The sequence below is a fragment of the Ranitomeya variabilis genome, chromosome 2 (assembly GCF_051348905.1).
Source record: "Ranitomeya variabilis isolate aRanVar5 chromosome 2, aRanVar5.hap1, whole genome shotgun sequence".
NCBI lineage: Eukaryota > Metazoa > Chordata > Amphibia > Anura > Dendrobatidae > Ranitomeya > Ranitomeya variabilis.
In genome coordinates, this window is record NC_135233.1 from 703132369 (window position 1) to 703276547 (window position 144179).

At 45.1% G+C, this 144179-nt stretch overlaps 1 protein-coding gene and 1 long non-coding RNA gene across 2 annotated transcripts; one reads left to right on the forward strand and one right to left on the reverse strand.

Annotated features, from left to right (window-relative positions):
• Positions 1-3588: 3588 nt before the first annotated feature.
• Positions 3589-88931, forward strand: LOC143809847 (uncharacterized). The gene is made up of 4 exons (XR_013222487.1): positions 3589-3803; positions 3912-4036; positions 86587-86757; positions 88655-88931. It is a non-coding gene; the product is annotated as an uncharacterized LOC143809847 (long non-coding RNA).
• LOC143807650 (fatty acid-binding protein, brain) lies at positions 73161-76485 on the reverse strand. Its single transcript, XM_077289451.1, has 4 exons — positions 76313-76485; positions 75919-76091; positions 74285-74386; positions 73161-73394 (listed from the first exon to the last, which is right to left on the reverse strand). Exons 1-4 carry the CDS (start codon positions 76383-76385, stop codon positions 73344-73346), a joined length of 399 nt encoding a protein of 132 aa, XP_077145566.1. The 5' UTR covers positions 76386-76485; the 3' UTR covers positions 73161-73343.
• Positions 88932-144179: the final 55248 nt, after the last annotated feature.

Consider the following 144179-nt stretch of genomic DNA (forward strand, 5'->3'; position numbering starts at 1 on the left):
GCCATGGATCACACTGACTGGCTGAACCCAAACTGGTCATATTCTGTCCACACATGGGACAACAATCAGCTTACAAGTAAATCACATCTTAGCCCAAGCAGTTCTTACAAAGGCAGTGAAGGCAGAAACGCATTCACAGTGCATCACAAAGCATCAATGAAGCATGAAATGTAAAGGAGTCGCTTTGGTTGGGTGTTTCTCAGAGAGGCTGAATGTGAAATGTGTACATCTTTTATGAGGGAGCGGTGCATCTCCACTCGGGGTAACCTCAGGTCATTTGCTTCAGTCTGAGCAATAAAAGACTTCATTCTTGATTAGATCAGAGGCCTAAGTGTGTTTAGAAAACTGTCCAGTCAATACTTGTTCACTTCCATATAAAAAAATATAGAATGTGGTTCTATCTACAACTAAAATTGTAGTGTCTTTGAAAGATGTGTTGCGCTTGAGATTAAAATTGTTATTGCATTTTTTATTAAAAATATTATTATTTTATTTAATAATATTGTTCTAGATTTTCATTTTCTTGGTTAAGCTGTTTAATTAGCAGAAAATAGTTGGTTATATCATAAAGTTGTTTAGTTAGCCAATATTCATTATATTAAATGTGCTCAATCATGAGTAAAATAACATACTCTTTAAACATAGTGCATTTGTGACAACCCCTGACCATTTTCTCTTTTAGGGCTTGTTTCCATTTGCGAGAAACACGTCCGTGTCTCGCATGTGGAAACCAAGCTGTGGAGCCGGCACTCCAGAGCGGAGTGTGCGGCCGCATAGGAACACATGGAGCTGCACAGCTCCGCTCCAAAGTGCCGGCACCAGAGCTTGGTTTCCACATGCGAGACACGGACGTGTTTCTCGCAAATGGAAACAAGCCCTTAGAGGCATTTCCCATGCTTGGGATCTAACTGTAAGTCAGAGAGAGCAGTCACTAAGTAGCTAGGAGCAGTCATCATTTTGGAAGACAACCAAACTAATTACATGATTACCAATAATTTGAAAAAGGAAATTAGAGACAAAACAGTAATACTCAGGGGTGTACATACCAATGGTGCAACCTGTGCATCCAACCAGGTGCCCAGAGAGTAATGTCTACCTCCAAAACAGCAAGCAGCTTCTATCACAGACACATAAACGGGTGCATTATGATGAACTATTGGATGGTAAAAGTCCTATACTTTCACAAAAGCTTAATTCTGTCTCTGTCTACCCCGTTAAGAATACATTTCTTATTTAAAGTACTCTAAAATGCAACAAGTAGATGCTGCACTGATTATTTGGAATCATCCATCAACTAAAGGCGTAAAAGTGGTTAAAGGAAATGGAATTGTCAGCACAGCCGCAACTTTTGGCAAAGTTGTCAATGTACCAGTGATGCTAGAATCTTGGATGTGATAGACGTCCCACAACTAGGAGAAATTACAGGTACTGACCTCAGACTAAGGAAGAATAGCTCCTAAGGGTTGGTTAGACCATCCAGAATTATGAATGTCAGGGAATACATTAAATTAGTAGCAAAGAGTTTGACAATTAGAAGCTGCACTGATGATTTAGAATTATCCAGCAACAAAAAGGGTTAAAGTGGTTACAGGAGACAGGGAGTGGTCAGCACTGCCCCAGCGGATTCTGGGAAAGTTGTTGTTGAGTTTGGGTTATGTGGGAGGAAGCAGTGTTAGAGAAAATCCCCTGTCAGACTGAACTAAGTTGAGCTGCCAAGACTAGTTCTTTCAGGGAAGTGACTGCTGGAAGCATAGAGGCAGTCAGGACAGCCAAGAGTGATCATTGTTGCCTCAAGATAAGAGTATGAGAGAGCCAACACAGGACTCATCCCCCCACCTCCACCTCACTACATTATGAAAGTGTAGTGCCACTGTGTGTAAAGACACTGTGTGTGAAAAGAAATTGTCTGTGAAGACACTTTCTTATTTATTGCTAGAAGCTTTGTACAAAAAGAAGTGATTCTATGTGATGGAAAGAAGCTTGATTAAAACTTTATAATCATCCTCTGCCTGGAGCCTGTTACTAGAGATGAGCGAAACTTTTAAGGTTCAGTTCAGCTATGTTTGTCGAACTTTCAGATGTTCACCCAACATAGAACATCATTCAATTCTATGGGAGGCAAAACCAAACGAACAGACAACACCCTCGGGGGGGGCAAAAACTGCAAAAAAGCTCGAATTAGGGGCAGACACCAGTAAAAATAGTATCAATTGACCTATTGATTGCACTATAAATAAACAATTTAACAAAAAAATGACGTGGGCTACCCTGTATTTTTGATAACTAGCCAGGCAAAACTGATAGCTACTGGCTGCAACCCTCAACTGTCAGCGTTAGCAAGGCTGGTTATCAAAAATAGAGGGGTCCCATTTTTGACAACTAGCCAAGCTAAACCTTATAGCTGGAGGATGGTATTCTCAGGCTGGTAAGGGGCCATGAATATTGGCTCCCCAGCCTAAAAATAGCAGCCCGCAGCCGCCCAGAAATGAAGCATCTATTAGATGTCCCCCAGCTGTATGCTTTAGCTTGGCTGGTTGTTAAAAATGCAGGAGGGCGCACATCGGTTTATTTAAATAATTACAAAATACTGTGCAGGGACCACTCTATTCTTCATAACCAGCCTTGCTGAAGCTGATAGCTGAGGGTGGCAGCCCACAACTGTCAGTTTTGCCTGTCTGGTTAATAAAAATACAGGGGAATCTCATGTCATTTTTGGGGGGCCCCCCATTTTAATAACCAGGATAGGCTAAATATAAAGCTATGAGCTGATATTAATAGCCTGGGAACCTTTAGGGTAAGTGCACATGTTGAGTACTTGATTGCAGAAATTTCTGCACCATATTGGCATCTCTTGGCAGGAAAATGCAGCATTTTTATGTGCTTTTGCCTGCATTTTTTTAAGTGCATTCACTGGGTGAAAAACGCAGGCAAAAACTCAAGGAATTGACATGCTGCAGAATATTTTCTGCACCAAATAAGCCTGTCAAAAATACTCAAGATGATGAAGGTTGGATCACGAATCCAGACAAAACTGTTCCATAAGGCTACGGCAACCAATAGCCTCCAACATTTTTCTAGTTTTCATCCTCAACATCTGCGAATTAACATATCAAAGGGTCAGTTATTACAGGTGAGACTAAATTGTAGCTCCCTTGAGGATTTCAGGGAGGGGGCCATGGATCTCACTAACTGTTTCTTTGAAAGAGGATATCCATGCAAAATCATCTCAAAAGCTTTTAAACATTCATTGAATAGTGATGAGAGAGTGTACTCATTGCTCGGGTTTTCCCGAGCACGCTTGGGTGACCTCCAAGTATTTATGACTGCTCGGTGATTTAGTTTTCATCGCGGCAGCTGAATGATTTACAGCTACAAGCCTGCTTGATTACATGTGGGGATTCCCTAGCAACCAGGCAACCCCCACATGTACTCAGTCTGGCTAGTAGCTGTAAATCATTCAGCTTCCGCGATGAAAACTAAATCTCCGAGCAGTCATAATAAGTACTCGGAGGTCACCCGAGTGTGCTCGGGAAAAACCGAGCAACGAGTATATTCGCTCATCACTAATATCACTTTCTATTGCAGCCTGGCTTCCGTGATAGAGCATGCACCATCAATTTGACCACATCTACAATATCCAATGGCATGATGTACATGGGATACTACGTAAGCGCTTTAACATCTTACTTAGTGAGCCGAAACTCAGGCCTTTTCTATCTGAAAATCCCAAAATGGTGGTGAGAAGGGCCAGGAGTCTCAGAGATCATTTATCTGTAAGCCATTATCAACAACCTACAGTCAGAGTAAGTACTGAACATTGCCTGGTGGGTTCTTTCCCGTGTGGAGGTTGTACTATTTGTCCACACATGATCACCAGTGATCTTATTGATTTACCTATCTTTCCTGGACAGATCAAAACCAAATTCTACTCCAACTGTCAGTCAAGAAATGTTGTTTATCTGCTGTCAAGAGGTGTGACGAAGGATCCAGCAACATATCTCGAATATTGTGAAAGCGAGGGGTGATAGAGAAAAAGGTAAGCCGATTATCTCAATAGCGGCAGATTTTCTGGAGCAGCATAAAAGTCAACATCGTGGAATACATATAATAGTGCCAGGTGCATATTAACCCCTTCATGACCGGAGGTATTTTCGGATTTGCATTTTCGTTTTTGCTCCCTTTCTTCCCAGGGCCATAACTTTTTAATTTTCCATTAATATGGCCATGTGAGGGCTTGATTTTTGCGGAACGAATTGTACTTTTGAACACCATTGGTCTTACCATGTCATGTACTAGAAAGCAGGAAAAATATTCCAAGTGTGATAAAAATTGCAAAAAAGTGCAATCCCACAATTGTTTTTTGTTTGCCTTTTTTACTAGTTTCACTAAATGCTAAAACTGACCTGCCGTTATAATTCTCCAGGTCATTACAAGTTCATAAAATAAATAAGGCAGCACTCTGTAGCGCCATAGCTTGCAAATATGAAATATGAAAATTGAATTGCATTACTGCACTAGAAATATGAAAAATTGAGAAAGCTTAGTGCATAAATTGGCCAATTCATGTGTACCTGGAAGCCACTTTAAGGCATTTCTCATTACCAGGACCTAAAAATGCCAATCCTCTCTTAGAATAAAGTCTTCATCTGTATGGGAACCTGTGAATCCCCTCCTAAAGTGAAATCTATATCTCTGTGGAGGGGTATGGTCCAGATTTGATTAAAAATGCCTGTGGCTAAGAGGCGGAGTGCTCAGTCAGAAGGCTAATGAATACAAATTTCAAAAAATTGACCGTCACATCCAAACAAAGACTATGTGTGAACAGGTGGTTACCTAGAGACAACATCTCATAGCACTCTGTAGCGCCATAGCTTGAAAACATGAAATATGACAATTGAATTGCATAACTGCACTAGAAAACTAGAAATATGAAAAATTGAGAAAGCTTAGTGCATAAATTGGCTAATTCATGTGTACCTGGAAGCCACGCTTCTCATTTCCAGGACCTAACAATGTCAATCCTCTCTAAGAATAATAATAATTTTTTGAAATTTGCATTGTATTGTATACCGATTGGTTGGTTCCGAGGAGACGTCACAGACATGCTCAGTGTGGCAGTGAATAAGCTGAATGCAGCATGGGTGACGGAGGTGTCATTAACATAGATGTACAGTAATATTTTTTTCTGTAATGTGACTGGTTTTATTACCCCTATATGAATATGGTATCCTTCTTTATATGAGCTCATTGGTACTTTATTACACTGCTGCACTTTAGAAATAGATGTATATCAACTGGGTGACTTGTTCACATGTATCACTGAATGTTCTGGTTTTAGCACCTGATGTATTAATTAACTCTGTTTTGCATAATTGATGGATGGTATACTGTGGAAACACTATTTAAATGATCATTTTATATCTGTCAACTGCTTGAGAAAGGCAGAGAAATCTGCCGAATCGTTGCTGCTAGTGATGGGCGAGCACTAAAATGCTCGGGTGTTCGTTGCTTGGGTCAAGCAAATTGGAGTACTTGGGTACTCGACCAAGCAACGATCCCAGTGTAAGTGAAACTTGAGCATTTTTGCCGCGATCCTCCCGGAGGTCCTTTTAGGGTCTAAAAACATCTGTAATCGATGGAAAGAGTGCTCAAATGACACGGGAAGATCATGGGAATACCCCTGGAAGCATTTCTGATTCCTAGGTCACAGCTGTGACAAATGTTGTCAGAGTTTGACTCCACTTTTACAGGCGCATACTAAAACATATAAAAAGGAAACCAAAATTGATTTTCCTGGGAAATATGTTAAGGGCCTTCATTTCCAGGGTAATAATTTGTATGTAAGGGAAAATAAAGACCCCCCCCAAAAAAAAAAAACAGTATCTCCACCACTTGGGCTATGTTCACATGTAGCATTTTTGATGCATTTTCAACTTTAGCATTGCCTTCAACCAATACAAATGCATTCGCTGGGAAATGTCATTGTAACATTTAACAACCTTAGCTGGCCATATGGTGTGTAACACATCATCAGACACATCTTGTTTCATTTATGAAGAAGGGACTCTTAAAGTCACAAAGCCTATTTTTATAGTGGCGTCAGGCTGCATTAATATTCTTAAAGGGCCATTATTACACAGTGGGTCTCCTATACTGTTATTGCCTATGCAGTAAGTGGCTGGGCTGCCAAAAATTAGGATGCACCACAATAGCCCTTTCACGAGATGTACAGGAGGGCCTCCTGAAAAAAATGGACCCGATATAAGAAAGTGGGTCTCCCATAGTGTTTGCCTATGCATTGAATGCAAGGTCTGCCCTGCCCCAAAGTTACATATACCCCAATAAGCCTTGAGCCCACATACTGGATGGCCACAGGAAAACCTAGTTCACATTATTCATTTGTTACTGCCATACTGTTTGCCTATGCATTGAATGTAAGGCCTGCCCTGCCCCAAAGTTACAGGCACCCCAATAAACCTTTGAACCTATGTACTGGATGTCCACAGGAAAACATAGTTCACATTATTCATTTGGTACTGCCATACGGTTTGCTTAGGTGGCATTGAATGCAAGGCCTGCCCTGCACCAAATTCACATGCACCCCAATAAGCCCTGAACGAGATGTAGAGGTGTGCCTTTTGAAAACAATGTTCCCATTATTAGGAAGTGGGTATCCCATAGTGTTTGCCTATGCAGTGAATGAAATGCCTGCAAAAAATTAGGAGTCACTCCAATGCCCCTTGAAATAGATGTGGAGGAGGGTATCATAAAAAATGTTCCCATTATAAAGGAGAGGGTCTCCTATACTTGTAAAGCCCATACACTAAGGCCATGTTCACACTTTGCGGCGTCCCTCTGCGGGTTCTCCCGCAGCGGAATTAATAAATCTGCAGGGCAAAACTGCTGCGGTTATCCCTGCAGATTTATCGCGGTTTGTTCCGCGGTTTCCGCTGCGGGATTACTCCTATACTATTGATGCTGCATATGCAGCAATATGCAGCATCAATAGTAATGTTAAAAATAATAAAAATTGGTTATACTCACACTCCGATGTCCGGATCTCCTCGGCGCTGCACCCGGCGGTCTGATTCCAAAGCTGCTGTGCCGAGAAGGACCTTCGTGACGTCACGGTCATGTGACCCGGGCGTCATCACGGTCATGTGACCGCGACGTCACCGCAGGTCCTGTTCGCACAGCAACTCTGACCGGCCGGCCGCGTGCAGCGCTGAGAGGTGAGTATAACATGATTTTTTATTTTTATTCTTTTTTTTACCCCAAATATGGTTCCCAGGGCCTGGAGGAGAGTCTCCTCTCCTCCACCCCGGGTACCACCCGCACATTAACCGCTTACTTCCCACAACGTGGGCACAGCCCCATGTGGGAAGTAAGCAGTTCAATGCATTCCTATGGGTGCAGAATCGCAGCGATTCTGCACAAAGAAGTGACATGCTGCGGGTTTTAAACCGCTGCGTTTCTGCGCGGTTTTTCCCGCAGCATGTGCACAGCGGTTTGCGGTTTCCATAGGGTTTACATGTAAATGGAAACGCTATGGAAACTGCTGCGGACCCGCAGCATCAAAACCGCAAAGTGTGAACATGGCCTAAGTGTGTGGGCTGACAAACATTTACCCCCGGAGGGTACACATTAATTTTTTTAAAAAGTTTTACTGGCATCATAAACACCCTTGCCAAAAATTAGAATGGCTGTTGCAACTGGGAATACGTTCACCCTCATGTTCTAGTGGTGGTGTCTGCAGAGACGTGCAGGATGTCCTCCTATGAATCTATTCCCAATTTAAAGTTGTGGGTCTCCTATACTTGGAATGCCCATACACTAAGTGCATACAGCCCATAGGCTGACAAACATTTCCCCCTGGGAGATACACATTTGTTTTTTAAAAATTAAATTTTTAAGGGCATCATAAATACCCTTACTAGTGTTGAGCATTCCGATACCACAAGTATCGGGTATCGGCCGATACTTGCTGTATCGGAATTCCGATACCGAGTTCCGATATTTTTGTGATATCGGAAATCGGAATCGGAAGTTCCCAGTGTATGGTTCCCAGGGTCTGGAGGAGAGGAGACTCTCCTTCAGGCCCTGGGATCCATATTCATGTAAAAAATAAAGAATTAAAATAAAAAATATGGATATACTCACCCTGTGACGCGCCCTGGTAGTAACCGGCAGCCTCCGTTCCTAAGAATGAGGAGTTTAGGACCTGTGATGACGTCGCAGCTTGTGATTGGTCGCGTGAGCGGTCACATGAGCGGCACACAACCAATCACAAGCCGAGACGTCAGCCGCGACGTCATCGAAGGTCCTAAACTCCTCATTCTTAGGAACGGAGGCTGCCGGTTAACAGCGGTAAGGTCCAGGGGCCGCCGGACGGGTGAGTATATCCATATTTATTATTTTAATTCTTTATTTTTTACATTAATATGGATCCCAGGGCCTGAAGGAGAGTTTCCTCTCCTTCAGACCCTGGGAACCATCCAGGATACCTTCCGATACTTGAGTCCCATTGACTTGTATTGGTATCGGGTATCGGTATCGGCGATATCCGATATTTTTCAGGTATCGGCCGATACTATCCAATACCGATACTTTCAAGTATCGGAAGGTATCGCTCAACACTAACCCTTGCCAAAAAATTGAGTGACTGTTACATCACGGAACACGTTCACCCTGGTGTTCTAGTGGTGGTGGATGAAGAGGATGAGGAGAAGGAGGATAACACCAAATAGCTAAAATCAGGAAGCATATACCCATGTGTGGGTGTGAAGAGGTGCATGGGAATACACCTCCCTAAAAAAGACACTGTATTGGAGGTTATGTTTTGCTGTCATTCGGTGGTGTACAGAAGTCTGTCCCTTGCCAGCCCTTGTTCAGTTTTATAAGAGTCAGCCTGTCAACATTTTTAGTTGACAGGCGGATGCACTTATCAGTTATAATTCCACCAGCTGCACTAAAAACCCACTCTAACAAAACACTAGCAGCAGGGCAGGCCAGGACCTCCAAGGCGTAGAGAGCCAGCTCATGCTACTTGTCCAGCTTGGATACGCAATAATTAAAAGGCACAGAGGAATCATGGAGGATGTTGGTGCAGTCAGCAAGGTACACCCTCAGCATCTTTCCAAACATTGCACTCCTTGTGACAGTACCCTGTGACTCTGGGCCAGGGCGATAGGAGGGTCTGAGAAAACTCTCCCAGAACTTTGCCAGTGTTCCCCTGCCTCTGCTGGATTGGAGTTGTGTTTCTCTCACCTGAACACCTTGGTTATCCAAGGAACTATGACGTCTGCCGCCAGCATTCTCAGATGGGAATTTTTTTAGTAATTCCACAACAAGGGCCCTCTGGTACTGCACTATTTTAGTACACCTGTCTGCCTCTAGAAGAACAGATTGAAAGTTCTCTGTGTAGCGTGGATATAGAAGTGTGACCAACCAGTAATGAGAGTCACTGAAAATTTTGATAATGCAAGGGTCACGGGAAAGGCAGAGCAACGTAAAGTCTGCCATGCGTGCCAAACTGCTAACAGGCAATTCTTCCGTGTCCTCACCAACAGGACAACTGACCATGCTGTCCTCCTCCTCTTCCTCAGCCCTGTCCTCAGGCCATCCATGCTGAAAAGACAGTATGACAGTTGTTCTTGTAGTACCGTCTATAGTGCATGAAAGTAGCTCCTGTTCTTCCTCCCCCTCCTTCTCATTGTCTACCAATCCACATTAGGACAACATGAGGCTGGGCTGTGTGTAATCACCCTGCATGGTTCCTTGCTCCATGTCTTCATGCTCCGCGTGCAATGCATCCTCTTTCATTGTGAGCAGAGAGCTTTTCAGAATGCAGAGAAGTGGGATGATGACACTAATTATGGTGTCATCGCCGCTCACCATCTTGGTGGAGTCCTCAAAGTTTTGAAGAATGGTACATATGTCTGACATCCATGTCCACTCCTGAGGTCTTATGTGTGGCGTCTGAACTGAATAACAACGGCTTTGTTAATGCTGGTAGTCAATATCTGCCCTCTTCTGCTTACAAATCCTTTCCAATATGCAGTGTAGAGTTCCAACATGTGACATCACACACCAGTCAGTGAGCTGGAAGCTGCAAATGCTGCTGAAGCAAGGCAAGGGTGGCTGAAGCTGTAGCTGATTTTCTAAAATGGGCAAACAGGCGGCGTACTTTCACAAGCCGATCCGGCAGCTCCAGGTAGCTTTTGAGAAACCGTTGAACGACGAGGTTAAGCACATGGGCCAGACATGGTACATGTGTGAGCACACCTTGCCTCAGAGCCGCCACCAGATTCCTGCCATTGTCACACACGACCATGTCTGGCTGTAGGTTCAGTGGTGTCAGCCACAAACCTGACTGCTCTTTCAGAGCTGTCCACAACTCTTCAACATTGTGCAGTTTGTCAGCTAAGCAGATTAGCTTCAGCACAGCCTATTGCTGCTTCCAGCTTGTGACTGATGTGCTCATTTCAGAGACAGAAGCTGAAGAGGAGGAGGTGCTGGAGCTGTAGACTGTGGGGGCAGCCTTGATTTACGTAGGGCCCGCAATCTTCGGCATCGGGAGGATGTGTTCCATCCCAAGGTCAGACTGGGTCCCAGCTTCCACTATGTTAACCCAGTGTGCCATCAGTGAGATGTACCATCCCTGCCCACAAGCCCTTGTCCACATGTCCGTGGTTAGGTGGGATGGCCGTCGCCATCAGGTTGCGGAAAGCTTCCATCTCCACAAGCCTAAAAGGAAACATTTTGAGTGCAAGCAGACGAGAAATGTGTGAATTTAGTAATGTGGCCTGTTGTGAAATTGGATTCTGGGCTCCCCCGGTGGCCACTTGTGGAATTGTACTTGTGTGCATCATCCCCTCTGTTCACCTGCTCCTATCAGGATGTGGGAGTCGCTATATAACCTTGCTCCTCTGTCAGTTTCATGCCGGTCAACAATGTAATCAGAAGCCTTTCTGTGCATGTTCCTGCTACTAGACAACTCCCAGCTAAGTTGGACTTTTGTCCTTGTGTGTTTTTGCATTTTGTTCCTGTTCACAGCTGCTGTTTCGTTACTGTGTCTGGAAAGCTCTTGTGAGCGGAAATTGCCACTCTGGTGTTATGAGTTAATGCTAGAGTCTTAAAGTAATTTCTGGATGGTGTTTTGATAGGGTTTTCTGCTGACCATGAAAGTGCCCTTTCTGTCTTCTTGCTATCTAGTAAGCGGACCTCGATTTTTGCTAAACCTATTTTCATACTACGTTTGTCATTTCATCTAAAATCACCGCCAATATATGTGGGGGCCTCTGTCTGCCTTTTGGGAAAATTTCTCTAGAGGTGAGCCAGGACTGTCTTTTCCTCTGCTAGGATTAGGTAGTTCTCCGGCTGGCGCTGGGCATCTAGGGATAAAAAGACGTAGGCATGCTACCCGGCCACTTCTAGTTGTGCGGCAGGTTTAGTTCATGGTCAGTATAGTTTCCATCTTCCAAGAGCTAGTTCTCATATATGCTGGGCTATGTTCTCTCGCCATTGAGAATCATGACAGTTTGACCGGCCAAAAAAAAGGGTTAAATTACTGGCTGAGAAAGGAGAGAAAAAAGAAGTCTGCTACAATTTTATTTTTTTTTTTCCTCTAGTTCTGAGTGTGCTCTTAATTGAATCACTTGCTAGTCTGCCTATACTGCAGCCTTCCTCTCTTTCTCTCCTTCTTATCCTTGAATGGCTCTGTGTTCACCTGTTTCAAATGGATCTTCAGAGTGTAGCTACAGGTTTGAATAATCTCGCCACAAAGGTACAAAATTTGCAAGATTTTGTTGTTCATGCACCTATGTCTGAGCCTAGAATTCCTTTGCCTGAATTCTTCTCGGGGAATAGATCTCACTTTCAAAATTTTAAAAATAATTGCAAATTGTTTTTGTCCCTGAAGTCTCGCTCTGCCGGAGACCCTGCACAGCAGGTCAGGATTGTAATTTCCTTGCTCCGGGGCGACCCTCAAGACTGGGCTTTTGCATTGGCACCAGGGGATCCTGCGTTGCTCAATGTGGATGCGTTTTTTCTGGCCTTGGGGTTGCTTTATGAGGAACCTCATTTAGAGCTTCAGGCGGAAAAGGCCTTGATGTCCTTGTCTCAGGGGCAAGATGAAGCTGAAATATACTGCCAAAAATTCCGCAAATGGTCTGTGCTTACTCAGTGGAATGAGTGCGCCCTGGCGGCGATTTTCAGAGAAGGTCTCTCTGATGCCATTAAGGATGTTATGGTGGGGTTCCCTGTGCCTGCGAGTCTGAATGAGTCCATGACAATGGCTATTCAGATCGATAGGCGTCTGCGGGAGCGCAAACCTGTGCACCATTTGGCGGTGTCTACTGAGAAAACGCCAGAAAATATGCAATGTGATAGAATTCTGTCCAGAAGCGAGCGACAGAATTTTAGACGAAAAAATGGGTTGTGCTTCTATTGTGGTGATTCAACTCATGTTATATCAGCATGCTTTAAGCGTACTAAGAAGCCTGACAAGTCTGTTTCAATTAGCACTTTACAGTCTAAGTTTATTCTATCTGTGACCCTGATTTGTTCTTTGTCATCTATTACCGCGGACGCCTATGTCGACTCTGGCGCTGCTTTGAGTCTTATGGATTGGTCCTTTGCCAAACGCTGTGGGTATGATTTGGAGCCATTGGAGCCTCCGATACCTCTGAAAGGGATTGACTCCACCCCATTGGCTAGTAATAAACCACAATACTGGACACAAGTGACTATGCGTGTTAATCCGGATCACCAGGAGGTTATTCGCTTTCTGGTGCTGTATAATCTACATGATGTTTTGGTGCTGGGATTGCCATGGCTGCAATCTCATAACCCAGTCCTCGACTGGAGAGCTATGTCTGTGTTAAGCTGGGGATGTAAAGGAACTCATGGGGACGTACCTTTGGTTTCCATTTCATCATCTATTCCCTCTGAGATTCCTGAATTCTTGTCTGACTTTCGTGACGTTTTTGAAGAACCCAAGGTTGGTTCACTACCTCCGCACCGGGAGTGCGATTGTGCCATAGACTTGATCCCGGGTAGTAAATACCCTAAGGGTCGTTTATTTAATCTGTCTGTGCCTGAACACGCGGCTATGCGAGAATATATAAAGGAGTCCTTGGAAAAGGGACATATTCGTCCTTCGTCATCTCCCTTAGGAGCCGGTTTTTTCTTTGTGTCTAAGAAAGACGGCTCTTTGAGGCCGTGTATTGATTATCGACTTTTGAATAAAATCACGGTTAAATATCAATATCCGTTACCACTGCTTACTGATTTGTTTGCTCGTATAAAGGGGGCCAAGTGGTTCTCTAAGATTGATCTCCGTGGGGCGTATAATTTGGTGCGAATCAAGCAGGGGGATGAGTGGAAAACCGCATTTAATACGCCCGAGGGCCATTTTGAGTATTTGGTGATGCCTTTTGGTCTTTCAAATGCCCCTTCAGTCTTCCAGTCCTTTATGCATGACATTTTCCGCGATTATTTGGACAAATTTATGATTGTGTATCTGGATGATATTCTGATTTTTTCGGATGACTGGGACTCTCATGTCCAGCAGGTCAGGAGGGTTTTTCAGGTTTTGCGGTCTAATTCCTTGTGTGTGAAGGGTTCTAAGTGTGTTTTTGGGGTTCAAAAGATTTCCTTCTTGGGATACATTTTTTCCCCCTCTTCCATCGAGATGGATCCTGTCAAGGTTCAGGCTATTGGTGATTGGACGCAACCCTCTTCTCTTAAGAGTCTTCAGAAATTTTTGGGCTTTGCTAACTTTTATCGTCGATTTATTGCTGGTTTTTCTGATGTTGTAAAACCATTGACTGATTTGACTAAGAAGGGTGCTGATGTTGCTGATTGGTCCCCTGATGCTGTGGAGGCCTTTCGGGAGCTCAAGCGCCGCTTTTCTTCCGCCCCAGTGTTGCGTCAGCCTGATGTTGCTCTTCCTTTTCAGGTTGAGGTCGACGCTTCTGAAATCGGAGCTGGGGCGGTGTTGTCGCAGAGAAGTTCCGACTGCTCCGTGATGAGACCTTGTGCTTTTTTTTCCCGTAAATTTTCGCCCGCCGAGCGGAATTATGATATTGGGAATCGGGAGCTTTTGGCCATGAAGTGGGCTTTTGAGGAGTGGCGTCACTGGCTTGAGGGGGCCAGACATCAGGTGGTGGTATTGACTGACCACAAAAATTTAATTTACCTTGAGTCTGCCAGGCGCCTGAATCCTAGACAGGCGCGCTGGTCGTTGTTTTTCTCTCAGTTTAATTTTGTGGTGTCTTACCTACCGGGTTCTAAGAATGTTAAGGCGGATGCCCTTTCTAGGAGTTTTGAGCCTGACTCCCCTGGTAATTCTGAGCCCACAGGTATCCTTAAAGATGGAGTGATATTGTCTGCCGTTTCTCCAGACCTGCGGCGGGCCTTGCAGGAGTTTCAGGCGGATAGACCTGATCGTTGCCCACCTGGTAGACTGTTTGTTCCTGATGATTGGACCAGTAGAGTCATCTCTGAGGTTCATTCTTCTGCGTTGGCAGGTCATCCTGGAATCTTTGGTACCAGGGATTTGGTGGCAAGGTCCTTCTGGTGGCCTTCCCTGTCACGAGATGTGCGAGGCTTTGTGCAGTCTTGTGACGTTTGTGCTCGGGCCAAGCCTTGTTGTTCTCGGGCTAGTGGATTGTTGTTACCCTTGCCTATCCCGAAGAGGCCTTGGACGCACATCTCGATGGATTTTATTTCGGATCTGCCTGTTTCTCAGAAGATGTCTGTCATCTGGGTGGTGTGTGACCGTTTCTCTAAGATGGTCCATCTGGTTCCCTTGCCTAAGTTGCCTTCTTCTTCCGAGTTGGTTCCTCTGTTTTTTCAAAATGTTGTTCGTTTGCATGGTATTCCGGAGAATATCGTTTCTGACAGAGGGACCCAATTCGTGTCTAGATTTTGGCGGGCATTCTGTGCTAGGATGGGCATAGATTTGTCTTTTTCGTCTGCTTTCCATCCTCAGACTAATGGCCAGACCGAGCGGACTAATCAGACCTTGGAGACATATTTGAGGTGTTTTGTGTCTGCGGATCAGGATGATTGGGTTGCTTTTTTGCCTTTGGCGGAGTTCGCCCTCAATAATCGGGCCAGCTCTGCCACCTTGGTGTCCCCGTTTTTCTGTAATTCGGGGTTTCATCCTCGATTTTCCTCCGGTCAAGTGGAATCTTCGGATTGTCCTGGAGTGGATGCTGTGGTGGAGAGGTTGCATCAGATTTGGGGGCAGGTGGTGGACAATTTGAAGTTGTCCCAGGAGAAGACTCAGCTTTTTGCCAACCGCCGTCGTCGTGTTGGTCCTCGGCTTTGTGTTGGGGACTTGGTGTGGTTGTCTTCTCGTTTTGTCCCTATGAGGGTTTCTTCTCCTAAGTTTAAGCCTCGGTTCATCGGCCCGTACAAGATATTGGAGATTCTTAACCCTGTGTCCTTCCGTTTGGACCTCCCTGCATCCTTTTCGATTCATAATGTTTTTCATCGGTCATTGTTGCGCAGGTATGAGGTACCGGCTGTGCCTTCCGTTGAGCCTCCTGCTCCGGTGTTGGTTGAGGGTGAGTTGGAGTACGTTGTGGAAAAGATCTTGGACTCTCGTGTTTCCAGACGGAAACTCCAGTATCTGGTCAAATGGAAGGGATACGGTCAGGAGGATAATTCTTGGGTCACTGCCTCTGATGTTCATGCCTCCGATCTTGTCCGTGCCTTTCATAGGGCTCATCCTGATCGCCCTGGTGGTTCTGGTGAGGGTTCGGTGCCCCCTCCTTGAGGGGGGGGTACTGTTGTGAAATTGGATTCTGGGCTCCCCCGGTGGCCACTTGTGGAATTGTACTTGTGTGCATCATCCCCTCTGTTCACCTGCTCCTATCAGGATGTGGGAGTCGCTATATAACCTTGCTCCTCTGTCAGTTTCATGCCGGTCAACAATGTAATCAGAAGCCTTTCTGTGCATGTTCCTGCTACTAGACAACTCCCAGCTAAGTTGGACTTTTGTCCTTGTGTGTTTTTGCATTTTGTTCCTGTTCACAGCTGCTGTTTCGTTACTGTGTCTGGAAAGCTCTTGTGAGCGGAAATTGCCACTCTGGTGTTATGAGTTAATGCTAGAGTCTTAAAGTAATTTCTGGATGGTGTTTTGATAGGGTTTTCTGCTGACCATGAAAGTGCCCTTTCTGTCTTCTTGCTATCTAGTAAGCGGACCTCGATTTTTGCTAAACCTATTTTCATACTACATTTGTCATTTCATCTAAAATCACCGCCAATATATGTGGGGGCCTCTGTCTGCCTTTTGGGAAAATTTCTCTAGAGGTGAGCCAGGACTGTCTTTTCCTCTGCTAGGATTAGGTAGTTCTCCGGCTGGCGCTGGGCATCTAGGGATAAAAAGACGTAGGCATGCTACCCGGCCACTTCTAGTTGTGCGGCAGGTTTAGTTCATGGTCAGTATAGTTTCCATCTTCCAAGAGCTAGTTCTCATATATGCTGGGCTATGTTCTCTCGCCATTGAGAATCATGACAGTGGCCTGTGGGGCGTTGGCTGCACATTTCTGCTTGCATTCCAATGACTGGGGTATGGACAACTGAAGGCTGCGCTGGCACAAGGATGTGGACGTGTTTGATGATGGTGTTGTTGACTGTGGGCAATGACAGGTGCAGCAGGGCATGAGGCATCTTCGCATGCACCGTGGACAAAGGATTGGCTTGCACGCACAAAAGTGGAAGAAGCAGTGGTGTCACCCGCCGACACTGTTCCTGGAGCCTGGGGTTCGGCCTTCAAAGTCGGGTGCTTTGCTGCCATGTGTCTGATCATGCTGGAGGTGTTCAGGCAGGTAGTTTTGCTACCCCTGCTGATGTGGGCTTGGTAGGTGGTGCAAAGGTCCTGTTTGGGGTTATCGGCAGAGTCTTAAAAAAAAAAACAGACTCATGAAGACCAAACAGTTGGACTGGCAACTTCCATCATGTTGGTGTTACGGGGAATGGATGCACGCCTTCTGTCTGCAGCCACCACACTGCTTCTTCCTGTCTGTTGGGGTGCTATGACTCATTCCCCATGTGTGCTGCTGTCCTCGCTCTGCATGTCCTCCTGCCAGGTTGGGTCAGTTACTATATCATCCACCACCTCGTCTTCCATATCCACACCCTGGTCATCCTCTTGACTTTCTGGCAATTGCCTCATCATCGTCCACCTCTTCTGACACTTTCCCACCATTGCCTTGTGACTGTGGCTGCTCAAATATTTGGGCTTCGCTACCTGCAATCTCATCTTGCCCCACTTCAAGTGGACCAGCCGAGAGTCCCAAATCTATGAATGGAAAAGTGAACAACTCTTCAGAGTGTCCAAGTGTGGGATCAGTTGTCTCTGGGCACTTGGCATGGTGGGAGGAAGGAGGATCAGGGTGAGTAATATGCGGTCCAGACTCACGGCTACTCAGACTTGACCGTGTGGAAGACTTGGTGATGGTGGTGGCAAGGTGACTGGGAGCATTATCCGCTATCCAACCAACAACCTTTTGACACTCCTCTGGGTTCGATAGTGGTGTGCTGTGATCCCCTAGTCATTGGGACAGGAAGATCGAATGAGAAGATGTGGGTGTTTGTTGTGGCCCAATTTCAGCTTGCCCACTGCCTTGGCCTCTGCATGCACCATCAGCATCACTTCCACTTCCCCATCCCTTGCCACGTGCCTTGCCCATTTTAAATTGAATACTACAATATTTTCCACTTTCACTACAAATGGCTGAATTTGGAGCAAACTTATATGTGATCAGTGTGCGTAAAAAAAACGTTTAAATCTGGACTGTAGGTAATTTTTTTTTAAACTTTTGTTAATAACTAGGGTAAGACTCAGTAAAACCAGTTCAAAGAAGACCTCAAATGCCACAATTTTTAGCCCACCGATAGAGGAGGCGTTTGACAGAGATGCCACAATGTTCAATATGTGGCCTGTATATTTTTAATTTAAACAGAAAAATACTGTATAGAATTTTTCTATGTATTGCTAATAGACTGTGTGAAGCAACACAATAAAGGAACGTTTGGTTTGAACTTGCTTGGGTCACTGCCGTTTCACTGCGTATGGTCCTACTGTTGCATTACACCATATACAGTGCCTGCATGACTAGCACTGATATGTATAGAGCCACATATACTCCCCTGCCTACCTAGCACTGCAATCTAGATACTCCGGAATTAGTCCTTAGAAGGACTGTTGGTTTAGCTGGATTTGTGGATTCTGTGATGGTAGACCCAAACTAACTAATAAATCCCCAAATCTGACCCTATCTCGGCAGCAGCTTTCCCTACACTGTCTGAATCAGGAGCTGAATGCGCTGAGCAGGGCAGCGCCTGGTCTCTTATAGACCTGATGACGCTGTGCGGCCAGCCAATCACTGTAATGCCACAACCAGGGGCGTAACTACCGCGGTCGCAGGGGTTGCAATTGCGACGGGGCCCGCAGTGCTTAGGGGCCCCTAAGAACTCTGAGCTACAAAATGGGCCGCCGGCCCTTTATAAACCTTCTTTACAGGCCCTGGTGCGCGTGCACTCTCTCAGTGCATGCGCGATCACGGGTGGGACTGCACTTGTCACGGCAGCAGAGCCCCTCCACCGCAGAGAGCCGCACACCACAACTATAGCTGCAGCTGCTCTGTGCGCACAGGACCTGTGATGAGGTCACAGGAGGGGAGGAGTCGGAGTCACATGATCAAGGGCTTCCGTGTAGTGCAGGACAGTAGTGCAGTGCTGGTTGTCATCATGCTGGAGGAGGGTAAGCTTTTGTGTGAGGTCAGGAGGGGTTTGTGTGGATGTAGCGGAGCAGTGTGTGTATGAGGTGCACAGAGCGGAGCCGTGTGTGTATGAGGTGTACGGAGCGGAGCCGTGTGTGTATGAGGTGTACAGAGCGGAGCAGTGTGTATGAGGTGTACGGAGCGGAGCAGTGTGTGTATGAGGTGTACAAGGCGGAGCCGGGTGTGTATGAGGTGTACAGAGCGGAGCCGCGTGTGTATGAGGTGTACGGAGCGGAGCCGTGTGTGTATGAGGTGTACGGAGCGGAGCCGTGTGTGTATGAGGTGTACAGAGCGGAGCCGTGTGTGTATGAGGTGTACGGAGCGGAGCCGTGTGTGTATGAGGTGTACAGAGCGGAGCAGTGTGTGTATGAGGTGTACGGAGCGGAGCCGCGTGTGTATGAGGTGTACGGAGCGGAGCCGTGTGTGTATGAGGTGTACGGAGCGGAGCCGTGTGTGTATGAGGTGTACAGAGCGGAGCAGTGTGTGTATGAGGTGTACGGAGCGGAGCAGTGTGTGTATGAGGTGTACAAGGCGGAGCCGGGTGTGTATGAGGTGTACAGAGCGGAGCCGTGTGTGTATGAGGTGTACAGAGCGGAGCAGTGTGTGTATGAGGTGTACGGAGCGGAGCCGCGTGTGTATGAGGTGTACGGAGCGGAGCCGTGTGTGTATGAGGTGTACGGAGCGGAGCCGTGTGTGTATGAGGTGTACAGAGCGGAGCAGTGTGTATGAGGTGTACGGAGCGGAGCCGTGTGTGTATGAGGTGTACAGAGCGGAGCAGTGTGTGTATGAGGTGTACGGAGCGGAGCCGCGTGTGTATGAGGTGTACGGAGCGGAGCCGTGTGTGTATGAGGTGTACGGAGCGGAGCCGTGTGTGTATGAGGTGTACGGAGCGGAGCCGTGTGTGTATGAGGTGTACGGAGCGGAGCAGTGTGTGTATGAGGTGTACGGAGCGGAGCAGTGTGTGTATGAGGTGTACAAGGCGGAGCCGGGTGTGTATGAGGTGTACAGAGCGGAGCCGTGTGTGTATGAGGTGTACGGAGCGGAGCCGTGTGTGTATGAGGTGTACAGAGCGGAGCAGTGTGTGTATGAGGTGTACGGAGCGGAGCCGCGTGTGTATGAGGTGTACGGAGCGGAGCCGTGTGTGTATGAGGTGTACGGAGCGGAGCCGTGTGTGTATGAGGTGTACAGAGCGGAGCAGTGTGTATGAGGTGTACGGAGCGGAGCAGTGTGTGTATGAGGTGTACAAGGCGGAGCCGGGTGTGTATGAGGTGTACAGAGCGGAGCCGCGTGTGTATGAGGTGTACAGAGCGGAGCCGTGTGTGTATGAGGTGTACGGAGCGGAGCCGTGTGTGTATGAGGTGTACAGAGCGGAGCCGTGTGTGTATGAGGTGTACGGAGCGGAGCCGTGTGTGTATGAGGTGTACAGAGCGGAGCAGTGTGTGTATGAGGTGTACGGAGCGGAGCCGCGTGTGTATGAGGTGTACGGAGCGGAGCCGTGTGTGTATGAGGTGTACGGAGCGGAGCCGTGTGTGTATGAGGTGTACAGAGCGGAGCAGTGTGTGTATGAGGTGTACGGAGCGGAGCAGTGTGTGTATGAGGTGTACAAGGCGGAGCCGGGTGTGTATGAGGTGTACGGAGCGGAGCCGTGTGTGTATGAGGTGTACAAGGCGGAGCTGGGTGTGTATGAGGTTACGGAGCGGAGCCGTGTGTGTATGAGGTGTACAAGGCGGAGCCGGGTGTGTACGAGGTGTACGAAGCGGAGCCATGTGTGTACGAGGTATACGGAGCGGAGCCGTGTGTGCAAGGTGTACGGAGCGGAGCCGTGTGTGTACGAGGTGTACGGAGCGGAGCCGTGTGTGCAAGGTGTACGGAGCGGAGCCGTGTGTGTACGAGGTGTACGGAGCGGAGCCGTGTGTGTACGAGGTGTACGGAGCGGAGCCGTGTGTGTACGAGGTGTACGGAGCGGAGCCGTGTGTGTACGAGGTGTACGGAGCGGAGCCGTGTGTGTACGAAGCGGAGCAGTGTGTGTACGAGGTGTACGGAGTGGAGCAGTGTGTGTACGAGGTATACGGAGCGGAGCCGTGTGTGCAAGGTGTACGGAGCGGAGCCGTGTGTGTACGAGGTGTACGGAGATCATAGACGCCGGTATAGTTGAATGCGACGGCGGGGGGGGTGAGTTGGTGGCGGGGGGAGACGGATCGAGCAGCCCATGACTGGCACCGGCTCTTCTGGCATTTGCCAGAAGTGCCCGATGGCCAGTCCGGCCCTGCTCTGACCTGCCGGCCCCGGGCCCGACCTGCCGGGCCTGGTCGCAGTGGCGACCGCTGCAACCGCGGTAGTTACGCCCCTGTCCATACTGTACAATGGCCACACATAGTGCTCTATACTGTACAATGGCCACACATGATGCTCCATACTGTACAATTGGCCACACATGATATTGCCTACAGTATAATGGCCACACATAGTTACTCCTACACACGCGGCTGAGCTCCGTACACATTGCACATGCGGCTCCCCTCCGTACACCTCGTACACACCCGGCTCCGCTCCGTACACCTTGCACACACGGCTCCGCTCCGTATACCTCGTACACACATGGCTCCGATCCGTACACCTTGTACACACGGCTACGCTCCGTACACCTCGTACACACACGGCTACGCTCCGTACACCTCGTACACACACGGCTACGCTCCGTACACCTCGTACACACACGGCTACGCTCCGTACACCTCGTACACACACGGCTACGCTCCGTACACCTCGTACACACACGGCTACGCTCCGTACACCTCGTACACACACGGCTACGCTCCGTACACCTCGTACACACACGGCTACGCTCCGTACACCTCGTACACACACGGCTACGCTCCGTACACCTCGTACACACACGGCTACGCTCCGTACACCTCGTACACACACGGCTACGCTCCGTACACCTCGTACACACACGGCTCCGCTCCGTACACCTTGCACACACGGCTCCGCTCCGTATACCTCATACACACAGCTCCGCTCCGTACACGGAGTACGGTGCAAGGTGTACGGAGCGGAGCCATGTGTGTACGAGGTATACGGAGCGGAGCCGTGTGTGCAAGGTGTACGGAGCGGAGCCGTGTGTGCAAGGTGTACGGAGCGGAGCCGTGTGTGTACGAGGTGTACGGAGCGGAGCCATGTGTGTACGAGGTATACGGAGCGGAGCCGTGTGTGCAAGGTGTACGGAGCGGAGCCGTGTGTGTACGGAGCGGAGCCATGTGTGTACGAGGTATACGGAGCGGAGCCGTGTGTGCAAGGTGTGCGGAGCGGAGCCGTGTGTGTACGAGGTGTACGGAGCGGAGCCATGTGTGTACGAGGTATACGGAGCGGAGCCGTGTGTGCAAGGTGTACGGAGCGGAGCCGTGTGTGTACGAGGTGTACGGAACGGAGCCGTGTGTGTACGAGGTGTACGGAGCGGAGCCGTGTGTGTACGAGGTGTACGGAGCGGAGCCGTGTGTATGAGGTATGCGGAGCCGTGTGTGTACGAGGTGTACGGAGCGTAGCCGTGTGTGTACGAGGTGTACGGAGCGTAGCCGTGTGTGTACGAGGTATACGGAGCGGAGCCGTGTGTGCAAGGTGTACGGAGCGGAGCCGGGTGTGTACGAGGTGTACGGAGGGGAGCCGCATGTGCAATGTGTACGGAGCTCAGCCGCGTGTGTAGGAGTAACTATGTGTGGCCATTATACTGTAGGCAATATCATGTGTGGCCAATTGTACAGTATGGAGCATCATGTGTGGCCATTGTACAGTATAGAGCACTATGTGTGGCCATTGTACAGTATGGACAGGGGCGTAACTACCGCGGTTGCAGCGGTCGCCACTGCGACCGGGCCCGGCAGGTCAGGGGCCCGGGGCCGGCAGGTCAGAGCAGGGCCGGACTGGCCATCGGGCACTTCTGGCAAATGCCAGAAGAGCCGGTGCCAGTCATGGGCTGCTCGATCTGCCTCCCCCCCGCCACCGACTCACCCCCCCCCGCCGTCGCATTCAACTATACCGGCGTCTATGACGCCGGTACAGTTAAATGCAATGACGGAGGAGAGAGCGTCTACAGACGCTCCCTCTCCCATCATTCCCCGCTCTGCCTCTGACACTGCAGGTGCGCGATGACGTCATATCATCGCGCACCTGCTGTGTCCCGGGCAGACTGCAGCCGAGCCTGAGATCGGAGCAGGAAGCAACGCTGGCAAGAGGAAAGGTAAGGAGAGTGTTTTTTTGTTTTTTTACTGGACTGTGGGGGCATTCTCGGGGGGGGGTGAGAGATGCGGGCTGTGCTGTATAGACCACTGTGCGGGCTGTGCTGGATAGACCACTGTGCGGGCTGTGCTGGATAGACCACTGTGCGGGCTGTGCTGGATAGACCACTGTGCGGGCTGTGCTGGATAGACCACTGTGCGGGCTGTGCTGGATAGACCACTGTGCGGGCTGTGCTGGATAGACCACTGTGTGGGCTGTGCTGGCACCCAACACCATATTGCAGTGCAGGGGATTCCTCCTGCACAGCAACAGTCCGAGGCGTATCTAGGGGAAGGGGGCAGCCGGGGCACGTGAGAGACAGGAAGCAGCTCCAGTCATCACGATGAGACAGCTTCTCAATCTGTTTTTTCCCCCTCATACATCTCATGTACCTCTGAATGAGATCGTATTTAAGAGAAAGCCAAAATAACCCCGGGACAGAAGGCGAGAGCAGGGGGGAGGTGCGGGACAGAGCCGCTTTAGTCAGGAGAAGCTGAGGAGCTGCAGCCGGTTTACATCAGCCACCCCTGTACCAGAGAGGAAATTGTGAGTTGTGTATATGAGCTGGTATCTCTGGTGTGTAGGGTTGAGCGAAACGGGTCGATCATTTTCAAAAGTCGCCGACTTTTGGCTAAGTCGGCGTCTCATGAAACCCGATCCGACCCCTGTGCTTGTCGGCCATGCGGTACGCGACTTTCGCGCCAAAGTCGCGTTTCAATGACGCGAAAAGCGCCATTTCTCAGCCAATGAAGGTGAACGCAGAGTGTGGGCAGCGTGATGACATAGATCCTGGTCCCCACCATCTTAGAGAAGGGCATTGCAGTGATTGGCTTGCTGTCTGCGGCGTCACAGGGGCTATAAAGGGGCGTTCCCGCCGACCGCCATCTTACTGCTGCTGATCTGAGCTTAGGGACAGGTTGCTGCCGCTTCATCAGAAGCAGGGAGAGCGTTAGGCAGGGTCCACTAACCACCAAACCGCTTGTGCTGCAGCGATTTCCACTGTCCAACACCACCTTCGGTGTGCAGGGACTGTGGAAGCTATTTTTTTTTTTCCCCTCAGCGCTGTAGCTCATTGGGCTGCCCTAGAAGGCTCCGTGATAGCTGTATTGCTGTGTGTACGCCACTGTGGAAACCAACTGCTTTTTTCAAAGCACATATCCTCTTGTTCCTTCCTTTCTGCACAGCTATCTTTTCTGTTTTTCCACACTTTTTATTTAATTTGTGCATCAGTCCACTCCTATTGCTGCCTGCCATACCTGGCTTACATTACTGCAGGGAGATAGTAATTGTAGGACAGTTTTTTTTTTTTTTTTGTTTTTTTTTTTTGTGGGAGATTAAGATTGGCATTTCTGCTACAGTGCCATCCCTGTGTGTGCCATCTCTCACTGAGTGGGCCATAGAAAGCCTATTTATTTTTTCCGTGATTTGTGTTCTAAAATCTACCTCAACACAAAAACAGTACATCAATCAGTGGGAGAAAAATATTGGCCTCAGTCAGGGCTTGTGTGCCACTGCTGTGTGTGCTATCTCTCATTCAGTGGGCTATAGCAAGCCTATTTTTTTTTTTTTTTTTTAATATTATTTGGTTTCTAATTCTCCCTGAAGAAAAAAAAAAAAAAAACCTAAAAAAACAGTGGGAGAATAATATTGCCCTTTCAGCTTGTGTGCCAGTCTTGACTCCTGGGTGTGCCACCTCTCTCCCTCTCATTCAGTGGGCCATAGAAAGCCTATTTATTTTTTTTTTTAAATATTATTGGGTTTCTAAAGTCTCCCTGAAAAAACAAAAAATACATAAAAAAACAGTGGGAGAGTAATATTGCCCTTTCAGCTTGTGTGCCAGTCTTGACTCCTGGGTGTGCCACCTCTCTCCCTTTCATTCAGTGGGCCATAGAAAGCCTATTTATTTTTTCCGTGATTTGTGTTCTAAAATCTACCTCAACACAAAAACACTACATCAATCAGTGGGAGAAAAATATTGGCCTCAGTCAGGGCTTGTGTGCCACTGCTGTGTGTGCTATCTCTCATTCAGTGGGCTATAGCAAGCCTATTTTTTTTTTTTTTTTTTTTTTTTAATATTATTTGGTTTCTAAAGTCTCCCTGAAAAAAAAAAAAAAACATAAAAAAACAGTGGGAGAGTAATATTGCCCTTTCAGCTTGTGTGCCAGTCTTGACTCCTGGGTGTGTCACCTCTCTCCCTTTCATTCAGTGGGCCATAGAAAGCCTATTTATTTTTTGGTTTTTTTAATATTATTTGGTTTCTAAAGTCTCCCTGAAAATAAAAAAAAAAAATACATAAAAAAACAGTGGGAGAGTAATATTGCCATTTCAGCTTGTGTGCCAGTCTTGACTCCTGGGTGTGCCACCTCTCTCCCTCTCATTCAGTGGGCCATAGAAAGCCTTGTTTTTTTGTTTTTTTTTTAATATTATTTGGTTTCTAAAGTCTCCCTGAAAATAAAAAAAAAAAACATAAAAAAACAGTGGGAGAGTAATATTGCCATTTCAGCTTGTGTGCCAGTCTTGACTCCTGGGTGTGCCACCTCTCTCTCTAATTGTGGGCCATAGAAAGCCTATTTATTTTTTGGTTTTTTTAATATTATTTGGTTTCTAAAGTCTCCCTGAAAATAAAAAAAAAAAATACATAAAAAAACAGTGGGAGAGTAATATTGCCCTTTCAGCTTGTGTGCCAGTCTTGACTCCTGGGTGTGCCACCTCTCTCCCTTTCATTCAGTGGGCCATAGAAAGCCTATTTATTTTTTGGTTTTTTTAATATTATTTGGTTTCTAAAGTCTCCCTGAAAATAAAAAAAAAAAAAACATAAAAAAACAGTGGGAGAGTAATATTGCCATTTCAGCTTGTGTGCCAGTCTTGACTCCTGGGTGTGCCACCTCTCTCCCTCTCATTCAGTGGGCCATAGAAAGCCTTGTTTTTTTGTTTTTTTTTAATATTATTTGGTTTCTAAAGTCTCCCTGAAAATAAAAAAAAAAAACATAAAAAAACAGTGGGAGAGTAATATTGCCATTTCAGCTTGTGTGCCAGTCTTGACTCCTGGGTGTGCCACCTCTCTCTCTAATTGTGGGCCATAGAAAGCCTATTTATTTTTTGGTTTTTTTAATATTATTTGGTTTCTAAAGTCTCCCTGAAAATAAAAAAAAAAAATACATAAAAAAACAGTGGGAGAGTAATATTGCCCTTTCAGCTTGTGTGCCAGTCTTGACTCCTGGGTGTGCCACCTCTCTCCCTTTCATTCAGTGGGCCATAGAAAGCCTATTTATTTTTTGGTTTTTTTAATATTATTTGGTTTCTAAAGTCTCCCTGAAAATAAAAAAAAAAAATACATAAAAAAACAGTGGGAGAGTAATATTGCCATTTCAGCTTGTGTGCCAGTCTTGACTCCTGGGTGTGCCACCTCTCTCCCTCTCATTCAGTGGGCCATAGAAAGCCTTGTTTTTTTGTTTTTTTTTTAATATTATTTGGTTTCTAAAGTCTCCCTGAAAATAAAAAAAAAAAACATAAAAAAACAGTGGGAGAGTAATATTGCCATTTCAGCTTGTGTGCCAGTCTTGACTCCTGGGTGTGCCACCTCTCTCTCTAATTGTGGGCCATAGAAAGCCTATTTATTTTTTGGTTTTTTTAATATTATTTGGTTTCTAAAGTCTCCCTGAAAATAAAAAAAAAAAATACATAAAAAAACAGTGGGAGAGTAATATTGCCCTTTCAGCTTGTGTGCCAGTCTTGACTCCTGGGTGTGCCACCTCTCTCCCTTTCATTCAGTGGGCCATAGAAAGCCTATTTATTTTTTGGTTTTTTTAATATTATTTGGTTTCTAAAGTCTCCCTGAAAATAAAAAAAAAAAATACATAAAAAAACAGTGGGAGAGTAATATTGCCATTTCAGCTTGTGTGCCAGTCTTGACTCCTGGGTGTGCCACCTCTGTCCCTCTCATTCAGTGGGCCATAGAAAGCCTTGTTTTTTTTTTTTTTTTTAAATATTATTTGGTTTCTAAAGTCTCCCTGAAAATAAAAAAAAAATACATAAAAAAACAGTGGGAGAGTAATATTGCCATTTCAGCTTGTGTGCCAGTCTTGACTCCTGGGTGTGCCACCTCTCTCTCTAATTGTGGGCCATAGAAAGCCTTTTTATTTTTTTCCTTCATTTGTGTTTTAAAATCAACCTCAACACAAAAACACTACATCAATCAGTGGGAGAAAAATATTGGCCTCAGTCAGGGCTTGTGTGCCACTCCTGTGCGTGCCATCTCTCATTCAGTGGGCCATAGAAAGCCTTGTTTTTTTGTTTTTTTTTTAAATATTATTTGGTTTCTAAAGTCTCACAGAGAAAAAAAAATAAATAAATTAGGTGGGAGATTAATATTGACATTAGTGCTTGAGTGACAGTCCTGCGTGTGTGTCATCTCTGTGATTTGGTGTCACAGAAAACAGAGTGTGTAACATTGTGCCTGATTTTCCTTGTGGTCTCACCAACCTGTTAAGGGATATTGAAATCATACTGAAGTTATAGCTCACCGTGTAAGTTGTTTGACAGCAACAAATAAAGTTAGTTTGGTTACGATTTTTAAACAATGAGGAAGTCTGGTGCAAGAGGTCGTCGTGGGCGTTCATTGTCAGCTGGTAATGATGGTAGTGGTAGTGGAGCATCAGGTGGTCGTGGGGATAAAAATATTCCACCTAAGTCTGGAGCTGTGGAGCCAGTTTCGTCGTCAGGCTACACAAGGCCTCGAACGCTCTCTTTTCTGGGAGTAGGAAAACCGCTTTTAAAGGCTGAGCAGCAACAGCAAGTTTTGGCTTACATTGCAGACTCAGCCTCTAGCTCTTTTGCCTCCTCTTCCGAAACTGGTAAATGTAAAAGCAGCGCGTCGCTTGTGGATGTTCACGGTCAGGGACAAGTCGCTTCCTTGTCCTCCTCAGCAAAAACTACAACAAGAGAGAAGGATGCAGCAGGCGACACAACGGGTCACTCCATGGAGCTCTTTACACATACCGTCCCTGGCTTAGAAAGTGAAACATTTAACAGGCCATGCCCATTACAAGTAGATTCTGACATGGAGTGCACTGATGCACAGCCACAGCCAGAGTACTATGCTGCTCCTTTGACTCAGACCACCACATTGCCCTCTCAGGGTACAGATCCACAATCAGACCCTGATGAGACTATGTTGCCCCGCCACGAACGCTATACCACCGACCGACACAGTGACACAGACGAAGTTGCACACGAGCTCGAAGAGGAGGTAATAGATGACCCAGTTATTGACCCCGATTGGCAGCCATTGGGGGAACAGGGTGCAGGCGGCAGTAGTTCAGAAGCGGAGGTGGAGGAGGGGCCGCAGCAGGCATCAACATCGCAACAGGTTCCATCTGCCGGGCCCGTATCTGGCCCAAAACGCGTGTCAAAGCCAAAACCTGTTGGAGGACAGCGTGGCCATCCGGTTAAAGCTCAGTCTGCAATCCCTGAAAAGGGATCCGAGTCTAGGAAGAGTGCAGTCTGGCATTTTTTTAAACAACATCCAACTGATCAGCGCAAAGTCATCTGTCAAAAATGTTCAACTAGCTTAAGCAGAGGTCAGAATCTGAAAAGTCTAAATACTAGTTGCATGCATAGACACTTAACCACCATGCATTTTCAAGCCTGGACTAACTACCAAACGTCCCTTAAGGTTGTAGCACCCTCGGCCAATGAAGCTAGTCAGCAACGCAACATCCCTTCCGTCACTGTAAGGCCACCATTTTCCGCACCACCGGCAGTATCTGTGCAGGTTTCTTTGCCAGCCAAAAGCAGTCAGGGTCAGGGAATCACCAGTTTAGTAGGAGGAAATATTGCATCTAGGGCACCGGCGGAAACAATACCGTCTCCAACCGTCTCTCAGTCTGCCATGTACACCGGCACACCCGAAAGTTCCACGATCTCCTGCTCTCCAGTCCAGCTCACCCTACATGAGACTCTGGTTAGAAAAAGGAAGTACTTATCCTCGCATCCGCGTACACAGGGTTTTAACGCCCACATAGCTAGACTAATCTCGTTAGAGATGATGCCCTACCGTTTAGTTGAAAGCGAAGCTTTTAAAGCCCTGATGGAGTACGCTGAACCACGATACGAGCTACCTAGTCGACACTTTTTTTCCAGAAAAGCCATCCCAGCCCTGCACCAGCATGTTAAACAGCGCATCGTCCATGCACTTAGGCAATCTGTGAGTACAAAGGTGCACCTGACTACAGATGCATGGACCAGTAGGCATGGCCAGGGACGTTATGTGTCCATCACGGCACACTGGGTGAATGTGGTGGATGCAGGGTCCACAGGCGACATCAATTTAGGGACAGTTGTGCCTAGCCCACGGTCTAGGAAACAGTTGGCTGTAGGCGTTCGCACCCCCTCCTCCTCCTCCTCGTCCTCCTGCAGAAGCTACAGCTCTTCCACAGAACGCAGTCGGCCAACCACTCCATCGGCAGATGACACTGTTGCACACCAGTTGTCCCATTATGGGCCAGCTACTGCCAAGCGTCAGCAGGCTGTATTGGCTATGAAGTGTTTGGGCGACAACAGACACACCGCGGAAGTTCTGTCCGAGTTCTTGCAACAAGAAACGCAGTCGTGGCTGGGCACAGTAGATCTTGAGGCAGGCAAGGTAGTGAGTGATAACGGAAGGAATTTCATGGCTGCCATCTCCCTTTCCCAACTGAAACACATTCCTTGCCTGGCTCACACCTTAAACCTGGTGGTGCAGTGCTTATTGAAAACTTATCCTGGGTTCTCCGACCTGCTCCTCAAAGTGCGTGCACTTTGCTCACATATCCGACGTTCGCCTGTACACGCCAGCCGTATGCAGACCTATCAGCGGTCTTTGAACCTTCCCCAGCATCGCCTAATCATAGACGTTGCAACAAGGTGGAACTCAACACTGCACATGCTTCAGAGACTGTGCGAACAGAGGCGTGCTGTTATTTATTTGTGGGAGGATACACGGGCAGGCAGTAGGATGGCAGACATGGAGTTGTCAGGTGTGCAGTGGTCGAAGATACAAGACATGTGTCAAGTCCTTCAGTGTTTTGAGGAATGCACACGGCTGGTTAGTGCAGACAACGCCGTAATAAGCATGAGCATCCCCCTAATGCGTCTGCTGATGCAAAGTTTGACGCACATAAAGGAGCAGGCGTCTGCACCAGAGGAAGAGGGAAGCCTTGATGACAGTCAGCCATTGTCTGGTCAGGGCAGTGTACAGGACGAGGTAGCGGGCGAAGAGGAGGTGGAGGACGAGGAGGATGATGGGGATGAGTATATTTTTAATGCGGAAACTTTCACGGGGGCACAGGAAATTGGTTGCGTGTCACGGCCGGGTTCTGGTTTTTTGAGGGACACAAGTGACGTAGATTTGCCTGCAACTGCCCCTCAACCAATCACAACCGGAGATTTGACAACTGGAACTTTGGCCCACATGGCGGATTATGCCTTACGTATCCTAAAAAGGGACACACGCATTACGAAAATGATGAACGATGACGATTACTGGTTGGCCTGCCTCCTTGATCCACGCTATAAAGGCAAATTGCAAAATATTATGCCACATGAGAACTTGGAACTAATATTAGCAACCAAACAATCAACTCTTGTTGACCGTTTGCTTCAGGCATTCCCAGCACACAGCGCACGTGATCGTTCTCACACAAGCTCCAGGGGGCAGCAGACTAGGAGTGTTAGGGGTGCACACATCAGAAGTGGCGTTGGACAGAGGGGTTTTCTGACCAGGTTGTGGAGTGATTTTGCTATGACCGCAGACAGGACAGGTACTGCTGCATCAATTGAAAGTGACAGGAGACAACATTTGTCCAGTATGGTTACTAACTATTTTTCATCCCTTATCGATGTTCTCCCTCAACCGTCATTCCCATTTGATTACTGGGCCTCCAAATTAGACACCTGGCCAGAATTGGCAGAATATGCATTGCAGGAGCTTGCTTGCCCGGCAGCAAGTGTCCTATCAGAAAGAGTATTCAGTGCTGCAGGTTCAATATTAACCGAAAAAAGGACTCGTCTGGCTACCCAAAATGTTGACGATCTAACATTCATTAAAATGAACCACAACTGGATTTCGAAATCTTTTGCCCCACCTTGCCCGGCCGACACCTAGCTTTCCTATGAAAAGCTCTTGCCTGTGAATTACTTTTCTAATGTCTAATTTGCTGCAGCTGATTGTACAGCATACGACATGTTTACACCTCCCTAAATGGCAAAACTCCCCACACGGGGCCGTGGTATCGCGACTTGGCGCAAGCACCCGTGAGACTGCTGTTTGTCTGAAGAGGTGGGTGTGCTCGCTTTTGGTTGACGGCATTGCTACTGGGTCCCTCATAGTACAATGTAGTGTCTCTGGCGGTGGTGGTGCGCACCCAACGTCAGACACACCGTTGTAACATGAGGGGCCCTGGGGCGGTCCCGCCGGCCTCAAGAGAGTTCCCCCCTACCCCAGCTCAAAATGTGCTCTACCACGTGCAAAATTATGTCGCACAGCTCCACCAATCTTTAGTCTATTCGCTGACATCATTCAATGTCTGGCACTGACAATACAAATTTGTAGACATCTATGATGCAACTTAAAGTAGTCTGTGTCTGTGTCCTATATTGGCACCATTAAATAGTTACTGCCAAATTACAATGTCAGAAACTCAGTAGATGAGCCCACCCCTGTACCTAAGTATGCCACCTTTTTTTTTTGTTTTGGTTGTTTTGCGAGACATTAACATCTATTTATATTTTGGGAGTACTGGGACAGACACTCCTTGCACTACTCCTCCACTCACCACCAAGCTGCCTGTGTATCCATGTAACCGCTGTAAAACTGCCATGAGCCTATTGTTTGTTATTTTAGGCCTTTGATAGCCTGTCTGCGGTCCCTACTTTAAATACTCCTCCACTGACCACCAAGCTGCCTGCCCGTGTATCCATGTAACCGCTGTGAAACTGCCATGAGCCTATTGTTTGTTATGTTAGGCCTTTGATAGCCTGTCTGCGGTCCCTACTTTAAATACTCCTCCACTGACCAGACCACTGCTGCCCGTGTACCCCTGGAACCAATTATAAAGTGCCTACAGCCAGCCCATTTTCTTATGTTAGGCCTTTGAAGCCTGTCTGCGGTCCCTACTTTAAATACTCCTCCACTGACCAGACCACTGCTGCCCGTGTACCCCTGGAACCAATTATAAAGTGCCTACAGCCAGCCCATTTTCTTATGTTAGGCCTTTGAAGCCTTTCTGCGGTCCCTACTTTAAATACTCCTCCACTCACCACCACCAAGCTGCCTGCCCGTGTATCCATGTAACCGCTGTGAAACTGCCATGAGCCTATTGTTTGTTATTTTAGGCCTTTGATAGCCTGTCTGCGGTCCCTACTTTAAATACTCCTCCACTCACCACCAAGCTGCCTGTGTATCCATGTAACCGCTGTAAAACTGCCATGAGCCTATTGTTTGTTATTTTAGGCCTTTGATAGCCTGTCTGCGGTCCCTACTTTAAATACTCCTCCACTGACCAGACCACTGCTGCCCGTGTACCCCTGGAACCAATTATAAAGTGCCTACAGCCAGCCCATTTTCTTATGTTAGGCCTTTGAAGCCTGTCTGCGGTCCCTACTTTAAATACTCCTCCACTCACCACCACCAAGCTGCCTGCCCGTGTATCCATGTAACCGCTGTGAAACTGCCATGAGCCTATTGTTTGTTATTTTAGGCCTTTGATAGCCTGTCTGCGGTCCCTACTTTAAATACTCCTCCACTCACCACCAAGCTGCCTGCCCGTGTATCCATGTAACCGCTGTGAAACTGCCATCATGAGCCTATTGTTTGTTATGTTAGGCCTTTGAAGCCTGTCTGCGGTCCCTACTTTAAATACTCCTCCACTGACCAGACCACTGCTGCCCGTGTACCCCTGGAACCAAATATAAAGTGCCTACAGCCAGCCCATTTTCTTATGTTAGGCCTTTGAAGCCTGTCTGCGGTCCCTACTTTAAATACTCCTCCACTGACCAGACCACTGCTGCCCGTGTACCCCTGGAACCAATTATAAAGTGCCTACAGCCAGCCCATTTTCTTATGTTAGGCCTTTGAAGCCTGTCTGCGGTCCCTACTTTAAATACTCCTCCACTGACCAGACCACTGCTGCCCGTGTACCCCTGGAACCAATTATAAAGTGCCTACAGCCAGCCCATTTTCTTATGTTAGGCCTTTGAAGCCTTTCTGCGGTCCCTACTTTAAATACTCCTCCACTCACCACCACCAAGCTGCCTGCCCGTGTATCCATGTAACCGCTGTGAAACTGCCATGAGCCTATTGTTTGTTATTTTAGGCCTTTGATAGCCTGTCTGCGGTCCCTACTTTAAATACTCCTCCACTCACCACCAAGCTGCCTGTGTATCCATGTAACCGCTGTAAAACTGCCATGAGCCTATTGTTTGTTATTTTAGGCCTTTGATAGCCTGTCTGCGGTCCCTACTTTAAATACTCCTCCACTGACCAGACCACTGCTGCCCGTGTACCCCTGGAACCAATTATAAAGTGCCTACAGCCAGCCCATTTTCTTATGTTAGGCCTTTGAAGCCTGTCTGCGGTCCCTACTTTAAATACTCCTCCACTCACCACCACCAAGCTGCCTGCCCGTGTATCCATGTAACCGCTGTGAAACTGCCATGAGCCTATTGTTTGTTATTTTAGGCCTTTGATAGCCTGTCTGCGGTCCCTACTTTAAATACTCCTCCACTCACCACCAAGCTGCCTGCCCGTGTATCCATGTAACCGCTGTGAAACTGCCATCATGAGCCTATTGTTTGTTATGTTAGGCCTTTGATAGCCTGTCTGCGGTCCCTACTTTAAATACTCCTCCACTGACCAGACCACTGCTGCCCGTGTACCCCTGGAACCAATTATAAAGTGCCTACAGCCAGCCCATTTTCTTATGTTAGGCCTTTGATAGCCTGTCTGCGGTCCCTACTTTAAATACTCCTCCACTCACCACCAAGCTGCCTGCCCGTGTATCCATGTAACCGCTGTGAAACTGCCATCATGAGCCTATTGTTTGTTATGTTAGGCCTTTGATAGCCTGTCTGCGGTCCCTACTTTAAATACTCCTCCACTGACCAGACCACTGCTGCCCGTGTACCCCTGGAACCAATTATAAAGTGCCTACAGCCAGCCCATTTTCTTATGTTAGGCCTTTGAAGCCTGTCTGCGGTCCCTACTTTAAATACTCCTCCACTCACCACCACCAAGCTGCCTGCCCGTGTATCCATGTAACCGCTGTGAAACTGCCATGAGCCTATTGTTTGTTATTTTAGGCCTTTGATAGCCTGTGTGCGGTCCCTACTTTAAATACTCCTCCACTCACCACCAAGCTGCCTGCCCGTGTATCCATGTAACCGCTGTGAAACTGCCATGAGCCTATTGTTTGTTATTTTAGGCCTTTGATAGCCTGTGTGCGGTCCCTACTTTAAATACTCCTCCACTGACCAGACCACTGCTGCCCGTGTACCCCTGGAACCAATTATAAAGTGCCTACAGCCAGCCCATTTTCTTATGTTAGGCCTTTGAAGCCTGTCTGCGGTCCCTACTTTAAATACTCCTCCACTGACCAGACCACTGCTGCCCGTGTACCCCTGGAACCAATTATAAAGTGCCTACAGCCAGCCCATTTTCTTATGTTAGGCCTTTGAAGCCTGTCTGCGGTCCCTACTTTAAATACTCCTCCACTGACCAGACCACTGCTGCCCGTGTACCCCTGGAACCAATTATAAAGTGCCTACAGCCAGCCCATTTTCTTATGTTAGGCCTTTGAAGCCTGTCTGCGGTCCCTACTTTAAATACTCCTCCACTCACCACCACCAAGCTGCCTGCCCGTCTATCCATGTAACCGCTGTAAAACTGCAATGAGCCTATTGTTTGTTATTTTAGGCCTTTGATAGCCTGTCTGCGGCCCCTACTTGCAATACTCCTCCACTGACCACAATGCTGCCTGGAGTGCCTGCCTGTGTATCCATGTAACCGATGTAAAACTGCCATGACTGCCTACTGTTTGTTATTTTAGGCCTTTGATAGCCTGTCTGCAGCCCCTACTTGCAATACTCCTCCACTGACCACACCAATGCTGCCCGTGTACCCCTGGAACCTATTTAAAAGTTCATAGAGCCTAGTTATATATTTTATTTACTATTAATAAGGCCATGATGGACTACGCTGTACCACGCTACAAGCTAACCAGTCGACACTTCTTTTGCGAGAAAAGCCATCCCAACCCTCCACCAGCATGTAGAAGACCGCATTGTCCATGCACTCTGGCAATCTGTGAGTACAAAGGTGCACCTGACAACAGACGCATGGACCTGTAGGCATGGCCACGGAAGATTACGTGTCCATTACGGCGCAATGGGTTAATGTGGTGGATGCATGGTCCACAGGGGACAGCCTACTAAGTCTGTCTGCAGTCCCTAATTCAAATTGTGCTCCACTGTCTAAATCGGAACTTCCACCTTCTGGCTTTCGGCCTATAGTATCAGAAATTAAACTGCATTTGGCCTTCAACTTTGGTTAGGGCCTACTAACGGCTTCTGCCCCTCCCTGGTGTTGCCCTCAACTAAATAAAGCTGAGCTTCAACCTTCTGCTCCAAATTACCATTTTGAAAAATGCAATAGGCTTTTCAGGCCTACTAAAGGAGTCTGTCTGTGTGCCCCTCCCTGGTGTTGTCCTCAACTAAATAAAGCTGAGCTTCAACCTTCCGGCTCTCATTATGTGGTTTTAAAAAAAAAAAAGGTGGTTAGGGCCTACTAACGGCTTCTGCCCCTCCCTGGTGTTGTCCTCAACTAAATAAAGCTGAGCTTCAACCTTCCGGCTCTCATTATGTGGTTTTAAAAAAAAAAATGGTGGTTAGGGCCTACTAACGGCTTCTGCCCCTCCCTGGTGTTGTCCTCAACTAAATAAAGCTGAGCTTCAACCTTCCGGCTCTCATTATGTGGTTTTAAAAAAAAAAAGGTGGTTAGGGCCTACTAACGGCTTCTGCCCCTCCCTGGTGTTGTCCTCAACTAAATAAAGCTGAGCTTCAACCTTCCGGCTCTCATTATGTGGTTTTAAAAAAAAAAAAGGTGGTTAGGGCCTACTAACGGCTTCTGCCCCTCCCTGGTGTTGTCCTCAACTAAATAAAGCTGAGCTTCAACCTTCCGGCTCTCATTATGTGGTTTTAAAAAAAAAAAAGGTGGTTAGGGCCTACTAACGGCTTCTGCCCCTCCCTGGTGTTGTCCTCAACTAAATAAAGCTGAGCTTCAACCTTCCGGCTCTCATTATGTGGTTTTAAAAAAAAAAATGGTGGTTAGGGCCTACTAACGGCTTCTGCCCCTCCCTGGTGTTGTCCTCAACTAAATAAAGCTGAGCTTCAACCTTCCGGCTCTCATTATGTGGTTTTAAAAAAAAAAAAGGTGGTTAGGGCCTACTAACGGCTTCTGCCCCTCCCTGGTGTTGTCCTCAACTAAATAAAGCTGAGCTTCAACCTTCCGGCTCTCATTATGTGGTTTTAAAAAAAAAAAGGTGGTTAGGGCCTACTAACGGCTTCTGCCCCTCCCTGGTGTTGTCCTCAACTAAATAAAGCTGAGCTTCAACCTTCCGGCTCTCATTATGTGGTTTTAAAAAAAAAAAATGGTGGTTAGGGCCTACTAACGGCTTCTGCCCCTCCCTGGTGTTGTCCTCAACTAAATAAAGCTGAGCTTCAACCTTCCGGCTCTCATTAAGTGGTTTTAAAAAAAAAATGGTGGTTAGGGCCTACTAACGGCTTCTGCCCCTCCCTGGTGTTGCCCTCAACTAAATAAAGCTGAGCTTCAACCTTCTGCTCCAAATTACCATTTTAAAAAATGCAATAGGCTTTTCCGGCCTACTAAAGGTGTCTGCCCCTCCCTGGTGTTGTCCTCAACTGAACAAAGCTGAGCTTCCACATTCTGGCTTTCGCCCTATACTATCAGATATTAAACTGCATTTGGCCTACTAGTGTGGTTAGGCCCTTGAAACAGTGTCTGCTGCTCTTGGGTTTGCTACTCCACTGAACAAAGCAATGCCGCCTGTTTAGTCCTGTTACCAATTTTGAACTGCATGTAGCCTACTTTATTCTTTGGCCCTATATCTGTTTCCTCCTCATCCTGCCCATTGCCCAGCCACTGCTAAATGAGTCTGCTGGTACATTGACCGAGACCACTACATTCCCCTTGTACTCTACACAGCCAGAATCTGTCCCTGCTGAAAGTAAGGTTCCCCTTCCCGCATGTTATACCACCTTACACAGGGACAAAGAGGAAGGTGCAGATGAAAGTGCAGGTTCCTTCATCAGGTGGGGGGGCATACTCGTTGGCGACGTCACTGGCACAGGGCCCCTCAGAGTACGCAAAAGTGTCGCTGCTGGTGGGAGGCGCCCCCGCCATGCAAACACACCGCCGTACTTTGAGGGGCCCTGTGCCAGTGGCAATGCGAACGAGTGGGCCCCCCCCCTGCTTGCTCAGGATCACAGCACTTGCAACTTTTAAATAATTACCTTTCCCTGCAACACCGCCGTGACGTAGTCCGCATTTCCTGGGCCCACGAAAAACTTGAGCCGGCCCTACTCCCCCCACAACTTTTGCCAAATGACCCCCAATTCCCTATGCCCAACTATTATTATAAAGTTAATTAAGATTGACAAGCTTCAGAAACAAGAATGGATGTTTTTGGCATTAAAATGGGCACTGTAGGTGTTTTCCTGGCCTCCACTCACTGCCGACTATGCTTCCCCATTGACTTGCATTGGGTTTCGTGTTTCGGTCGATCCCCGACTTTTAGCGATAATCGGCCGACTGCACTCGACTCGACTCTGGACAAAATCGGGTTTCCCAAAACCCTACTCGATCTTAAAAAAATGAAAGTCGCTCAACCCTACTGGTGTGTGTGTGTGTGTGTGTGATATCTGTAGTATGTGTGTGTGTGATATCTGTAGTGTGTGTGTGATAACTGTAGTATGTGTGTGATATCTGTAGTATGTCTGTGTGTGTGTGTGTGTGTGTGATATCTGTAGTGTGTGTTTGATATCTGTAGTGTGTGTGTGATAACTGTAGTATGTGTGTGATATCTGTAATATGATGTGTGTGTGTGATATCTGTAGTATGTGTGTGTGTGATAACTGATGTGTGTGTGTGTGTGTGATATCTGTAGTATGATGTGTGTGTGTGTGTGTGTGTGTGTGTGTGTGATATCTGTAGTGTGTGTGTGATATCTGTAGTATGTGTGTGTGTGAGGCAGTGGCGTAACTACCACGGTCACAGCTGCAAGCGGCTCTGGCAGGTCAGGGGGCCGTGTGTCCCCTTGAGCCTGTCTCCCTTATGCTTGTGTCCCCATGTGCCAGTCTCCCTTGCCCATTAGTCCCTGTGTGTCCCCATGTGCCTGTCTCCTATGTCCCCTTGTGCTTGTGTCAGTCTCCTTTGTCCCCTTGTGCTTGTGTCAGTCTCCTTCGCCCACTAGTCCCTGTGTGTCAGTCTCCCTTTCCCACTTGTCCCTGTGTGTCCCCTTGTGCTTGTATCCCTTGTGTCAGTCTCTTGCCCACTAGTCCCTGTGTGTCCCCTTGTGCCTGTCTCCCTTGTCCCCTTGTGCTTGTCCCTTGTCCCCGTGTGTCCCCGTGTGCCAGTCTCCCTTGTCCACTAGTCCCCATGTGCCCTGTGTGTCAGTCTCCCTTGTCCCCATGTGCCCCTTGTGTCAGTCTCCATTGTCCCCTTGTGTCAGTCTCCCTTGCCCACTAGTCCCCTTGTAACCTTCTCCCCTGCCTCCTAGCCCCCATGTGTCCCCTTGTGCCTGTCTTCCTTGCCCACTTGTGCCCTCTCCCCTGCCCCCTAGTCACCATTTGCTCGTGTCTTTCTCACTGCCCCTGTATGGAGGGGCTGCATTATACTATGAGGGGGGCTGCATTGTATTCTATGGGGGTTACATTGAATTTTATGGCGGGGGGGGGCCCCATTTGGAAGTTCGCACCGGGGCCCATAACTTTGTAGTTACGCCACTGGCCACAACCAATATGGCTATGACATTACAGTGTGTGGCAGACAATCCTTGCATGTTGATTGGCTCTCTAAATTGCACCAGTTATGCAGGACAGGGACCCGAGCTACCGCCGAGCAAACTCGGAAAACCCGGAAATGCTCGGTACTCGCCAAGTATCGCGAGTACAGTGAGGCTCGGGCGATTAACAATCAGCACACATAGGACATCAGAGTCCTGGCACAGCGCAATGAAGTCATAGTGCAAGGACTCTGGCATCCTGTGCTTCCATCAGCTCTAGTGCCTCAGCCACTGCATCACCCTGCCTTCCTGTAGACTGCAGGCATAAATTTCAGACAGACAGACAAATATCAGACAGTATGAATAATGTTGGGATTGGAATCACTGCATTAAATCTAGAAACTACAGTTAAATGTGGTTATAAAGCAAAAATAAGTCAACAAAATCACTCATGTAAAATACAATTGCATACTTGATGTTGAGGAAAATGTGTACTACAGTTATGTAATGCGGAGGTTTAGAGTAAGCAGACATTTTTGGAATGCCTGAAAAGATTAGATCAAAATACCAACACCACAACATGAGAAACTACATTGTAAACAGCATAAATATGCGATGTGCATATAAAGACGGTATCATGATGTTATCAATCTGATTTCTAGTTCTACCATAAATACACCTCATTTATATTAAGTGACATAATAATAAAAGGCCCGATTTTTAGATGGTTTTGAAATCGGGTAACCTCAACCTTATATTAACAAAAGTACATTTTAAAATACACCATATTTATTTAACAGAATCTAGGCCAAATTGCAGAAGCAGCTTGTGAAAAATTAACTACACCACATGACCCTGACTTGCCTACCTGACCATTCCAGCCAGCAGCTACTTAAGGACTCAACCTAGGTCCGTGTGTAAGTCCACATCCCTGGACAAGGTTTAAATAGTAAATGACAGGACTCCGTTAGGAATTAATAGTCGTAGAGTTAGTGCAAAGCCTGTTTATAGCAGCCATATTTAGAGGCAGCCACGTGCAGATACCAATTACATAAATGCAGTATGGTATCTTCCGACAGGTTAAAGGATAGTCACAGGAATAACAAAGAAGTATCCTCCAGGAGGGCAAAGGCTAATAGTATGATATGTACAAACTGATACTTGTAGCAAGGAAATGTTTAATCGTAGAATAGCAGTGAAATATAGGCAAACTGGAAAGATTACCTTGATTGCAGAAGCCCGATGTAAACAGCACCCTGAACAGTTGAGAGAAGTTGGTAATTTGCTTGAAAAAAGATAGGTGTGAGCAACAACTAGTAAATTAGAATGAACTAGAAAATAATGCTGATTATAACATGAAAGTCAGGAGAAGAAAAAAAGATTATGTACACCTGGATGGTGCTGTGCCAAGTGAAGTAGTAAGGCTGGTTTCACATTTGCGTTTGTTGCCGCAGCGTTTGTACCGCATAAAAACGCATGCGTCGTGTTTTCCTATATTTAACATTAAAAATGCATGCGTTTTTTTTTGTTCGCGTTTGGCCGCGTTTGACGACGCATGCATCGTCTCGTCGTTTGCGGCTTGGCGCGGAAATGCAACATGTAGTAATTTCTAGAGGCGTCTATTTGCCGCCAGGAAACGCATTTGCGATAAAAAAACGCATTGCTGTCTATGTAAACGCATGCTTTTTTTGCACATGTGTTTGGTTGCGTTTTTGAACGCATGCGTTTCAATTGAGAAAAACATGTCTAGACACTGATAAGCCACCCCCCACCATCAAGGTGATAAAAGGGAGGGTGTGGACAGATGCAGGTCACTTCTCACCAGACTCTGCAGCAGACGAGACACAGGCTACATCTAGGAGGAAAACAAGACCCTGACCAATGTGAGCATATCCTAGCCAATGCCTTTATTTTCTGTTTTCTTTCTCTACATGTCCTAATTTCTGCCATTTCTTTCTTTCTACATGCATCAGAATGTCTTCTTCGGATTCTTCGTCTGGTGAGGAGTTTTGGCCAGGACAGTCGGAAGTGGAGCATGTCAGTGAGGTGAGAATTTGCCTCGTCAGATTGGTAAGTATTCACTGTCACATCGACACATGTGACAATTTGATTTTTCCTGTTTTTTAGAGCTCTTCTACTGCGGCAGAGACAGGGCAGGAGCAACGGAGTCAAGGTCCGGTGGAAAGACGGCAGCGGGTACGTATACAAGGCTGACTGTCCTCAGTGTATTGTTCTTGAATCTTCCTTTCTTTCCACTCGTATTTCTTTACTTTTTTTCTTCTGGAATCCCTTTGTATGTTGACTTTCCTATTCATGCCATTTTTCTGCATCTTTTTTTTTCTTTTCCTTATGTAATTGAGCAAACTTTAATGACTTTCTTTAATTTTTAGGTTTCACAACGGGAGGATGAGCTGATCGAGAATGACCTCCTCATCTCCCTCGTTTAGGAGCGAGTCCCGTTGTGGGACACCCGGGATCCACTGCACTCGAACAACGTCACGATCCGGCGGTTATGGAATGAGGTGGCCCAAGCAATGTGGGATGGCTGGGACTACGCCCCGACACGGGTCCAAGCTCCATTTGGTAAGTATTGCACTGCAGTGGGAAGCAGCAGAGACCTTGGCCATGCTCACTCGACTGTATGTGATGAAAGAAACTCTGAGGAGTTTCTCTCATCACACACAGTTGTGTGAGCACGGCCAAAAGTCCTTTTTCTGACCACAAATTTTTTTTAAACAGTATCCAAAGTCAAGACACGTTGGCGTTCGATGAAGGACCGCTTCAACAAGGACCTGCGTCAAGAGAGGCGTGTTCCCAGTGGTTCAGGAGCAAGGATCAGAAGATACAAATACCATCGAGTTCTGGCATTTTTAAGACCGGTCCTTGCCCAGAGAACGTAAGTATTTATTACGTGCATTAGGTTGTATTGTATTGCCATAATCTGTATTTTTTAATTCCACAGAATATTGCGTCTGGTAATTTTTTTTTATATTAATTATCTTTTTCCTTTTTTCACAGCACATACAGCACGACTGTCGGCCCAGGTTCTGGAGCAGTCCTTCATCCGACAGCCATGGACCCATCCCAGGCATCCACCAGCGCAGCAGCAAGTGGGCCTTCCACACTAACTGGAGACCAGGGAGCTGGTCCATCAGGTCTTCCCCTTTCGCAGTCCTCTTCCACTGCCCCCTTTTTTTGGGGCTCATCCCGGCAGCGGCAGAGGGCTTCGGACAGGTCACTCATGCCCGAGTTTTTGCACTTGAGCTCGGTTTTACACGATGCGATCAAGGTGACCAAATGGATGCTTCGCATAACCTCTTGAATGCACATATCCAGGAGGTCAGCAAAAGCCTTGATCAAGTTAAAGCCGACCTCCAGAGGCCAGCACATCATTTTTTTAATCAAATTGAGCAGGGCATGTTGGAACACCTTACTCCTGATCTCCAGCTGAGTGTCATGCAGGCCTGCAATGCTGCTTACGTGCAGGCTATGCAGCAGAGTCAGTATTTTCAGCAGACAGGGGGGGCATATCCACCTGTGCCTTCACTGTCACACTTGATGTCCACCTCTGCTGCATCCCACTGCACAGCCACCTCAATTCCTTCCACAGCCGGACACCACTACAGTACCACAACCATGCCGAGTGCAGTTGGACATCGCACCGCCACCACCATGACATCCGCTGCTCCTGCTTGGACCTCCTCCACTTCCTCCACGATGCAGCAGGACCCTGGCATGGCCTTCCGTACCGCCTCCTACACGATGCAGCAGGACCTTGGCATGGCCTTCCGTACCGCCTCCTCCACGATGCAGCAGGACCCTGGCATGGCATTCCGTACCGCCTCCTCCACGATGAAAGCAGGACCCTGGCATGGCATTCCGTACCGCCTCCTCCACGATGCAGCAGGACCCTGGCATGGCATTCCGTACCGCCTCCTCCTCGATGCAGCAGGACCCTGGCATGGCATTCCGTACCACCTCCTCCATGATGCAGCAGGACCCTGGCATGGCCTTCCGTACCGCCTCCTCCACGATGCAGCAGGACCTTGGCATGGCCTTCCGTACCGCCTCCTCCACGATGCAGCAGGACCCTGGCATGGCATTCCGTACCGCCTCCTCCACGATGAAGCAGGACCCTGGCATGGCATTCCGTACCACCTCCTCCACGATGCAGCAGGACCCTGGCATGGCATTCCGTACCGCCTCCTCCCCGATGCAGCAGGACCCTGGCATGGCATTCCGTACCACCTCCTCCACGATGCAGCAGGACCCTGGCATGGCATTCCGTACCGCCTCCTCCACGATGCAGCAGGACCCTGGCATGGCATTCCGTACCACTTCCTCCACGATGCAGCAGGACCCTGGCATGGCCTTCCGTACCGCCTCCTCCACGATGCAGCAGGACCTTGGCATGGCCTTCCGTACCGCCTCCTCCACGATGCAGCAGGACCCTGGCATGGCATTCCGTACCGCCTCCTCCACGATGAAGCAGGACCCTGGCATGGCATTCCGTACCGCCTCCTCCACGATGCAGCAGGAACCTGGCATGGTATTCCGTACTGCCTCCTCCCCGATGCAGCAGGACCCTGGCATGGCATTCCGTACCACCTCCTCCACGATGCAGCAGGACCCTGGCATGGCCTTCCGTACCGCCTCCTCCACGATGCAGCAGGACCTTGGCATGGCCTTCCGTACCGCCTCCTCCACGATGCAGCAGGACCCTGGCATGGCATTCCGTACCGCCTCCTCCACGATGAAAGCAGGACCCTGGCATGGCATTCCGTACCGCCTCCTCCACGATGCAGCAGGACCCTGGCATGGCATTCCGTACCGCCTCCTCCTCGATGCAGCAGGACCCTGGCATGGCATTCCATACCACCTCCTCCATGATGCAGCAGGACCCTGGCATGGCCTTCCGTACCGCCTCCTCCACGATGCAGCAGGACCTTGGCATGGCCTTCCGTACCGCCTCCTCCACGATGCAGCAGGACCCTGGCATGGCATTCCGTACCGCCTCCTCCACGATGAAGCAGGACCCTGGCATGGCATTCCGTACCACCTCCTCCACGATGCAGCAGGACCCTGGCATGGCATTCCGTACCGCCTCCTCCCCGATGCAGCAGGACCCTGGCATGGCATTCCGTACCACCTCCTCCACGATGCAGCAGGACCCTGGCATGGCATTCCGTACCGCCTCCTCCACGATGCAGCAGGACCCTGGCATGGCATTCCGTACCACTTCCTCCACGATGCAGCAGGACCCTGGCATGGCCTTCCGTACCGCCTCCTCCACGATGCAGCAGGACCTTGGCATGGCCTTCCGTACCGCCTCCTCCACGATGCAGCAGGACCCTGGCATGGCATTCCGTACCGCCTCCTCCACGATGAAGCAGGACCCTGGCATGGCATTCCGTACCGCCTCCTCCACGATGCAGCAGGAACCTGGCATGGTATTCCGTACCGCCTCCTCCCCAATGCAGCAGGACCCTGGCATGGCATTCCGTACCACCTCCTCCACGATGCAGCAGGACCCTGGCATGGCATTCCGTACCGCATCCTCCACGATGCAGCAGAACCCTGGCATGTCCTTCCCCTCTACGAGCGCTATGGATTCTGGCATGGCTGCAGGTCACCCGCCACCATGCCACGCCATATGAGCCCACCAAGACCTCCCACAACCAGGCAAGTCAAAAAAAAAGGACCAAAAACTAAAAAAACGAGGACTCTTAGCATTCCTCCCCTTCACCTCCCAATGTGTCTGTAATGTCAGGTTTGTCTCACCCTTCCAGTGCGTCTGAAGCCTCTCATGTGTCAAGCCCCATCCCCGAACTTCCAGACCCATCTAGTTTCATTGCCCCTTCTCCTGCCACCTTTGCGTCGTCCACGGTTAGCCAGGCCTCAGTACTTCACACCCCCCGTTTACATCACTCTACCCCAAGCCGGCGCAGTAAAAAATTTTTTTTTTCAGTTGTTAACAAAATAAAAAACGTTTGATTTGCCACAATTATGTTTGGTTTAATGTGTCTACTGCCACCGGCAACACACACCGTGCGCCATGAAACTTCGCCACACACTATTTTTTTGGGCCACATCATATCTCCACTAGTTAAAAATAAAAAGACTGCAGCTTTATGTGTCTTTAGTATACAGATATGAGGTGGCCCAAAAAATATTAAATGTATCTCCATAATCTCTTTTGGTCTGTGCTTAGTGTGCCACTCTGAAGAGAAAATGGTGGAAATACAGTGCAGACCTCTACTAAACAGGTCAGATGTTAAAAACTCTTTATTTCTGACACCTGACCTGTTCATTAGAGAAATACCTTGTATAACCACCATTTTCTCTTCTTATATTACACACAACTTGAGGGACAATGGTGGTCTATGCTGACCTGCACAGGTGTCAGAAATAGTGAATTCATGAACCTGTATATGTTTATCATGAATTCATTATTTCTGACACCTGACTTGATGAGTATAGATTGTGTGACAGTGATTGTCTCTTCATCTTGTGTACAATGGATACAGGAGAAGAGAATCAGGACGCAATGACGTCAACAAGCTTACCAATAAAGCAACATGGCTGCCACTACTAGCAGTATGTGGCCAGTGTTGTATATCAGTATTTGTAAGCCAAAACAAGGAGTGGAAACATTAGAGTTAAATTATGATATTAACATAATAACTAGCACTTCTGCTTTTATCACCCACTCCTGGTTTTGGATTCTAAAAACTGATATTACATACAGATCAAATATTGGAAGTTTAGGACACCCTGGGTTTGCAGAGGAAAAAGATAGGAGACACGGTCAACTCAACCAAAACTAAAGTTTATTAATGAGAAATATTATAAAGTTTATTAATGAGAAATATTATCATTGTAGAAAATAACTGGTACAGATGTAATTACAACAGGACATTTACACTACATTGTCCTGCCATGACACCCGTCCAATATCTGAATCAAAAAAGGACGCAAATTGGTCCCGCATTTGACCAACTGCTGCTGTTGACCGCAACGGGTGATGCTGGAAATCGGGCAGTGGGTGTGCAACTGGTTCCTTCAAGTTCAATGTGGGGTTGCTCCTTAACCATTATATAATTATGCAGAACCACACAGGCATTGACCACCTCGTCGACTGTTTCCACTTTTAGATTTATGGCTGATGCAAGAATGCGCCATTTAGCGACCAGAATGCCAAAGGTACACTCTACAGTTCTTTGGGCCCTGGTCAGTCTGTAGTTAAAGATCCTTCTAGTGTGGTTCAAATCCCGACTGGAATAGGGCTTCAGTAGGTTTTCACACATCTGAAAGGCCTCATCCCCAACCATAGCAAATGGCATCAGTGGTCCTTGAGTGTTGGGAAGAGGTTGTGGTGGGGGAAAACTGAAATTTTTGCCATACACACGGCGACCCATATCCGAGTTCTTGAAAGTCTGGGGATCGTTGCCACGGCTAAAAGCTCCAATGTCCATGGCGATGAAGCGACAGTTGTCATCGGCTATTGCCATGAGCACAACAGAAATATATTTTTTGTAGTTGAAATACTCCGATCCTGTTCTGGCAGGTTTGATAATGCGGATGTGCTTTCCATCCACCGCTCCTAAACAGTTGGGGAAATCACACACACTCCAGAATTTCTCTGCAATTTCTAGCCACATGTCCAAGGTGGGTAGAGGTATAAACTCTTCCCGGAGTACATTCCACAAAGCCCGGCAGGTGTCCACAACTATTCCGGACAGGGTGGATATTCCAAGCCGGTATTGGAAGTGGAGGGATAATAAACTCTCTCCGGTGGCCAGAAATCTGTAAGAAAAACAAACACAAAAACCATTACAATCTATTCTTTTTATGGTGTGATTATGCTCAAGAAAGAAAGGAAAATACCCAAAAAATACATGTCAGAAAACACAAAATGTGGACTGTCACTGGTTTAGATTTTGAACGTACCTTAATGTAACCAGCAGACGTTCCTCGTGTGGAATAGCTTTACGGAGCTGGGTGTCCTGTCGCCGTATGGCTCCTTGGACACGAGACAACAAATCCAGGAATGAGTCTTGCGACATTCGTGTGTATTCCTGGAATTTCTCCGGGTTGGCATTAAGCTCGGCATAGAGCGTGTGGTAGGCTCCACGGCTCTCACGTAGTTCGATAATGGGGTGCCTCCAAAAACGCCTACGTTGTCTCCTTCTCCATCTTTGGCGATTTCTGTCTTGCTCCCAAGCAAAAGCACAGGCAAGAAACAGCTTGAAGCTGAAATTCAGGTTGAAATAAAAGCTCTCCATGCGAAGATCCATCATGACACAGGATACAGTAGCAAACTGTTAAAATTTCAGTAGCCCTAGGGTCTATATATAGAGATCCCATAATACACGCCCTCTGTAGTCCCATTGGCATCGTCTGGTTATCTAGATTTTTCTCTTGTGAAATTTCTCATCATGCGCACCAAAAACGCAAATGCAGGAAAAAATGCATGTAAACGCGTACAATCGCGGCGTTTTTTTAACCGCATGCGTCAATGCATGCGTGAAAAAAACGCCGCGTTTGTACGCGTTTACATGCGTTTTTTCCACCACTTGCGGATGTGTTTTGAATGCTGCGGATTTAGATGCAAATGTGAAACTAGCCTAAAGTGGTAGCATACTCTTGACAAACTTGAAGCAACCGTGGATATTGCTATGTAAAAACCAAGCGTAATGCAACTGCAAAGCAGTTGCATGCAACCTCCACCAGGGAGTGCCGGTAAGGGGAAAAAGGTAGCACTCACCATGCAGCACAACAGTGCAAAGCGGGGAGCGCCATCAGGAGGCGGTAGAGTGGTCAGAAAGGCTGATCAGCAACAAACAGGAAGACAAAGTACCAAAAGTCACAGCAATGCACGTGGTCAGAGACAAGCCAGAAATCAGAACCAGACAGGATCACGGGTTCCATAACGTAAGACAAAAGATGTAGTCGGGGTATGAGCCAAAGAGTCAAAGCCAGAAGGGAAGCGTAGTAACAGAGACGGAAAGCAAAAGGCAGGGTTCAGAATTCAAGCCGAGTCATACACTGTTGGAAACCACCAAACACATACTAAGTCAGGGATAGGGAATGGGTCAGGTACAAATACGGGTAATCAGAGGCAGAAGGATTACTAGGGTATACGGGTCAGCTGCTCCAGCCAGGGGCTGAAACTATCACTGACAAACGCTACAGGGAGTGGCAACAATAAATAGCCACCCACAAACCAAAGAGAGCCATGAAAGGTTAACCTAACCATAACCAGGCCGGGGAAGGAAATGCAAACCCCGACCTGGATCATAACACCAAGCACTGGTCACTGCCTGAGTGGGCCTTTAAAGTCCTAGGAAGATGATGTCAGAGGTGTTCTCCAGGCTACCTGAAACATTAATTGTGAACTATTGAAAATGGAAGCTAACATAGGAGGAAAGAGGAAAACCCAGTTCTGGGACATTGACAGGTGAATAACAGTACCTATACTTTAATGACAACTCCCAAAGAGTCTGTAAGAGAAGAAAGAGGATAATTGGAGTCAAATCTCCTTAGTAAGTTTGGAGCATTAATATCCTTTATAGGGTCCCAGCATCTCTCTTCGGGGCCATGTGATTTCCAGAAAAGATTCCCACACTCCTTTATTCAGTTGAACTGCTAATCAATATCAGGATCAGAGGTACTAGCAGAAGCTGTTTTGACAGGAAATAATATATTGAGGACAATAAGACAAAGGCATAGTAAGGAGATTTGAGAAACTTTGGGAATTTTTAATGTGGAAGGCAATTTCAGATAGAAAGTGACCAGATTGTTTTCTTGAATCTGGAAAACAGATGAACTTGTAACACAGCTATGAAGTAGTTTTTAACCCCTTCACAACCGATGACGTATGGGTACGCCATCGGTCGTGTCCCTGACTTTGATGCGGGCTCCTTCACTCGATCCACCTGCAGCTGTTAACAAGTTAAATGCTGCTGATAGCGGCATGTAACACACTCTAACTGGAAGCACGTCACAAGTCATGCCAATCGGCGCCACGGTAGCGTGATCACAGGGTGTGGATGGCTTTTCATGACAGCAGGGGTAAGCAGAAGACCCTCGTGCTTGTTAGTGTAAATCTCCTGTGAACACCCAGGACATCTACTATGAATGCCCAGGGCATAGGAGATCATGATCTTTGCTAAACATAGGAGAGAAAATGCCCTGCTATGTGTAGCCCTGGAGATCTGATGATCGCAACTTCAAGTCTCCTAAGTGGACTATCGAAGGCATTAAAAAGTTTTTTAAAAAAGTTTTTACAAATATTTAAAAAATGAATAAACACAAAAGTGTTTGATATCTGTATTTTTGTAATGACTTGGAGAATCATAATGGCAGGCCAATTTTAGCATTTAGTAAACATGGGTATGAAGGGATTGTTAGCTGTATTTTTTCATAAACTGGTAGTTTGCAACCATAGTAATTTTTAGAAAGTTTTAACCCCACCATCAGTTTGTGGAAATTTTAGAATAGCTGAAACTTTATATGGATGGTGAAGTTTAAATGAATATTTTTGCTGAAATGTAAAATTTCATCAAAAGTTGAGATTGATGGAACAGTCCACAGTTGTTATCATCACTTTTATTCATTTTTGGTATTGCCAAATTGCATTACACCTCAGTACAGATGTCATGTAGGTCCTGAGCAAAAAATAATCATAAAGGGCCCATACAACTTTAGTATTAAATTAATGTACCGGTGCGCAAATACCACAGTATATGGCCAATATACAGTCTGTGAGGCAGTGAGGGGGATCATATGCGAGCGTTGATATGTATCACCCAGGATGCAGAAAGAGTCCTTTTAGGCCCGCTGGAGTGCCTTGTGTCAACAGCAGGATGCCTGTGAGTCACAAGGCAAAATAAAAGTGTGGATTTGGTTAGGCTACTTGGCCAAGGCAATGTAAAGGAAAAGGGTTCTTATTTTTGACGTGAACTACAGGAAGGTAGTTGGGCAGTTCACTCCCTCCAAGCCGGGTCCTACAAGTGGCCAATAGCCACAGATTTCAGTTAAAAACCCTGCAGTGAGGGGTTTGGATGTGTCAGAGTTTTGTTTGCAAACTGCAGAGTAGGTGGCTCTGCAACATCCGGCTTAGGTGTGCAGTGACACAGAGCTAAGAGCACTGGCACCCCTCAGTGTGATATGGTGGTGCAGATGCCCTCGGCAACTACTCTCGGATATGGACTGTTGAGACGCCTCAGCTGCGATCCGGAGGATACCGTGTTCTGTTCCTTTTGTGAGTTTCTTTGAACATTAAAAGACATTTACGGTACTTCAAACTTTCCTGGGTCATGGCCTGTCTGGCACACTGCACCAACCCTGCTGCACTACATATGGTTGGAGAGTGCGGGCAGTGTCAACTGAGACATACCCAAAGCCTGCTGCATTTCGGTTATTAGGCCTGCAACGCTGTAGCCCAAGCCTGCCAACAAAATGGAGACGCTACTGAAGCAATTGGTCCTTAGTCAGCGGCAGCAGCAGGAGTTGTACAAGCAGCAGCAGACCAACATTTTGATCCTGCAATAAGCTGCGGTCCTACGAGAAGCACCATAACCCGTAAGCCAGATCCGTTCTGAGGCCCAGTACAAGGTCTGGTCAGCACAGAGGAAGATGAGCCCTGAGGACAATATGGAGGCTTTCCTTACAATGTTTGAACACACAGCAGAGCGGGAGAGCTTACCACTTTCCCAGTGGGCTGAAGTGGTGGCCCCCTTCCTGACAGGAGATGCCCAGAAAGCCTACTTGGACCTCAGTTGGGATGATGCCCTGGACTATGGGAAGCTGAAAGTTGAAGTCCTTGCCCGACTGGGTGTTAACACCTATGTACGTGCACAAGGGGTAGTCCAATGGTCCTTTATGGAGACTCGACCCACCAGGTCTCAGGCATATGACTTGCTGCAGCTGGTAAAAAACGGCTTCAGCCTGAGACCTTAACCCTTTTTCAGATGGTAGAGAGGGTGGTGATTGACCGGCTGGTAAGGGCTCTGCCAGCAGCCATACAGTGTTGGGTGGGGCAAGGGGACCTGGGCACTTTGGACCAGGTGGTTGAACTGATTGAGTGGTATATGGCCACTCAGGACTTTATACAGGACACTGCTCTACTTCGGCTGTCATATCAGCTGAGGCCAATCATGACTGAGCCCATACTGAGGGGGTACCGCAAAGTGAGAGTGACAAAAGACCCGTTTCCACTAAGTCGACCCCAAAGTCCAGTTGTGCCACAGCTATTATGTGATGGCGGTACCAAGGGCCTGGACATGTGGCTGCCAACTGCCCCCTGACAGCTGAACTCATGAATTGCAGGTATACTCGCCGTATGTCGATGTATGCATAGGCTGTTTTCACTGCAGATCCATTCTTCCCATGGGTGAATCGCATCTGTGCCACGTGTGCATCAACGGACACCAAGCCGAGGCCCTCCTGGACACAGGGAGCCTGGTGACACTTGTGTATGGGTCATTAATCTCAGGCTTAGAACCCACTGGGAAAAATGTGGGTGTAGTATGCATTCATGGTGAACTCCACGAGTACCGATAGTGGAGTTCTCATTTGTTATGCCCTGTGGGGGAAATTAAACATGTGGTGGGGTAGTGAAGACCTTTCCTTATGGGGCTGTCCTGAGAAGATATTTGCCCCTCCTCTGGTCTCTATGGAAATGCAAAATTACTCCTCCCAGAGTAATTGTTATTCCAGGCACGGAACCCAAAGATCCCGAGTCAAGGATACCTGCTGTAGGGGTCCCCAACCTAGGGACAGAGTGTAACCCTGATAGGTTTCCCCTAAAAGTATTGGCAGGAGAGGTCGAGGAGACCCCATCGATTCCCGAGCTGGAAGTGTCCCCTGGTACATTTGGGACAGTTCAGCTCCAGGATCCCACTCTGACCCGGGCACGGGAAAGAGTTATCGAGGTAAATGGGGTGGCTCAGCACCCGGGTGTGGATACGGTGTTCCTACATATGGCAATCAACCAGTAGTTACTATACAGGGTTGATAAAATACGAGACGAGGTTGTAGAACAATTGGTGGTGCCCCAATCCTACCGTCAGGCGGTGCTCGAAATGGCTCAGACCCATATGCTGGGAGGACACTTGTGGCCAAAAAGATGCAGGAGCACATATTGCGGCAGTTCTTTTGGCCTGGGATCTACGCTGAGGTGCAGAGGTTCTGTGAAAAGTGTCCTGAGTGCCAGCTAACCTCACCCACCACAAACTACCGGAGTTCGCTGATACCTCTACCCACTATAGAGGTACCTTCGAACAGATTGTGATGGATCTGGTAGGGCCAATATTAAAATCTGTCTGGGGCTACCAACACATACTAGTGGTCATAGACTATGCCATCCAGTACCTGGAGACCATTGAGCTTCGGCAAACCATAGCTAAGCTTATTGCCCGTGAGTTGTTTGCCATGTTCTGTCGCCTTGGGCTACCAAAGGAGATCCCCACTTATCAGGGGACTCCTTTCATGTCCAAAGTGACAAAGGAATTGTGCAAGCTTCGCAAAATAAAACAGTTGCGCACATTGGTATATCACCCTCAGACCCAGGTACGGACTAGGGTTGAAATTCAGCCCTGACATTTGAAATCCCTCAGGCCCATGCTGCCCCCGTCCCCATGCACCAGATAGGATATATTACTAATATTATCCTGGATGGAAGAAAGCAAGATGTACTGCAAGACCAATGTTTATAATTATACCCGTGGCCTGCCGGGGTAAGAGAAGGAGGCAGTGACTTCGTGCTCTGTCGCAACCAACTTTTAACAGTATGGGTGTCAAGAGAACATCGATTCTGTTAACAATGTAGCTGACAAGGTGGCCCATGACCAGACAGGCCCTTCTGGCATTTGCCAGAATTGCCACATGGCCAGTCCGGCCCTACTCAGACCGACGGACTAATCGAGCGCTTCAACAAAACCCTAAAAACCATGTTGAAGAAGGTATTTTCCACGGATGAGAGGGATTGGGACATGTTGTTGCCCTACTTGATGTTCACCATTTGTTAGGTTCCACAGACTTCCACGGGATTTTAACCCTTTGATATACTTTATGGCAGGCATCCTAGAGGTCTGCTGGACGTAGTCAAAGTGATGTGGGAGCAGGAACCTACGCCACATAAAAGCATAATAGAATACGTGGCCAATATGCAGGACCGGATCGCATTGCATCATGCCTATCGTAAAGGAGCATTTGGTGGATGGTCAGACAGTGTAGAGCCCCGCATTTAACAGGAAGGTCACGGTACGCTCCTTTAAAGCCGGAGATTGGGTTTTAGTCTTGGTACACAATGCCAAAAGTGAGCTTATGGCCAAGTAGCAAGGGCCATATGAAGTTCAGGAATAGGTTGGGGAGGTGAACTACCGACTATACCAGACTGGTAAGAGAAAACCCAATGAGTTGTACAACATTAATCCATTAAATGTGTGGAAGGACCGAAAGGGTATGCTTACGGATGCGACTCCAGAAGTGTCATCTGGGGACCCTCAGGCAGCAGCCCGGATGGAGACCGAGAGCGAGGTAAAGATAGGAGAGACTCTATCGAAACAGCAGTGTCAAGAGGTGCAGAAATTAGTACAGGAGAGTACGGATGTATTCTCGGAATTACCCAGTCATACTTCTGTCATCCAGCATGACATTGTCACCAAGCCTCACGTAAGAGTGTGAATGAAACCATACCGTGTGCCTGAGGCCTGGAGACAAGCCATCGCGAGTGAGGTAATATAAATGCTCCAGCTAGGAGTAATTGAGGAGTCCCGGAGTGACTGGGCTGGCCCCATTGTGCTAATCCTGAAACTGGATGGATCATTACAGTTCTGCAATGACTTCCGTAAATTGAATGAGGTGTCAAAATTCGACCTTTATCCAATGCTCCATGCGGACGAGCTGATCGAGCAACTGGGTCAGGCTCAATACTTTACCATGCTTGATCTGACCAAGGGTTATTGGCAGCTGCCTCTAACGGAGTCGGCAAAAGAAAAGACCGCCTTTGTAACACAGGAGGGTCTGTATCACTATGTTGTCTTGCCCTTTGGACTACATGGGGCACCAGCCACATTCCAGATGGACATAGTGCTAGAGCCCATCGGAAAAATATGTCAGCGTACTTGGATGACATCATCATCTTTAGTACTGACTGGCATACCCACTTGTTTCTCGTGCAAGCGGTAGTAGATTCACTCAGAGCCGGGAGCTTTACAGCGAATCCCAATAAATGTGCAATAGGGCTTGAGGAAGCCTGGTACTTAGGGTACATGATTGGCCGTAGGGTTATAAAACCCCAAGTAAAGCATGATTGATCCACCCCCATGCTTAATGGTTGTCGAGATATTCTTTTCCTGAAATTCTGTGCTCTTTTTGATCATTGTGGCCAAAGAGTTCTATTTTAACCTCATCGGTCCATAGGACTTGTTTCCAAAATGCATCAGACTTGTTTAGATGTTGTTTTGCATAATTCTGATGCTGAGTTATATGGTGAGGATGCAGGAGATGTTTTCTTCCAGTGACTCTTGCATGAAGGTCATATTTGTGCAGGTGTCTCTGATCGGTAGAACAATGTATCACAACTCCAGAGTCTGCTAAAAATTTTTACAGGTCTGTTGTAGCCATGCATGGGTTCTCATTAGCCTCTCCATCAATCCTAAGAGCAACTCTCACTAAAATGTTGTTTGGTCTTCCAGACCTCATATTGACGTCCACTGTTTCTATTCCTGCCATATCTTAATTACATTTCAAGGAAAGGGCAACTTGAAAGCACTTTGCTATCTTCTTATAGCCTTCTCCTGCTTTGTGGGTCTCCATTATTTTTATTTGGAGAGTGCTAGGCAGCAGCTTAGAAGAATTCATGACTGCTGCTTTTTGGCACAAGATTAGAGGAGGCTTGATTTTTATACAACTGGGAACATTGCATCACCTGGCCTTTCCTAATGATGATAATGAGCAAGTCATAACCCTAACAGGCTAATTAAGGTTTGAACCCTTGGTCAATGTTATCTGAGCACGGAAATCTCCAAGGGTGCCCAAACTTTTGCATTGGCCCATCTTCCTATATATATACAGCACTGGCAAAAATTAAGAGACCACTGCAAAATGTTCGGTTTGTTTGATTTTTCTCTTTATAGGTATATTTTTAAGTAAAATGTAAGTTGTTCTTTTAGTCTATAAACTTCTGACAATGTCTCCAAATTTCCAAGCAATGAATTTTGTATTTTTTTCTGACAAAGAAAAAATTGTCAAAATGTAAAAAAAATAGTGTTTTCAGACCTCAAATAATGCAATGAAAACTAGTTCATAATCATTTAGAAGCAACAATATCAATATTTTAACTCAAGAAGAGTTCAGAAATCAATATTTTGTGGAGATTGGACTGCCCATGACAGGGCTTTGATGTGGTGGTCTCTTAATTTTTAATTTTCGCCAGAGCTGTATATATATATATATATATATATATATATATATATATATATATATATATATATATATATATATATATATATATATATATATATATAGTACAGACCAAAAGTTTGGACACACCTTCTCATTTAAAGATTTTTCTGTATTTTCATGACTATGAAAATTGTACATTCACACTGAAGTCTTTAGAAATACCCTGGTTTAGGGAAAGAGGGAAAAAAAGAGACAGTAATACAATTTTACCAACAGTTAAAAACTTTCTTTTAGTTCTAGTTATGCTCACCTTCTATCGGTAAGAAATGCACGTTGAGATTCTCAAGGAATCAATTCTTTAGGCAACTCTTCTCCGTATGTTGGATAATCCAATAAGGTGTGCAGCTCACTTTGGAGAACTATGTGTTGATCCTGCTTCGGATCCACATAGGTGGCAAATTCAAAAGGAAAATAAACTCCAAGCAAATGTGGCGCTAAGCACCTATGGATTTTTTGAATGCATCCACTTCCAGTGAAAAATGTTAATAAAAATTCATTTATTTTCTCAAAATAAAAAAAGATAAAATATATTTGTAAAATATTTGTAAAATATTTTACAAATATATTTTGTATTTATATTTTATCAATACTTTAAGAAATGAAGGTCAGTCGGTTCAAAAAATTGGGAAAACTTTGAAAGTGTCCCCAAGTGCAATGGCAAAAAACCATCAAGCGCTACATGAGGACTGCCCCAGGAAAGGAAGACCAAGAGTCACCTCTGCATCTGAGGATAATTTTATCCGAGTCACCAGCCTCAGAAATCGCAGGTTAACAGCAGCTCAGATTAGAGACCAGGTCAATGCCACACAGAGTTCTAGCAGCAGACACATCTCTACAACAACTGTTAAGAGGAGACTTTGTGCATCAGGCATTCATGGTAAAATAACTGCTAGGAACCCACTGCTAAGGACAGGCAACAAGCAGAAGAGACTTGTTTGGGCTAAAGAACACAAGGAATGGACATTAGACCAGTGGAAATCTGTGCTTTGGTCTGATAAGTCCAAATTTTGGTTCCAACCACCGTGTCTTTGTGCGACGCAGAAAAGGTGAACGGATGGACTCTACATGTCTGGTTCCCACCGTGAAGCATGGAGGAGGTGTGATGGTGTGGGGGTGCTTTGCTGGTGACACTGTTGGGGATTTATTCACAATTGAAGGCATACTTAACCAGCATGGCTACCACAACAACATGCAGTGTCATGCTATTCCATCCGGTTTGCGTTTAGTTTATTTTTCAAGACGACAATGACCCACCTCCAGGCTGTGTAAGGGCTATTTGACCAAGAAGGAGAGTTATGGGGTGCTACACCAGATGACCTGGCCTCCACAGTCACCAGACCTGAACCCAATCGAGATGGTTTGGGGTGAGCTGGATGACAGAGTGAAGGCAAAAGGGCCAACAAGTGCTAAGCATCTCTGGGAACTCCTTCAAGATTGTTGGAAGACCATTCCCGGTGATTACCTCTTGAAGCTCATCAAGAGAATGCCAAGAGTGTGCAAAGCAGTCATCAAAGCAAAAGGTGGCTACTTTAAAGAACCTAGAATATAAGACATATTTTCAGTTGTTTCACACTTTTTTGTTAAAGGGAACCTGTCACCCCCAAAATGGCTGGTGAGGTAAGCTCACCGGCATCAGGGGCTTATCTACAGCATTCTGTAATGCTGTAGATAAGCCCCCAATGTTACCTGAAAGAGGAGAAAAAGAGGTTAGATTATACTCACCCAGGGGCAGTCCCGGTGCGGTCTGGTCAAATGGGTGTCTCCGGTCCGCTCCGGCGCCTCCCATCTTCATTCCATGACGTCCTCTTCGGGTCTTTACGCCGCGGCTCCGGCGCAGGCGTACTTTGTCTGCCCTGTTGAGGGCAGAGCCAAGTACTGCAGTGCGCAGGCGCCGGAAAGGTCAGAGAGGCCCAGCGCATGCGCACTGCAGTACTTTGCTCTGCCCTCAACAGGGCAGACAAAGTACGCCTGCGCCGGAGCCGCGGCGTAAAGACCCGAAGAGGACGTCATGGAATGAAGATGGGAGGCGCCGGAGCGGACCGGAGACACCCATTTGACCAGACCGCACCGGGACCGCCCCTGGGTGAGTATAATCTAACCTCTTTTTCTCCTCTTTCAGGTAACATCGGGGGCTTATCTACAGCATTACAGAATGCTGTAGATAAGCCCCTGATGCCGGTGAGCTTACCTCACCAGCCATTTTGGGGGTGACAGGTTCCCTTTAAGTATATAATTCCACATGTGTTAATTCATAGTTTCGATGCCTTCAGTGTGAATGTACAATTTTCATAGTCATGAAAATACACAAAAATCTTTAAATGAGAAGGTATTGAGAAAGGCTCATTTAGAGCCGAAACGTTGCCTAGACATGTGGGTCTGAATAAATCCTGCACATTATTCAAAGGATATGGAGTGCTGCCTGCTTTTTTTCAATCGTATGGACTTGAAACAATCAGTGGACAGGTTGTCTGGAGGCTTTGCCCCCGAAGATAAGTAAAGAATTTGTGCTGTTCCTATTTTTCTTTATATATATATATATATATATATATATATATATATATATATATATATATATATATATATATATATATAATTTATTTTTGCCTTTGGAGATCATTTCATCTTCAGCTAAGCAATTTTTAGCTGGGGTCCCAAAACGTTTACATACCACTGTATGTGAAATCAGTTTCAATACATTACTATGTACTAGTACTATCAATCTGATCTACTTAATTTATTGTATGGTGAAGAGGGTGCTCACTTAATAAGTCAGAGGTGCTCTGGAAAAATAGTATAATAAGAAAAAAACTCCGGCACACTGCTTTTCTTGAAATGAACAATTCTTTGTTTATTACTTTTTTATCATATTTTTTCAAAATATTCTTTCAAATGGTGGGATTCCATATATGAAAAAAACTTTCAACAAACTTCAGGTGGATATATATATATTCTCTCTGATGGACACATACACTTTCGGACACATACGCTTTCAACGTTTCGGCTGAAAAGCCTTTATCAAGAAATAATGTCCTTCTGTAACACATATGAAAGATTATTTAAGACAACAAAACAAAAAGAAAAGAACTTTCAAATGTCGAGACATTTAATAACATGTCCCTTATTAGCTTATTATCCCCAACCACCGTATGAATAATACAACCCTTAGATACTTTTTGTATACCTGAGGAGAATCTTCAAAGGAAAAAAATAGTTAAAAAATCATAAGGAAATGTGTTTCTATACACAAAATAGGGGTTCTTTTAACACAGAAACCTATGTATTTGATATATTCAGCTAACAACAATAAGGGCCACATCCTAACTGACCATGTGGTATATCCTTATAATTCTTACACATGTTGTATTGAAAAAAAGAAAGAAATCTAATGAATATATATCCCTTATCTATCGCATAGGGATATAAATATGCTGGAGATGTGGAATAGAGTAGAGTGGAAAATTGGATTTTTAAAGCGCTCATGCAGATAACCATATACAATAAAAGGAAAATTGCTATACTTGCAAGTGTGTTGCGCAGGAGAAAAGAGAATCCACTCTGTGGAGACAGATTTCCATTATTAGTGCCTTATGTGCAGGCTAATCAGAAGACCGTGCATTAAATAAATACCTTAGTCCAATAACCGGTATGCACCGTGCTCGATATGCTATTCCTGGAGAAAGTGCGCGACCGCTGTCAAAGAAGCGTGTGTAAGGAGACAGCGTGTTACCAGCTTTTACCCTCTCGGTGCTCGTATCCGCCCTAATACTTCCGGGTGAAAGTTCACAAAAGAACATGTGACGGGAGCGCTATTGCAAGGTCCGGAGTGGGACGAGAAGTGCCGGAGAAGACCGATGTTATGCGCATGCGCTGTTTAATGGTGCTCTGTTTCTAATTCCCGCTTGTGTGCTGAAAGAGGAAGGAGAGAAAGGACATAATTAGAGCATATAATATAAGTTTTATCCTATTCTATCCACTCTCCATGTATTTGTATATAAGAAAAAGCATATATAGAAAGTCATTAATAGAAATTATGATTTAGGCTGAAACTAATCTTTTGACATAACCTGAGGACCATCAAGTCTATATTTGAGTCATTTTAGAGGTTAGAAGAATATACCTCAACATACATTACCATCACTTGTTACAGTCTGGAGAATGAGAAGAACATACAGTTATGTTGAGAAAGACCATATGATAATTTTGAGAACAAATGACTATTATGAGAGAAGTCATATGTACTTCATTATCTTAATAAGAGATCTCATATTCTCTATTTAAACCGTGTGGTGATAAGGTTTGTAGTGTGTGGATCCAAAAAGATTCACGTTCCTTCAGTTTTTTGATCCTGTCACCACCTCTTCTGGCCAATGGGACATGATCTATCACTTGATATTTTAATTGTGCCACACTATGTTTTGCCTGTAAAAAATGAGCTGGAATTGGCAACAGAGTCTTACCACATCTAATAGTGGATTTGTGTTGTGAGATGCGATCTCGGATATGCTGGGTAGTTTCCCCAACATACCCGAGACCGCACGGACACTTTATCAGATAAATGACAAAAGAAGAATTACATGTGAAATAACCCTTAATTTGGAATCTCTTTCCTGAACGTGGATGTGTGAAGGAATCCCCTTTTGACACATTTGAACATTGGTAACAGCTCAAGCAAGGGAATGTCCCGTTGCGTGATGTAGCTAGCACTCTTTGTACTGGTCCCCTGTCTCTAGAGCCCACGTCAGCCCTGACTAAACGATCCCGAATGTTGGGGCAACGTTTATTGCAAATAATTGGCATAGAATTAAATTCTTTCACATGGGGGTATGCTTTGCCCAAGATGTCCCAATGCTGAAGGACACATTTGTTTATAAGATAATTGAATGGGTGGAATGTGTTGACAAAAGCAAGTTTTGGTGCTCTCTGGTGTTTATCTGGTCTAGTCACATCTCCTTTTATTGAAAGAATGTGGTCCGGGTATCCTCTGTTGTGAAACTTAGTATTCATCTCTTGATGTCTAATCTGACTGATGTCTGAGTTGGACACAATTCTGTCGACCCTGTCGTGTTGTGACTTGGGGAGAGCTTTTTTTACATGATGAGGATGGCAGCTGTCGTATTTTAGTAAACTATTTCTGTCTGTAGTTTTTACATATAGATCTGTCTCTATACTCCTGTCGTCATTAATGATCACCATGGTATCCAAGAAATTCATGGAAGTGGAATCATAAGATATTGAGAGGGTCAGGCCTGGTAAACTGGAATTGAGATCTCTGTGAAATGTAAGAAGGGTCTCAACGTCACCTGTCCATATGAGAAAAATGTCATCTATATAACGTCGCCAATATGTCACATAGGATGTGAAGCTAGGATGTGAATAGACATGTGATATCTCAAATTGATTCATGAAGATGTTGGCATAAGGGGGTGCCATATTCGACCCCATGGCAGTGCCCTTCTTTTGTATGTAAAATTTATCCTCGAACATGAAAAAATTACGGGTCAATACCAGTGTGAGTAAATCTCGGCAAAAAGCTCGTTGATTGCTTGAAAAGTCCGTGTAGCTACACAAAAATGACATGACTGACTCCAATCCATCTCCATGTCTAATACTAGTATATAAACTATTTACATCCATCGTTACTAATATACCTTTGGAAGGTACTCTGCCAATGTCACGAAGAGACTTTAAGAAATCCGTCGTATCCCTAAGATAGGATTTGATACTTGGTATTAAGGGAGATAAAATCTTTTCAAGTATGATAGCTAGAGGAGATAGTAAGGACTCTGTGGACGCAACTATAGGTCGTCCTGGGGGCTTTGTTGGGTGTTTGTGAATCTTTGGAAGGGTATAAAATACCGGCATCACTGGATGTTGTTTCACCAGAAATTCCCCCAATTTTTCATCAATTGTGCCCATTTCTGTGTGGTATGTCACTAAATCTCTGATTTCCCTTGCTATCTCAAAGGTCGGATTACTATTAATGGGTTGGTATGTTTCCGGATCGTTTAATTGTGTCCTTATCTCATTCATATAGTAATCCCGATCCAATTAAGTAACAATACTTAATTTATTGTTACAAATTCAGAGATGCCCTAATAGCAGATTGTAATGATAATATTTTCTCTTTGAATTGAATCCACATAACATGTTTATGATAAAACTGCACCTAACAGAAATTATGAAGAATTACAATCCTTCGATAGTGGATCGCCCAGAATTGTGCCTATAATTATGAATCACATACCATGATTATAAGTACAATAAGTGGTTGTCAGGTTGGTATTAGGGTATGTGCAAATGGAACAGCATGCATGAATCTTTTGTGGTGGCACATGGAGACCCTAAAAATATTTCATTCAGACCCACAAGTACTGCTTTTCTGTAGGATACAGGATGCGTTAGAACCTACGTATAGCAACCTATGGATGCCCTACCATGCATAGACCCAGCACAGTTCCATAAAATTTCTCAGTGCATGAACCCTAGTCTAGGAGAATATTTTCTTGTCTGTGGGTTTTACAGTCAAATCACAATATGTAAAAAAAGTATTTGCTAATAAAATGTATAAATGTATTTGTAAATTATCCATAGAAAAAGGACAAGGATTTGTAATAATGTTAATAAACCATACTCTAGCATTGAACAGTGCCTTTTATTACAATTATGAACTGTTTCTTGTAAAGATGGAAACACTAAGAAACAACAAAAATAATTGAAAATATATTGTAACTTGTACTAGTGGCTCCTTTGACAGTAATTAAAGCCATGAGGTGATTAACTTTAGACAGGTATCTCTCAGCTTTGTGAGAATCACAAAATTCTTCAATTTCTCTTTTTGTAAGTCCTTTTTTGTTTGCTTGGAGATCGTGAGTAAGAAGTTACTTTCCAAGTCCAGTCACAAATTTTCAATTAGGTCATAGCTTGAGTTGGCCACTATGAGAGTTTCACATTGATGTTCCAAAGCTTTTCTGTTCTACTTTGGCTTTATGTGTGGTGTTCATTGTCTCAGTTCAAAGATAAATTGTCTTTCAATTTTCTGTCCTCTGCCAGCGAATATTTCCCCAGGATTTCCCTGCATTGGAGTGTACGTTTATTCTTTTTGTTTTAGTATCCTGTGCTTGACAGGGTTTTCTGGTCTTATGTATTAAACTGTGCGTCCTTGTTACATTTAGTAAACTACAGTGGAGTTTCTGTTTAATTATATATAATGTAGAGTATTTAGATTTCACCTATTTATTTCTCTATTTATTATATATTGTTTTGTTCATTCATTGTTAATCAATTCCCCTTGATGATTTTTGTTTGTATACAAGGAATGCCAAATCTGTAGCATTTTGGCTCTCATCATTGTTGGCCAACACATTTAAATACTTCAGGAATGATAGATTACAACATGAGCCCCGGAAATCTCAACTTTCAGGAACCCTTGTAAGAATACGTTTTCTGTGCAAATCAAGCTCAGTTTGTGAAAGTTTGGTGTTCCCACTATGGATCTTTGCCATCACAAAGCTCTGTGTGTGAGTAAAACTGGCTTCTCATCATTCTGCACTGAACAATGGACCCCTTCAAGATGGATGGGGGAAGTCATGCGTGCCAAGAGGTCAGGCAGCAAGATTTTTAACATGTTCAATTTAAGCTGTGGGAATTGAAGACCACGTTCAACCTTCTCACATACAGACTAACTTGAGCCCAGCAACAGATAAACAGAGAAGCATACTCCCCTTTTTTTTTCTTTTTCTGATGTTATCAGCTATAAAACAGAGAAGTTGATTACCTCATAACATGTCACTAGAAACACTAATTCTGCCTACTTGTGAGCTAAAGCTATGGCAGGTTACTGGAGTTCATTCTCCTCATTGTAAAGAGGTAACCTAATTAATGCTAACTTGCAGTGAAAGATCCAGGCAGTTCATTTCTATCCTAAACTAGATGGCATATTATTCTCTTCTTTAAAGCGCTCAATAATGCTTGCAGAAGTATATTTATTAATTATATGTTATACATCAGTACTATCTAATTATTGTGGTAAATGCATTTCTGGCAATTTGCAAATGTTATGTTATTGTAAGGGTGATGAGATGGCTTCCACTCCTCTGACATTCCTGTAATTCAAATTTATTTACACATGTATTTTACTGTTATGTATTCAAAGGTTATCCTTCTTTGGCTGCAGTTCTTGTTAGATGGAAGACAAGATTAACTATAGGGCTGACCCATAGTAGGAGAGGAGGACTTGGGATTGTAGGTTACTTATATGAAAAGGAAGTGAGTTAGTTAAGGTTGAGAGAGAGACAAAACAAGGCACCCTCAGGGAAGAGTAGGATCATCATTGGGGGTGTGGGAATCACTGGCAAAGGAAGCAAGTCTCATCAACAGAATTTTAGTAGCAGAAGTATTCCACCCTCAGACAGGTAGGTCAGGGGACCTACAGTGAGAGAATAAACGAATGCCTTAATAAGTCTTTTGGGAAAGGTCCTAGTGTTGGACAGACCTGAGAGATGCGGTCAGTGAGACGGTGTCAGACGATTTGGGCACGAATAGGAAGAAGACATAGGGAGAATATTTTACATGTCTGTTCCCAGGGAAATATTAGTGCAAGCGCAGTACGAAGACAAAATACATCGAACCGAGTGATGCTACCTCTTACTATGGAGGTCCTCTGCTTAAATTGTGAACTTTCAGCAACATTCCTCACAAGTAATGTGTTGTCAGCAGTAACCATTAAGCAAGTGCCTTTGGTGAAGAAGTGGACAGCAAGTGCATTGTCTCGGGATTATCTTAGCAGAGAGGAGCCAGAAGACCGCAACATCTGATTTCTCCTACTCCTTTACTTATTAGAACCATGTCACCTTCATATTAAATGGCTCAGGTTTGTTTTAGCAGTGCAGGGGTTAATCTGCTCAGTTGAGAGCTCCTGGAAGCTTTCATGCATTAAGGCTCAGCTGTTCACTCCCATCTCCTATATAATCTGGGCCCTGGATAGCATTCATTGTCAGAGTAGCTTTTGCTGCATTCATGAAGGTTGTTGATGGTTCTTATTTGAGAAGGAGTTTGGTGGATTTATCTGTGATTATTGCTAGGTGTGTGATAATTCCCCTTCTCCTACTTTGGTTAAACTCCATCCTCCACTCCCCGATGTATTCTTCTGTTGCTTGTGTGAATCTTTACCACTCAGCACCTTATCGCTCTCTATTCATCTGATCACTGGGCTTCACTAGTAAGTGCACCATATCTCGTATCTAGCATTTAGCCTCAGACGGGACCAATAATAACTGTTACCACTAGTGTTGAGCATTCCGATACTGCAAATATCGGGTATCGGCCGATATTCGCTGTATCGGAATTCCGATACCGAGTTCCGATATTTTTGTGATATCGGAGATCGGAATCGGAAGTTCCTATAAGTTCCCAGGCGTGTGCGGTGCATATGGTTCCCAGGGTCTGGAGGAGAGGAGACTCTCCTTCAGGCCCTGGGATCCATATTCATGTAAAAAATAAAGAATAAAAATAAAAATATGGATATACTCACTCCTCTGACGGCCCCTGGCTCTCAGCGGTGCAACTGGCAGCCTCCGTTCCTAAGAATGCAGTGAGTGTAGGACCTGCGATGACGTTGCGGTCTTGTGATTGGTCACGTGACCGGCGCGTGACCGCGATGTCATCGCCGGTCCTTCACTCACTGCATTCTTAGGAACGGAGGCAGACGCTTGCACCGCTGAGGTCCAGGGTCCGTCAGAGGGGTGAGTATATCCATATTTTTTATTTTTATTCTTTATTTTTTACATAAATATGGATCCCAGGGCCTGAAGGAGAGTTTCCTCTCCTTCAGAGCCTGGGAACCATGCAGGATAGCTTCCGATATTTGTGTCCCATTGACTTGTATTGGTATCGGGTATCGGTATCGGCGATATCCGATATCTTTTGGATATCGGCCGATCCAATCCGATACCGATACTTTTTAATATCGGAAGGTATCGCTCAACACTAGTTACCACCATTTATTTAGTGCACACCTCCAGTATCTTCATTGATTGAGCCATTGAGCCATTACCACTCATTTACTCCTATCTTGCTACTCCTGCTCATACTGCACACCCAGCTGCTTAATTGACCAAGTGCATTAGCCAGCAAGTACACGGGGTCCAACCATCCTGTCAAATCAGCACTCAGCACTTTATTTTAGAGCTTTCTCCCTTTTTCATGGATTACTGCATGCACCAGTGGGTATATTGCTTCCTTAACCTCTTCACCCCCAAGGATGGTTTGCATGTTAATGACCGGGACAATTTTTACAATTCTGACCACTGTCGCTTTACTGAGGATATAACTCTGGAACGCTTCAACGGATCCTGATGATTCTGACATTGTTTTCTCTTGACATATTGTACTTCATGATAGTGGTAAAATTTATTTGATATTACTTGCATTTATTTGTGAAAAAGATGGAAATTTGGCGAAAATTTAGAAAATTTTGCAATTTTCCAACTTTGAATTTTCATGCCCTTAAATCAGAGATACTGTATGTTACACAAAATACTTAATAGGTAACATTTCCCACATGTCTACTTTACATCAGCACAATTTTGGAACCAAAATTTTTTTTTTAGGCGGGTTATAAGGGTTAAAAGTTGACCAGCGATTTCTCATTTTTACAACATTTTTTTTAGGGACCACATCACATTTGAAGTCACTTTGAGGGGTCTATATGATAGAAAATAGCTAAAGGTGACACCATTCTAAAAACTGCACCCCTCAAGGTGCTCAGAACCACATTTAAGAAGTTTATTAACCCTTCAAGTGCTTTACAGGAAGTTTTGGAATGTTTAAAAAAATGAACATTTTACTTTTTTCAGAAAAAAATTATTTCAGATCCAATTTGTTTTATTTTACCAAGGGTAACAGGAAAAATTGGACCCTAAAAGTTGTTGTACAATTTGTACTGAGTGGGGGTAAACTACTGTTTGGATGCGTGGCACGGCTCAGCAGGGAAGGAGCGCCATTTAACTTTTCAATGCAAAATTGGCTGGAATTGAAATCATACGCCATGATGTGTTTGGAAAGCCCCTGATGTGCCTAAACAGTGGAAACCCCCCACAAGTGACATGATTTTGGAAAGTAGACCCCCTAATGAACTTATCTAGATGTGTGGCGAGCACTTTGAACCCCCAAATGCTTCACAGAAATTTATAATATAGAGCCGTATAAATAAAAAATCATATTTTTTTCACAAAAATGATCTTTTTGCCCCAATTTTTTATTTTTCCAAGGGTAGCAGGAGAAATTGGACCCCAAACATTGTTGTGCAATTTGTCCTGAGCATGCTGATACCCCATATGTGGGGGTAAACCACTGTTTGGGCGCATGGTAGAGCTTGGAAAGGAAGGAACACTGTTTTACTTTTTCAACGCAGAATTGGATGGAATTGAGATTGGACGTCAGGTTGCATTTGCAGAGCCCCTGATGTGCCTAAACAGTGGAAACCACAAATTCTAACTCCAAACCTATACCAAACACACCCTTAACCCTAATCCCAACCCTAACCACACCCCTAACCCCAACACACCCCTAACCCTAATCTCAACCCTAACCCGAACACACCTCTAACCCTAATCCCAACCCACCTCTAACCCTAACACACCCCTAACCCTAATCCCAACCCATACCCTAAACCATAACCACACCCCTAACCCTGACACACGCCTAACCCAACCGTAAACAAAATCCAAACCCTAACCCCAACTCTAGCCCCTACCTAAATTTAGCCCCAACCCTAACTTTAGCCCCAACCATAAGTTTAGCCCAAACCCTAACTCTAACATTAGCTGATGTGCCTAAAAAGTGGAACTCCCCATAAGTGACACGATTTTGGAAAGTAGACCCCCTAATGAACTTATCTAGATGTGTGGTGAGCACTTTGAACCCCCAAATGCTTCACAGAAATTTATAATGTAGAGCCGTATAAATAAAAAATCATATTTTTATCACAAAAATGATCATTTTGCCCCAATTTTTTATTTTTTCAAGGGTAACAGGAGAAATTGGACCCCAAACATTGTTGTGCAATTTGTCCTGAGCATGCTGATACCCCAAATGTGGGGGTAAACCACTGTTTGGGTGCATGGTAGAGCTCGGAAAGGAAGGAACACCGTTTGACTTTTTAAACGCAGAATTGGATGGAATTGAGATTGGACGTCATGTTGCATTTGCCTAAACAGTGGAAACCCCCAATTCTAACTCCAACCCTATCCCCAACACACCCTTAACCCTAATCCCAACCCTAACCACAGCCCTAACCCCAACACACCCCTAACCCTAATGTCAGCCCTAACCCAAACACACCTCTAACCCTAATCCCAACCCACCCCTAACCCTAACACACCCCTAACCCTAATCCCAACACTAACCATAACCACACCCCTAACCCTGACACATGCCTAACCCAACTGTAAACATAATCCAAACCCTAACCTCAACTCTCGCCCCTACCCTAACTTTAGCCCAAACCCTAACTTTAGCCCCAACCATAACTTTAGCCCCAAGCCTAACCCTAACGTTAGCCCACTCCTACCCCTAACGGGAAAATGGAAATAAATACATTTTTTAAATTTTATTATTTTTCCCTAACTAAGGCGGTGATAAAGGGGGGTTTTATTTACCATTTATAGTGGGTTTTTATAGCGGTTTTTTATGTTTGACAGCTGTCACACAATAAAAGATGCTTTTTATTGCAAAAAAGATTTTTTGCATCACCACGTTTTGAGAGCTATAATTTTTCCTTATTTTGGCGCACGGAGCATGTGAGGTCTTGTTTTTTGCGGGACGAGTTGACATTTTTATTGGTACCATTTTGCGGCATATGACATTTTTTGATCGCTTTTTATTCCGATTTTTGTTAGTCAGAATGAACAAAAACCAGCAATGCATGAATTCCTTTTGGGGGGGATTTATACCGTTCCGCGTTTGGTAAAATTGATAAAGCAGTTTTATTCTTTGGGTCAGTACTATTACAGCGATACCTCATTTATATTTTTTTTATGTTTTGGCGCTTTTATACAATAAAAACTATTTTATAGAAAAAATAATTATTTTTGCATCGCTTTATTCTGAGGGCTATAATTTTTTTATTTTTTTACTGATGATGCTGTATGTTGGCTCATTTTTTGCGGGTCAAGATGTCGTTTTCAGCGGTACCATGTTTATATCCATCTTCTTGATCACATGTGATTCCACTTTTTGTTCGGCGGTATGATGATAAAGCATTGTTTTTTGCCTCATTTTTTATTTATTTTTCTATGGTGTTCACTGAAGGGTTTAACTAGTGGGACAGTTTTATAGGTCAGGTTGTTACGGACGCGGCGATACTAAATATGTGTCCTTTTTTTTTTTTTTACATAATTAAATGTATTTATTGGAACAATATATTTTTTTTTTCTTTATTTAGGATTTTTTTAAATTTTGTTACACATGTTAACATTTTTTTTTAAACTTTCTTACTTTGGCCCAGGGTAGGACTTCACTGTATAGTGTCAGATCGCTGATCTGACACTTTGCAAAGCACTGTGTCAGATCAGCGATCTGACAGAAAGTGCAGGAGGCTTGCCGGTGGAAGGGAGGAGGATGGAGGAGACGCTCGGAGCAACACGATCACATCACGTTGTTATGAGTGTCTCAGCGATGCACGCAAGGAGCCCCCTCCCTGCGCGATGCTTCCCTATGCCGCCAAAACGCTGCAATCATGTTTGATTGCAGTGTTCCAGGGTTTAATGTGCTGGGAGTTGTCAGCTGTGATAATCAGCTGACACCCAGCCGCGATCAGCCGTGCTCCCCCATGACCATGGCTGATCCCATATAATGTACTATCCAGTCAGTGGTCATAGGGGCCCAAGACCACCACGAGGGGATAGTACGTCTAATGTCAGAAAGGGGTTAAACTTTGTACTGTGTTATTTATCCATAATGGTTTCCTTTTATTCCTGGACATTTTACTACCATAGGGTATACGTTTTCTACAGAATTCTAATAGCATATCTTTAAACACGCCCCATTTATGGTCGGTATCCCCAGTTACTATGAGATGGTCCTAGTCCACATGATTAAGCTCTTCCCTTAATTTGTTGAAATCAGCTTTACTAATGTTCCAGGCTTTTGCATTTCCCCTTTTGAATGTTCGATTGAAAATTACTTTGAAGCTTACCATATTGTGGTCACTGCATCCAAAATGCTCCCTGAACTGTAGATCTGAAATTGTATCTGGTCTATTTGACAGAACCAGATCCAGCAGCTTATCTCCCCTGATTGGTTCTGCTAATGAATTTGATTAGCAAACAGGGCCTCCTGCCTGCACTCCAATATTATCCGTAATGATTTTGATTAGCAAATGGGGCCTCCTGGGAAAGCTCAATATTATCCCTAATGATTTTGATTAGCAGGTGTCACCTCCTGAGTCTTGACTGCAACACAGTGTTAGCCCAAACAATTTTGAGTAGGAAATGTGGACTCCTGCCTGCACAACACTATTAGCACAAACTTGCTAGATGCTGGAAGATCAATTTCACACTGGATTCTATCTAACTAAATGACAATTCTATCTAACTATATGACATCTTGCAGCAGCTGGACAAGCCTCTCTGTATTGTTAAACTGAGAAAATCACGCAAGCAAAACAACATGTACCCTTTTTATATGGAGAGGGACATGTCACTTTGGCAGCCAATGACAGCAGCCCTTGTATCTGGACTTTGTGAATGGATTCTGTGCCCTGATTGGCTGCCAGAATGTACACACATTAAGTTAGTTTACATTGTGCCGCTCCTCTGACCAATACACAGCCTCTCCCCTCATAAAACACGCCCCCCCCCTGCTCATCATACAGAACCACTATCCTAGCCAAAGTCATAACAAAGCATTAGTGGAAACATGGTCATTTACCGAACTGTGACCGAATTTTGCCGACTTTGCAGAAAAATGCTTGTGAAAGCGAACACAAATCCAAATGTGCGTTTGTGCTGGATTTGAGATTGCCAAACATTATCTAAACAAGTTGGCTCATCTCTAGTTATGATCATAACCCACTGTAGGCTCAGTAATGCCATATAACAATGCTTACAGCGTTCTCCTTCTACCTCATCTTTTTCCATCTGCACACCTATATGCAATTCAATAAGCTGTTTTCCCTTTTTTCCACTTATGTTGGGAACTGTTTTATTGTGTTAACATGACATCAATAGTGACCCACTCTGGATGAGCAGAAGATTAGCAATCTGTTTGATGTTCTCACGTACCAGGTGGTCAGCTATAGTTCTTTTGTTTCCTTAGACCTCTGGACTAGATTACCTTTTTTCTTCCATTTCAATCCACCGTCATGATCTCTATAATTTTATTGCCTTGTTATATTATCACCTTAATGCTACATGATGTACATATCCTTCATAATCATGTTTCTTAGTGCTCCACGACAAATATGTACATCATGCTGATCGCACAGTTCGGCTTCTATGCCGGTAAGATCAACTGCATAAGTGCAAGTGGTTATGATATCGCTGTAAATCTGGATGATGCTCTAAATGTTCTTGTATCCATATTTCTTTGATACAATTCATGCTTACTGCTGATTCTTTTATATACCGTATATATATATATATATATATATATATATATATATATATATATTACTGCTTGTTCCTTTCTACTTTCGCCTGAAGAAGGTCTGTTTGTCAAGACTGAAATATTGCTCATGTTCCAATATTGGATTGTTAAGATTTAAGCTCTTAGACATGGTAATGGTCATTTTGGCACTTAAATGCAGATTTTGTAATGGCTGTAATGTACTATTAATTGACAATGCTATGTTTATAGCATTTATCAGTCATTGACATTGCATCTTGGTTTATGTTGGCAACAAAATGTGACATTAATTGAGGGCTCGAATTCCTTAATGTAAAAACACTTGTTTGTACTTTTTGGCAATATTATCTGAATAGTATAAGCATTGTTATTTGGACACTAGTGTTCAACAATTGTGTGCCACTTCTTTTATTTAAGAACTTTAGGACAGGCAGACAGTTTGAAGAAATTTTATTAGGGCATTATGTGTCATTCATTATTTTTAAATGGGCAAAACATGGCACTGTTCTGAACAAATGCGAAGAGATGAAGGCTTGAACTGCGTATTCATGAGGCATTGCTATGTTCATCAGCAAAGTGCAGTATTTATCATTTGAAAGTTGTACCACTTTTATTGATCTGTGGTCCCCATTACTGCATAAAATGTATTAATCACAGAAGATTAACCTAAATTAAGCCAATCAAATGTTGACATATGTAAATGAAAAGTGGCTAACTTTTAGGAAGATTTCCAAAATCCTACATTACAGTGTGGGCCTCTATGATATCTCAGACTGCTTGGATTAAGTACACTCTGTCAAGCAATTAACATTTTTTAATGTGCATGATTGTGCCCAGCTGTTATATTGCACAGTCCTTAGACTGGGGTATACTTGTATTATATTTTAGACACTTCTAAAAGAAAATATAGTATATCACTTTTAAATTATGCCTTTATCTTCATATTTGTAACACTTTCATAGTTTCCAACTGCATATGATTTACTGGGACACCTGGTCTGAAATGGGGTTGATTTTATGAAAGCCCTACCCAAAAGTGGCTATTCTGGGGCAAATCAAGAGCATTATCGGGAAGAGTGGCCATTCCCTGTAGGTAAGAAGAGGGTTTGGTATTGGTCCTAATTGTCACCAGAAATGATGGATACTATGTTTCAACCAACTTTTCTATAAATGATACTTCTATATTTATGTACCAGTTCTTTCTGGACTATAAGATGCACTTTTTCCCCGAAAATATTTTGGGGAACACGGGGGTGCGTCTTATAGTCCAAGTGTAGCTTACTGGTAGGGCAATTGCTGCAGGGGTCAGGTGATACCACAGGCCCTGGGCTGTGAGGAAGGGGTGTTTGGAGGTGCGATGCTGGGAGTTCCATGTTGTTGCTCAGGGGTGCGGGGGCTTCACCGTCATTTTGTGAAAGTTTGTAGCCCCCACACTTCCATAGTTTCAATGTGGTGGACTCCAGGAAAATGGCCACTGGAGGTAACGCATGCCCACAATGAGATCTCAGCATCAAGATGTTAGCTTCCAAGATATCAGTCTGCATATGTGCCGCCTCCAGCGGCCATTTTCCCGGAGTCCACCGCATTAAAACCTTGGAAGTGCGGGGGCTCTGAGATTTCACAAAATGCACCACCGAGTACTGCTGAGCACCTCCGATCACCCCCTTCTACCAGCCACAGCATCACCCCACAGTGTCGCACCTCCGAACACCTCCTGTGACCCAGCTCCACCATCGTCATCTCCCCCCGTGCCAGTAACCTGAATTCGTACAGTAAGACGGACACCCATTTGATGCATTACATTTTTTTCCTATTATCCTTCTGAAAATTTAGGGTGCGTCTTATTGTCCGATGCGTCCTATAGTCTGAAAAATATGTTTTCAACCTTAGCAAACACCGCTTTATTGAGCCCATTGATTAGGAAACAGTCAATTCCATCCATAAAAATACTTGTTTTTTTAATTTTCATAAAAAGTTGTTACATTATCATTTTGATAGTTTACATAAATTGGATAGTTTTCAAGTAGGAATACAAATATTCAGTAGGATTTTTGAGATTTTCAGCTCATCCGTAGGAGGGAACACTGCTGAGAAATGATGCGGAGCCAGGTTTTCAGTGCCTATGCCTTCTCATATTGACGGACGGAAACAATATCACCAAAGGTTAGAGTCTGCAAAGAGGAGATAAATGTCATATTCTCTAAATTTGCCTACGTTCATGATTAAAGCTGATAAGAAGTTCTGCCACAGCTTAGAGACAGAGGAAACAATGTGTAGACAAGGGAAGCAATAATTTATCATTAATCAAAATTACTCTTTTCTTTTTATTTCATAGTAGCTAACCTGAGATAAATATCAATGAAAATGTAAAAATATAAGTAACATATGATAAAACACAAAGAAAAGTGAATGCATAGATCATATGTATTTATTTTAAAGGTAGTTATATTTTAATACAGAGTTATATTAAATTTATAATTAAGGTGTATAATGGTGATAACATAATTTATATGTAATTTAGAATCAGGGAAATACACAAATTCCTTGTTTGCTTTGGATGGAATCAAACCAAGGACCTGAGAACTGCTATCTACTGAGACACTGATGTAATTGATGCAGTAAAAGTGTTTTAATGGTGAAACATATCTGTTTCATGACAGATGGCATTCTCATAATTACTAATACAGCAATTATCTAATTTGCATTTAGTAAAGGGATCAATAGCCTGTTAAAGGCATCACCACTAGAATGATAAGATTATTGAGCCTTAAGCCTTCTGGAAATACAACTGGGTAATGGTCAAGGTTTATGTTTTATGCTCATTTGCTCCTAATGCTATATAATCCCAAAGCCGCCATTACTCAGTACAGATATAGGAGTAATAAGGAATGGAGGCAGAATATCTGAACCATATGTCAAATGTGCTCATGTTGCCTTGGAGAGAATGAAGAAGTTCTTACTTTTTCACACTTGATTCCTGCAGTGTTTTATATATATAACCTTGTGAAGTATATGTAGTGTATATGTATGTGTGCCTTTCCATACCTCCTTCGGTACTTACCATAACCATTTTGTCATCCTTTATTTCTCTTACAAACTTAGTCTCTTTACCGTCCCACTTCTGTACGTGGACCAGTTTATCTCCATCCAGGTTCACAGTGGACTGAGAAGAGCAGAAAGTTTGGAAAATTAAATATTTTGGATTTATCCCATTATTTTTTTTACATTGTTTATTACTGATATAAAATAGCTAAAGAAACTAGTTAAGCTTGAAAACAGCTCCTGGAGTGAGCTGAATCGTCGCTGTGTTCATATGTGAATAAACCACATTCACTCACAACGGCTGGAGTGCTGAGGCTTCATGATGACAAGTTCTGGGAACTCTGTTGGTAGCATTGTATGTAAAAGCACAAGTTCCTCAAGTACCGTCTATTACATTATCCTGCTTGTTTGATCAAAAAAAGAAATACACAAAACTTTCCGAACGTAGCTGCAACTATTGCTGTGTCAATATAGAAGGATTGGATGATTTTGATAGTTCAGAAATATTATTTCTTTCATTTTAACATCTCCTACCTGCATGCAGCCCTTGCCTGAAATTCTTCACTGCCTTCACAGAGAGTGAATTGTCTATCATCATAACGGGATGGGAATTTCTTAGCATTTATGCAGTCTATTATCAATATTACAATAACTGAAAGCATATTATATTACGTCCACTAGTCTTTCACATAGAAAAGTGCAAGATCATTTCATTACAACTTATCAAACTCGATTCCCCTTGTTCAACAAACTTGTGTTATTTAGATGATGCAAATGAAGTCTTAGTTGAGTAAGTGAGAACATCTTAGGCTAAGCTACACCACTGTATTTTCTCTCATCCGAGAAAATAGGGCCAATTATTCTATTCACACTAATCCAAATTTGATCAGAGTGTGAGTATTGTGTGATCTGGTTTTCTCAGATAAGGAGAAAATGGGAAAAATTATTTTCTATCTTTTTCCATTCTATCAGTATGAGAAAATTAGACTGCACTTGGATGTCATCTGAGTCCACTTTTTTCCACGGAAGCATTGACTTGCATGGCTCAGTGCGATCCGATTATCCGATGCAAATCGAGCATTCTATGATTTTTTTCTTCGTACAGACTTTTTCCAATTAAAAATTTGGCATGTGCATGGCCTCGTAGACTAACATTGGTCCGATCTGATGTTTTGACGGGTCGCATTTTGACTGAAATTATGGTCATGTGTACAACCGTACTGACAATACTGACAGTGTTGTAATTATCAATATCTTTTCTAGTGGCAGATTTGTTAGAGATCCCACTCATATGAATGAGTCTTAAAGAAATCTATGCAAGTGCTGTAAAAAAAAACAAAAAACCCAGATGTATGGAATGTGTGTTTCAGTCGAAGAAATGTCTGCAGTGCGGTCATTGCAGACTCTTTGTGCAGTGTCAGTGTCCTCATAACGGAAACAAGTCTATCATGTATGATCAAGAAGGTGTTCTGGTTATTAGATCTTACTTCTTTGCACAATCTACAGCTCTAAGGCTGATCCCTCCCTGACGTTATCTCTCAAATTGATGCTCGTTTTACTTGATGTGCAGTAATGAAACAGTGCAATAATAAACATACAATCCTTCACACAGTGTGTCTCTAATGGGATTATTTGACTCTACAGTCCACTCACCTTGCAGTTCCTGTCATCAGCGGTGGCTTCATCAAATTCTTCTCCCAGCTTGAAACTGATCTCGGTATTCTTGAATGTGCTCTGAGTCCTAATCACCACTTTGTCACCTTCTTGGCTAATGATGACCGTCGGCTTAGTTACGTTTCCCACCTGCCTGGTAGCAAAGCCAACTCCTGGGGAAAGCAACAGATAATCATCAGAACAGTAATATTACATGCAATTTACTAATGGATTGTATGCCTCACTAGAAAAATGTAGGAATGGCATGCCAAAACTTGAGATACTACTATGATTCGAACATCTCCTGTTTGACCAGCTTTTTAGGTCCCTAGTCAAAAATGCTTGCTGAGTTGAAGATTCTAGATGCAATGGAAATGTTGACATGTGCACGTACCCAGGGATTTCATGTACTCATCAAAGTTCTGACTGTCTACCAGTTTCCAGGTGGCACAGAAAGCATCTACCATTTTGTCAGTGAATGGAAGGTCCAGAGGAAAGTGAAGAATAAGATGCTGGTGTTGGATGCTCTATGCTCTTTTACGTGGGACCTGTACTTATTGGGAGACTTGCAACTGGTGATGGGGGCTGGACTAGTGGAATAAAAAAGGGGTCCAGCCCTTTACAGTCTCACACACCAATAGACTGGCAAGAGGTGTGGCAAGGATAATACTTCAGAAATACTTCAGGCTCAGACAAAAGGTCAGGAAAGTAAAAGCGTAGCCCAATGCACTTGAACTAATTTCAGCTGAAAAAGGAACTGAATACACATTTCAATGGAACATTTTCCATCACGAGTCACAATACACGCACGTAAACACATTTATCTATCTATGAACTAGTCTATCATCTATTTATTTAATGTTTTTAAATTATGGAAATTAATAAAATCTAATTTGGAACCTACAATAAGCATAACTCAGTATTATATGCTGACACTTTTTTTGAGAAAAATGTAAAAAAAATTCTACATACATAATATAAAATATATGTTATACTAATAATAGAAAGAAATTTATACATGTAATATTGCAAGTCCAGAAATCCAGTCACTTTGGTTTTTTTTATGTGCTAAATATACATATGTGGACATTCATACAGATAGAATGCATGACGTACGTTGCATATGCTAACCTGGCAATATTCACTAGAGATGTTCAGCAGTGCTGATTTTTGGTCCACAATAGCTGGTTTCGTGCTGGGTGAGTGACATGAGGTTACTGCAGTTCATCCACCACCCGCCCCCCATCCTAGAGACAGCACTAAGCGCTGGGAGAATGTCTGCTGAATAAATAGTAAGGCAGGTTTCTGAATGTAATCCAATTGTTGCAATGCCTGAACAGGAGAACAATGAGCAGCTTTATTCCTTTGAGGATGACTTTAGCAAATTTTTCTAAGCAGCATAAATTACTGCACATCTATAATGATGTTTACCAAACCAGATAAATATAGCGTTTATGTCAGCATGCTGAAATTATTAACATTAATTAATGTCATCAATCATGCATCTAACGGAGCATTATGATCAACAATGTATTACAGGGGTGGACACTGAGCAAGAAATGTGTTTTGGCCCCTCTTCTTTAAGGCAACTAAGCTACAGATTATATATATACACAACATAGTCTTCTCTCATCATGTATATTGTTCCCCTATAACGTAGTGTCCTCCCTTGTTATGTACAGCACCGTCCCTTACATATAAGATTCTTATGTCATTTTTGTTATTTATAACACCCTATCTTTATTCCATAGTGTCCTCTCTTGTTAGATATAAACTGAAATGACTGCTGAGGAAAAATGGTGAAGTTTCCTTTCTAATGGAGGAGATTGATGGACTGATCTTCTGGTCGAATGATGCTCCATCAGCAGTCCTTTTAAATCTAACAAGTAAGGACTCTGCAGTATGTAATAAAGAAAGAGCATTGTAGATAACAAAAATAACAAGAATTTGTTATGTAAGGGACAACAATCTATATGACAACAGATAATGCTATGCAATAATGGGACGGCACTGTATAACATCAGAAATAAACATACTCTAATTCTTGCAGATCTCGTTCTCATGATTTTCACATATCTGTGAATGAATCTAGAAAATTCCAAGTCCGTATGCCGTCCGATAAAAAAATCTGTCAGCACATGGACATTTCTTGTAAATGTGAGTGTAGCCTAAGGGAGTTTGCTTTACAAATAACAGAATTACTCCAAGTCATACAGTATAGTTAGTGAAGAAAGCAAAAAGCAATTTTCTATTGTTTCTTCTCCATCTGGTCAGACCTTCATGCTGACATTTTCCACCCACAACTCATCTTGTCATACTAATCACTGCAGCCCTAAGAAAAAAAACAAGGTCACAAATATTGTATAAATATGTTTGTCTTCTGAATAAAAAAAATCCCTCACACTGCACTCCTTGAAAACAAACATGTAACACATTAATATAGAGTGGGTGAAATTAGTATTAAACACGTCACCAATTTTCTAAGTAAATATATTTAAGTAAAGGTGCTAGTGACATGAAATTTTCACGAAATGTTGGTAACAACAATCCATCCAATCCACACAGGCAATGAAATCAAACCATACATAGACATAAATTAAGTTATGTGTAATAATGAAAAATGACACACATAAACAGTATTGTAAACACGAAGAAAGGTGCAAAAAGTCATGCAAAGTCATGACACCAGCTGAAATCTATCAGTAATAAGAAATTAATCCTTCCACTTTGTGAAAAATAATATCAGCTGGTTCAACTGATGGCCTTTAAAAAGGTGTTTCACTGCCAAGGTGCCACACAAGAAACATCTCATGATGGGTGAAACCGATAAGCTGTCTCAAGACCTTTGCAACCTTATTGTTGCAAAACATACTGATGGCATTGTTTACAGAAGAATTTCTAAACTACTGAATGTTACAGTTAGCACTGTTGGGACCATAATACAAAACTTCAAAGAACATAATTTCACCTTTAACGCACCACGACCAGGTGCTTCCCACAAGACTTTTGATAGAGTAGTGAAAAAACTTATAAGACATGTTGCCCAAGAACCAAGGACCACCTGTGGAGAGCTACAGAAAGACCTGAAATCAGCAGGCACAATTGTTTCAAAGAAAAGTAGTGCACTGAACCTCCATGGCCTTTGTAACAATGGCATCCCTGCATGTCTCCTCTCTTCACTCCTGGAAGGGATGCCAACTTACTCATACTGTAGGCCGCTCTGTCGTGTCTACTGCTGCTGCATATCAGTCTCGGAATGCTCTGCATAGCTCCCCTTAAGATGCACTTAGGGTGCATGCTCACACACTCCCGGTCTCTTAAAGAGACATCACACACAATTTTATTGTGTCCCCAGCTGACAGCTGGGAGGCATTTAGTACTTAAGGCACCTCCACCTGTAGGGAAATGCCTGAGCAACATAGAGTTTTTTCTCAACAGCTTACTTAGATTTTGGTGAGCCTGGAAATTTCATGCAGCAAGGAGTTGTAGATCAGTACCAAATTCACAATCAATGCCTCAAGAATCCTTTGTTGGTACCATCAATCGATGAGAGGGTCCGGTCCGAGCCGTCTATGTGCTCATCAACAAAGTAGAGCTCTGTATAGGAAAGCTACACATGGAGAAGATTGTCTTGAAAGTGCTTCCTGGGCTGTTGCACTCACTTCTTCTGGTCCTTACATGTCTACATGTTCTTGAACCCATCCTAGACTGGAGATCTGGTGAGGTGCTCCAATGGGGACAGTCTTGCTCCTGTACATCCTATTCTGTTGTAGGCGAAACAATCTAATCTCCCAGGTCTACCATCCTTACTGGTCATATGCGGATGTCTTCATCAAGAAAGAAGCAGAGACGTTACCCCCACATAGGCTGTACAATTGTCCGATTGACCTGCTTACGGGATCATCACCTCCGCAAGGACGCATCTAACCATTGTCGCAAGTGGAAACTGTAGAAATGTCTGAATATGTAAAGGAAAATGTGGCTAGGGAATTCATCCAGAGGTCTTCTCCAGCAGGAGCTGGCTTCTTTTTTGCTGAAAATAAGGATGGTTTTCTTCAACCGTGTATCGATTATAGAGGTTTCAACCAGATCATGATCAAAAGCAAATATCCAATACCTCTGATTATGGAATCGTTTGTTCACTTAAGAGGTGCCAGGATCTTCCCCCAATTGGATCTAGAGCATAAAGTCTGATCTCTGTACGCCAAGGACATGAGTGGAATACTGCTTTCAGCACCCGAGAAGGTAACTTACGAATTTCAATGTTAGGCCATTTGGGCTCAGTAATCCCCCAGCTGTCTTTCAAGAGTTTGTGAATAGGGGTGAGTGAAGCGCTCAGTGATATTCTGTTATCACTCGAGTATCACAGTGCTCAGATAAGCTCGTTACTTGGCGAGTAATGGATGGTGCTCCATGTAAAACGGATTGCCTGTGAGTAACTCTAATGCCGTAGCATCCTGGTTGTGGTATTACTATGATTGGCGGGTGGTATGACATCATCAGAGGCTATTAAAGGGCAAGCGCCACCTGGCTCGCCACACTGACGCTATGAACAGCTCTGTGACACTTCGTATTGGAGGGAGAGAGTGCTTGTCAAGGTCTGTATGCACAGTAGAACAAATCAGAGGCCTGTAGTGATGATACTGCTGATAAAGATGAGCCATCATACTAACAGCACTTCCTAATCATTTGCAGCACATGTAGTCTGCATTTAGCCTAGGGAGAAAGAGAGTCACAGGAGAAGGGAGAGTGACAGAATCCAGTCTGTAGACAGGGATTGTGCATTCCATTGACAAATATATACAGTGGCTGCAGTTTTTTGTGGGTGCTGGAAAAATGTAATATATTTTGATCCATCAAGTATTATGTATTTTCTGAGGTCCTTTTTTGTATTAAATTTATATAACACTCCCAAAAATCGCTTGGGTGTGTTATATACATTTCTTATCCATACACTATTCCATAATGTGAAGTAAATTTATGTGATCTCAGAAAACAAAAACTTTTAAAACTTTTGTAGACCTCGATTTTTCAGACATACAGGGTTACACGGTCTGTGAACATTTCTGCAATCTGTAAAACTGCAAAAAAGTTTTAAAAAATGTAAAGAGGCCTCCATTTCTCAAGCATACAGTGCGGGAAAAAATTATTTTGTAAGCCACCAATTGTCCAAGTACTCCCACCTAAAAAGATGAAAGAGGCCTGTAATTGACATCATAGGTAGAGCACAAATATGAGAGTCAAAATGAGAAAACAAATCCAGGAAATCACCTTGTCTGATTTGGCAAAATTTATTTTGCAAATTATGGTGGAAAATAAGTATTTGGTCACCTAAAAACATTGCAAGATTTCTGGCCTCTCTCATCTTTTTAAGTGGGAGAACTTGCACAAATGGTGGCTGACTAAATAGTTTTTTTCCCCACTGTACAGTGTTACTTTGTGAATATTTCTGTGATCTCTAAAAGTGAACAAAATGCTATTAAATATGTTGTAGGCCTCCATTTTTCAGACATACAGTGTTATGTGGTCTCTAAACATTTGTATGATCTGATGATTGTATGCAAAAAAGCTTTTAAAAAATTTGTAGGCCTCCATTTCTCAAACATACAGTGTTAGTTTGCCTTTGAACATTTCTGTGAGCTTAATGAGCAAAAGCTTTTAAAAATATTGTATGCCTCTATTTCTCAGATGTACAGTGTAATGTGGTCTGTAGACATTTTTGTGATCTGTAAAACTGCAAAACAGCTTTTAAAAAGTTTGTAGGCCTCCATTTCTCAGATATTCAGTGTTATATGCAAAAGAAGAAACGGACAGCACCATAGCAATTGTGACAGAACAGCTTACGTGTTTATTCTGCCATCTGCAACGTTTCGGTCCTGAGACCTTTATCAAGCAAGGTCTCAGGACCGAAACGTTGCAGATGGCAGAATAAACACGTAAGCTGTTCTGTCACAATTGCTGTGGTGCTGACCGTTTCTTCTTTTGCATTTGGACTTTATACTGGGATGGATCCCCTGGTGTGGCCGGGCACCCTGTTGTCCATAGAGACGTTATTAATTTAGGGTGCGGCCTGACTTCCAATTTTTTATTTTTGATACAGTGTTATATGGTCTGTGAACATTTCTGCAATCTATAAAACTTCAAAAAAGCTTTATTTTGGGTTGTCATTATTATTTAAAAGAGAAAACACAGTAGTTTGACAATAAATGGCTTCACCCAACCACTAGCCATGAGTGGAGAAAAAGTTTTGGTGTTATCATTCATATTCTTTTTAAAAAGACTAAAAAAGCAAAAATTCTGCCAGGGTATGTAAACTTTTGAGGACAACTGTAACAGCCGAAAAACTTGTATAAAAAATTTACTTGTTTCTTTCCATTTCTTAACCATACACTATTCCGTGTTCTAGGGTAAATTTTTGTGATATATAAGACTCAAAAAAATTGTTTAAAATTTTTGCTAGGTTACATTTCTCTGCCATACAGTATTACGTGTTCTTGGGTACATTTCATTGGTATATAACCCTCCAAAAACTTTTTCAAAATTTTATAGCTGTTATATTACTTACCCATAAATTATTCCGTGGTCGTGAGTCCATTTCGTTGCTATATAAGCCTCAAAAAAAATTTACCATAATTTTAACATTATTGTGTTGCTTAGCCATAGGGTATTCCATTGTCTGGATTATATTTTCTTGGTAATAACCTTACAGAGCCATTATCACAGTACATGGATTGGTTGTTGCGCCCTTTGCTGCATGACATTCCCTCCTATATTAAGGATACTGATGAGTTTTTAGGGGTCCTTAGGGGTATTACTTGGCAGGCAGGCCTTTCCTTGGTCTCTATTGACGTGGAAAGCCTGTACACTAGGATCCCCCAGGATTTGGGTGTAGCAGCTTTGAGGAAAATTTTGGGGTCATTAAAAAGAAGTGATGGTTTTGTCAACTTTGTGTGTGAGGGCATGGATTTCATATTAAAACACAATGCGTTCAAATTTATGGATTCCTGGTTCTTGCAATGCACTGGGACCGCGATGGGAACTCCGGTAGCGTGCACTTTTGGGAACCTTTTTCTGGCTTTGTTGGAGGAGGATTATGTGTACAATATTGGAAATAATTGTTTGAGGCACATCAGACTTTATGTTCGCTATGTGGACGACATTTTCATGATATGGGACGGACCTCATGAATCGTTTGATGATTTTGTCCAGTATCTCAATGAGTTTAATCAAATGAATATGTCGTTCACATCGAGACATGGAGGCCTTGATTTGGATTTTTTAGACGTACAAATTAACGTTGTGGATGGTGCGATCTGTACCAGAGTGTTTCGAAAACCGTCTGCTACGAACTCTGTCCTACATTTTGATAGTTTCCATCCGGCTCATGTAAAACGCTCCCTCCCTTATAGCCAATTATTAAGATTGAAGAGGATTAATAATACTCAGGAGAGCTGCACTCAGTAGGCAGAAGAGTTGTGTGACAGGTTCCGCTGTAGGGCTTATCCCAATGAACTTTTGATTGAGGCTAACTGTTGTGAACTCCGTTTTCGGGCTCCCTCTTGTGGTCACAGATGGTATTGTGTGACTTTGGTTTTTTGGCTCCCCCTGGTGGTTTGGTTTATTATCCTGCGGGTCTGGCTGGATCAGCTGCCTCGTTATTCACCAGGGAGGCTCCTATTTAGCTCTGCTTCACTTCCACTTGTTGCCGGCTGTCAATGTATTCAGTGCTATTCTGATTACTCCTGATAATCTCGTTTTCTGCCTCTTCAGGATAAGCTAAGTTCTGTTTGAATATTTTTTGCTCATCTGCCTGCAATATGATTTCTGTGTCTGATGAGTCTAGTCCAGCTTGCTAATATGTGATTTCTTTTTGCTGGTAAGCTCTGGGGTACGGAGTTGCTTCCCCCGCACCGTTAGTTGGTGCGGGGGCTCGAGCAATCTCTGCGTGGATATTTTGAATAGGGTTTTTTATTGACCGCACAGTTTCCTTCCTATTTTCTGCTATCTAGTATTAGCGGGCCTCATTTGCTAAATCTGATTTCATCTCTGCGTTTGTGCTTTCCCCTTAACTCACCGTTAATATTTGTGGGGGGCTATTCTATATCTTTGGGGTCATTCCACTGAGGCAAGAGAGGACTTTCTTTCCCTCCAGGAATAGTCAGTTTCTCAGGCCGTGAAGAGACGTCTAGGATTTTTAGGTAACGTTCCACGGCTGCCTATAGTTGTTTGCGGATAGGATCAGGTTGCGGTCAATCTAGTTACCACTTCCCCAGAGCTAGTAGTCTGTTCAGTTACTTAGCTAGTCCGACCTGCGATCCTTGCCACTAGGATCATAACAGCTAACAATAGGGTTAATCAGGCAAGAGACAATAATCATGGTTCTGCCCACAAACGCGATAAGAGATTTGTTTTTTGTTTTAAATTCGGCCCCATGGATGGTATCATACAGCCTGCTATTCGCAGGAATTGGCACATTCTAGAACATGATAAAGATATTGCGGAGGTGGCAGCAAGGGGTCCCATTGTTTCTAATAGATGCAGTACCACTCTGGGTGACATAATAGTGAAAAAACGGATGGTGAAGCATTGGAGGTGTGTCTCATACTGTCAAAATGACCCATGTGGTGTATGTGGTTTTATGTCGTTGTAAGTCCTTCTATATTGGTAAGACCATTCGCCCCCTCTGTGTGAGGTTCAGAGAGCATTACAACTCGATTGGTTCAGGTAAGGGGGTTCCACGTTTGATCAAGTATGTTAGGGAATTCCATGGAGGAAACCCAGAGGTTCTTTCTTTTGCTGGCCTTGAAAGGGTGTCTCTTCCAGTGCAAGGAGGAGATCTGCACAAGCTTCTACTAAAAAGAAAGGCCAGATGGATTATGCGCACTTGAGCGCAAGAATCCACTGGTTTGAATGAAAGATTGGATATGTCCATTTTCCTGTAATAAGCCGGTTTTATTGTGTTTTTGTATTGTTTTCCAAATGCATTTTAATTGTTATGTATAGCTGCTGCACATGTGTTCAAGCACCGGGTCGGGGTTTAGCTGCCTCCCTCTGTTAATAAGAGGTGATGTCAGTCTCACTTACCTGTGTGACCAGTAGAAGCACCACTGCAGCGCAAAACGGCTGTCGTCCATTCCACTCTTGCTCCCATCCTCCCTTACATTGCTCATTCATAGACTATTCTGTGGTTTGTCACGATGTTTCTGCTCAGCTTTGTGACAAAACCTAAAGCAAAACCTGATACCAGCAAAGTGAATGAAAAACCCGCCGTGTCATGCGCACATTGAGTATTTTTGACTTGCAGATTTGGTGCAAAAAATAATCTGCTGCATGTCAATTCCCTGAGCGTTTTTTTGCCCTGTGTGTTTCACCATTGAGGCCAGGTGCACATGATCCGGAAGCAGCAGCCCTTTGGACGTAGCGCACTGAACCATGCATATTCACCGCGTTCAATACATTCAATTGGTGAAATTTCTCGCATCTCCGCAAGAGAAATTGGCAAGCTGCTGTCTGGTTTACTTAAATTATATATTTTGTAACATTTTGCCTTATATATAAGTCATTATACAGTAAAAAATGTTTCTTAACATTTTTTTCCTGCAAAATGCAATTTCTCATTTGTTTGGAATGTTTGGAATGTTTTATTGTCAGTTCTTAAAGTGGAGTAAAAGTGTGACATCATTGTTCTCAGCAGTGATCTGTGAGTCAGAGATGCTTCCAGGTTTCTTCCCCATACTGTTCTCCATATATTTAGCACTTTTCCCATCCATTTTCACTGCCCCCAGACCTCTATGTAGGGTCTGCCGGAAAAAAAATTGGCTTTCCCATTGACCTCCGTTATACTCGTTACTCGAAACGAGCATACAAGTATTTTAAATTGCTTGTTTTGAGTAATAAGCACCCAAGCATTTTGGTGCTTCCTCATCCCTATTTGTGAACGAAGTCTTCAGAGATCTCCTTTACTCCCGCCAGGTGGTGTTTCTGGACAATATCCTGTTTTTCTCTACAGATCTGCCCTCCCACATGAAAAACATTCATCTAGCCTTGCAAAGACTCAGAGAGAATAGCCTATATGCTAAGTATGAGAAATGTGTTTTTGAGCAGACCTCTCTGCATTTTAAAGGATAGATCATATATCATCTTGTCTGAATATGGATCCGGAGAAGGTGTCTTCCATTCTCAATTGGCTACGTCCAGATCGAGTTAAGGCTATTCAGTGGTTCCTACGGTTTGAAAATGATTTTTACCAGTTCATTCCTCATTTCTCATCCTGAACGGCCCTCATTTCTGCTATGATCCTCAAGGGTGCTAATCCCAAAATCTGGACTCAGGAGACTGAGAAGGCATTTCTCTCTTTAACATAGGCCTACTCTTCTGCTCCTGTGCTTCACCTGAAAGTGGATGCTTTGTCCTCTGGAGCAGGGGCAGTTCTCATGCAGAAGTCTTTCTCCTGTTGTATAGTAACTTGCGGGTCCTTTGTTGTTAGCGATCAAGATGGCCCTAAATGAATGGTGCTACTTATTTGAATGAGCAGTCAATTTGGCCATCATATACACTGACCATAAGAATTTGGTCTACCTACAGTCAGTGTAAAGATTGAATCTGCACTAAACTAAGTGGTTACAGTTCTTTGCCAGCTTTGATTTTTGATTTTGTCTTACCTTTCAGTTCAACATAGAAGAACGTCAAGACACATGCCCTCTCTAGGTCCTTTCTGTCTCCTGACCAAGATTAAAGTCCCCTGCATATTATTGAACCCTCCAGGATGGTGACTGTGGCTCCAGTGAACTTGTATCATATTCCTCCCGGGAAGACTTTAGTGTCAGAACCTGATAAGAAGTAAGTTTTGCAGTGGGAGGGGGGACTCTTCTAAGTTGGCTGGTCATGCTGGGCAGAGGAAGACTATTCAGTTCATTTCTAGCCATTACTGGTGGCCTACGATGCGACAGGATATTCTGGAGTATGTTTCAGCCTCCCTTGCCTGTGCTTGTAACAAGGCCCCTAAGCATCTCCCTTTCTGGCATTTTCTTCTGCTTCCTGTTTCTTCAGCTCTCTGGCAACACATTTCAAGTACAGATCAGAGTAAAAACAAATTTGTCAATGCGTCCATGGAAAAAAGCATCATCAGGAAGGCTTAGAATTTTTAAGGCAATAATCCCTGACTAGATGGCTGTCATATGCTAAACCTACTGCCACACCTCATCTTACAGAAATTTCTGATAAGAGCGGTATTATTATAACAGAATAAAATTGCATTAGTCCTGAAAAAAGCGATTAGTTTAATGTAGCAGCTTCAAGGACTGTTATGTCATCAACCCTGCTAGGGAATATAGTGGAGCTTTTTGCATTAATTAAGCCTGATATGGATGATACTATGATCTCCTGTACTTACTGTACAAACTCTCCTGTCCCAGCTGTGAAATCCTGTATGCAGTGTGAGAATTCCATATAGTAATAGAACCCATTGGCTCATTTGGTTCAAAATATTTTTCCTCAACTAGAAGGTGGATTCACAGAAACACATTATCCTCATTACTAAGGAATGGGTCTCCTTCACTGGCAAAGCACATGCACTAAGTGCAAAGGATGCTAAAAATTAGAAGGAGTCACTCCAATACCCCTTTGAAGAGACATAGTGGAGAGCCTCAGAATTTTTTTTTCTTATTATGAAGGAGTGGATATTTTAAACTGGTAATGTTCAAGGTAGGCCTCTAAAAATTGTTAATGTTTACCTTTAAACTCCTTTAAATGTATAGTACGGGTAGCATAATCACCCTCTTGACATGGTGGTAGAGGAAGAGGAGGACAACACAAAAAAGACAAAATCCTGAAGCGTATACCCATGGTTGGGAGAAAAGTGGTGCATAGAAATAGACCAGAAAAACAAACAAACACTGGATTGGAGTTTATGTTCTGTCATCTAGTGGTGCTGCTGTCATCCAGTGGTGCGCAGAAGTTTGGCCCAATTCAGCCCTTGTTCATTTTGATAAGAGTTCATTTTGCTAAGAGTCAGCCTATCAGCATTTTCGCTGACAGGCGGATACACCTACCAGTTATAATACTCCCAGCGACACTAAAAGCCCACTCTTGACAAACCGTTAGCGGCAGGGTAGGCCAGGACCTCCAAGGCATAGAGAGACAGTTCATGCCACATTTCTAGTTTAAATACCCAATAGTTGTAAGGCAGAGTGGAATCACGGAGGACAATGGGATGGTCAGCAAGGTACTCCTACAGCATCTTCCAAAACTTTTCCCTCCTTGTTAGAGTACCCTGTGCATCAGGGTCTGGGCGCTGGGAGGGTCTAATAAAACTGTCCCAGACCTTTAAGAATGTACCCTGCCTTTGTTGCATCTGGTGTGTTTCTCTCTAGTCTCTACTCCTTGGTTGTCCAAGGAACTGTGACCTCTGCCCCCTGTGTTGTCAGATGGGAATTTTTAAATAATTCTTCAACTAGGGCCTTCTGGTACTGCAACATTTTATTAGAGCTCTCCACCAAGGGAAGGAGAGATGTAAAGTTCTCCTTGTAGTGTGAGTATAGAAGGGTGAACAACCAATAGTTAGTATTGGCAAAAATGCATACAATGTGAGGATCAAAGGAAAAGCAGCAGAACATAAACTCAGCCATATGTGCCAGACTGCCAACAGCCTAGACTTCCCTGTTCCCACCTAAAGGGCGACTGTTCATATTGTGTTCCTTGTACTCCTCCTCATCCTCCCTCTTCTCCTCATCTTCAGGCCATCCACACCAAACTGACTGGATGAAGGTGGTGTGAGTACTACCATCTATAGCACAGGAACCAGCTACTGTTCCTCCTCATCATCAGAAGTTGAGAAGATAGTATGAGAATGGGCTGAGTAGCATCACTCAGTATAGTTTCTTGCTTCATCTCAACTTGCTCCGCCTGCAAAGCCTTGAAATTGAAGACTAGCAAAAGTGTGCAGATGTTAAAAACTCACCTGCATGATAAGCAAAGATGTTTTAAGTCATGAAATAAAGTTTTTTTTTCCTTTATGGTGAGTGCCACTTTTTCACTGCCTTCATATTGCATTATTTGAACTGTTTTAGCAGTTTAGTGCACCTCCATATATTTTGGGAAGATCTACTGTTGTACCATTACACTCTTTAATTAATTAAGATCATTTGGTAGTTCCATACGTCACTCTATCCAGTTTATTAAAAATGCTAGGCAAGCAGATGTCCAAAGCCAGCATCTGCAAAAGTACTGTATTGTACTGTATTGGTGTGGCATGTGTGGAAAAAGTTGAATGTCTTTTTAATAGGTGAAAAGCAGCTCTTTCTATGTATTCAATATTTAAAAGAGTAAGAATAAGGCTGGAGTCACACACAATGTATAAAAATACGGTCAGTTTTTTACGGACCAAACACGCAGAAATGTTCCCTGAACAGTGATTCGTATGTCATCTGTTGGCAAGGTGTGGCTGCATATTTTGTGCATGTAAACCTCCGTATGGCATCCGTACGGTGAGATATTCTAGCCGGCTTGCAAAATGGACATATAATGGATCCATGAGCACAAATATTCATGAAAACATATATACAGTCTATATAGATAGATAGATAGATAGATAGATAGATAGATAGATAGATAGATAGATAGATAGAGATATATATATGTCAGTGAGACACATATGTATATTCATATATTTATATTTAATACAGAGCTAGATAGCAGAAAAGCCGGTTATTTAATTGCTGGCTTTTGCTATCTCCTTATGAAACCCGACAGGATATGATACAAGGTTTACATACAGTAAACCATTTCATATCCTTTATATTTTTACATATTCCTCACTAATAATGTTAGAAGTGTCAGTGTGTAAAATTTGGGAGCTCTAGGTGTTAAAATAAAGGGTTAAATCACGAAAAAACTGGCGTGGGCTTCCGCGCAATTTTCTCCGCCAGAGTGGGAAAGCCAGTGACTGAGGGCAGATATTAATAGCCTAGAGAGGGACCATGGATATTGGCCCCCCTGGCTAAAAACTTCTGCCCCCAGCCACCCCAGAAAAGGCACATCTGTAAGATGCGCCTATTCTGGCACTTAGCCACTCTCTTCCCACTCCCGAGTAGCGGTGGGATATGAGGTAATAAGGTTAATAATGGAGAGTTGTCAATAAGACACCTATCCATTATTAATCCAATAGTAATAAAGGGTTAAATAAACACACACACACATTATGAATAAAGTATTTTCATGAAATAAATAAACACATGGGGTTTTAATATCTTTATTGTACTCTCAATCCAACTTACGACCCTCGTCTTCTGAAAAAAAGAAAAAATTAAAAAACAACAATATCCCATACCTGTCTGCCGTACAGTCATGTCCCACGATGTAAATCCATCTGAAAGGGTTAAAAAATTTTACAACCAGGAGCCTGCTAATGCAGTCGCCCCTGGCTGTAAAAACTGGGGAATGAATGGAATGCAGCTTCGGTGATTTGCTGTGCTGTGCCCCCTGGTGGCATAAACTCATATGAACTCTAGCGTGGGAATTTTTCTGAATATTTTCTCACGCTAGAGTTCATATAAGTTTATGGCACCAGGGGACGCAGCACAGCAAGTCAACGAAGCTGCATTCCATTCATTCCCCAGTTTTTACAGCCAGGGGCGACTGCATTAGCAGGCTCTTGGTTGTAAAATTATTTAACCCCTTCAGAGTGATTTACATCGTGGGACATGACTGTACGGTGGACAGGTATGGGATATTGTTGTTTTTTTATTTTTCCTTTTTTTCAGAAGACGAAGGTCGTCAGTTGGAATGAGAGTACAATAAAGATATTAAAACCCCATGTGTTTATTTATTTCATTAAAATACTTTATTCATATTGTTTGTGTGTTGACATCTCTCCATTATTAACCAGGCTTAATGTCACCTTACATTAGCAAGGTGACATTGAACCCTTAGTACCCCATATCCCACCACTACTCGGGAGTGGAAAGAGAGAGGCTAAGTACCAGAATAGGCGCCTCTTACAGATGTGACTTTTCTGGGGTGGCTGGCGGCAGATGTTTTTAGCCGGGGAGGGCAATAACCATGGTCCCTCCCTAGGCTATTAATATCTGCCCTCAGTCACTGGCTTTCCCACTCTGGTGGAGAAAATTGCACGGGAGCAACGCCAGTTTTTTCCGTGATTTAACCCTTTATTTTAACACCTAGAGCTCCCAAATTTTACACACAGACACTTCTAAAATTATTACTGAGGAACATGTAAAAATATAAGGGATATGAAATGGTTTACTGTATGTAAACCATATATCATATCCTGTCGGGTTTGATAAGGAGATAGCAAAAGCCGGCAATTGAATTACCGGCTTTTTAAGCTATCTAGCGCTGTATGAAATATAAATATATATATATATATATATATATATATATATATATATACAGTATGTGTGTGTCAATGACATATATACTGTATATATATCTACCTATTCTATGTGTACACATTTATTTTAGCTATTTCTATTCTAACCTGTCAGTGTGATTTTACTGTACACCGCACTGAATTACCGGCTTTTCTATAGAATGCCCCCATAGACTTTCATTGGTGGATTTTTTGCGCAATACGCTGACAAACGCAGCATGCTGTGATTTTCCCAGCCCGTAAAATACGGCTGAGAAATATACGGCTGATGGGAGCTGCCCCATAGAGAAACATTGGTCCGTGTGCAATGCGTAGTTTTTGCGCATCTCCCTCGTCCGTATTCCTCTCTAGTGTGATCCTGGCCTAATGATCCTCAAACAAAAATACAAGCTCCAAAAATGTAAAATTAAAAAGAAGACCTAACAGTTCTGAGAAATACACAAAAAAGTGGCAGTGAACGAAATTACTAAGGCCCCCATAAACATTAATCTAAAGTTGACTGAACCTGGCGATAAGGCCATAATCATCCAGCAATCTGATGTGTATGTGTAAGGAATTGGAATCTGAGTAGAGTGTCAATGAATGCGCTGCTGATGAATGTAGCCTGATAATCGATATATTTTACAAAGGCTTTATTGGTCAGGTTTTAAAGTCAACGCGTTTCGAAGTCATATACAGGACTTCTTCATCAGGATATAGGTTTTGTCCCGATGAAGAAGTCCTGTATATGATTTCGAAATGCATTGACTTTAAAACCTGACCAATAAAGCATTTGTAAAATATATTAATTACTGGACTACATTGATCAGCAGTGCATTCATTGACAGACTACCCGGATTCCATACCTGTCTGTTGTTTTGGATCTGTGTCTTGCAGCAGCTGATGCATGCTGAACATGTTGCATGGGTGCAACCCCGCCAGGTGAGCAGATTCCTCTCTGCATTTTTGTGGTGTTTATCAGTTAAAACCCTATTGTGCTCTACTTTGTTCTCCTAGTTTGTTCCATACTTTCTTTCTATGTGTCAGGATGTGACAGAGACTGTTGTATACCTGCCCCAGTAGACAAGAAATTGTGTTATGTGAATATTTACTTGTGGTTTTAATGCGTTTTATGGTACAATATGAAATGTAAAATGTGCAGAGTGCAATGTAACTCATGCTGCTGTGTGGTGTGAGGGGTTGACACACTCAGCTGCTTTCCCAGGTAGACACAGGAACCGTTCTGGTAGAAGATCACCTGCTGGCTTATTGTGGATAGCATAAAGCTTGGCAGGGTTCAGTAAAATAAACAGAGCCTTGCTGGCATAATGGTAAAACAAACAAAACACGGTCCATAAGAGTCCATTCTCTGCAGTGTTCACCTGCAGTTATCCCGTGCAGTCCTTTGCTCTTCTGGGAGCTTTGTGGGAGTTTCTGCTCTCCCAAGACATGACACCCACTGACTCTCATGACCAGGTATTTAACACCCCATGTGATGATCACATGACCTTGATATCACACAGGTCCTGTGAGGACTCTGCAGGTGGAGATATGGTGGACCCCCTCCCACCCACTCTATGGAGGTCCACTAAAACCAGCCCATAACATAACTTAACTCTCTCAACACATAGCATGCTGGAGGAAAACTATTTTGATTTTCCATCACTGACGCTAATATACGCAGTGACACATATCTCCCTTCACACACTATGCCAGTGATGCTGTCACAGTGAGTACTGCAAGGTAATTCCTAACTTAACTCTGGTACTCTCAGCTCAGGTATAATGTAAGCATAGGATCAGATATTGGTTAGGGTTTAGGGCCCAGAGCAGGACAGATAAAGCAAGATCGTTGTTGTGGGCCTTGTTATTCTATAAGTGATAAAAATAGTGTATGATATAGATAAATGTTTGGAACCAGCCAAGGATAGCAGGGGGTTAGGTCAGGTAAAGAGCAAAACTACTTCCTAGTTTAATAGTAATAAATCACTTGGCACTCAAATGGTTTCTTTCAGATGAAAAAAGTGAACATCCCATTTATTTGTGCATCCAGTTCAAAGATTATTTAAACGTTTTCGGTCAAATCACAAGACGTTCATCAGAAATATCTTTAACAAAACTGGAAGCATAGGACAATGGGGTATATGAGCCTAGGCAACCCGGGATGGAAAGCGCACCTGGAGCGTCTCACAGATCCTTGAAGGGAGAGGGAGGGCGTGTATCCGCCGCTGCATATGGCGCTCATATATCAAAAGATATTTCTGATGAAGGTCTTGTGATTTGACCGAAAACGTTTAAATAATCTTTGAACTGGATGCACAAATAAATGGGATGTTCACTTTTTTCATCTGAAAGAAACCATTTGAGTGCCAAGTGATTTATTACTATTGGATTGACGGGCTGGAAACCTGACTTGGGTACCACACAGGATCCTTGAGTGCCGTGTGTTTTGTCTTGATCTGTACTTCCTAGTTTAGTTAGTTACAGTGAGAGTTAGTGAACATATTCGTTGGAGGCAAGGGGAGGTTAAATGTCAAGTGGGCCGAAGCACAGTGTAAGAAAATGTTCTGATGGTATGAGGCTGCAGAAAACTTCCAGCGGACATTCCTGCAACATCCAGAGCCTAAGGCTCAAGTCAGGGGCTATGTAGAGCACCAACCACCCTTCCATACAGTGGAAGTTGGACATGGAATCATGTGAGGGAAATGTGGCGGATCTCAGCAATAATGCGGTGCGGACGGAGAGTCCCTAAGACTGACAGCATCTGTTTAAATAGGGAAAGTCTAAGCTGAACATAAAAAATTATTGGAATTCACTGTGTTGATGGAACCAAAAAAGGAGGGTGCTGTGACCAATGTTGAGCATTAAAGATTGATATTAAAACAAACTGGGTGTCCCCTGATGTGTGCAGCTTCCATCCTGCAAGTGAGTACAATGTAATGTATATAGCACAACACTTATGGACTTGGACTCAATTTGCTTTGTAATGTGAGAGGGCTTATGGAGCAACTACTGCCCTGGGCCCCTTACATTTGTCTGAGGCCTCCCGATTCACCACTGACAGATGATGTTAGGGAGTGAAGGATCCAGCATGTTGAATTTCGAAAAGCAGATCCTTTTGTTTTCTGAGAAATAGGTCTCCATTAAGGGATTTGAGCTCATTTGCATTGTTGAGTCAGAGAAAATATCTGTAAGCCATAGCATCATTCTTCAGACCATCATTAAAGAATTGGGGATTGTGAGGGTGGTGAGTGTAGCGTTCCATCCCTCTGACAACTCCTGACATTTAAATGTATGAGAATTTACTGTACTGTGTTTTTATTGCTATCCACCTGTGGCTTCAGTTCTTGCTTAGTTGGGTATCACAGGGTTAACTGTGGGACTGGCCCATAGTGGGGAGGAGGATTGGGAATCTGTGGGTTAGTTGCACAGGAACTTAGTTAAGAGATAGAGAGTAGAAAAGAAAGGACCCCCTATGGTCAAGGTGATCATCTTTTGGGGTGTGTGTGTGGATGAAGAGAGCACAAAAGCAGAGAGAGGAGAAAACCTTTAAGAAGAACTCCTTTGCTAGCAGTGGAATACTCCTATCAGGTGAGTTTTGAAAGGGGACATATGGCCAGGAAAATTTGTTAGATTCCCTAAGGGTCTCTAGGGAATGGAAAAGTGTCAGCCAGGTCTTAGAAGCTGCGGGTCTGAGAAGAGATGAGTAGGGTTGAGCGAAACGGATCGTTCATTTTCATAAGTCGCCGACTTTTGGCAAAGTCGGCGTCTCATGAAACCCGACCCGATCCCTGTGTGGGGTCTGCCATGCGGTAAGCGACTTTCGCGCCAAAGTCGCGTTTCAATGACGCTAAAAGCGCCATTTCTCAGCCAATGAAGGTGGACGCAGAGTGTGGGCAGCGTGATGACATAGATCTCAGTCCCCACCATCTTAGAGAAGGGCATTGCAGTGATTGGCTTGCTTTCTGCGGCGTCACAGGGGCTATAAAGGGGCGTTCCCGCCGACCGCCATCTTACTGCTGCTGATCTGAGCGTAGGGAGAGGTTGCTGCCGCTTCGTCAGAAGCAGGGAGAGCGTTAGGCAGGGTACATTCACCCCCAAACCGCTTGTGCTGTAGCGATTTCCACTGTCCAACACCACCTTTTGTTTGCAGGACAGTGGAAGCTACATTTTTTTTTCCTCAGCGCTGTAGCTCATTGGGCTGCCCTAGAAGGCTCCCTGATAGCTGCGTTGCTGTGTGTGTACGCCGCTGTGCAAACTGTTATGATCCGGTGGTAGGATCACCAAACTGACCTGATAGGTAAACCAGAATATTAGGACGAGCTCTGGGGATGTGGAAACTATACTGACCGCAACACTGAACCTATCCAAAACACACTAAAGGCAGCCGTGGAGCGTTACTTAAAAACCTAGATGCCTCGTCACAGCCTGAGGAACTAACTACCCCTAGAGAGAAAGCCAAGCCTCACTTGCCTCAGAGAAATGACCCCAAAGTTTAGACAGCCCCCACAAATAATAACAGTGAGTTAAGGGGAAAATACAAACGTAGTAATGAAAAACAGGTTTAAGCAAATGAGGCCCGCTAATGCTAAATAGACTGAAGATAGCAAGGGATCTGTGCGGTCAGTACAAAACTATCAAAAACTATCCACGCAGAAAATACAAGAACCCCCACACCAACTCACGATGTGAGGGGCGCACTCTGCACCCCAGAACTTCCAGCAAGCAAAAAATCACAAATAAGCAAGCTGGACTGAACTCATCATATAATGAAACATATTTTCAAGAGAAAAATGAGCAAACATGAACTAGCAAGACTTAGCTTCTCCGGATGGAGACAGGTCACAAGGAAGTCCAGAGAGATCAGAACCAGTACTGAATACAACGACAGCAGGCAACAAACAAAGGTGCAGGTGGAGTTAAATAGGAACCAGCATAGCAGGAAATGAGGCAGCTGAGCCCAGCTCCAGACCCGCAGTATCGCTAAAGGCCACCAGAGGGAGCCCAGACGGAATTCACAACAGTACCCCCCCCTTGAGGAGGGGTCACCGAACCCTCACCAGAGTCCCCAGGCCGATCAGGACGAGCCGAATGAAAGGTACGAACCAAATCGGCCGCATGGACATCAGAGGCGACAACCCAGGAATTATCCTCCTGACCATAGCCCTTCCATTTAACTAAGTACTGAAGCCTTCATCTCGAAACACGAGAATCCAAGATCTTCTCCACCACATACTCCAATTCTCCCTCGACCAAGACCGGAGCAGGAGGATCAACAGAAGGAACCACAGGCACCACATATCTCCGCAACAATGACCTATGGAACACATTGTGAATGGCAAATGATGCTGGGAGGTCCAAACGAAATGACACAGGGTTGAGGATTTGCAAAATCTTATAAGGACCGATGAAACGAGGCTTGAACTTAGGAGAGGAAACCTTCATCGGAACATAACGAGAAGACAACCACACCAAATCCCCCACACGAAGTCGGGGACCCACACAGCGACGGCGGTTAGCAAAGCGCTGAGCCTTCTCTTGTGACAACGTCAAATTGTCCACCACGTGGTTCCAAATCTGCTGCAACCTATCCACCACAGAATCCACCCCAGGACAGTCAGAAGGCTCAACCTGACCTGAGGAAAAACGAGGATGAAAACCAGAATTGCAAAAAAAAGGCGAAACCAAAGTAGCAGAACTAGCCCGATTATTGAGGGCGAACTCAGCCAATGGCAAAAAAGTCACCCAGTCATCCTGATCAGCAGAAACAAAACATCTCAGATAAGTCTCCAAGGTCTGATTAGTACGTTCGGTTTGGCCATTCGTCTGAGGATGGAAGGCCGATGTAAAAGATAATTCAATGCCCATCTTAGCACAAAAGGACCGCCAAAATCTGGACACAAACTGGGATCCTCTGTCAGACACAATATTCTCAGGAATACCATGCAAACGAACCACATTCTGAAAAAACAGTGGAACCAAATCAGAGGAGGAAGGCAGCTTAGGCAAGGGCACCAAATGGACCATTTTAGAAAAACGATCACAAACCACCCAGATAACAGACATCTTCTGAGAGACTGGAAGATCCGAAATAAAATCCATGGAAATATGCATCCAGGGCCTCTTCGGGACAGGCAAAGGCAAAAGCAAACCACTGGCACGAGAACAGCAAGGCTTGGTCCGAGCACAAATCCAACAGGACTGCACAAAGGAACACACATCCCGTGACAAGGAAGGCCACCAAAAGGACCTAGCCACCAAATCCCTGGTACCAAAAATCCCAGGGTGACCTGCCAACACCGAAGAATGAACCTCGGAAATGACTCTACTGGTCCATCTATCCGGGACAAACAGTCTCTCCGGTGGACAACGATCAGGTCTATTGGCCTGAAATTCCTGCAGTACCCGTCGTAAATCAGGGGAGATGGCAGACAAAATCACCCCTTCTCTGAGGACACCAGCCGGTTCAGAAACTCCCGGAGAGTCAGGCACAAAGCTTCTAGAAAGAGCATCAGCCTTCACGTTCTTCGAACCCGGAAGGTATGAAACCACGAAATTGAGACGGGAGAAAAACAGCGACCATCGAGCCTGTCTAGGATTTAGCCGTTTAGCAGACTCGAGATAAGTCAAATTCTTGTGATCAGTCAAGACCACCACACGATGTTTGGCTCCCTCAAGCCAATGTCGCCACTCCTCAAATGCCCACTTCATTGCCAACAACTCCCGATTACCAACATCATAATTCCGCTCGGCAGGCAAAAACTTTCTTGAAAAGAAAGCACATGGCCTCATCACAGAGCCATCAGAGTTTCTCTGTGACAAGACAGCCCCTGCTCCAATCTCAGAAGCATCAACCTCGACCTGGAATGGTAGAGAGACATCCGGCTGACGCAAGACAGGAGCCGAAGAGAACCGACGTTTGAGCTCCTGAAAGGCCTCCACGGCCGCAGGAGACCAATTCGTCACATCAGAACCCTTCTTAGTCAAATCCGTCAAAGGCTTAACCACACTGGAAAAATTAGTGATGAAGCGACGGTAAAAATTAGCAAAACCCAAGAACTTCTGAAGACTTTTTACCGATGTAGGTTGAGTCCAGTCATGAATAGCCTGGACCTTGACTGGATCCATCTCAATGGTAGAAGGAGAAAAAATAAAGCCCAAAAAGGAAACCTTCTGGACTCCGAAGAGACATTTAGAGCCCTTCACAAACAAGGTATTGGCTCGCAGGACCTGAAATACCATCCTGACCTGCTTCACATGAGATTCCCAATCATCAGAAAAGACCAAAATATCATCCAGGTACACAATCATAAACCTATCCAGATACTCTCGGAAGATGTCGTGCATGAAGGACTGGAACACAGAAGGGGCATTAGAAAGCCCAAAAGGCATCACCAAGTACTCAAAATGGCCTTCGGGCGTATTAAATGCTGTTTTCCATTCATCGCCCTGCTTTATACGCACAAGATTATACGCTCCACGAAGATCTATCTTGGTGAACCAACTGGCCCCCCTAATCCGAGCAAACAGATCGGACAACAGTGGCAAAGGATACTGAAATTTGACCGTGATGTTATTTAGAAGGCGATAATCTATACAGGGTCTTAGAGAACCATCCTTCTTGGCCACAAAAAAGAACCCCGCACCCAAAGGGGACTAGGACAGGCGAATATGCCCCTTCTCCAAAGACTCCTTGATATAACTCCGCATAGCGGCATGTTCTGGTACAGACAAATTAAAAAGTCGTCCCTTAGGGAACTTACTACCAGGAATCAAATTTATGGCGCAATCACAATCCCCATGAGGAGGTAGGGCACTGGACTTGGGCTCATCAAATACATCCTGGTAGTCCGACAAAAATTCAGGGACTTCAGAAGGAGTAGAAGAAGCAATTGACACCAAAGGAGCATCGCCATGAATCCCCTGGCAACCCCAACTTGACACAGACATTGCTTTCCAATCCAGGACTGGATTATGAACCTGCAGCCATGGCAGACCCAACACGACAACATCATGCAAATTATGTAACACAAGAAAGCGAATCACCTCCTGATGTGCAGGAGTCATGCACATAGTCATTTGAGCCCAGTAATGAGGTTTATTCTTGGCCAATGGCGTGGCATCAATTCCCTTTAGTGGAATAGGGAATTGCAAAGGCTCCAAGACAAAACCACAGCGCCTGGCAAAAGACAAATCCATCAAATTCAGGGCGGCACCTGAATCCACAAAAGCCATAACAGAGTAGGATGACAGAGAGCAAATTAAAGTAACAGACAAAATGAATTTAGGTTGTACAGTACCAATGGTGACAGACTTAGCGAAGTTTTTTGTGCGCTTAGAACAATCTGAGATAACATGAGCAGAATCACCAAAGTAAAAGCACAACCCATTCTGACGTCTGTGATTTTGCAGTTCAATTCTGGTCAGAATCCTGTCACATTGCATAGACTCAGGCTTCTGCTCAGAAAATACCGCCAGATGGTGCACTGGTTTGCGCTCCCGCAAACCCCGATCAATCTGAATGGCCAAAGACATTGACTCACTCAGACCTGCAGGCGTGGGGAACCCCACCATAACATCCTTAATGGCTTCAGAAAGACCCTTTCTGAAAATCGCTGCCAGGGCACACTCATTCCATTGAGTGAGCACAGACCATTTCCTAAACTTCTGACAGTAAACCTCTGCTTCATCCTGACCCTGGGAGAGAGCCAGCAAAACCTTTTCTGCTTGGTCTACCAGATTAGGTTCCTCATAAAGCACTCCAAGCGCCAGAAAAAACGCATCCACATTTTGCAATGCAGGATCTCCTGGCGCCAGAGAGAATGCCCAATCCTGGGGGTCACCACGCAACAAAGAAATAACAATTTTAACTTGCTGAACCGGATCACCAGAGGAACGAGGTCTCAGAGAAAGAAATAATTTGCAATTATTTTTAAAGTTCAAAAACCTAGATGTGTCTCCGGAGAACAACTCAGGAATAGGTATCTTAGGCTCTGACATAGGACTGCGAACTACATAATCCTGAATGCCTTGTACTCTAGCAGTGAGATTATCCACACTAGAAGACAGACTCTGAAGGTCCATAGCTGCAGCTGAATTCTGAACCACCCAGAGATTAAGGGGAGGAGAGAGGCAAGACACACTGCAGAAAAAAAAAAAATGAACTCAGGATTTCTCTTATCCCTCTTTTGCGATGCATTAACTCTTTACTGGCCTGCTGTACTGTTATGATCCGGTGGTAGGATCACCAAACTGACCTGATAGGTAAACCAGAATATTAGGACGAGCTCTGGGGATGTGGAAACTAAACTGACCGCAACACTGAACCTATCCAAAACACACTAAAGGCAGCCGTGGAGCGTTACCTAAAAACCTAGACGCCTCGTCACAGCCTGAGGAACTAGAGAGAAAGCCAAGCCTCACTTGCCTCAGAGAAATGACCCCAAAGTTTAGACAGCCCCCACAAATAATAACGGTGAGTTAAGGGGAAAATACAAACGTAGTAATGAAAAACAGGTTTAAGCAAATGAGGCCCGCTAACGCTAAATAGACTGAAGATAGCAATGGATCTGCGCATTCAGTGCAAAAACTATCAAAAACTATCCACGCAGAAAATACAAGAACCCCCACTGTCATGATTCCCAATGGCAGGGACATGGGCAAAAACAGACTAGCTCTAGGAAGATGGTATCTCAGGTAACCGCGATGCTGAACCTAACACGCAAATAAAAGTAGCCAGGGGGTGTGCCTACGTTGTATCCCTAGACACCTCGCGCCAGCCGGAGAGCTAACTACCCCTATAAGAGGAATACACAGACCTGGCTTGCCTCCAGGGAAACCCCAAAAGTTATAGTAGCCCCCCACATGTAATAACGGTTAGGTAAGAGGAAAACACAAACGCAGTATGAATATAGATTCAGCAAAGTGAGGCCCTCTGACTAGATAGATGAAAATACAAAAGAGGACTTCGCGGTTACCTCAAAACCCTAAGCAGCCATCCTGAAACCACCTTAACTCCGTTATCAACTCATGACACCGGAGTAGTAATTTCAGATCACTAGAGCTTCCAGCAGCACGAAAAATATAAATGCATGCTGGACAAAACAAACACAAAAAGCCAAAGATTTCAACTTAGCTGAATTGCAGACTTGGAGCAGGTAGCAAGCAACAGAGATGCTCTGGTAACATTGATTGCCGGCACTAGAGTGACTGAGAAGCCAGACTAAATAGGAAACTCCCAATTTCCTGATGAAAACAGGTGCACTGGAAACACAAGACCAAAGTCAACCAGTACCACCAGTAGCCACCAGAGGGAGACAAAAACAGAATTCACAACACCCCACACCGACTCACGATGTGAGGGGCGCACTCTGCACCCCAGAACTTCCAGCAAGCAAAAAATCACAAATAAGCAAGCTGGACTGAACTCATCATATAATGAAACATATTTTCAAGAGAAAAATGAGCAAACATGAACTAGCAAGACTTAGCTTCTCCGGATGGAGACAGGTCACAAGGAAGTCCAGAGAGATCAGAACCAGTACTGAATACAACGACAGCAGGCAACAAACAAAGGTGCAGGTGGAGTTAAATAGGAACCAGCATAGCAGGAAATGAGGCAGCTGAGCCCATCTCCAGACCCGCAGTATCGCTAAAGGCCACCAGAGGGAGCCCAGACGGATTTCACAACAGCAAACCAACTGCTTTTTTCAAAGCACAAATCCTGTTGTTCCTTCCTTTCTGCACAGCTATCTTGTTTGTTTGTCCACACTTTTGTGTGCAGCAGTCCTTTTTATAGCTGCCTGCCATACTTTTCTGAGATTACTGCAGGGAGATAAAGATTGGCAAGTCTGCCTCTGTGCCAGTCCTGTGTGTGGCATCTGTCTCTCCTTGTGTGCCACCGAAAACCAGTGTGTAATATTGGGCCATTTTTTGGGGGGGGTAAATTCTCCCTGTAAAAAAAAAATTAATAGTGGGAGATAAAGATTGGCAAGTCTGCCTCTGTGCCAGTCCTGTGTGTGGCATCTGTCTCTCCTTGTGTGCCACCGAAAACCAGTGTGTAATATTGGGCCATTTTTTTTTTTTGGTAAATTCTCCCTGTAAAAAAAAAAATTAATAGTGGGAGATAAAGATTGGCAAGTCTGCCTCTGTGCCAGTCCTGTGTGTGGCATCTGTCTCTCCTTGTGTGCCACCGAAAACCAGTGTGTAATATTGGGCCATTTTTTTGGGGGGTAAATTCTCCCTGTAAAAAAAATAATTAATAGTGGGAGATAAAGATTGGCAAGTCTGCCTCTGTGCCAGTGCTGTGTGTGGCATCTGTCTCTCCTTGTGTGCCACCGAAAACCAGTGTGTAATACTGGGCCATTTTTTTTTTTTTTGGTAAATTCTCCCTGTAAAAAAAAAAATTAATAGTGGGAGATAAAGATTGGCAAGTCTGCCTCTGTGCCAGTCCTGTGTGTGGCATCTACCTCTCCTTGTGTGCCACCGAAAACCAGTGTGTAATATTGGGCCATTGTTTTTTTTTTGGTAAATTCTCCCTGTAAAAAAAAAAATTAATAGTGGGAGATAAAGATTGGCAAGTCTGCCTCTGTGCCAGTCCTGTGTGTGGCATCTGTCTCTCCTTGTGTGCCACCGAAAACCAGTGTGTAATATTGGGCCATTTTTTTTTTTTTGGTAAATTCTCCCTGTAAAAAAAATAATTAATAGTGGGAGATAAAGATTGGCAAGTCTGCCTCTGTGCCAGTCCTGTGTGTGGCATCTGTCTCTCCTTGTGTGCCACCGAAAACCAGTGTGTAATATTGGGCCATTTTTTTTTTTTTTGTAAATTCTCCCTGTAAAATAAAAAATAGTGGGAGATTAAGATTGGCATTTCTGCTTGAGTGCCGGTCCTGTGTGTGCCATCTGTCTCAAATTATTGGGGCACAGAAAACCTAGTGTGTAACATTGGGCCTGATTTTCCTTTCAGTGTCAGGCACCTATAAAGGTATATATAAATCCTACAGAAGTTTGAGTTCACCTTATAAGTTGTTTTACAGTAACAAATACCGTTACCTTGGTTACGTTTTGCAAACAATGAAGAAGTCTAGTGGAAGAGGTTGTGGCTGTGGGCGGTCATTGTCAGCTGGTAATAATGGTAGTGGTGGTGGAGCATCAGGTGGTCGTGGTAAAAGCAGTACAGCAGCTAAGTCTCGAGTTGTTGAGCCAGGTTCGTCATCTGGCTACACAAGGCCTCAAACGCTCTCTTTTCTGGGAGTAGGAAAACCACTTTTGAAGCCGGAGCAGGAGGAACAAGTATTGGCTTTCATTGCTGACTCTGCCTCTAGCTCTTTCGCCTCCTCCTCGGAAAGTGCCAAATGTCAGAGCAGTGCATCGTCAGTGGATGCTCCCAGTCAGGAACAAGTCGCTTCCTTGTGTCCTTCACCCAGAACAACAGTGAAGGATGCATCAGTCGACACAACAGGTTACTCCATGGAGCTCTTTACACATACTGTTCCTGGGTTAGACAGTGAAACAGTTAACAGGCCATGCCCATTAGAAGTTGAATCGGACATGGAGTGCACAGATGCACAGCCACATCCAGATTACTATGCTGTTCCTTTGACTCAGACCAGAACATTGCCCTCGCAGTGTACTGAGGCAGAATCAAAACCAGCGGAGACTATGGTGCCCCGTCACGAACGCTATACCACCGGCTTACACGGAGACACAGACGAAGTTGCACACGACATAGAAGAGGAGGTCATAGATGACCCAGTTGTTGACCCCGATTGGCAGCCATTGGGGGAACAGGGTGCAGGCGGCAGTAGTTCTGAAGCGGAGGAGGAGGAGCCACAGCATGCATCAACATCACAACAGGTTCCATCTGCCGGGCCTGTATCTGGCCAAAAACGCTTGGCAAAACCAAAACCAGTTGGAGGACAGCGTGGCCATCCGGTTAAAGAAGCTCAGTCTGCAATGCTTGAAAAGGTATCCGATAGTAGAAAGAGTGCAGTCTGGCATTTTTTTAAACAACATCCAAATGATCAGCGCAAAGTCATCTGTCAAAAATGTTCAACTACCTTAAGCAGAGGTCAGAATCTTAAAAGTTTAAATACAAGTTGCATGCATATACATTTATCCACCATGCATTTGCAAGCCTGGACTAACTACCAAACGTCCCTAAAGGTTGCAGCACCCTCGGCCAATGAAGCTAGTCAGCAACGCTACATCCCTTCCCTCCCTGTAAGCCCACCATTTCCCGCACCACCTGCAGTATCTGTGCAGCTTTCGTCGCCAGGCCAAAGCAGTCAGGGAATCACCAGGTTAGTAGTAGGAAACACTGCATGTAGGGCACCGGCAAGAATACCATCTCCAACCCTCTCTCAGTCACCCATGTCCACCGGCACCCCCGCTAGTTCCACCGTATGCAGCTCTCCAGTCCAGCTCACCCTTCATGAGACTCTCATTAGGAAAAGGAAGTACTCATCCTCGCATCCACGTACACAGGGTTTGAACGCCCACATTGCTAGACTAATCTCATTAGAGATGATGCCCTACCCGTTAGTTGAAAGCGAAGCTTTCAAAGCGCCGATGGACTACGCTGTACCACGCTACGAGCTACCCAGTCGACACTTCTTTTCTAGAAAAGCCATCCCAGCCCTCCAACAGCATGTTAAAAACCGCATCGTCCATGCACTCAGGTAGTCTGTGACTACAAAGGTGCACCTGACAACAGATGCATAGACCAGTAGGCATGGCCAGGGACGTTACGTGTCCATCACAGCACACTGGGTGAATGTGGTGGATGCACGGTCCACAGGGGACAGCAATATTGGGACAGTTCTGCCTAGCCCACGGTCAAGGAAAGAGTTGGCTGTAGGCGTTCGCCCCCCCTCCTCCTCTTCCTCATCCTCCTGCAGAAGCGAGAGCTCGTCCACAGACCGCAGTCGCACATCCACTCCATCCGCAGCTGCCACTGTTGCACACCAGGTGTGCCATTATGGGACAGCTAGTGGCAAGCGTCAGCAGGCTGTATTGGCAATGAAGTGTTTGGGCGACAACAGACACACCGCGGAAGTTCTGTCCGAGTACTTGCAGAAAGAAACTCAGTCATGGCTGGGCACTGGCACTGTACATCTTGAGGCAGGCAAGGTAGTGAGTGATAACGGAAGGAATTTCATGGCTGCCATAGCCCTTTCCCAACTGAAACACATTCCTTGCCTGGCTCACACCTTAAACCTGGTGGTGCAGTGCTTCCTGAAAAGTTATCCGGGGTTACCCGACCTGCTCCTCAAAGTGCGCAGACTTTGCTCGCATATCCGCCGTTCGCCCGTACACTCCAGCCGTATGCAGAACTGTCAGCGGTCTTTGAACCTTCCCCAGCATCACCTAATCATCGACGTTGCAACAAGGTGGAACTCCACACTGCACATGCTTCAGAGACTGTGCGAACAGAGGCGTGCTGTTATGTTTTTGTGGGAGGATACACATACACGGGCGGGCAGTTGGATGGCAGACATGGAGTTGTCAGGTGTGCAGTGGTCGAAGCTACAAGACCTGTGTCAAGTCCTTCAGTGTTTTGAGGAATGCACATGGCTGGTTAGTGCAGACAACACCATAATAAGCATGAGCATCCCCCTAATGCGTCTGCTGATGCAAAGTTTGACGCACAAAAAGGAGCAGGCGTCTGCAGCCGAAGAAGAGGAAAGCCTTGATGACAGTCAGCCATTGTCTGGTCAGGGCCGTGTAGAGGACGCGGTAGCGGGCAAAGAGGAGGAGGAGGAGGATGAGGAGGATGATGGGGATGAGTACTTTTTTAATGAGGAAGCTTCTCCTGGGCCAACCGAAATTAGTGGCGTTGCAAGGCCGGGTTCTGTTTTTTTAAGGGAGACAAGTGACGTAGATTTGCCTGTAACTGCCCCTCAAACCAGCACAACCGCAGATTTGACTACTGGAACTTTGGCCCACATGGTGGATTATGCCTTACGTATCCTCAAAAGGGACCCACGCATTATTAAAATGATGAGCGATGACGATTAGGGTTGAGAGAAACGGATCGTTCATTTTCATAAGTCGCCGACTTTTGGCAAAGTCGGCGTCTCATGAAACCGAGCCGATCCCTGTGTGGGGTCTGCCATGCGGTACGCGACTTTCGCGCCAAAGTCGCGTTTCAATGAAGCTAAAAGCGCCATTTCTCAGCCAATGAAGGTGGACGCAGAGTGTGGGCAGCGTGATGACATAGATCTCAGTCCCCACCATCTTAGAGAAGGGCATTGCAGTGATTGGCTTGCATTCAGCGGCGTCACAGGGGCTATAAAGGGGCGTTCCCGCTGACCGCCATCTTACTGCTGCTGATCTGAGCGTAGGGAGAGGTTGCTGCAGCTTCTTCGGAAGCAGGGTGTTGTGAATTTGATTTTTGGGCTCCCCCGGTGGTCACTGGTGGTACTGGACTTGTGTGCTTCACTTTCTCTGTTCACCTGTTTCCATCTGGATATGGGTGTATCCTATTTAGCCTTGCTGCTCAGTTATTCTAGTGCCGGCCATCAATGTAACCAGAGCCTTTCTGTTGCATGTTCCTGCTTCTAGACTACTATCAGCTAAGTTGGACTCTTAGTCCTAAGTTTGTTTTGCATTTTTGTTCCAGTTCACAGTTATGTTAATTTTCTGTAGCTGGAAGCTCTTGTGGGCCAAAATTGCCACTCCGGTGTCATGAGTTGACACATGAGTCTTAAAGTAATTTCGGGATGGTATTTTCATAGGGTTTTCAGCTGACCGTGAAGTTCCCTATTGTATCTTCTTGCTATCTAGTAAGCGGACCTCGCTTTGCTGAACCTACCTTCATACTACGTATGTCTTTTCCTCTGAACTCACTGTCAATATATGTGGGGGGCTTCTGTCTCCTTTTTGGGGGAATTTCCCTAGAGGTAAGCCAGGTCTGTCTTTTCCTCTATTAGGGTTAGTTAGTCGTCCGGCTGGCGCTAGGCGTCTAGGGATAAAACGTAGGTACGCCACCCGGCCACTGTTAGTTGTGTGGTAGGTTTAGCTCACGGTCAGCTCGAGATTCCATCACCCAGGAGCTAGTCTGTAGTTTAAGTTCTCTGACGTTTCCTTGCCATTGGGAACCATGACAGTATGGCCGGCCAAGGGTTAAAACCGTTGGCAGAAGAAAGGAGAGAAAAAGAAGTCTGCAGATTTTTTTTTTTTTTTTCCTGAGCTTTCTTTTTAGTTGACTCAGTTGCATTTCTGCTCTAATTGCAGCCTTTGTCTCTCTCTCTCCTTCTAATCCTTGAATGGCTCTGATCTCACCTGATTAAAATGGATCCTCAGAGTTTGGATACAGGTTTGAATAATCTTGCTATGAAGGTTCAAAATTTACAGGATTTTGTTATTCATGCTCCTATATCTGAACCTAGAATTCCTATACCAGAATTTTTCTCCGGGGATAGATCTTGTTTCCTGAATTTCAAAAATAATTGTAAATTATTTCTTTCCCTGAGATCTCGCTCCGCTGGAGATCCCGCACAGCAGGTTAAGATAATAATTTCCTTGCTGCGGGGTGACCCTCAAAACTGGGCATTTGCATTGGCACCCGGGGATCCTGCGTTGCTCAATGTGGATGCGTTTTTTCTGGCTTTGGGGTTGCTTTATGAGGAACCTAACTTAGAGATTCAGGCTGAAAAAGCCTTGATGGCCCTATCTCAAGGGCAAGATGAAGCTGAAATATACTGCCAAAAATTTCGTAAATGGTCTGTGCTTACTCAGTGGAATGAGTGCGCCCTGGCGGCGAATTTCAGAGAGGGTCTCTCTGATGCCATTAAAGATCTTATGGTGGGGTTCCCTGCACCTACAGGTCTGAATGAGTCCATGACAATGGCTATTCGGATTGATCGGCGTTTGCGGGAGCGCAAACCTGTGCACCATTTGGCGGTGTCTTCTGAGAAGGCTCCAGAAAATATGCAATGTGATAGAATTCTGTCCAGAAGCGAACGGCAGAATTTTAGGCGAAAGAATGGGTTGTGCTTCTATTGTGGTGATTCAACTCATGTTATATCAGCATGCTCTAAACGTACAAAAAAGGTTGATAAGTCTATTTCAATTTGCACTTTACAGTCTAAGTTTATTCTGTCTGTGACCTTGATTTGTTCATTATCGTCAATTACCGCGGATGCCTATGTCGACTCTGGCGCCGCTTTGAGTCTAATGGATTGGTCCTTTGCCAGGCGCTGTGGGTTTGATCTAGAGCCTCTGGAAGTTCCTATACCTCTGAAGGGTATTGACTCTACACCATTGGCTAGTAATAAACCACAATACTGGACACAAGTGACTATGCGTATGAATCCAGACCATCAGGAGATGATTCGCTTCCTTGTGTTGTACAATCTACATGACGTTTTGGTGCTCGGATTACCATGGTTACAATCTCATAACCCAGTCCTTGACTGGAAAGCTATGTCTGTGTTAAGCTGGGGATGTCAGGGGGCTCATGGGGACGTACCTTTGGTTTCCATTTCGTCATCTATTCCCTCTGAGATTCCGGAATTTTTGTCTGATTATCGTGATGTTTTTGAGGAGCCTAAGCTTGGTTCACTACCTCCTCACCGAGATTGCGATTGTACTATAGATCTGATTCCGGGCAGTAAATTTCCAAAGGGTCGTTTATTTAATCTATCTGTACCTGAACATGCTGCTATGAGAGAATACATTAAGGAGTCCCTGGAAAAGGGACATATTCGTCCTTCTTCATCTCCCTTAGGAGCCGTTTTTTTCTTTGTATCTAAAAAAGATGGCTCTTTGAGGCCGTGTATTGATTATCGACTCTTGAATAAAATTACAGTCAAATATCAGTATCCTCTGCCACTGCTGACTGATTTGTTTGCTCGAATAAAGGGGGCTAAGTGGTTCTCTAAGATTGATCTCCGTGGGGCGTATAATTTGGTGCGAATTAAGCAGGGGGATGAGTGGAAAACCGCATTTAATACGCCCGAGGGCCATTTTGAGTATTTAGTAATGCCTTTTGGTCTTTCAAATGCCCCTTCAGTCTTTCAGTCCATTATGCATGACATTTTCCGTGAATATTTGGATAAATTTATGATCGTGTATCTGGATGATATTTTGATTTTTTCGGATGACTGGGATTCTCATGTCCAACAGGTCAGGAGGGTTTTTCAGGTTTTGCGGGCTAATTCCTTGTGTGTGAAGGGTTCTAAGTGTATTTTTGGGGTTCAAAAGATTTCTTTTTTGGGGTACATTTTTTCCCCCTCTTCCATTGAGATGGATCCTGTCAAGGTTCGGGCTATTTGTGATTGGACGCAACCTTCTTCTCTTAAGAGCCTTCAGAAATTTTTGGGCTTTGCTAATTTTTATTGTCGATTTATAACTGGTTTTTCTGATGTTGCTAAACCTTTGACTGATTTGACCAAAAAGGGTGCTGATGTTGCTGATTGGTCCCCTGCTGCTGTGGAGGCCTTTCGGGAGCTTAAGCGCCGCTTTTCTTCCGCCCCTGTGTTGCGTCAGCCTTATGTTACTCTTCCTTTTCAGGTTGAGGTCGATGCTTCCGAGATCGGAGCTGGGGCGGTCTTGTCGCAGAAAAGTTCCGACTGCTCCGTGATGAGACCTTGTGCGTTCTTTTCTCGAAAATTTTCGCCCGCCGAGCGAAATTATGATATTGGTAATCGGGAGCTTTTGGCTATGAAATGGGCTTTTGAGGAGTGGCGTCATTGGCTTGAGGGGGCTAGACATCAAGTGGTGGTATTGACCGATCACAAGAATTTGATTTATCTTGAGTCTGCCAGGCGCCTGAATCCTAGACAGGCGCGCTGGTCGTTGTTTTTCTCTCGATTTAATTTTGTGGTCTCATACTTACCAGGTTCTAAAAATGTGAAGGCGGATGCCCTTTCTAGGAGTTTTGAGCCTGATTCCCCTGGTGATTCTGAACCTACAGGTATCCTTAAGGATGGGGTGATATTATCTGCTGTTTCCCCAGACCTGCGACGGGCTTTGCAGGAGTTTCAGGCGGATAGACCTGATCGTTGCCCGCCTGGTAGACTGTTTGTTCCTGATGATTGGACCAGTAGAGTCATCTCGGAGGTTCATTCTTCTGTGTTGGCAGGTCATCCCGGGATCTTTGGTACCAGGGATTTGGTGGCTAGGTCCTTCTGGTGGCCTTCCCTGTCTCGAGATGTACGAGTTTTTGTGCAGTCTTGTGATGTTTGTGCTCGGGCCAAACCTTGTTGTTCTCGGGCCAGCGGATTGTTGTTATCTTTGCCTATTCCGAAGAGGCCTTGGACTCACATCTCTATGGATTTTATTTCTGATCTCCCTGTTTCTCAGAAAATGTCTGTCATCTGGGTGGTGTGTGACCGTTTTTCAAAGATGGTCCATTTGGTGCCCTTGCCTAAGTTACCTTCCTCATCCGAGTTGGTTCCTCTGTTTTTTCAAAATGTGGTTCGCTTGCATGGTATTCCGGAGAATATCGTTTCTGACAGGGGGACCCAGTTCGTGTCTAGATTTTGGCGGGCGTTCTGTGCTAGGATGGGCATTGATTTGTCTTTTTCGTCTGCGTTCCATCCTCAGACTAATGGCCAGACTGAGCGAACTAATCAGACCTTGGAGACTTATTTGAGGTGTTTTGTGTCTGCGGATCAGGATGACTGGGTTGCCTTTTTGCCGTTGGCGGAGTTTGCCCTCAATAATCGGGCTAGTTCTGCCACTTTGGTTTCTCCTTTCTTTTGCAATGCGGGGTTTCATCCTCGTTTTTCTTCCGGTCAGGTGGAGTCTTCGGATTGTCCTGGAGTGGATACTGTGGTGGATAGGTTGCATCGGATTTGGGGACAGGTGGTGGACAATTTGGAGTTGTCCCAGGAGAAGACTCGGCATTTTGCTAACCGCCGTCATCGTGTTGGTCCTCGTCTTCGTGTTGGGGACTTGGTGTGGTTGTCTTCTCGTTTTGTCCCTATGAGGGTTTCTTCTCCTAAGTTTAAGCCTCGGTTCATCGGCCCGTATAAGATTTTGGAGATTCTTAACCCCGTGTCCTTTCGATTGGACCTCCCAGCATCTTTTTCTATCCATAATGTCTTCCATCGGTCATTATTGCGCAGGTATGAGGTACCGGTTGTGCCTTCCGTTGAGCCTCCCGCTCCGGTGTTGGTTGAGGGTGAATTGGAGTACGTTGTGGAGAAGATCTTGGACTCCCGTGTTTCCAGATGGAAACTTCAGTATCTGGTCAAGTGGAAGGGCTACGGTCAAGAGGATAATTCTTGGGTGATAGCCTCTGATGTTCATGCCTCTGATTTGGTCCGTGCCTTTCATAGGGCTCATCCTGATCGCCCTGGTGGTTCTTGTGAGGGTTCGGTGCCCCCTCCTTGAGGGGGGGGTACTGTTGTGAATTTGGTTTTTGGGCTCCCCCGGTGGTCACTGGTGGTACTGGACTTGTGTGCTTCACTTTCTCTGTTCACCTGTTTCCATCTGGATATGGGTGTATCCTATTTAGCCTTGCTGCTCAGTTATTCTAGTGCCGGCCATCAATGTAACCAGAGCCTTTCTGTTGCATGTTCCTGCTTCTAGACTACTATCAGCTAAGTTGGACTCTTAGTCCTAAGTTTGTTTTGCATTTTTGTTCCAGTTCACAGTTATGTTAATTTTCTGTAGCTGGAAGCTCTTGTGGGCCGAAATTGCCACTCCGGTGTCATGAGTTGACACATGAGTCTTAAAGTAATTTCGGGATGGTATTTTCATAGGGTTTTCAGCTGACCGTGAAGTTCCCTATTGTATCTTCTTGCTATCTAGTAAGCGGACCTCGCTTTGCTGAACCTACCTTCATACTACGTATGTCTTTTCCTCTGAACTCACCGTCAATATATGTGGGGGGCTTCTGTCTCCTTTTTGGGGGAATTTCCCTAGAGGTAAGCCAGGTCTGTCTTTTCCTCTATTAGGGTTAGTTAGTCCTCCGGCTGGCGCTAGGCGTCTAGGGATAAAACGTAGGTACGCCACCCGGCCACTGTTAGTTGTGTGGTAGGTTTAGCTCACGGTCAGCTCGAGATTCCATCACCCAGGAGCTAGTCTGTAGTTTAAGTTCTCTGACGTTTCCTTGCCATTGGGAACCATGACACAGGGATAGTGATAGGCAGGGTACATAAAGCTACAAACCGCTTGTGCTGTAGCGATTTCCACTGTCCAACACCACCTTTTGATTGCAGGGACAGTGGAAGTTACATTTTTTTTTCCTCAGCGCTGTAGCTCATTGGGCTGCACTAGAAGGCTCCCTGACCCTGATAGCTGCGTTGCTGTGCCTGTGTGTACGCCGCTGTGCAAACAAACTGCTTTTTTCAAAGCACAAATTCTGTTTTTCCTTCCTTTCTGCACAGCTATCTTGTGTGTTTATCCACACTTTTGTGTGCAGCAGTCCTTTTTATAGCTGCCTGCCATACTTTTCTGAGATAACTGCAGGGAGATAAATATTGGCAAGTCTGCCTCTGTGCCTGTGCTGTGTGTGGCATCTGTCTCTCATTGTGTGGCACCGAAAACACTGTGTAATACTTGGCCATTTTTTTTTTTTTTTTTTTGGGTACATTCTCCCTTTTCTAAAAAAAAAATTAGTGGGAGATAAATATTGGCAAGTCTGCCTCCGTGCCATTGCTGTGTGTGGTATCTGTCTCTCATTGTGTGCCATTGAAAACACTGTGTAATACTTGGCCTTTTTTTTGGGGGGGGGGGGTAAATTCTCCCTTTTAAAAAAAAAAAATTAGTGGGAGATAAATATTGGCAAGTCTGCCTCCGTGCCATTGCTGTGTGTGGTATCTGTCTCTCATTGTGTGCCACCGAAAACACTGTGTAATACATGGCCATTTTTTTTTTTTTGCTAAATTCTCCCTTTTCCCAAAAAAAAATTAGTGGGAGATAAATATTGGCAAGTCTGCCTCCGTGCCATTGCTGTGTGTGGTATCTGTCTCTCATTGTGTGCCACCGAAAACACTGTGTAATACTTGGCCTTTTTTTGGGGGGGTAAATTCTCCCTTTTAAAAAAAAAAAAAATTGTGGGAGGTAAATATTGGCAAGTCTGCCTCCGTGCCATTGCTGTGTGTGGTATCTGTCTCTCATTGTGTGCCACCGAAAACACTGTGTAATACTTGGCCTTTTTTTGGGGGGGGGTAAATTCTCCCTTTTAAAAAAAAAAAATTAGTGGGAGATAAATATTGGCAAGTCTGCCTCCGTGCCATTGCTGTGTGTGGCATCTCTCTCTCATTGTGTGGCACCGAAAACACTGTGTAATACTTGGCCTTGTTTTTTTTTTGGGTAAATTCTCCCTTTTAAAAAAAAAAAAATTAGTGGGAGATAAATATTGGCAAGTCTGCCTCCGTGCCATTGCTGTGTGTGGTATCTGTCTCTCATTGTGTGCCACCGAAAACACTGTGTAATACTTGGCCTTTTTTTTTTTTTTTGCTAAATTCTCCCTTTTCCAAAAAAAAAATTAGTGGGAGATAAATATTGGCAAGTCTGCCTCCGTGCCATTGCTGTGTGTGGCATCTGTCTCTCATTGTGTGCCACAAAAAACCACTGTGTAATACTGGGCCTCTTTTTTTTTTTAGGGTAGATTCTCCCAGAAAAAAAAAAAAAAATAGTGGGAGATTAAGATTGGCATTTCTGCTTGAGTGCTGGTCCTGTGTGTGCCATCTGTCTCAAATTATTGGGGCACAGAAAACCTAGTGTGTAACATTGGGCCTGATTTTCCTTTCAGTGTCAGGCACCTATAAAGGTATATATAAATCCTACAGTAACAAATAGCGTTACTTTGGTTACGTTTTGCAAACAATGAGGAAGTCTAGTGGAAGAGGTCGTGGCCGTGGGCGGTCATTGTCAGCTGGTAATGATGGTAGTGGTGGTGGTGGTGCATCAGGTGGTCGTGGTAAAAGCAGTACAGCACCTAAGTCTCGAGTTGTTGAGCCAGGTTTGTTGTCTGGCTACACAAGGCCTCGAACGCTCTCTTTTCTGGGAGTAGGAAAACCACTTTTGAAGCCGGAGCAGGAGGAACAAGTATTGGCTTTCATTGCTGACTCTGCCTCTAACTCTTTCGCCTCCTCCTCGGAAAGTGCCAAATGTCAGAGCAGTGCATCGTCAGTGGATGCTCCCGGTCAGGAACAAGTCGCTTCCTTGTGTCCTTCACTAAAAACAACAGTTAATGATGCGTCAGTCGACACAACAGGTTACTCCATGGAGCTCTTTACACATACCGTTCCTGGGTTAGACAGTGAAACAGTTAACAGGCCATGCCCATTAGAAGTTGAATCGGACATGGAGTGCACAGATGCACAGCCACATCCAGATTACTATGCTGTTCCTTTGACTCAGACCAGAACATTGCCCTCGCAGTGTACTGAGGCAGAATCAAACCCAGCGGAGACTATGGTGCCCCGTCACGAAGGCTATACCACCGGCTTACACGGTGACACAGACGAAATTGCACACGACATAGAAGAGGAGGTCATAGATGACCCAGTTGTGGACCCCGATTGGCAGCCATTGGGGGAACAGGGTGCAGGCGGCAGTAGTTCTGAAGCGGAGGAGGAGGAGCCGCAGCAGGCATCAACATCACAACAGGTTCCATCTACCGGGCCCGTATCTGGCCAAAAACGCTTGGCAAAAACAAAACCAGTTGGAGGACAGCGTGGCCATCCGGTTAAAGAAGCTCAGTCTGCAATGCCTGAAAAGGTATCCGATAGTAGAAAGAGTGCAGTCTGGCATTTTTTTAAACAACATCCAAATGATCAGCGCAAAGTCATCTGTCAAAAATATTCAACTACCTTAAGCAGAGGTCAGAATCTTAAAAGTCTAAATACAAGTTGCATGCATAGACATTTATCCACCATGCATTTGCAAGCCTGGACTAACTACCAAACGTCCCTAAAGGTTGCAGCACCCTCGGCCAATGAAGCTAGTCAGCAACGCTACATCCCTTCCCTCCCTGTAAGCCCACCATTTCCCGCGCCACCTGCAGTATCTGTGCAGCTTTCGTCGCCAGGCCAAAGCAGTCAGGGAATCACCAGGTTAGTAGTAGGAAACACTGCATGTAGGGCACCGGCAAGAATACCATCTCCAACCCTCTCTCACTCACCCATGTCCACCGGCACCACTGCTAGTTCCACGATCTCCAGCTCTCCAGTCCAGCTCACCCTACATGAGACTCTTGTTAGGAAAAGGAAGTACTCATCCTCGCATCCGCGTACACAGGGTTTGAACGCCCACATTGCTAGACTAATCTCATTAGAGATGATGCCCTACCGGTTAGTTGAAAGCGAAGCTTTCAAAGCGCTGATGGACTACGCTGTACCACGCTACGAGCTACCCAGTCGGCACTTCTTTTCTATTAAAGCCATCCCAGCCCTCCAACAGCATGTTAAAGACCGCATCGTCCATGCACTCAGGCAGTCTGTGACTACAAAGGTGCACCTGACAACAGATGCATGGACCAGTAGGCATGGCCAGGGACGTTACGTGTCCATCACGGCACACTGGGTGAATGTGGTAGATGCAGGGTCCACAGGGGACAGCAATATTGGGACAGTTCTGCCTAGCCCACGGTCAAGGAAAGAGTTGGCTGTAGGCGTTCGCCCCCCCTCCTCCTCTTCCTCCTTCTCCTGCAGAAGCGAGAGCTCGTCCACAGACCGCAGTCGCACATCCACTCCATCCGCAGCTGCCACTGTTGCACACCAGGTGTGCCATTATGGGACAGCTAGTGGCAAGCGTCAGCAGGCTGTATTGGCAATGAAGTGTTTGGGTGACAACAGACACACCGCGGAAGTTCTGTCCGAGTTCTTGCAGAAAGAAACTCAGTCATGGCTGGGCACTGTACATCTTGAGGAAGGCAAGGTAGTGAGTGATAACGGAAGGAATTTCATGGCTGCCATAGCCCTTTCCCAACTGAAACACATTCCTTGCCTGGCTCACACCTTAAACCTGGTGGTGCAGTGCTTCCTGAAAAGTTATCCGGGGTTACCCGACCTGCTCCTCAAAGTGCGCAGACTTTGCTCGCATATCCGCCGTTCGCCTGTACACTCCAGCCGTATGCAGAACTATCAGCGTTCTTTGAACCTTCCTCAGCATCGCCTAATCATCGACGTTGCAACAAGGTGGAACTCCACACTGCACATGCTTCAGAGAGTGTGCGAACAGAGGCGTGCTGTTATGTATTTGTGGGAGGATACACGGGCAGGCAGTTGGATGGCAGACATGGAGTTGTCAGGTGTGCAGTGGTCGAAGCTACAAGACCTGTGTCAAGTCCTTCAGTGTTTTGAGGAATGCACACGGCTGGTTAGTGCAGACAACGCCATAATAAGCATGAGCATGCCCCTAATGCGTCTGCTGATGCAAAGTTTGACGCACATAAAGGAGCAGGCGTCTGCAGCCGAGGAAGAGGAAAGCCTTGATGACAGTCAGCCATTGTCTGGTCAGGGCCGTGTAGAGGACGCGGTAGCGGGCGAAGAGGAGGAGGAGGACGAGGAGGATGATGGGGATGAGTACTTTTTTAATGAGGAAGCTTCTCCTGGGCCAACAGAAATTAGTGGCGTTGCAAGGCCGGGTTCTGTTTTTTTAAGGGAGACAAGTGACGTAGATTTGCCTGTAACTGCCCCTCAACCCAGCACAACCGCAGATTTGACAACTGGAACTTTGGCCCACATGGCGGATTATGCCTTACATATCCTCAAAAAGGACACACGCATTATTAAAATGATGAGCGATGACGATTACTGGTTGGCCTGCATCCTTGACCCTCACTATAAAGGCAAATTGCAAAATATTATTCCACATGAGAACCTCGAACAAATATTAGCAACCAAACAAGCTACTCTTGTAGACCGTTTGATTCAGGCATTCCCAGCACACAGCGCCGGTGATGGTTCTCACACAAGCTGCAGGGGGCTACAGGGCAGAGGTGTTAGAGGTGCACAGATCAGAAGTGGCGTTGGTCAGAGGGGTTTTCTGACCAGGTTGTGGAGTGATTTCGCAATAACCGCGAGTCAAGGTACTGCAGCATCTATTCAAAGTGACAGGAGACAACATTTGTCCAGTATGGTTACTAACTACTTTTCCTCCCTTATCGATGTTCTCCCTCAAGCGTCATTCCCATTTGATTACTGGGCATCCAAATTAGACACCTGGCCTGAATTGGCAGAATATGCATTGCAGGAGCTTGCTTGCCCAGCAGCTAGTGTGCTATCAGAAAGAGTATTCAGTGCTGCTGGTTCAATATTAACCGAAAAAAGGACTCGTCTGGCTACCCAAAATGTGGATGATCTCACCTTCATTAAAATGAACCACTCCTGGATTTCAAATTATTTTGCCCCACCTTTCCCGGCTGACACCTAGCTTTCCTATAAAAAGGTCTTGCTTGTGGACTGGTCTTACTGAGTGTTCAAATCTCTTAATTTGCAGCAGCTGTTTGACCAGCATACGACATGTTTACACATCCCCCAATGGGAAAACTCCCCCCACGGGGCCGTTGTCTCACTCTCGACACTTGGCGCAAGCACCCGTTAGTTACAGTGCTGTTTGTCAGAAGAGGTGGGTGTGCTCGCTTTTGGTCGACGGCACTGCCACTGGGTCCCTCAAAGTACAATGTAGTGTCTCTGGCGATGGTGGTGCGCACCCAACGTCAGACACACCGTTGTAACATGAGGGGCCCTGGGGCGGTACCGCCGGCCACAAGAGAGTTCCCCCCCCAGCTCAAACTGTGCTCTACCACGTGCAAAATTATCTCGCACAGCTCCACCAATGTTTAATCTATGCGCTGACATCATTCAATGCCTGGCACTGACAAACAATGCCAATTTGTTGACATCTATGATGCTAGTTAAAGTAGTCTGGGTCAGTGTCCTATATTGACACCAGTAAATACTAATTTACTGCCAAATTACTTTGTCATAAACTCTGCAGATGAGCCCACCCCTGTACCTAAGCATGCCACCCTTTTTTTTATTTATAGTTGTTTTGCGAGACATTAACATCTATTTATTTTTTGGGAGTACTAAATGTGTCAGACTCTTCTTGCAATACTCCTCCACTGACCACAATGCTGCCTGCCTGTGTATCCATGTAACCGATTTAAAACTGCCATGCCTGCCTATTGTTTGTTATTTTAGGCCTTTGATAGCCTGTCTGCGGCCCCTACTTGCAATACTCCTCCACTGACCACAATACTGCCTGGAGTGCCTGCCTGTATATCCATGTAACCGATTTAAAACTGCCATGCCTGCCTATTGTTTGTTATTTTAGGCCTTTGTTAGCCTGTCTGCGGCCCCTACTTGCAATACTCCTCCACTGACCACAATGCTGCCTGCCTGTGTATCCATGTAACCGATTTAAAACTGCCATGCCTGCCTATTGTTTGTTATTTTAGGCCTTTGTTAGCCTGTCTGCGGCCCCTACTTGCAATACTCCTCCACTGACCACAATGCTGCCTGCCTGTGTATCCATGTAACCGATTTAAAACTGCCATGCCTGCCTATTGTTTGTTATTTTAGGCCTTTGATAGCCTGTCTGCGGCCCCTACTTGCAATACTCCTCCACTGACCACAATGCTGCCTGGAGTGCCTGCCTGTGTATCCATGTAACCGATTTAAAACTGCCATGCCTGACTATTGTTTGTTATTTTAGGCCTTTGTTAGCCTGTCTGCGGCCCCTACTTGCAATACTCCTCCACTGACCACAATGCTGCCTGCCTATGTATCCATGTAACCGATTTAAAACTGCCATGCCGGCCTATTGTTTGTTATTTTAGGCCTTTGTTAGCCTGTCTGCGGCCCCTACTTGCAATACTCCTCCACTGACCACAATGCTGCCTGCCTGTGTATCCATGTAACCGATTTAAAACTGCCATGCCTGCCTATTGTTTGTTATTTTAGGCCTTTGATAGCCTGTCTACGGCCCCTACTTGCAATACTCCTCCACTGACCACAATGCTGCCTGCCTGTGTATCCATGTAACCGATTTAAAACTGCCATGCCTGCCTATTGTTTGTTATTTTAGGCCTTTGTTAGCCTGTCTGCGGCCCCTACTTGCAATACTCCTCCACTGACCACACCAATGCTGCCCGTGTACCCCTGGAACCTATTTAAAAGTTCATAGAGCCTAGTTATATATTTTATTTACTATTAATAAGGCCATGATGGACTACGCTGTACCACGCTACGAGCTACCCAGTCGGCACTTCTTTTCTATTAAAGCCATCCCAGCCCTCCAACAGCATGTTAAAGACCGCATCGTCCATGCACTCAGGCAGTCTGTGACTACAAAGGTGCACCTGACAACAGATGCATGGACCAGTAGGCATGGCCAGGGACGTTACGTGTCCATCACGGCACACTGGGTGAATGTGGTAGATGCAGGGTCCACAGGGGACAGCAATATTGGGACAGTTCTGCCTAGCCCACGGTCAAGGAAAGAGTTGGCTGTAGGCGTTCGCCCCCCCTCCTCCTCTTCCTCCTTCTCCTGCAGAAGCGAGAGCTCGTCCACAGACCGCAGTCGCACATCCACTCCATCCGCAGCTGCCACTGTTGCACACCAGGTGTGCCATTATGGGACAGCTAGTGGCAAGCGTCAGCAGGCTGTATTGGCAATGAAGTGTTTGGGTGACAACAGACACACCGCGGAAGTTCTGTCCGAGTTCTTGCAGAAAGAAACTCAGTCATGGCTGGGCACTGTACATCTTGAGGAAGGCAAGGTAGTGAGTGATAACGGAAGGAATTTCATGGCTGCCATAGCCCTTTCCCAACTGAAACACATTCCTTGCCTGGCTCACACCTTAAACCTGGTGGTGCAGTGCTTCCTGAAAAGTTATCCGGGGTTACCCGACCTGCTCCTCAAAGTGCGCAGACTTTGCTCGCATATCCGCCGTTCGCCTGTACACTCCAGCCGTATGCAGAACTATCAGCGTTCTTTGAACCTTCCTCAGCATCGCCTAATCATCGACGTTGCAACAAGGTGGAACTCCACACTGCACATGCTTCAGAGAGTGTGCGAACAGAGGCGTGCTGTTATGTATTTGTGGGAGGATACACGGGCAGGCAGTTGGATGGCAGACATGGAGTTGTCAGGTGTGCAGTGGTCGAAGCTACAAGACCTGTGTCAAGTCCTTCAGTGTTTTGAGGAATGCACACGGCTGGTTAGTGCAGACAACGCCATAATAAGCATGAGCATGCCCCTAATGCGTCTGCTGATGCAAAGTTTGACGCACATAAAGGAGCAGGCGTCTGCAGCCGAGGAAGAGGAAAGCCTTGATGACAGTCAGCCATTGTCTGGTCAGGGCCGTGTAGAGGACGCGGTAGCGGGCGAAGAGGAGGAGGAGGACGAGGAGGATGATGGGGATGAGTACTTTTTTAATGAGGAAGCTTCTCCTGGGCCAACAGAAATTAGTGGCGTTGCAAGGCCGGGTTCTGTTTTTTTAAGGGAGACAAGTGACGTAGATTTGCCTGTAACTGCCCCTCAACCCAGCACAACCGCAGATTTGACAACTGGAACTTTGGCCCACATGGCGGATTATGCCTTACATATCCTCAAAAAGGACACACGCATTATTAAAATGATGAGCGATGACGATTACTGGTTGGCCTGCATCCTTGACCCTCACTATAAAGGCAAATTGCAAAATATTATTCCACATGAGAACCTCGAACAAATATTAGCAACCAAACAAGCTACTCTTGTAGACCGTTTGATTCAGGCATTCCCAGCACACAGCGCCGGTGATGGTTCTCACACAAGCTGCAGGGGGCTACAGGGCAGAGGTGTTAGAGGTGCACAGATCAGAAGTGGCGTTGGTCAGAGGGGTTTTCTGACCAGGTTGTGGAGTGATTTCGCAATAACCGCGAGTCAAGGTACTGCAGCATCTATTCAAAGTGACAGGAGACAACATTTGTCCAGTATGGTTACTAACTACTTTTCCTCCCTTATCGATGTTCTCCCTCAAGCGTCATTCCCATTTGATTACTGGGCATCCAAATTAGACACCTGGCCTGAATTGGCAGAATATGCATTGCAGGAGCTTGCTTGCCCAGCAGCTAGTGTGCTATCAGAAAGAGTATTCAGTGCTGCTGGTTCAATATTAACCGAAAAAAGGACTCGTCTGGCTACCCAAAATGTGGATGATCTCACCTTCATTAAAATGAACCACTCCTGGATTTCAAATTATTTTGCCCCACCTTTCCCGGCTGACACCTAGCTTTCCTATAAAAAGGTCTTGCTTGTGGACTGGTCTTACTGAGTGTTCAAATCTCTTAATTTGCAGCAGCTGTTTGACCAGCATACGACATGTTTACACATCCCCCAATGGGAAAACTCCCCCCACGGGGCCGTTGTCTCACTCTCGACACTTGGCGCAAGCACCCGTTAGTTACAGTGCTGTTTGTCAGAAGAGGTGGGTGTGCTCGCTTTTGGTCGACGGCACTGCCACTGGGTCCCTCAAAGTACAATGTAGTGTCTCTGGCGATGGTGGTGCGCACCCAACGTCAGACACACCGTTGTAACATGAGGGGCCCTGGGGCGGTACCGCCGGCCACAAGAGAGTTCCCCCCCCAGCTCAAACTGTGCTCTACCACGTGCAAAATTATCTCGCACAGCTCCACCAATGTTTAATCTATGCGCTGACATCATTCAATGCCTGGCACTGACAAACAATGCCAATTTGTTGACATCTATGATGCTAGTTAAAGTAGTCTGGGTCAGTGTCCTATATTGACACCAGTAAATACTAATTTACTGCCAAATTACTTTGTCATAAACTCTGCAGATGAGCCCACCCCTGTACCTAAGCATGCCACCCTTTTTTTTATTTATAGTTGTTTTGCGAGACATTAACATCTATTTATTTTTTGGGAGTACTAAATGTGTCAGACTCTTCTTGCAATACTCCTCCACTGACCACAATGCTGCCTGCCTGTGTATCCATGTAACCGATTTAAAACTGCCATGCCTGCCTATTGTTTGTTATTTTAGGCCTTTGATAGCCTGTCTGCGGCCCCTACTTGCAATACTCCTCCACTGACCACAATACTGCCTGGAGTGCCTGCCTGTATATCCATGTAACCGATTTAAAACTGCCATGCCTGCCTATTGTTTGTTATTTTAGGCCTTTGTTAGCCTGTCTGCGGCCCCTACTTGCAATACTCCTCCACTGACCACAATGCTGCCTGCCTGTGTATCCATGTAACCGATTTAAAACTGCCATGCCTGCCTATTGTTTGTTATTTTAGGCCTTTGTTAGCCTGTCTGCGGCCCCTACTTGCAATACTCCTCCACTGACCACAATGCTGCCTGCCTGTGTATCCATGTAACCGATTTAAAACTGCCATGCCTGCCTATTGTTTGTTATTTTAGGCCTTTGATAGCCTGTCTGCGGCCCCTACTTGCAATACTCCTCCACTGACCACAATGCTGCCTGGAGTGCCTGCCTGTGTATCCATGTAACCGATTTAAAACTGCCATGCCTGACTATTGTTTGTTATTTTAGGCCTTTGTTAGCCTGTCTGCGGCCCCTACTTGCAATACTCCTCCACTGACCACAATGCTGCCTGCCTATGTATCCATGTAACCGATTTAAAACTGCCATGCCGGCCTATTGTTTGTTATTTTAGGCCTTTGTTAGCCTGTCTGCGGCCCCTACTTGCAATACTCCTCCACTGACCACAATGCTGCCTGCCTGTGTATCCATGTAACCGATTTAAAACTGCCATGCCTGCCTATTGTTTGTTATTTTAGGCCTTTGATAGCCTGTCTACGGCCCCTACTTGCAATACTCCTCCACTGACCACAATGCTGCCTGCCTGTGTATCCATGTAACCGATTTAAAACTGCCATGCCTGCCTATTGTTTGTTATTTTAGGCCTTTGTTAGCCTGTCTGCGGCCCCTACTTGCAATACTCCTCCACTGACCACACCAATGCTGCCCGTGTACCCCTGGAACCTATTTAAAAGTTCATAGAGCCTAGTTATATATTTTATTTACTATTAATAAGGCCATGATGGACTACGCTGTACCACGCTACGAGCTACCCAGTCGGCACTTCTTTTCTATTAAAGCCATCCCAGCCCTCCAACAGCATGTTAAAGACCGCATCGTCCATGCACTCAGGCAGTCTGTGACTACAAAGGTGCACCTGACAACAGATGCATGGACCAGTAGGCATGGCCAGGGACGTTACGTGTCCATCACGGCACACTGGGTGAATGTGGTAGATGCAGGGTCCACAGGGGACAGCAATATTGGGACAGTTCTGCCTAGCCCACGGTCAAGGAAAGAGTTGGCTGTAGGCGTTCGCCCCCCCTCCTCCTCTTCCTCCTTCTCCTGCAGAAGCGAGAGCTCGTCCACAGACCGCAGTCGCACATCCACTCCATCCGCAGCTGCCACTGTTGCACACCAGGTGTGCCATTATGGGACAGCTAGTGGCAAGCGTCAGCAGGCTGTATTGGCAATGAAGTGTTTGGGTGACAACAGACACACCGCGGAAGTTCTGTCCGAGTTCTTGCAGAAAGAAACTCAGTCATGGCTGGGCACTGTACATCTTGAGGAAGGCAAGGTAGTGAGTGATAACGGAAGGAATTTCATGGCTGCCATAGCCCTTTCCCAACTGAAACACATTCCTTGCCTGGCTCACACCTTAAACCTGGTGGTGCAGTGCTTCCTGAAAAGTTATCCGGGGTTACCCGACCTGCTCCTCAAAGTGCGCAGACTTTGCTCGCATATCCGCCGTTCGCCTGTACACTCCAGCCGTATGCAGAACTATCAGCGTTCTTTGAACCTTCCTCAGCATCGCCTAATCATCGACGTTGCAACAAGGTGGAACTCCACACTGCACATGCTTCAGAGAGTGTGCGAACAGAGGCGTGCTGTTATGTATTTGTGGGAGGATACACGGGCAGGCAGTTGGATGGCAGACATGGAGTTGTCAGGTGTGCAGTGGTCGAAGCTACAAGACCTGTGTCAAGTCCTTCAGTGTTTTGAGGAATGCACACGGCTGGTTAGTGCAGACAACGCCATAATAAGCATGAGCATGCCCCTAATGCGTCTGCTGATGCAAAGTTTGACGCACATAAAGGAGCAGGCGTCTGCAGCCGAGGAAGAGGAAAGCCTTGATGACAGTCAGCCATTGTCTGGTCAGGGCCGTGTAGAGGACGCGGTAGCGGGCGAAGAGGAGGAGGAGGACGAGGAGGATGATGGGGATGAGTACTTTTTTAATGAGGAAGCTTCTCCTGGGCCAACAGAAATTAGTGGCGTTGCAAGGCCGGGTTCTGTTTTTTTAAGGGAGACAAGTGACGTAGATTTGCCTGTAACTGCCCCTCAACCCAGCACAACCGCAGATTTGACAACTGGAACTTTGGCCCACATGGCGGATTATGCCTTACATATCCTCAAAAAGGACACACGCATTATTAAAATGATGAGCGATGACGATTACTGGTTGGCCTGCATCCTTGACCCTCACTATAAAGGCAAATTGCAAAATATTATTCCACATGAGAACCTCGAACAAATATTAGCAACCAAACAAGCTACTCTTGTAGACCGTTTGATTCAGGCATTCCCAGCACACAGCGCCGGTGATGGTTCTCACACAAGCTGCAGGGGGCTACAGGGCAGAGGTGTTAGAGGTGCACAGATCAGAAGTGGCGTTGGTCAGAGGGGTTTTCTGACCAGGTTGTGGAGTGATTTCGCAATAACCGCGAGTCAAGGTACTGCAGCATCTATTCAAAGTGACAGGAGACAACATTTGTCCAGTATGGTTACTAACTACTTTTCCTCCCTTATCGATGTTCTCCCTCAAGCGTCATTCCCATTTGATTACTGGGCATCCAAATTAGACACCTGGCCTGAATTGGCAGAATATGCATTGCAGGAGCTTGCTTGCCCAGCAGCTAGTGTGCTATCAGAAAGAGTATTCAGTGCTGCTGGTTCAATATTAACCGAAAAAAGGACTCGTCTGGCTACCCAAAATGTGGATGATCTCACCTTCATTAAAATGAACCACTCCTGGATTTCAAATTATTTTGCCCCACCTTTCCCGGCTGACACCTAGCTTTCCTATAAAAAGGTCTTGCTTGTGGACTGGTCTTACTGAGTGTTCAAATCTCTTAATTTGCAGCAGCTGTTTGACCAGCATACGACATGTTTACACATCCCCCAATGGGAAAACTCCCCCCACGGGGCCGTTGTCTCACTCTCGACACTTGGCGCAAGCACCCGTTAGTTACAGTGCTGTTTGTCAGAAGAGGTGGGTGTGCTCGCTTTTGGTCGACGGCACTGCCACTGGGTCCCTCAAAGTACAATGTAGTGTCTCTGGCGATGGTGGTGCGCACCCAACGTCAGACACACCGTTGTAACATGAGGGGCCCTGGGGCGGTACCGCCGGCCACAAGAGAGTTCCCCCCCCAGCTCAAACTGTGCTCTACCACGTGCAAAATTATCTCGCACAGCTCCACCAATGTTTAATCTATGCGCTGACATCATTCAATGCCTGGCACTGACAAACAATGCCAATTTGTTGACATCTATGATGCTAGTTAAAGTAGTCTGGGTCAGTGTCCTATATTGACACCAGTAAATACTAATTTACTGCCAAATTACTTTGTCATAAACTCTGCAGATGAGCCCACCCCTGTACCTAAGCATGCCACCCTTTTTTTTATTTATAGTTGTTTTGCGAGACATTAACATCTATTTATTTTTTGGGAGTACTAAATGTGTCAGACTCTTCTTGCAATACTCCTCCACTGACCACAATGCTGCCTGCCTGTGTATCCATGTAACCGATTTAAAACTGCCATGCCTGCCTATTGTTTGTTATTTTAGGCCTTTGATAGCCTGTCTGCGGCCCCTACTTGCAATACTCCTCCACTGACCACAATACTGCCTGGAGTGCCTGCCTGTATATCCATGTAACCGATTTAAAACTGCCATGCCTGCCTATTGTTTGTTATTTTAGGCCTTTGTTAGCCTGTCTGCGGCCCCTACTTGCAATACTCCTCCACTGACCACAATGCTGCCTGCCTGTGTATCCATGTAACCGATTTAAAACTGCCATGCCTGCCTATTGTTTGTTATTTTAGGCCTTTGTTAGCCTGTCTGCGGCCCCTACTTGCAATACTCCTCCACTGACCACAATGCTGCCTGCCTGTGTATCCATGTAACCGATTTAAAACTGCCATGCCTGCCTATTGTTTGTTATTTTAGGCCTTTGATAGCCTGTCTGCGGCCCCTACTTGCAATACTCCTCCACTGACCACAATGCTGCCTGGAGTGCCTGCCTGTGTATCCATGTAACCGATTTAAAACTGCCATGCCTGACTATTGTTTGTTATTTTAGGCCTTTGTTAGCCTGTCTGCGGCCCCTACTTGCAATACTCCTCCACTGACCACAATGCTGCCTGCCTATGTATCCATGTAACCGATTTAAAACTGCCATGCCGGCCTATTGTTTGTTATTTTAGGCCTTTGTTAGCCTGTCTGCGGCCCCTACTTGCAATACTCCTCCACTGACCACAATGCTGCCTGCCTGTGTATCCATGTAACCGATTTAAAACTGCCATGCCTGCCTATTGTTTGTTATTTTAGGCCTTTGATAGCCTGTCTACGGCCCCTACTTGCAATACTCCTCCACTGACCACAATGCTGCCTGCCTGTGTATCCATGTAACCGATTTAAAACTGCCATGCCTGCCTATTGTTTGTTATTTTAGGCCTTTGTTAGCCTGTCTGCGGCCCCTACTTGCAATACTCCTCCACTGACCACACCAATGCTGCCCGTGTACCCCTGGAACCTATTTAAAAGTTCATAGAGCCTAGTTATATATTTTATTTACTATTAATAAGGCCATGATGGACTACGCTGTACCACGCTACAAGCTAACCAGTCGACACTTCTTTTGCGAGAAAAGCCATCCCAACCCTCCACCAGCATGTAAAAGACTGCATTGTCCATGCACTCTGGCAATCTGTGAGTACAATGGTGAACCTGACAACAGAACAACAGACGCATGGACCTGTAGGCATGGCCACGGAAGATTACGTGTCCATTACGGCGCAATGGGTTAATGTGGTGGATGCATGGTCCACAGGGGACAGCCTACTAAGTCTGACCAATAGAACGCTGGTCCAGCCGCACCCGTATAAATAAGTTTAAAAATTACATATCTCTATGGATATAGGGGTGCACGTCCTTACCAGGGGATCCATCCCGGTATCCAAGTCCAAATCAAATATAAAGGAGGGACAGCACCACAGCAGTTGTGAAGACGAAAAAATTACGTTTTTATTCCACCTCCTGCAATGTTTCGGTCCGCAGACCTTTTTCAAGCATGACATAAAAACACTCCAACCACCATTATATACCAGTAATCCCGCCCCAGCAATTGACTCACAGCCAATGGGACGGTTCAATACAAACAGAACAGATATAAATTACATCAAAACCATGACAATACAGTTAAAATTCATAAACTATACATAGCCCACCACATATAATCACCCCCCCAAAAAGTTACAGCCTCCCTGATCGCTCTTTTAATATACAGTATCTCCAAAAAAGCCAAATATAAACTCCCCACGTTCTATTTGTGTACACCGGCGATCGCACCAATCCATTCAATGCGTCCACCCCTGCCATAGTAACAGGGCATGTCCATGATTACGCCGGTCCAATCACATCAACAGGAGTCCAGCCCAGCAGATAGACGTCATAACACCGGCATGCAACGCTCTCTCCAGCAGCCGCTCTTTAATGCGCATGTCCGTGACGTCATCTTCCCTTCACTCCTCTGTGCGCAAGTCACCATTCCGGATTACACACCCTTCCAGCGTCGGGAAACACAGCGCAGCTGCGCACATTATACAACCTTCCAGCGTCAGAAAAACAGTGCAACAGAGTACATTTCATGGGAATCTCCTCCAATGGCATCTCGAGATCCCAGATATGTAGATTGGTCTAACCCATAACTCAGGAGCTTCAAAATATTTCACCATTTCAGGTCCATAGGCAGGGAACAAACTCAACCACATCTCATGGACCTGAAATGAGAAATCACATATACAAGGAGACACCAACATAGATCTATGCAATAGATAAAGGCTTAAGGGGACATACATTACCATAGAATTATGGTGCATAAACATATTCCAATGGAGATACATATACATATACAGGGGCTGGCTGGCAATTTTCAGCCTGGGGGGCAATCACAAGGCAGTGGCCCTCGAGTTGCGGTGGCCCTCCTTTTCCCTGCTTATACAGTTATATGAAAAAGTTTGGGCACCCCTATTAATCTTAAGCTTAATGTTTTATAAAAATTGTTTTTTTTGCAACAGCTATTTCAGTTTCATATATCTAATAACTGTTGGACACAGTAATGTTTCTGCCTTGAAATGAGGTTTATTGTACAGTAACAGAAAATGTGCAATCTGCATTCAAACTAAATTTGACAGGTGCATAAGTATGGGCACCTCACCAGAAAGGTGACATTAATATTTAGTAGATCCTCCTTTTGCAAAAATAACAGCCTCTAGTCGCTTCCTGTAGCTTTTAATGAGTTCCTGGATCCTGGATGAAGGTATTTTTGACCATTCCTCTTTACAAAACAATTCCAGTTCAGTTAAGTTTGATGGTCGCCGAGCATGGACAGCCCTCTTCAAATGATCCCACAGATGTTCAATGATATTCAGGTCTGGGGACTGGGATGGCCATTCCAGAACAGTGTAATTGTTCCTCTGCATGAATTCCTGAGTAGATTTGGAGTGGTGTTTTGGATCATTGTCTTGCTGAAAGATCCATCCCCTGTGTAACTTCAACTTTGTCACTGATTCATGAACATTATTGTCAATAATCTGCTGATACTGAGAGGAATCCATGCATCCCTCAACTTTAACAAGATTCCTGGTGCCGGCATTGGCCACACAGCCCCAAAGCATGATGGAACCTCCACCAAATTTTACTGTGGGTAGCAAGTGTTTTTCTTGGAATGCTGTGTTTTTTGGCCGCCATGCATAACGCCTTTTTTGTATGACCAAACAACTCTATCTTGGTTTCATCAGTCCACAGGACCTTCTTCCAAAAAGAAATTGGCTTCTCCAAATGTGCTTTGCATACCTCAGCCGACTCTGTTTGTGACGTGGTTGCAGAAACGGTTTCTTTCGCATCACTCTCCCATACAGCTTCTCCTTGTGCAAAGTGCATTGCATAGTTGACCGATGCACAGTGACACCATCTGCAGCAAGTTGATGCTGCAGCTCTCTGGAGGTGGTCTGAGGATTGTCCTTGACTGATCTCACCATTCTTCTTCTCTGCCTTTCTGATGTTTTTCTTGGCCTGCCACTTCTGGCCTTAACAAGAACTGTACCTGTGTTCTTCCATTTCCTTACTATGTTCCTCACAGTGGAAATTGACAGGTTAAAAATCTCTGAGACATCTTTTTGTATCCTTCCCCTGAACAATTATGTTGAATAATCTTTGTTTTCAGATCATTTGACAGTTGTTTTGAGGAGCCCATGATGCCACTCTTCAGAGGAGATTCAAACAGGAGAACAACTTGCAAGTGGCCACTTTAAAGGGCCACTGTCACCCCCTCCAGCCGTTATAAACTAAAAGAGCCACCTTGTGCAGCAGTAATGCTGCATTCTAACAAGGTGGCTCTTTTAGTTTTAGGTTCAAGTATACCCCCAAAAAAGCGATTTCATACTTAGCCATAATTGGTGTCTCTAGCCACTTAGGCTGGTCCTCCCTCCCCAGCTCGAAACGCTCCTCTGCCGTCACTCACATCTTCTTGGTCTTTCTGCGCCGCCCCCTCAGCGCTGTTTACATTTTCAAACCGGCGCCTGCGCTGTGTAGTACTGTTCTGCACAGGCGCAGTAAGCTCTGGCCGTCTGCCGTCCAAGCCAGGCTTTCACACTGCGCCTGCGTGGGCAGTGCGGCCCCCACCTTTGGAATCCCCGCCCCGCACTGTGTTATACATTATGCACAGTTCGGGGCTGGTATTCCTGGGCATGCGCGCAGCGTGTTGCATCCTGTCAGCCCGGTCCCCCGCCTTTCTGCTTCTGGATACAATATACAGATCATGCCTCCTCCTCTAGCAATCGCCGGGCAAGAAGCAACTTTGGAAACTTGCCTGCTAGCTGGGTAAAGATCACCCCCAATTTATTATCAGATCAAGACCCATAAATAACACACCTAGACACAACACACACCACCTAGCAGGCAAGTTTCCAAAGTTGCTTCTTGCCCGGCGATTGCTAGAGGAGGAGGAGGCACGATCCGTATATTGTATCCAGAAGCAGTAAGGCGGGGGACCGGGCTGACAGGATTTGACTTTTGTTTAGTGCTGGCTTCTGGGCACTGATTCGACCATGGAGGCCATTTTGAGACAGAATCCTACAAACTGTTCTAGTTGACACTGGTAAAGGTTTAGGTGTGCACTCAGCCTTAATATGGCGAGGTGCTGGTGTAACGGACTGATGGCCCAGAATAACAGTAAAAGTTAAATTCACTGCACTCTCTCTAGGTTTCTTATGCAAAGTCTGGTATAAATGTATTATACATAAACTGGGAGCGTAACAGAATATTACAGCATCTGTGATTTTTTTATATACAACGTTTCGGCTCAACCAGAGCCTTTGTCACATAATCGCTTGTTCCAGCTAAGATAGTGATATACAGAGAAGGCGGAAAGTCCCAGCGGTGCAATATAAGCTCTATTGTAATCTAAATGTCCGCCTATGGAAGATCCTGTCCAGTAGTGTGGACCTGCAGTGTCTGTTATGACCAGTGGTGCTTCCGTGCCTTGCTAACGATCGGCATGTCACGTGCGGTGAATTTAACTTTTACTAGTTGACACAGGGACTTGAGGTGACCTGACCTGTTGGAGCTCTGCTGCTGTGGAAGAGGGGCTTGCTTTGGATTTTCTAACCAACAAACATTCCTCCTGAGCAGTTGTCTTGCGGGGTCTGCCGGACCTGGGCTAGTCAAACACATCTCCAGTCTCTTCAAATCTTTTTTTTAATTCTTTGTACTTGACGCTGAGACACATTAAAGATGCCCGCCACCTCTGCAGTGGATCTGGTCTTCAGCCTCTTGATAATCCAGGCTTTGGTCGCAGGGTGGATTTTTGGCATGTTGTCAAGAGCTCAAGGTGCAGTTCAAGTGAAGGTCTGGGGTGCTGGGTTTCTTTTTATACACACACACTAAATAGCCGATCATTTATTGAGCACAGGTGAGGATGTAAACTAGGATTGGGTGCATTATATGACCAGGCGACAAAACTTTTGTCTTGCTAAAATCTGACCATTCTGTGTCCATTAACTGATCAATATTTCTGCATTGATGTCAATTTATTTTCTTAACCTAAACCACATTTTGGAAGGTTTCAGCTTTCAAAAGAATAATTTATACAACCAATGGATGAATTTAACATCAGGTTATAAGCTTTTATTTACATAACATGGATAAGCGACATTACTTCTGTCAGGGAGTGTACAACTTTTACTACTAGTATACTACAATACTGATCATTAATTTAAAAAAAAAAGCACAACACTAAGTGCCATTGTATACAGGAACTCTGTATTTACGGTCAGTGTAAAGATACTACAGTAATCACTGGTGACATTATACACAGGAGATCTGTATAAGGTGTCAGTGTACAGGTAATACAGTGATCACCACTGCCAGTGACATTATACACAGGAGCTTTGTATATAGTATACAGTGTATAGTGTCAGTATACAGGTAATACACTGAGTCACTAGTGATGTCTCTAGCTGAAGTCCTTCATCTTTGCTTTTCATTTTCATCCAGCACAGACTGCCATCACTTCTTCCAGCCAGGACTCGTCTCTGCATAAAATAACACAGTTGCCTAGAGCACGGCTTCCAGACCACATTCCCCACTTTTTCCCTTTCTTCTACACCATGTTCCAAATTATTATGCAAATTATATTTTTCTCGGATTTTCCTAAATGGTCGGTGCAAATGACAGTCAGTCTAATAAAAGTCATCACCCGTTAGAGTATACATCAAATTTTATTGGAGAAACCTCCCAATGATAATAGTATAATCTCCAAAATGAATAAAAACTCAAAATGCACTGTTCCAAATTATTAGGCACAGTAGAATTTCTAAACATTTGATCTGTTTTAAAGAACTGAAAATGCTCATTTGTGGAATTTGCAGCATTAGGTCACATTCACTGAACAAAAAAGATATTTAACTCCAAAACATCCTAACAGGCCAAGTTACATGTTACCATAGGAACCCTTCTTTATCACCATTCTTGCATCCATTGAACTTGTGAGTATTTGGAGAGTTTCTGCTTGTATTTCTTTGCATGAAGTCAGAATCGCCTCCCAGAGCTGCTATTTTGATGTGAACTGCCTCCCACCCTCATAGATCTTTTGCTTGATGATACTCCAAAGGTTCTCTATAGGGTTGAGGTCAGGGGAAGATGGTAGCCACACCATGAGTTTATCTCCTTTCATGCCCATAGCAGCCAATGACTCAGAGGTATTCTTTGCAGCACAAAATGGTGCATTGTCATGCATGAAGATGATTTTGCTCCTGAAGGCACGTTTCTGCTTTTTATACTATGGAAGAAAGTTGTCAGTCAGAAATTCCATATACTTTGCAGAGGTCATTTTCACAACTTCAGGTACCTTAAAGGGCCCTTCCAGCTGTTTCCCCATGATTCCAGCCCAAAACATTACTCCTCCATCTCCTTGCTGACGTTGCAGCCTTGTTGGGACATGGTGGCCATCCACCAACCATCCACTACTCCATCCATCTGGACCACCCAGGGTTGCTCGACACTCATCAGTAAACAAGACTGTTTGGAAATCAGTCTTCATGTGTGTCTGGGCCCACTGCAACCGTTTCTGCTTGTGAACACTGTTTAGGGGTGGCTGAATAGTAGGTTTATGCACCACAGCAAGCCTTTGAAGGATCCTACACCTTGAGGTTCGAGGGACTCCAGAGGCACCAGCAGCTACAAATAACTGTTTGCTGCTTTGTAATGGTATTTTGGCAGCTGCTCTCTTTATCCAATGAATTTGTCTGGCAGAAAACCTTCCTCATTATGCCTTTATCTGCATGAACTCTGTCTGTGCTCTGTTTCAGTCACAAATCTCTTCACAGTATGATGATCACTCTTAAGTTTTCGTGAAATATCTAATGTTTTCATACTTTGACAAAGGCATTGCACTATTTAATGCTTTTCAGCAGCAGAGAGATCCTTTTTATTTCCCATATTGCTTGAACCCTGTGGTCTGCTTTATAATGTGGAATATCATTTTTAAGTAGTTTTTCTTTAATTAGAATCACTTGGAAAACTAATGATCACATGTGTTTAAGATTGATTTCAGTGATCCATTGAGCCCTGAGACTCAATACCATCCACGAGTTTATTTGAAAAACAAAACAATTAAATCTTTATGACACTTAAATCCAATTTGCATAATAATTTGGAACATGGTGTACACTAGACATCTGAATACAGAGGTGCACCCACAAACAATATATAATTGGTTATTATGCAACCTCATAGATTGTAAGCTTGCGAGCAGGGCCCTCATTCCTTTTGGTATCTGTTGATCTATGTGCTTATTGCTATGCTTGATGTCCATTGTCTGTACAAGTCCCCTCTAAAATGTAAAGTGTTGGCACTATAGAAATAAAATTATCATAATTATTATTAACCATTCCAAATATAAATTATAATCCACCACTGTGCACCCACTAACTATAAATAGCCACTTTCCCCATTTAATATATAAATTATTTAGCACCTGTACTCTTTCCCCCAATTCATTACCAGTCACTTCATCCTCAGCGCCCCCACTATGTACCTACCACTCTAACCTTAACCCCGATTCATTATAGTTACATGCCCCCCCGCCCCAATTCATTGTCATGTCTTTCTCTCTCACTCTCTATTCATTATCAACTGCTCTACCCCACATTCAATACATCATTTACTCCCCCACCCTTAAAATTCATTATTTGTTCTTCCCCTAGATCATCATTTGCTCTCCCCACCCCCTCTTCAATTGATCATTTGCTCTCCCCACCCCCACCTTCAATTAAATTGCTGTCCCCCTGTCCCTCACACTGAATTTATCATTTTACAGTCCCCCCACTTTAATTTGAAGTCCCCTTACTTCATTAATTGCAGTCCCCTATCACCCCCTCACTTCATCTGCAGTGCCCCTTCATCATTTGCAGCCCCCTATCCCCCTTCCATTTCATCATGAGCAGTCCCACATCAGACACACTTCATCATGGGCAGTCCTGCAGTCCCCTTCTCCCACTTCATCATGTGCAGTCACCCTTACCCCCCACTTCATGTGCAGTCCATCTTACACTCCACTTTATCATGTGCAGTCCCCATTACCCCCCACTTCATGTGCAGATCACCTTACCCCCCACTTCATCATGTGCAATCCCCTTTAACCCCCAATTCATCATGTGCAGTCCCCCTTACCCCCACTTCCTCATGTGCAGTCCCCCTTACCCCCCACTTCATCATGTGCAGTCACCCTTACCCCCCCACTTCATCATGTGCAGTCCCCTTACCCCCCACTTCATCATGTGCAGTCACCCTTACCCCCCACTTCATGTGCAGTCCATCTTACACTCCACTTTATCATGTGCAGTCCCCATTACCCCCCACTTCATGTGCAGATCACCTTACCCCCCACTTCATCATGTGCAATCCCCTTTAACCCCCAATTCATCATGTGCAGTCCCCCTTACCCCCCTGTTGTGAATTTGGATTCTGGGCTCCCCCGGTGGCTACTGGTGGAATTGAACTTGTGACATCATCTTCCCTGTTCACCTGTTCTGATTAGATCTGGGTGTTGCTATATAACCTGGCTTCTCTGTTAGATGCTTGCCGGTCAACAATGTTATCTGATGCCTCTCAGTGCTTGTTCCTGCTTCTAGACAACTACTAGTTAAGTTGGACTTTTGTCCATGTTTTGTTTTGCCTATTTGTTCCAGTTCACAGCTGAAGTTTTGTTACTGTGTCTGGAAAGCTCTCGTTGATCAGGGATTGCTACTCTGGCGTTATGAGTTAATGCCAGAGTTTAAGGTAATCTCTGGATGGTGTTTTGTTAGTGTTTTTCTGCTGACCATGAAAGTATACTATCTGTCTTCTGCTATCTAGTAAGCGGACCTCAAATTTGCTAAGACTATTTTCCTGCTGCGTTTGTAGTTTCATCTGAACTCACCGTCATTATATGTGGGGGGCTACTGTCTTCTTTGGAATATTTCTCTAGAGGTGAGCCAGGTCTTATATTTCCCTCTGCTAGCTATTTAGGTCTTAGGCCAGAGCTGGGCATCTAGCGATAAATAGGAAATGCTACCTGGCTATTTCTAGTTGCGCGGCAGGCTTAGTTCATGGTCAGTATAGTTCCATCTTCCGAGAGCTTGTCCCTCTATAGGCTTGCTATGATCTCTGCCTGCAGAGATCATGACAGTTTGACCGGCCAGAAACCATAAAGTGTTAAAGACCCAGGTTGAGAAAGGAGAGTTATAAGAAGTCTGCTGGAATTTTTTTTTTTTTTTTTTTTTTTTTTTTTTTCCTCCAGTCTGCCTTGCTGCAGTCTTTTTTCTCTCTCTCCTCCTAATCTCTGTATGCTCTGTGTGCACCTGACAATAATGGATCTCCAGAGTGTAACTGCGGGTTTGAATAATCTCATCACGAAAGTACAAAATTTACAAGATTTTGTGGTACATGCTCCGGTATCTGAGCCGAGAATTCCTTTGCCGGAGTTCTTCACAGGGAATAGAGCTAGCTTCCAGAATTTCCGAAATAATTGTAAGCTTTATTTGTCCCTGAAGTCTCGTTCAGCTGGAGACCCTGCTCAGCAGGTTAGGATTGTGATTTCCTTGCTCAGGGGTGACCCTCAAGATTGGGCCTTCTCATTGCCAGCAGGGGATCCTGCGTTACGCGATGTGGATGCGTTTTTTCTGGCCTTGGGCTTGCTTTATGAGGAACCTCATTTGGAACTTCAGGCAGAAAAAACTTTGATGGCACTATCTCAGGGGCAAGACGAAGCTGAAGTTTTCTGCCAAAAATTCCGTAAATGGTCTGTGCTTACTCAGTGGAATGAGTGCGCTTTGGCGGCAACTTTCAGAGAAGGTCTCTCTGATGCCGTTAAGGATGTTATGGTGGGGTTCCCTTTGCCTGCAGGTCTGAATGAGTCCATGACAATGGCTATTCAGATTGATAGGCGTCTGCGGGAGCGCAAACCGGTGCACCATCTGGCGGTGTCTATGGAAAAGACGCCAGAAAGTATGCAGTGTGATAGAATTCTGTCCAGGAGCGAGCGACAGAATTTTAGACGGAAGAATGGATTGTGTTTCTATTGTGGGGATTCTACTCATGTTATATCAGCATGCTCTAGGCGTACAAAGAAGCTTGATAAGTCTGTTTCCATTGGCACCATTCAGTCTAAGTTTATTTTGTCTGTAACCCTGATTTGCTCTTTGTCATCCATTGCCACGGACGCCTATGTTGACTCTGGCGCCGCTCTGAGTCTTATGGATTGGTCCTTTGCCAATCGTTGTGGTTTTAATTTAGAGCCTTTGGAGACTCTTATTCCTCTGAAGGGGATTGACTCCACCCCATTGGCTAATAATAAACCACAATACTGGACACAAGTAACCATGCTTATCAATCCGGATCACCAGGAGATTATTCGTTTCCTGGTGCTGTATAATTTACATGACGATTTGGTACTGGGATTGCCATGGTTGCAGTCTCACAACCCAGTCTTGGACTGGAGAGCAATGTCTGTGTTGAGCTGGGGATGTAAGGGTATTCATGGGGACGTACCTTTGGTTTCTATTTCGTCGTCCATTCCCTCTGAAGTCCCTGAGTTCCTCTCTGATTATCAAGACGTCTTTGACGAACCCAAGCTTGGGTCGTTACCTCCGCACCGTGAGTGCGATTGTGCCATAGATTTGATACCGGGTTGTAAATATCCAAAGGGTCGTTTGTTTAATTTGTCTGTGCCGGAACATGCTGCTATGCGGGAATATATAAAGGAGTCTTTGGAAAAGGGACATATTCGTCCATCTTCTTCTCCCTTGGGAGCTGGGTTTTTCTTTGTCTCAAAAAAAGACGGCTCTTTGAGACCATGTATTGATTATCGGCTTCTGAATAAGATCACTGTTAAGTATCAATACCCATTGCCATTGCTTACGGATTTGTTTGCTCGTATAGAGGGTGCTAAGTGGTTCTCTAAAATTGATCTTCGTGGGGCGTATAATTTGGTGCGGATCAGGCAGGGGGATGAGTGGAAGACCGCATTTAATACGCCCGAGGGCCACTTTGAGTATTTGGTCATGCCTTTTGGTCTTTCTAATGCCCCTTCAGTTTTTCAGTCTTTTATGCATGATATTTTCCGCGATTTTCTGGATAAATTTATGATAATATATCTGGATGATATTCTGATTTTTTCTGATGACTGGGACTCTCATGTCCAGCAGGTCAGGAGAGTTTTTCAGGTTCTGCGGTCTAATTCTTTATGTGTGAAGGGGTCTAAGTGCGTTTTTGGGGTCCAGAAAATTTCCTTTTTGGGGTATATTTTTTCTCCCTCTTCCATTGAGATGGATCCCGTCAAGGTGCAAGCTATTTGTGACTGGACTCAGCCCTCCTCTCTTAAGGGTCTTCAGAGATTTTTGGGCTTTGCCAACTTTTACCGCCGATTTATTGCTGGTTTTTCGGATGTCGTTAAACCACTGACTGATTTGACCAGACAAGGCGCTGATGTTGCTAATTGGTCCCCTCATGCTGTAGAGGCCTTTCAGGAGCTTAAGCGCCGTTTTGCCTCTGCCCCTGTGTTGCGTCAGCCTGATGTGAATCTGCCTTTTCAGGTTGAGGTTGACGCTTCGGAGATCGGAGCTGGGGCAGTGTTGTCGCAGAAAGGTTCCGACTGCTCCGTCATTAGGCCTTGTGCCTTCTTTTCTCGCAAATTTTCGCCCGCAGAGCGGAATTATGATGTTGGGAATCGGGAGCTTTTGGCCATGAAGTGGGCGTTTGAGGAGTGGCGCCATTGGCTCGAGGGGGCTAGGCATCAGGTGGTGGTATTGACTGACCACAAAAATTTGATTTATCTTGAGACTGCCAGACGCCTGAATCCTAGACAGGCGCGCTGGTCTTTATTTTTTTCTCGCTTTAATTTTGTGGTGTCATACCTACCGGGTTCTAAGAATGTTAAGGCAGATGCCCTTTCTAGGAGTTTTGACCCGGACTCTCCTGGTAATTCTGAACCCACAGGTATCCTTAGGGAGGGAGTAATTTTGTCGGCTGTTTCTCCTGATCTGCGGCGGTCCTTGCAAGAGTTTCAGGCGGATAGACCGGATCGTTGTCCGCCTGATAGACTGTTTGTTCCGGATGATTGGACCAGCAGAGTCATCTCTGAGGTACATTCTTCTGCATTGGCAGGTCATCCCGGAATTTTTGGTACCAGGGATTTGGTGGCAAGATCCTTCTGGTGGCCTTCTCTGTCACGAGATGTGCGAGTCTTTGTGCAGTCATGTGACGTTTGTGCTCGGGCCAAGTCTTGTAGTTCTCGGGCTAGCGGACTGCTGTTGCCCTTGCCTATTCCTAAGAGGCCTTGGACACACATCTCGATGGATTTTATTTCAGATCTGCCTGTTTCCCAGAAGATGTCTGTCATCTGGGTGGTCTGTGACCGTTTCTCTAAAATGGTCCATTTGGTTCCTCTGCCCAAGTTGCCTTCTTCTTCTGAGTTGGTTCCTCTGTTTTTTCAGAATGTTGTCCGATTGCACGGTATTCCTGAGAATATTGTTTCTGACAGAGGTACCCAATTTGTGTCTAGATTTTGGCGGGCATTCTGTGCTAGGATGGGCATAGATTTGTCTTTTTCATCTGCTTTTCACCCTCAGACTAATGGCCAGACCGAGCGGACTAATCAGACCCTTGAGACATATCTGAGGTGTTTTGTCTCTGCTGACCAGGATGATTGGGTTGCTTTTTTGCCATTGGCAGAGTTCGCCCTCAATAATCGGGCCAGTTCTTCCACCTTGGTGTCCCCGTTTTTCTGTAATTCGGGGTTTCACCCTCGATTTTCCTCCGGTCAGGTGGAATCCTCGGATTGTCCTGGAGTGGATGCGGTGGTGGAGAGATTGCATCACATCTGGGGGCAGGTTATGGACAATTTGAAGTTGTCCCAGGAGAAGACTCAGCGTTTTGCCAACCGTCATCGTCGTGTTGGTTCTCGGCTTTGTGTTGGAGATTTAGTGTGGTTGTCTTCTCGTTTTGTCCCTATGAGGGTCTCTTCTCCTAAGTTTAAACCTCGGTTCATCGGCCCTTATAGAATATTGGAGATTCTTAATCCTGTTTCTTTCCGTTTGGACCTCCCTGCGTCCTTTTCCATTCATAACGTTTTTCATCGGTCGTTATTGCGCAGGTATGAGGTACCTGTTGTACCTTCAGTTGAGCCTCCTGCTCCGGTGTTGGTTGAGGGTGAGTTGGAGTACGTTGTTGAGAAAATTTTGGACTCTCGTGTTTCCAGACGGAAACTCCAGTATCTGGTCAACTGGAAGGGTTACGGCCAGGAGGATAATTCTTGGGTCAATGCATCTGATGTTCATGCTTCTGATCTTGTTCGTGCCTTCCATAGGGCTCATCCTGGTCGCCCTGGTGGATCTGGTGAGGGTTCGGTGCCCCCTCCTTGAGGGGGGGGTACTGTTGTGAATTTGGATTCTGGGCTCCCCCGGTGGCTACTGGTGGAATTGAACTTGTGACATCATCTTCCCTGTTCACCTGTTCTGATTAGATCTGGGTGTTGCTATATAACCTGGCTTCTCTGTTAGATGCTTGCCGGTCAACAATGTTATCTGATGCCTCTCAGTGCTTGTTCCTGCTTCTAGACAACTACTAGTTAAGTTGGACTTTTGTCCATGTTTTGTTTTGCCTATTTGTTCCAGTTCACAGCTGAAGTTTTGTTACTGTGTCTGGAAAGCTCTCGTTGATCAGGGATTGCTACTCTGGCGTTATGAGTTAATGCCAGAGTTTAAGGTAATCTCTGGATGGTGTTTTGTTAGTGTTTTTCTGCTGACCATGAAAGTATACTATCTGTCTTCTGCTATCTAGTAAGCGGACCTCAAATTTGCTAAGACTATTTTCCTGCTGCGTTTGTAGTTTCATCTGAACTCACCGTCATTATATGTGGGGGGCTACTGTCTTCTTTGGAATATTTCTCTAGAGGTGAGCCAGGTCTTATATTTCCCTCTGCTAGCTATTTAGGTCTTAGGCCAGAGCTGGGCATCTAGCGATAAATAGGAAATGCTACCTGGCTATTTCTAGTTGCGCGGCAGGCTTAGTTCATGGTCAGTATAGTTCCATCTTCCGAGAGCTTGTCCCTCTATAGGCTTGCTATGATCTCTGCCTGCAGAGATCATGACACCCCCCACTTCATCATGTGCAGTCCCCCTTACCCCCCACTTCATCATGTGCAGTCACCCTTACCCCCCACTTCATCATGTGCAGTCCCCTTACCCCCCACTTCATCATGTGCAGTCACCCTTACCCCCCACTTCATGTGCAGTCCATCTTACACTCCACTTTATCATGTGCAGTCCCCATTACCCCCCCCCCTTCATGTGCAGATCACCTTACCCCCACTTCATCATGTGCAATCCCCTTTAACCCCCAATTCATCATGTGCAGTCCCCCTTACCCCCCACTTCATCATGTGCAGTCCCCCTTACCCCCCACTTCATGTGCAGCCCCACTCCCCCTTCATCATGCGCAATCCCCCTTACCCCCACATCATCATGTGCTGCCCCATTCCATCATGTACAGCCCCACTCTCCCCACTTCATCATGTGCAGTCTCCTTTATCCACTAAACTATCATGTGCAGCCCCACTCCCCCTTTATCATGTGCAGCCCCAATCAACCTTCATCATGTGCAGCCCCACTTACCCCCTCACTCCATCATGTGCAGTCTCCTTTAACCCCCAAATTCCATCATGTGCAGCCTCCTTACACCCCCCACTTCATAACTTGCAGTTACCCACCATTAAATTTATTTTATAAAGAAAAAAAAGTTCTTCATACTTACCTCACCAGTCGCTCCCCTGCAGTGCCTCTCTGCTTCTAGCATCCGGGTCATGTCGGCGTGTGCGTGAGGACGCCATCGCGCATGCCCAACACCTAACCTGGAAGTATAGAGAACATGAAGGGAGCAGTAGCTGCGCAGCCGTTAAGGTGACAGCCAAGCATCCTTGCCCCAGCGCAGACGTGTGCGCTGACTGTGATGCAGCTGTGTCTGCTGCCAGCCACGTCACAGTACAGCAGACATAGCTGCGCACAATTTGCTGTGTGGCTGTAGCCACCACCAGGCAGCCGGCCCTGAACAGCTGCTGGGGGAGCGGCCCGGGGGGCATTTGCCTCTTTGCCACCTGGGCCAGTCAGCCCCTGTACATATATATAGTTAATCATAAACCATCAATAACATCATTATCCCCACATAGAGTCATCCATGGAAAAATTAAATGCATAATGTTCCCAATGGAGGGTAATTTCATAATACTGGGGCTATTCCAATACATATCATAAAACACTATATAACAGAGGTTAAAAACAAAATTACACCAGCAAGAAGCTACAATAGAGCACCAGAGCGTTTACAGAAGACAACCCTGTGGATAGTCGATATTTAAACCCCTAGGGGAGAGTGTATCCAACTCATATATCCACTTCAGCTCTTTTCTTTTAAGCAGAGAAATCCGATCCCCCCCACGTCTAAGCATTGGTACATCGTCAATAACACGATACCTGAGTTGATTAATTGAGTGTCCCAAGTCATGAAAATGTCGGGGTACTGGGAGGTCAATGAGTTTTTTTCTTATCGTACTTTTGTGTTTAGAAATTCTCGCTCTGACCTCCATTGTGGTCTCCCCTACATAGTAGAGGCCACAAGGGCAGCTCAAGACATAGACCACATAACTGCTTGTGCAAGTATACCGTTTATGTATAGCATATTTTTTCCCAGTATGGGGGTGATGAAATGATGCCCCCTTCAGAAGATTGTTGCAACTAGCACAGCCGAGACATGGGAAATTACCCATGCTCGGACGGCTCAAAGTGGTCTGTAGATCTCTCCTTGAGCTACCCACATCAGAGGTCACCAACTTGTCCTTCAAACTCCTATTCCTCTTATACGAAAATAAAGGAGGAGATTGAAACTCATTGACATTCCCATGTCCCCTACTCAGTACCGACCAATGCCTCCGAATAATTTCTGAGATCCGTCCACTTTGATTATTAAAAGTTGTAACAAATGGAATCCTCCTTGCCAAAATAGGAGCCACCCTGGGGGTCAGGAGCTCATCCCTGTTTTTACTCAATGTTTTTAATTTAAATTTGTCCAAATCTCTCCTTGGATATCCTCTTATTAGAAATTTTTGACACATTTCATTCAGTCTAGTGTCTATTCTGGACTCATCAGAGACGATTCTCCTGACCCTCAGGAGCTGACTCCATGGCAAAGACTCCACCATTTTACGTGGATGTTCACTAGTAAAATATAACAGATTATTTCTGTCGGTCTGTTTAACAAATAGGTCAGTATGTAACAGCCCCTCATGTTTGTAAACATTCGTATCAAGAAATTGTATACTTGTCTGGGAGCTCTCCATGGTGAAACCCAAGCCCGGATAGATGTTATTCAGAAAGGAGTGGAACCGCACAAGCTCATCATACCCTCCATCCCAAATTAGGAAAATGTCGTCGATGTAGCGCCGCCAGCCCCTGACATGACTCCAAAACGGTGACTTGTACACATGCTCGCCCTCCAGGACAGCCATATAGATATTAGCATAAGTGGGGGCCACGTTGGACCCCATGGCTGTCCCGCGGCGCTGAAGGAAAAATTCATCACCGAAGAGGAAAAAATTCCTCCCCAGGATGAACTCCAACAGCGTCAGGGCGAACCGTGTACAGTCAGGAGCCATGTCGGAGCCGGCCAGCGCCACACCGACGGCAGATAATCCCCTCGTGTGTTCAATGGATGTGTACAATGATGTCACATCAAATGACACTAACCATGTGGTCTCACTGACCTGTACACCCTGCAAGGATCTAATGAAATCACTTGTATCCTTAACATAGGATGGTGCTGCAATCGCAAATTTCCTCAGCAAGTGATCCAGAAAAATTGCTACTTTATTACAAAGGGACCCCCTACCCGATACAATCGGGCGACCAGGGGGTCTTTGTAGATCCTTATGTATCTTAGGCAGGGTGTACAGGACAGGAACCACTGGATGTTCTACTTTAAGATATTTAGCCAGTTTACCATCGATTAAACCGCTAATAAGCGCATCCTCAATAATCAAATCCAATTCCAATTTAAACCTCTGGGCTGGGTTCACCAGGAGCCTCTCATAGACATTCATGTCAGCAAGTTGTGATTTAATTTCCTCCACATAATATGTGGTATCCATCACCACCAAGGCTCCGCCCTTGTCGGCCGCCTTGATGGTGATGGATTTATTGTTCTTCAAGACATCAATCTCCCTACGCTCTGCATACGTTAGGTTTGGACGGCCATTACCATAACCACTACCATTACCACCATGTTTAAGTCTGGCTACATCAGCCTTTACCAATTTACAGAAGGTCTCCACAACAGGATCCTGAACAGGAGGCACAAAATCACTTTTGTTGAAGAGACCTAATTCATCAAGGGAAAGCTGTGTCTTGGAATCTGGTGTCACCAACCTCTCCTTCTCTGAAAAAAATGCCGCTAATTTTAACCGTCTAAAGAACAAATACAAATCATTGTCAATGTTAAACCAATTCGCATTACTTGAAGGGCAAAACGAAAGCCCCTTAGAAAGCACTCTGACCTGCAAATCAGA

Bases quoted from the DNA above. Each gene is read 5' to 3' on its own strand.
- LOC143807650 (XM_077289451.1), bottom strand. From the start codon at position 76,385: ATGGTAGATGCTTTCTGTGCCACCTGGAAACTGGTAGACAGTCAGAAC. The intron at 74,387-75,918 runs GTGAGTGGACTG...TGCTCTTCTCAG, and splicing joins CTGATGACAGGAACTGCAAG to TCCACTGTGAACCTGGATGG. The intron at 73,395-74,284 runs GTAAGTACCGAA...TCCTCTTTGCAG, and splicing joins AGGATGACAAAATGGTTATG to ACTCTAACCTTTGGTGATAT.